Below are 122,419 nucleotides of genomic sequence, written 5' to 3'. Positions count from 1 at the left end.
CGACATATTTATTTTATGAAAGTTCCAACAAAATAATTAAACCTAATAAATATGTTATAAAAATAATAACCTTGAACCCTATTTCTCTTTTAACAAAAAAAACCATATTTATCAGTAGGTATTTTTAAATCCAAATTAATTTAAAAGCTTACCTGTTGTGCAAAATAACCTTCTACGAATTGCTCTACAGCTATTTTTGAGCTGCAGCAATGTTGATTTGCTGAAGTAGTAATTTCTTTTGTAATTTAGGCATTAATTTTTTATCATCACAAAAAGATATTTGATTCTCCTCATCGGTAAATGATAAGTAATAAATTATTTACTAGCGTTTGAAGAAAAATATATATTATGGCACTAACTGGCACTTTTTCAATCACTGAATTCTCACTTGCATTCCATATGTCCAATTTTTTTGCCATATCGGTAATTTTTTAAATTTTGTTTTGTATTTCTTTTATAGGTCTCTGTTAATTCTTTAGGTGCTTTGTCTTTGGCAGACTTACTGGGAGGTGTCACTTTTTTATCCAGAATAATCGTAACAAAGACTAATTGTAAATCTTCATTTTGTGACTCTTCGTGACTTCTGCATTTTCTCGTCGGAAGACATTTTACAAGCGTGCCGTGTAATACCAAGTATGTAAATAATTCAAATAAAAAAAAACAAGTGTGACCTGTCGAAACCTCCAAATGTTTTATTGCCCAGTAGTCGAAATGAAGAGACGCTAGTTATATACCTAAGAAGAGCTGACTCTCCAGTGTAAATCTATCCACTTGCGGGGTTGGCTACATCAGTACTTTTTGCCTTATATAAACCTTAGATTTTAAGTCGCTTTATCTTATTGTTTCTATTGCTGCACGTTATACTGTCAATTTGTATTTTAAGAAATAAAATTGTTTTTTAAAAAGTCTCCGTGTCGTTTAACGTTCGTATTTCGCTACTTATATTTAAAGCATTTAGTTCGAAATAAAAGTAGATACTACAGGAACGATAGTAAATACTTCGACGTAAAGCAACTAGTACCAAAACTGATTATATACTTCATGGCTACTTAGTATAATAGATTCTTAAAATAGTAGTATAAGCATCTACTTCTTTTTTATTCATACTATCGTTTGTGTTTTTTCGTCTATTTAAAATCAGAAGTTATTAAAATTGTAAGGTTCTCGACGTTGAAAAAACAAGAAGCAAAAAGATTCTTATTAATTAAAATGGAAGGAATTTTTTTTAACTGCATAGTTTTAGGCTTACGGATTAATTTAATTTTGAATAAGCATTTTTATGTTATATTTTTAATATTCTTTTAACTTAACAAAGCTTTCGAAAATAAAGAATGCCAAAATTCTATATTTATTATTTATATTAGTCAGCATACTTTTAAATAAATAAATAATATATTATAAAATACAAAATATAATTACTTATACTTCTGAAATTTATATGTATATTTAGGATATTAGTTTTGTAAATCACCTGATTTTCCTTAACATCAAAGTCCACAAAAGTATTAATAATATTATTATAAAAAAGCATATAATTATGAGAAGTTACCTTGATTACTAATGGTTGGTGGAAAATAACATTTACTAATAGCTTTGTCAGAGAATGACAAACTTGTTCAAAGAATACCTTTCCATATTATTAAAACCATTTATTCGAGTCGGTTGAAAATCCTTGTTGAATGAACGGGAAATACAACAAGAAAACGATTTATTCATATTACTTTGTTTACTGTGCAGTCAAAAGGTAAACCAGTGCTCTTACGTTTATTGAAATTCAGGCTATTTATATTTTTTAACTTTTATTAAAATAAAATATTTTATTGACCTTACTTTTTTGCATTGTTTTTACTCAGATACACGCAAATAAAAATATATTAATATTTAGAAATAATAATTATATGTCTATTAATTATCATATGTAGTTGAAGTACTGTACTAGTCACAGCCAATTAATATTTTCCCTTATTATGTGATTTTAGGTGAATAACTGTTAGCATGAGTTTGATGCAGTTAATTTTTATTTTGTATGGAGTGGTCAATCAAGCCATTGGAGTTGCACTACCAAAAGCAGAAAGTGAGATAGAGGGTAGTGAATCGGTTAGCATTGGGGTGAGTAATAATCAGGAATAATATTTTATTTTCTTTTTATTTTAAATTTATGCATTTCTTTAAAGACTTTTAGGGATTGATCACTTAATTATTTCGTAAAAATAAACCTTTGTTACTTGTTACCCTTTTAACATTTTTATTCTATATACGGTTTTCCAGACTCTTATTAAGCGACCTAAAATAGTAAATATGTTAGCTACCGTATATGTTTAAATAATTAAAATAGTAAAAGCAAAAGATATCTGTTTGAAGTGCTATATTTAATGGCATTATACTAACTGGCTATTGGAAGATTAAATGGTTTTTAATAATTACTAAAAAGCGTTACTTGTACTAATTTAGGTAATATGCTTATTATTTACTACATTAGTATTATTATGTGTAAATGCATTTTTTTTTAAATTTATTTTAGACTGAAAAAATATTTTCATTTTTCATAAAAGGTAACAACCTTTTCTCGACTTCAATTCTTTAACTTATATCTTCTTTACGGGTAAGTTCTCAAACCTACTAAGAATTAGTTATACATGTTTTAACCGTAAAGGCATCAGACTTGACAAACAGTTTCTAAAATGACATATACATCGTTAAAATTACATATACATACATCATTAAAAAATAGCAACTCTAAGACATACACCTTGCGAATAAATACAAAGAACAAGTTAGGGAACTAGATTACGGATAAATAAATGAGATGCTTTATATATTCCTAATTATAATTTTTCCTAATTGTCCGGCGAATGACGCCGGAGTTCCGCCGCCGAGAATTGCGGATAGCATTGGATATAAAACAGTGTTGCCAGGTCTACCTTTTTTGCATTAGATATACAGGATAAACATACTCTGTAATTAGTATTCAATACTTCTATCAGATGGCGCAACAATACTTCTAACAGATTCCCTCGTGACCATTTTTAGGGTTTACCATTTATTATTTCTATTTCTTTGTTGCTTATTTATCCGGAATTCAGATGAACCTTTGAATTGCGTTATACCAAAATTTACGTTTTTTATCGAGACAGATATCTAATTATATTTTTACACAGTAAAGTAGGTCGTTGGTCGTTAAATTATTGTTTATTATACTTAATAAGTTAATATAATGGTTTTGCATTGTCAAAAAAATGTACCAAAAAACATCCAAATTATCCGACACGGATTATTATTTTTAGTTTTTTTTTCTTAGAGTTGACTATAATGTATTATTACCCAAGTTATTTCATGTGTAAGAAAACTGTTTTCTTTTTTTAATGGAATAAAACATTTTTTAAAGCCTACGTTTTTTTTATTATTCTACTGTTTTTATTTCTGATAATCTACTGCTTAACGTTAAAACCGATCTGGCAATACTGCATGTTCATTTCAAAATGACTGAAATGGCTGCCGGCAAGGAGAAGAGCGGAGCACGCGACCATTATAATTACTTTCATCGTTTGAGAATAATAAATGTGTGTATGAGAACATTTCTTCGAATTTAGGCGTCATCCCAGGCGTCAGGGACATTTTACTCCAGGCCACTTGTGTAGTTATTAGGTTACACTCATGATGAGTAATAGTATCATGGGTTACACTCAAGATTATATTCAATTAACATGTTTAGTTAGTATTTATGATCCTAAGTCCTTACGACTTTTTATTAGTTTTATAGTTAATTTTAAGATGCAGGTAATTTATAACACTGAGCTTTTTAATTGGGCTTTATAATGACATTTTTTAAAAAAGAAAGATTAAAGAACAGGTTTGAAATTGTTTAATTTACTGCAAAGTAATAAAACATATTAAAAGATTTAATTATTATGTAATCTAATTGGATATTCCTTAACCCTTAAGTACTATGCCCCAAATAAAACACATATTTACTATGCGTGGGTCCCAGTGACCCATTTTTTTAACTTAAAAATGAAACCACTTTTTAAATAAAAAAAAAAGTTTTTAATGTCAAAATAGTTTATTCATATAGATATTTTAACAATTAGTGCAAAATTTATTTATTTAAACATGGTTCACACAAAATATTGCAACAAGAAAAGCATATGGGTTTATTGTACTTTTTGCAAAAAGCACTTGTTTTTCTATCCTTCTTTGGGGGACAAAAGGCGCCTCTTTTTCTTTTGGACCTTGATTGCTCTGGTAGGGGTTGGATAAACAGGTAACGACGTTCCAAGTCTCAGCGCAATCGATTCACGTAGCTGTCGGCGAATATGTTGGTTGTTCATACGGATTTCCATATAGTCCTTGCAAAGTGCCATTCCAAGTTTCTTCAAAAAGGAATACCTTTCAATTTCAGTTCCCTTGGGAGAACATTGGTAAAGTACCCGAGAATTTACACCAGCTATGTTAAGCATTTGAAAAAATAGTACCATTGGCCAGCGTCTTGTTCTGCGGGAGGTTGAAAAATGAACACATTTTTGATCCAAGGCGTCTACTCCAGATTTTGTATCATTATAAAACAAAATTATATCAGGTTTGAGAGTGCTTTTATCAATTTTTGCGTCATGATGCATGCTAGATAGAATCACAGATTTCCCCTTTTTAGGCACATGACTTACCAAGGTAGTTTTGCTCTGGAATCCAAAGAGGCTTGACGATTCAGGTCGGCTTCGAATTGCTTGAAATTCAGGTGGTATTGGTCTCTTATTTTTTTTCATTGTGCCGACGTAAGTTAAGTTATTCTTTAGGAGTTCATTGACCAATTCTACAGAAGAGTACCAATTATTACCAGTGATATTTCGGTTTGATTTTTTAGGCAAAGAAGTAATTAGACGAAGGACTACTTGAGTTGGCTGCAAAAAAACAGATTTTTGCACGGGCCCATTATCTCTACCAAGATATACTTCAGCATTGCACATATAATGTGTTTTACTATCAGCCAGAATTTGTAATTTAATGCCATATTTTGCTGGCTTATTTGGCATATACATGCGAAAGCCACATCTACCTCTAAATGCCACAAGCATTTCGTCCACAGTCAAGAATTCACCTGGTATGTAGTTTGTTTTCGATCTTTCGACAAACTCTTCAAAAAGATCTTTAATAGGCGCTAATTTTGTCATAGCTCGCCTTTCAGCCCTTTGGTTTCATCATCAAAACGTAGAGTGGATAGTAAAAAATTAAAGCCTGCAAGAGTCATAGTGCAATTAAAAATATCTCTACCGGTGCCATCTGTTGCCCACATAGATCGTAAGTTTTCGTTATTTGATTTGAACATCCCCTGTAAATACAACAAACCAATAAAAGCCCTAATTTCTTCGCTAGTTGTGGTAGATAAAAAGGATAGACGATTTTTTGCAGAAACAGTATAGTTGGCAGTCATGATTTTTATTTTTTGATTGGTAAATTCAATAATTTTTTTAATCATATTGTCTGTGAAAAGCAAATTCCATGCTTCCAAAACATTTTTTGCTGGATTTTGCCTTGCCTCTCCAGCCAATCCAGGTAATATTTTTATTATATTTTCCGATGTTGTTCTGCTTCTTGTAGGCTCTTGTTTTGACCAAATCGTCTTATCTTTTCCATGCCATGAGCCCGATCTCTTCTCTTTTTCCGATGTGGATATACTTGGAGGGACTTCAATAATTTCTTCATCCTGGTCGAAGTCTGAGTCGTCTCCGGAGCTCCATGAAAATTCACTTTCTGTGTCATGATCGCTTAAAACCTCATTATCTTCTTCCTCTTGATCACTTTGATCATTTGAAACTACAATATCATTGAACTCTGATGGAAGCAGTGCAGCTTGGGTTGTAATGTCTTGGTCATTCCAAAAATGTTCATCTTCAAATAAGTCTTCTATGTCTTTATCAGTCAAAGCATAATTTTTTAAAGCCATATTTCTTTCTAAAATTAAAAAAAAAAACATAAAAATTAAACAAAAAAAATTAAAACTTACCAAACCAGAAATTGTAAAGTAATTACTATGCGTGGGTCCCACAGACCCGTCGACACTAATAACTCGAAATTCGATACGTCCACTTTAACAACAGATTCACGACTGAGCACAGTACACAGAGGAAAATAGTAGGGAAACGCAAACCTAACTGCCAAAAAACAATTGTTCCAATTCACAGCCGCAGGATGGCGCTGTTATGGCTAAAATATTACAAAATTCTGTATTGCATTAGTTACGTTATGGCGCCACAAGATGTCGTAACATGCAGCTAAATATTATTTTAGGGATTCCCAGTCGCGATTTTAATATTTTGATATTCCGATTTTCTGATAGTTTTATTGCGGTTGTGTTAATTAGTTTGTTTTGTATATTATAGTGCTACTTCTATAATAGGTAGTGCTAGCTGTGCTAGTGACCCTATAGTGCCCTGTACTATTTATAATTTGACTATTATTATTGGCAAGAGGTGGGATGGAGGAGGAGGATCACAGTTTTCAGAATAACCCTCCCAAAAGGATAAAACAAAGACCATGTTGTGTTCAGGGATGTACAGATTTCTCTAGTAAGCGGCATCGGTTTCCGAAAAACAATCGCAGGCTCCTAAGGGCTTGGATAAAAGCTGTAAGACCAAAACATTGGGATGTTTTAACTGCAACTGAAATATATGATAGATATTTAGTTTGTAATGCTCATTTCTCCAGAGAAGATTGTGTGCCAGGCACAGTTCGAGGTCTTAGAATTAATGCAGTCCCTACTATTAATCTACCAGGTAAAGTATTATAGTAAATTTGTATACTTTTAGTAATAATATTATCCGGAGTATTAAGATTGTTTTTATTCTTTCTGCTTTCTTCTGCCTTATGATAGTTACATCACCCTTGACAAATAGGCTCTCAAATAGGATACCCTGTAATCCCTGTATATTTTATTATTGGGATTCACAGTACCACAGAATGGTCGAACAAAGTATGAATTATTTATAGTAAATAAATTTTATCATTTTAAGTGCATTTACTATAAAATCTTTCTTAAACAAAATTGACAGGCACCTACCATGCAAAAAAACGCATGTATAGAATTTTTGATGTTTTCCACCACCGATGATGGGATAATGCGGGATGCACCTACCAACTGCAATATATTTTTTTTTAACATTTTAGTGGGTCAGGACATCGAAGTAAGGGATGATTTGTTTGAAAATACAGTAATGTCAATTGATTGTGACAGTTCATCTATGGGAATAGATCTTATAACACTACCAGATCCCATACTTAGCCAAAATTACTCTTTAACAAATATTAGTGAACAAGAGAATAGGCCCATGTCTGCTTCCTTTACTGATTTAGGAAATACTTTTGCCTGCATGCCTGTTTAGAGTTCAAATCCAGTTATAGCAGGTAAGTGGTGTCCTCACTGTCCTCTTATTTTTTTCAAATTTTCTATGAAAAAATTTCTTTGTAAATGTGTATGTTATTTTGAAATCTATTTATAAATAACTCCAGGAAAAATTATAATTATTATTTCAATGAAAATATTGTTATTTTTTTGCATATTTCTATATCTTGCAGGATATTTTTTTACTGGCATATATTTGATCATGTAATGCGCAACTTTGCCCTAATTTAACTGATTTTCTTTGTTTTATAATAACCGAGATTCCAATGGTCACTCTGTCCGTGTATACATACATACATAATATTTTTTTTGTAGATTCTTTAAGGATTCTTAAATTTCTCGAGGAAATATTTAATTTTTACTTTTATCCACCAATTTTAATTTATTTATAGAGGTCCCTCTCAAGGTCCCCCTGGAAGGTTGTATGGGCAATAAAATGGATCTAAGTGACATATCATTGAGTCACAAATATTCCAAAATAATAGAAAATCATCCCAACAGAAAATTACCCAGTACTTGTGGTAAAATGAAAATTTCAGGAGAGCACTTTTGGTGCTTAAATTATGAGACTTAACGAATGTAGACTAAATGTAGAAAATACATGGACATCCCACCTTTTTTCCCTGTACTTTTCATATTTCATTACATTACAATTACATTTTATCTTGAATATCCCATAATTTTATGTATGACTAATTATAATTTCATGATAATAAACAGTTTGTAAATAAAATATGGGTATAACTTTAGATTTTTATATATTCTTGTATAAAAAATATTAAATAGTTACAATTAAAAAAGCTAAATATTTAGCTTTTTCACTTTTCAGTATAGTAATCTTAAATAATATTTTTACAAAGAATAGAACTGTTAAAGTGTCTTTTAAAAATTAAACCAAGAATTTTGACCCATAAATTGGTGCATGTCTTCAGAGGGTAAATTTTGTTTCGTTTCAAACTATTTAAGAAAATCACAATACACCTACATACGGTATGCCAAGTAGGATTTGTGATGTCACAAATGTTTAAATTGTCATTGAAATACAAGGAGAGATTATTATTTTTATTATTATAATTACAATCATTTTGTTCACCAAATATTATATTAATTAGAGATAAATTGATGAAATAATGGCAAATTTAAAAATATGAAATATCACGAATCGTACCTAGCATACGGTGTATAGGTGTATCGTCAAAAAATAAAAGTAATAAAAAATTGTAAGTAATGGTGGAGGCGCCGGTAAAAGATATACATTAGTTTAATTAACGGCCGTTCGATGGTGCTCGGAAAAGTTTTAATGAATCAATACGTGCGTGTCCCTACTATTTTCCTCTGTGTACTGTGCGACTGAGAAGTGTTTAATGTTACTGGAGATTACACAAGCGGAAACGCCAGTGGCGCGCGGCGTTGCCAAAATCTGCATGAAAACTTATTTACATGGGTCCCTAGGACCCACGCATAGTACTTGAGGGTTAATAAACTCAAAGCGATTTTAGCTACTTTCGTAATACGTAAATCGACGTATATATACGATATATAACGACGTATAGATACGCAATAATGCGTGCTCAACAAAGTTATTGCTAAAATTAGCAATTTTTTAAATATGCACAGGCTGATGCACCGAAAGCTGATGAAAGTAGAGAGAGCCGAGAGAGCGAAAGAATCCCCTCTTAAGCGGAAGAAATTTTTATAAGTAGGACAAAATAGCCTAGCCGAAATAAATAAGTCTCTTTAATAAAAAATAGGTAACTACTTTCAATTTTCTTTTTGTTTGTTGAGCTAAGAGAAAATATCTATCTATCTAAAGCAGTAATAATATATACAGTGTTTTGTAATCGACAAAATTGATAACCGCGATACAGGATATTAAAGTCTTAATTATATTTTCATTATTTCTTAATAAGTTATACAAAAAAAGGAAACATATCAGCACAAAATGTAGTAATAGAATTTTTTTGGTGTCGAGAAATTCGAACTCAATGTAAATTTATGTGTAAATTCTAAGGGGTACTCTCGTCAGCGGACGGGATAAAAATACGTACAACTTTTTTGTGCCTTAATGTATATAAATTTTCTATAGAAATCTTAAATGTTTCTCAATAAAACTTAAGAAAGGTATGCCTTTGTCAAATCGCTGATAGGAACCGTTTTTGAGATAATTGAATTTTTAAAGCTTCAATTTTTTATTTTGTTCAATTAATGAATAGTATGGAAAAGTGACCAGCATGTATCTCTAGTCAGGCTCAGTCATGTGTTTTCTAAAGACAGATATCTTATAATTTAATTGTAAATATATGTTGAATACAATAATTTATTACAACATAAATAATTCTACTTATTGTAATATGATTACATAGAAGAACATGGAACAAGAACAAAACAGGAATTTAATTAATTTTTTACAACAAATTCTCAAAGTGGTCTCGGTTATTTCAATACAATTAGTTTATTGAAAGACTGTGTGATTTGTTGATGTCTTGAAATAATTCTGCCGCAATCTGGATTTTTTCCTATAACTCTTCCCAAGGATTGACAAGCTGTTTTTACGTTTTTTCTATGGCAAAGTTGAGAAGGTTAAAATCAGGACTTTCTTAGGATCTTAGGATATTCTTAATCAAGATATTCCCTGACAGTTCTGCAAAAGTAAGCAGGGGCATTATCCTGCATGAAAATCATGCGTCTCCGTAATTGCAATTGCTCCAAAAATCCAAAAGGTTGATAAGCTTATTTCGTAAGAAACCGTATTTTTATGTCAATAAACAATGTTTATTTTTCCCCAATCAAGTGTACCCTCTTAAGAAGGTTTGATAATTTTATTGGGAAAAGCATTCTTGATGTCTTTCGGCTGAAGTAAGGCATTGCCGAAGATGGCCTGCAAGAGTCTACTACAAAACAGAACTATTTTATATTAGTTGCATTAGGAGCGTAATGAACAATAAAATATCACTTAACAGCTTTAATTAAAATAATTCTGTCTTATAAACAACCTTATTTTATAGCAAAGTTTTATAAAATATTTTTATAAAACTAAAAATAAACTAAAACTTTTATGTGACAGTTTAATAAAATATTTTTATAATGAATTAAGTAATTTGGTATGAAGCATTTATAAAAAAATATTTTATTACACTCTCTAAAATGTTATTTATCTAGTATTTATAAAAATTTTATGAAATAAATATGTGTTTTTTCCCAAAAATTGCTGTTTAAGAAGATAATATATAACTTTTTGAAGACTACGCTTTAAATTAATTTATGATATCGGTTAAAATAGAATCTGTTTTATATTTTCTTGTCAATCCTTATTTATAAAGTTTTTTTCAAAATGTTTAGAATTTCTTATTAAAAAGTTTATTCGGATTCAAATGTTAGTGAAGTAATTAGATCGCCGTCTTTATCAGAAGAGACTTCAACCTGAAACATAGTCAGAATATTGACCTGTATGACATTTCTAAAAACATAGAGACCAGTAGTGAGCTAAGGTTGAGAGCAATAAACTATAAGTTAAGATTTTTAATGAAAGAATTCCAAATATTATTCCTTCAGATCTCTTAGAATAACAAAATCATTCTAAAATTCAAACTTTTTCTCCTAAATTTATCAGGAGAAAAAGTTTGAATTTCATTAAAATACATTCATTTAAATACAGCTATAAAAGCGACATCTGTTAAGTGTTGATAGCTTTCGCGAATAAAACATATATATTTTAAGCGGATTATTTTTACAATAAAAATATATGTCACTTAATGTGATGTTAATAATGATGTTATACTCGTATTAGTGTTTCTTATAAAATTAAATAGATTTATCTAATGACGCCATTTTTTAATGACATTTATTTAGTTTTATTTCCGACGATGTTGGTCTTTACAAATTAAATTAAATGCATATACAATTTTAAGAAAAACATACTTGAATTACAATTTAATTTGTGATATTTCTAATATATTTATGTATACATATAATATAAATGTTTTTAATCTTAATTCAAAGAAATTCTTTTTATTCATCTAAAATCTTTAATATTTCGAAGGAGCATAAAAAATCAGATGCGAATATGCTCCTATATCAGTAAAATTCGTTGCGCAAGAAAATATTCGCCCAGAGAACAGTAAAATAGTATTTTGATAGGCGTAGTTAAGATAAATTTCATAATTGTTTTTATATAGTCTTATAAGTTAGTAATAAAACAATAATAAAAAGATAACATTATTAAAATAATTTTGTAATAATATATAATTTGTAAATAATATATAATCTTTATAATATATAAATAACAATAATCTTTGTATATAAAAACACTTGTCCTAACTGATAATCAACCTACAGCCCAAACGGTAAAACCTAGAAATATGAAATTTAGGAACAACATTCCTATAGTCATGTAGGCATTCACTAAGAAGGGATTTTTTGAAATTCCATTGGGAAGGGGTTGAAACCACCCCTTATGTATCATAGCTTCAAAACTATGTACTTTTTTAAAAAACGGTGAAACACGTCTTTTTTATTAAATTTTTTTACTCAGTTTCCATTTTTTTTGTTATTTTTAAAGGGTTAAAACCACCCTTTAAGATTTTAACATCTTTTTTTATTCTTAAATTCATTGCTATTCAGAAAAAAACTGCAATATACTTCAATTTAATTTCATTTTAATGAAAACAATAGATTCTCGAAAATTCCGCCACCCTGAAAGGAGTGAAAACTTTTTCTACGAAAATTCTCATTTTAAACTTATAGCGTTGAAAATTGATATTTTTACATATAGTAGTTACACTAAGTAGTGCATTTAAAATAAAAATTGTGATTTAAATTTTGTTTTTGCCAGGGGTGTATTAAGGTAAACGGGATTAAATTCTACAATTACTTAAAAAATAAATGATTTCAAAAACGCTTTCTTATTTAAAAAAACAAAAAAAACACCACTGGTATTTCATAATATTATTTTTATATTACGTATGTTAAATAAAAGCCCAACGGTTGGTAGTTATAACAACATTTATTAGTGGCAAAACGTATTACAGAGGCACCGGGCACCGGGTCAATACTATGACTAAGATAACTAAAAATAAAATAAAATCAGATTCTAAGAACTGTAAGTACGACAACAGCAGTCGTGACACACTCGTTCAAGGATAAATCTTTAATACCTTATAGTCCGGTCATATTGTCTAGTAACTGATTTATAGTACGGTCGGGACTATATACATTAACACTCCCACTTATTTAAGATTTAACAAAACAAGAATAATTCTTATACTAGCTAATACAAAACGAAACATTAAAGATTCAGATAAGTAACAACAGAATATGTCTTACCAAACTAATTACATTGACAAACATCTTAATAACTAAATTGATAAACATAACTTATCCAGTAAATTATTAAAAACCGTCTTGGAAAGAGCTTTTGTAAATAAATCAGCCAACTGATTATTAGAGTTCACATAATTGACAGAAATATTTTTCTTTTCACATTCATCTCGAATAAAATGAACTTTGATGTCTATATGTTTTGTTCATTATGAAATTGCTTGTGTAAGTTTTATGGCTGATTGGATATCAACAAAAAGTTTTACTGTTAAAATTGTAATTTCCCAGTTCTTTAACATCAAGAGCCAAAGCCAAATACTCTGCTTCAGTGGTTGACTGTGCAACTACATTTTGTTTGTGGCTCTTCCAAGTAGTTGGACAATTTGCAAGTATAAAAACATAGCCACTAGTAGATTTATGTATATCTGAATACCCAGCATAGTCTGCATCAGTATAACCCAAAAACTCAGGTTGTAAAGTCTTTCTATAAACAATTTTATAATGTGCAGTATGGTTCAAATATCTAAAAATACGTTTTACAGCCTGCCAATGTTCATCAATCCAGTTATTAACGAACCTACTAACTTGATTTACCGCATAGGTTATATCAGGGCGACTTGTTGTGGCTAAGAAAATTAACGAATCAACAGACTCATGATAGGGTAAAGAACTATCACAATTTAAAACATTGCCTACGGATAAAGGCGCAGTAGGTTCTGCAGGAATCTTTAGAGGAGGAGTCATATTAAATTTATTAAGCAATTTTTTAATATAAAATTTTTGATAAATTGCAATGGTGCCAGAAACAAGATCTTGTTCAATTTGAAGACCAACAAAGTGTAATTTATTATTGTCTAAATATACAGTGATTTTAACATTTTTTGCTGCAAAATTTCTATTAGTTTATTTATAGCACTTTCAGATTTTGACATTAACAGTCCGTCATCAACATAAATTGCTAGATAAATTTCTGCGTTTGCAAAGTTACCAACAAAAACAAATTGATCACTTTTCAATTGTCTAAAGTCGAATTTATTAAGAAAGGAAAAAAACTTACGGTTCCAGCATCTTGGAGATTGCTTTAGTCCATACAAGCTCTTATTTAGCTTGCAAACCAAGTCTGGGGACTTTTTGTTTTTAAAACCTGTAGGCTGCTTCATAAACACACACTCTGTCAAGTCACCATACAAAAATGCAGTTTGTACATCAAAATTAGCAAATTTCAAATCCTTTTCTACTGCTAAAGCCAATAAAATTCGTACAGAGTGATATCGCACTACTGGTGCGAAAGTGTCTTAATAGTCTATGCCTCTTACTTGCATAAAACCACGAGCAACAAGACGAGCTTTATAACGAAGCAGAATACCACCTGAATCAGTTTTAACACGATAAACCCACTTATTGTCTATCACTTTTTTGCACCTTTAGGTAACTTCACCAAGTCCCATGTATTATTTGTTTTAAGTGAATCCATTTCCTCCTCCATTGCTCGCTGCCACTTGCTAGCATCTTCACACTTGATAGCATTATCATAGTTTGTAGGCTCCAGAACTTCGCAGTAGTTTGCTAAACCGAAATAATCTGGCTTAGCAAGTTTGGTTCTATCTCGTAACGGCCTTCCATCATGATTGCTATCTTCTGGATCATCAAGTGAAACATCCTCTGAAACATCAAATTCGGAGTGTTCACTATCCATGTCCACTGACTCATAGGAACTGGTCTGTGGTGTATTGAACCTTTAATCTATGTAATTTTCTTGAATATCTGGATCGTCCACTTCTTGATCCACTTGCTCTTCAATGATATTAAAGTTTAATGAAAAGGTTTCAACTTGACTTTCTGCCTCTCCCGTTTCATTAAAATTTACATTACAACTTACTTCAATTCTTCTTTTCTCTGAATCCCATAGTCTGTAATTGGAAGAATATCCATCATAACCTACAAATAGTAATTTTCTTAATTTTGGATCAAACTTCTTACGAAAGCGAGATGGTATCAACATATAAGCTGCACTATCAAAAACTCTCAAGTGCTTTAAATCCGGTTTTCGACCAAACCATAGTTCGTATAAGGTTAGATTCTTCGACGAATTTGATATTATTTTATTTAGAACATATACAGCAGTGTTTACTGCTTCGCTCCATAATTCCTGTGGAACCTTTTTATTAATAAGCATAGACCTTGCGCTCTCTACAATGGTCCTTAGCTGCCTCTCACTAGAACCATTTTTTTCAGGGGTATATGGGGCTGAACATTCATGTGATATACCACTATTCTTAAGAAAATCTTGAAAATCTTTGTTGACATATTCACCCTTACCTTGATCACTCCTCATTATTTTGATTCTGTTCCCAGTCTGGTTTTCTAAAAACACTTTAAAATCCCTAAACTTACTTAGGACATCTGATTTTTGTTTTAAGAAGTAGGCACTGCAATAGCCACTATTATCGTCCTTGAACAAGACACCATGGTCCACTTGGAGACAAAATGTTTATTGGGCCACAAACATCTGTGTGAATCATTTCACCTGGTTTCTTTGATCTCTTTTCGATGTAACATTTTTGTGAGACTTTCTTATTTGTTTACCAAACTGGCATGCTTCGCAAAAAAATTGCTCATCAAATGTCAAATCAAGTGTCAAGTGATCAACTGTCCTTTTGATTGCTGTAGGATTAATATGTCCAAGGCGATCATACCATAATTTTAAAGATGATTTCTGAGCTAGGTTGCATTCTGGAACTGGCTTTGGTCGGAATTGCATAATCCATAAATTTTCTCTACGGAGATCCACACATGAAACACTTACCCATTAGATTCTAAAAATTCACATTTATTTTTACCAGAAACGTAAAATTCTTATCCGGATGACACCCTTGCTTTCAGCAATAATTATCTTGTTGTTTGCTATTCTAAAAAACATGGGTTCACTCAAAGGTTCTAACTCGGAAAACCAATCTTTTTCTCCGGGCATATGTAAACTCGCACCAGAGTCACATATCCATTCAGTTTTCTTAATATTGGAGCTTGACAAGTACATAGATGTAATGTCACATATATATGCAGAGCTGGATGTGGAGACACCACCAGATCCTAAGCCTCTACCTTTGTCATTTTTTGAATAAAAAATTCGCTTTCTGCATTCTCTTATCCAATGCCCCTTTTTATGACAATACTTCCAGGTTGTGTTTCTTTTAAGCTCCTGTATAGCGGCTTAATATTATTTTTTCTGGCTTCTAGCTTAACTTGTAGGGCTTAACTTTTACCTGACAAGCAAGGCGGAATATTTCTGAGTCTTCATTAGACATTCGAGTCTCTTCTTTTAGCACTCTAGCAGCTATGTTTTCAAATGTTTGTTGATTACTACTAACTGAGTCCTATGCAGTACGAAAAGCATTATACCTTAGTGGTAAACTATTAATTACCTTGGAACTTATAGCACTGGAACTTATATTTTCTTTGACACCTTTGAGTTGCCGTACAAGCAGCTTTTGCTTGCAGCTTGCAGTTTTCTGCTCATGAATGGACATCAGCCTTTTCACACATTTCAGCAGCATTTTCACAATTTATCAAATGCTGGATCTGATCTTGAGTAATTGTGGACAGTAAAATAACTTAGGCCTCGGAATTACCTGTATCTCATGTTTTCCACTCTTGGCTGGTTGTATCAGAAGGTTCGGCCCTTAAACCATCCCCAATATTAGGATTATTTTCAGCTTTTAACACTATCTGAATGCTAAACTTCCACAACTGAAAATTTGACCCATCAAACGTGGAAATATTGCCACAGTCTAGTTTTACGGCCATTTTGTTGCACTGTGTTCGTGTTTATTTACACGACTCGAACGGTTTAAACAACAAAAACTCGGACAAGCCACGAACGCGACCTTTTAAAAACAAATACAGCAAAACCGAACCGATTAACAGGCTACCCTCGAAACACTACTGTGTCTGGGCCTATAACCTGTTAAATAAAAGCCCAACGGTTGGTTTGGTATTTATAACAACATTTATTAGCGGCAAAACGTATTACCGAGGCACCAGGTCTATACTAAGATAACGAAAAATAAAATAAAATCAGATTCTAAGAACTGTAAGTACGACAACAGCAGTCGTGACACACTTGTTCAGGGTTTAATCTTTAATGCCTTATAGTCCGGTCATATTGTCTAGTAACTGTCTAGTATGGTCGGACTATACATATACATTAACAACGTACCATATTTTTTGTCTTGGCCAGAAAGAAGCAAGGTGAAAAAAAGGGGGGGAAATTATAATGAAACATTGTATATTTATTTTTAACATTAAAAAGCGGTATTAAAATATCATTTTTGCATTAAAGTACTAAAAATTAAAAAAAAAGAAAATATCACAACGACGTAGTGTTTCCTCCAAGCGGTCACGCATCCAAGTACTAACCACTCCCGACACTGCTTAACTTCGGTGATCGCACAAGAACCGGGTATTCAGTGGGGTTTGTCCGTTGCATGTGAACAATTTTATTTTGCTGCATAATTTATGTTGTGCTATTAATGATCAATAAAAAAATATTTGGAATATAGAATTTTTTATGATGGCAAGGTACACATAAAAAAAATAAAAGGCGGCACACGAAAGGAAGCTTCTCATTTCTTTCTTTAAATAATTTTTTGGTTTTGTTTATTACAAGTCGCAGGACCAGACTTAAAGATAGCAGGGATTGATTTAAGACAGGATTGCTTTACGCATGGACAATTCTATGTATCTTGTTCTAGAACAAGTTCACCAACAAACTTAATAATTCTGGAACAAGAAGAAAAAAACAAAAAATGTTGTTTACAAAGAAGTTTTTCTGTAGAACTTTTCTTTTATTTTCAAATTCCGATTCTTATATAAAACTATCAAATGAGTGTAATGAAAGAAAAAAATTTTTTCAGCGTGGGAGCTTTTTGAGTTTATACACGATTTATAACTGCTTATACCATTATAGCAAGTTTAATGAAAATAAAGGTTTCTTATAATGTTATATAGTGTGCTATATGATAATTCCAAGCATATTTATGCTGCTTGGGTAGGATGTGCTCTGCAGTCTCGTCCTCCTCCATGCTTAGGCTGCATTCGGCGATTTCCGCCAAACCAATCCTACGCATGTTTGTTACAGTTTATTTTCTTTAGATACATAAAGGATAAGAAAATGAATTAAATCCAAAATGTTAGCGAAAGCATAGCTCGATTATAGAACTTTAAGAGGCAATTTCTAAGTTATTCTGGTGCTAAAATTAATAAAATAAACAGCTATCATTTCAGTATTAATTCTATTTTTGATATCAATAATTTTCAACCCTTATGATGAAACTCAAATTATTAATCATAACATTAATTTTTTTAATTGTTTTGATTTCACTAATGTCAGAAGTCATATCCTAGTAAGATCCCAGCTCATTCTCCTATATCTCTACTAAAACCATTTCTGGCGCGAAAATCTTTGACTTCTAGGAGTCTTGAAGAACAAGCCTTTGAAGAAGGTTGTTTCTTGGTATTTTTGCCGGTTTTACTCCAATGAAAAGTTGAAAACTCACCTTTTGGGTATTTTAGTTTGTGGATACTAAATGCCATACTGCAATAGTGCAGGATTATAAGTGGTGTAGTTAAATTCCAACTTTTTCAAGGTTCTTTGTTTAAGTGTCCAGTTTTGTGTTCCCGAGAAAAGGCCAATTCCATTGGTAAGTCCTAATATTTTCATTTGGCATCTTGGTTTATGATAATCTACATATTACACATGTAATTTTATATAAGTAGACTCAAGCATACCGTTAAGTTTAACCATCAATGCTTATATCTACTTACTCTATTGGCGATTTCTCAATCTGGGTATTCTTCCACTTTCAGGCTTTTTTTTATCCCCTGGTATGGTCTTTATCCACAATTATAAGAGGTAGAAATCTCCACTCATCTACTCCAATAACGTCCACAACATCTACATTGACATTCACTGTTAAACCGATCCACCCAGGTCCTCCATCTCAATCATGCAGCCCTTTTGGAGCCAGGTTTGATTAATGTTTGTGATGTATAGTGAACCATGCAGTCAGTAAAACCACCTAACCAGTAAACCAAAGTCCTATCAACATTTATTAGCTTTTCCTGTAGTATATTAGACTAAATACTAACCTCAAAATTCCATTGTTATCACTCTCATTATTAGATTTTACTACCACACCGTTGTTTTGAATAGTTTCATAATAACTAGGTGCATATTAGTTATTTTATTGAAATAGACCGTATATATCTCCTTGTAAACTGGATAAATAGGCCTATTTCGAAAGTACTCACGCGAACTTTTAGCCCCAAACAACATAATATGAGATTTTACCCTTGATATAGACACTATATTCAGTAAGGGCAACATAACTTGTTTTTAAAATAATAAGTTTAATTATTAACTTTTCTTTTAATATAGATTCACTTCAAGTATCTTAGAACTAAAGCTTTTCTTTTATGTTTATTTTGATTTTTGAAAGATAACCTAACTTTCTAAGTTAGACAAGAGACTTTTGGTGTGAGACATATGAGTTCTGGGTGCTCTCACATTAAAGCTGTAATTTAATAGCATATAATTTAATAGCCAAAGTAAAGGGTTAATATTTATTTTATTGTTAATTTATTAATTACACCATAACACTTGTACATAATATTAAGGGTCAATATAATTAATTGTATTTATAAATCTCCCTGTCTGTTCTTCCTTGTGAGATTTTCTTTCAGGTTTATAGGTATAGTGCTTTTAGTAATTTCCTATTTTCTTGGTCATCGGGATTTTCTTATCCATCTGGAATAAAACAGGTGGCGCTTATATTTTATTGAACTCTTGTGGAATCCACGCCACTCTACCAAAGTGATTAGTGCTAGTCGGCTTCCCTTTGAGAAGATCCCCTAAGCTGTCTCTATAGTCTATAGTAAGTCTCCCTCCTTCCATTGGTTCCCTTGTACCCATTTTCTAACCCTCACTTCCTTTCTCACCTTTACTCTCCTTTTTCCTTTCTGTTATTACCCATCCGTCCATTCAGATTTCATTTAATCCAAGTATAATTAAAGCAATATTAAAGTAATAAATTGTTATTAATTAATTATATTTAATTAATTCTTTATTTTTTTTTATAAATTTAACATGTTATGACACAATCTGCAGTGGCCGGTATACATTGTCATTTAAGTACTTTTTTATTGCGTCCGGTATGAAAGCCTCCACATGGTTGTATTCTAGTAAATCCTTCGAGTAACGGTTGGCTTTGTATGGTTTGTCGTATTGTATGCAATGGCTAATGCTGGTTCTGGAACTATCAGGATGGATTCTGCTCCCTTCTTTGGCAAGCTCGTCAACCCCTTTATTTCCTGTAAGCCTAGCATGTCCCGGCATCCATGTTAGGGTAATTTTGGTCCCTTCCTTAAGCAATATGAGCTCGTTTTTACAGCTCCATATTGCTCTAGAAAATTCTAGCGCTTTTAGAGCAACCTGACTATCGCGATAAATTTTGATGGTGCTGTTTCCAAGTTGCATTTGGTTAAGTATTCTTGTACAGATTTCAATGGCATGTACCTCTGCTTGAAAGATTAGTGTGAAGATGAGTGTTACCCAAGGCAGATAAATATTTCTGCTCTTGGATTAGTGCAATATATTCCAGCTGCTACTCGAAAGTTGGTTTTGGAGTTATCTGAATATACTCGGATGTCCGTTTTCTCTAGCTCCATCCGTTTCTGATCCCAGTTTGCTCGGTCTGGTATGTTGACCGAGTATGAACTTGGGTTTACTATTTTTCTTAGCATTAGGTCTGATAGCACACCTTCTTAGCCAGTTAAGCTGATTTAATCCAAACTTTGTTTGCCGAGATTGTATTATGGCTATGACAGGTACAGCCTATAAGCGGTTCTTATGGTTCCCCCTACAGGTATATGTGAGAGGGATTAATCCAAGGTGGTTTTGATGGCCCTCGTAATATGCAGGCAGGCCTGCCGACTATCGACCCCAGCTCCTTTTCACGTTCCCTTGAAAGTACTTTGTAGATCCTTGAACTGCGAGGCGTTTCATTGACGTTCTCGCAGAACCTTATCTATGAATCCGTTTTACATTTGCGTATAGCCTTATTGTAGTCGATGAACGAAGGCGTTAATCGTAAGGATGATATGGCTGCTAGTTGTTACAGGTTTTGGCACGGTAGATGAGTTTGCGTGCTTTAGACCGCATTATATTAAGATTGTGGTTCCGCCAATATGTGCCGCGATTATCCCGCTTCTTTTATCAGCCACGTAATTTTGCATAATCTCTATACAATATAAAATACTTGTCCTGACTGATAATCAACGTGGAGCCCAAGCGGTAAAACCTAGAAATATAAAATTTGGGAACAACATTCCTATGGTTATGTAGGCGTCCACTAAGAAGGGATTTTTTGAAGTTCCGTCGGGAAGGGGTTGAAACCACCTCTTATGTATCATAGCTTCAAAACTAAGTACTTTTTTAAAAAACGGTCAAACACGTCATTTTTATTTTATTTTTTTACTCAATTTTCATTTTTTTGTTTTTTTTTTAAAGGGGTTAAAACCACCCTTTAACTTTTTTTATCCTTAAATTGATGCTTTTCAGAAAAAAAAACTGCAAAACACTTAAATTTAATTTCATTTTAATGAAAAAAATTGATTCTCGAAAATTCTGCCACCCTGAAAGGGTGAAATGGGGTGAACATTTCTTCTACGAAAATTCTTTCTTTTTAAACTTATTGCGTTGAAAATTGATATTTTTACATATTATTATGTATAACTAAGTAGTGAGATTTAAATTTTGTTTATGCCAGGGGTGTATTAAGGTAAATGGGGTTAAAGTCTACAATTATTTAAAAAATAAATGATTTCAAAAACGATTTCTCATTTAAAAAAACAAAAAAAAAACACCACTATTAAATATTCTTTAAAAGTCTTCTTAAAATATCCTTTTTGCATAAAATTACTGAAAAGTTTAAAAAAAGAAAATAACACAAAGACGTAGTGTTTCCTCCAAGCGGTCACCCATCCAAGTCCCACGTCCGACGCTGCTTAACTTCGGTGATTGGACGAGAACCATGTATTCAGTGGGATCTCTCCATTGCATGTAAACAATTTTATTTTGCCGCATGACTTCGAAAGGAAGCTTCTCATCTCTTTCTTGGTTTGTTTATTACAAATCGCAAAGCCAGACTCAAAGATACCAGGGATTGATTTGAGATAAGATTGCTTTACGCATGGACAATTCTATGTAGCCTGTTCTAGAACAAGTTTAGCAAAAAACTTTGGCATAAGAAGGCAAAACAAAAAATTTTGTTTTCGAAGAAGTTCTTCAGTAGAACTTTTCTTTTATTCTCAGATTCCACGCGAGCAACGCCGCGGGCATTCAGTTAGTTTTTTATAGTTTTGTGACAGGGTAGTAAGTTCCTCTGTAGAGTCGATTTATATCCGAGCCAGTCAGTACTTCTTACGTTCCTGTACTCCTCTAGAGAACTGTTAACAATGTCAAGCTATATACAAATACAAAATCATTTATTTGTCAAAATAAGAAAAACAAAATGAATACATTTTATGAAAAAAAAAGTATGACAAAAAGGACAGTTCATCGATTATAAAAAAACCGCTTCACATGCTCCTTATATTAAGGAAAGCATATGTGAACTATCCTATACGTAATAAACAAAACAGCTAAATATTTCTAAATAATTCTATATAAAAAAAATCCATATAAAAACTAAACTAAAAAGAAGAATCAATGCATGGCAGATGCAAGCACTATCGTTAGTCTATGAAAGAATTTAAAACAACTACAAGAAATTAAGTTATGATAAAAAAAAACAAAAAATTAGCAATTACGGAGGCAGAAGCGAGGGCAGCCTGGCCGCGGGAAAAGCAATAAAAAAAAAAGATTGTTATAATATAATATGACCCTCAAGTCAGTATGTTGTATTATTAATGACATGTTTGATTTCCTATGCTTGAGAACCCTGTTCATAGAGTAACTTTAATCTGAAATGCTTTGAGAAACCCAGAAACCCACTATATGCATCTGTGATCTGAGCATGATGGCTCCGATGTTACCATCCAGTTCCTGACCTTGCTGCGGGTATATTTTGAATTATTAATTAGATCTAGTACCCCTTTTCTATTTTTTAGTGATAAGGTTGGCTCATGGCCTGTATTAGTAATTGTTATTCCCTCCCCAAGTATACAGTTGAAGAAAGACGCACTTCTGTGATTAATGTTTGTGCTATACAGCCTGGGCGTGTGATGAGAGTTTGCATCACATCCCAGGATAAATGCCTCCGCACCACCCGGGAAGAAGACGTGGATCGCTATGGTGTCTCTATCGCAGAGGTCTGAGAGAATAAAATGGTTAATGTTCAGACAGAAAATTCCATATGTACATATTATATTATCAACAAATTGCATTAATAAGCTGATTTATGACAAGCTCTGAACCAGTAACCATTCGTTAAAGGTAACAAGCTAGCTAGTGTTTTCAGATTAAATTTTTCCCCCATTTCTGTCTGTATCACTTTGATTTTAGATTCAGCAGTAGATTTGAATATATATTTAATTTTAGATTATCAGTTTCAATTTTTCAAACTCATATATAAGGTATTTTGACTTATTTTCAAAATATTCTCTGTATCTTACTATGTTTTTTGTATATTCCTTAACTACTATTATTAATTTTGAGTCATGTTGACCTGAATTAAAAGTTTCTCTTCATATTCCTAAATCTTACTTTAATTTATTTAACTTGTCCCCATAACTAAAACCAGAGCTAAAATAGAAAGAATGTGTTTTATGGATCCAAAGGAGGATGATAATGTCTGGCCGCTATTGCTAGCCTGGTCTATGATAACTTCTTCTTTGGATACTTGTGACCCCATTTTGGTAATGAAATTAACTTAAAATTTCCATTTGGATTTTGGCACAGTCGCCATATAATATATGGGGATTTAGGGGTAGTAGAAATCATAGCTGCTACTGCACTGCATTTCACAATTGTTTATGCCTATCACCCTTTATAAAAGTATAACTAATAATATAGTTATATTGAACAGTCTCACTAACCTACTTACACAACTTGCTTATTTTAAATACATTATAGATATACAGTATGATTATATATTAACACATTAAATATAAATAAATATGCTACATCGTGAAGATCCTCTAAAAGAGGATCGTGACCATTGATCGCAACGTTAAGATCTTTTTTGCTTCGTTTTTTTTTTTTTTAATAAAAAGTCTCACGAGAAGCTAGGAATGTTGGTCAATTGTGACAGCTCCGCATGCCACAACAAAGTTCGAATACTACGGAATTTCGCCCAGTTTTTCAAAGGCATCAGATTGAGGACAGGATTGAGACACCTGATTTAAGGGCTCAGGTGCCATGCAGACTCCCTGCACGATAGGTTTCACCTTGTACCCTCTTGATCAAGTGTGATAGTTTTTGGGCGCCCTCCTAAATTTCTTGAAGAACGAAAAGAAAAGAAAATACCAATATTTTGACTTATTTTGTCTTTTTGACTAATTACCATAACGCGGTCCCTACATTAACTTATTTCTATCAAAGCCTACTTTAAAAATATTTCAAAATTTACGTGTACCCAAAAGTCATAGGTTTTTATTATTTTTGGTTTATTAATCTAAATAATTACCCGGCTGTAATTTTAAATAAGTTATTCCTCAATCACTGAAAAACTAAATGCAAATCGCAAATACCATAAGTTTTTTTATTTAGATCGCATTTGAAAATTAGAGATTCAATTTCGGCCTCTCTCGTACTACTTACTGTCATTAATTCTGGCAGCCAGTCTAATTAGCGTTTTCGCTAATAAAATTAGACTGCGGTAATTAAGCTTACAAAAGCGACAGCCTACGATAATTATTTCTGAGTTAAACGGCAAGTTATGCCTTTCTGAAAAAGGCATTGCATTTTATAAAATTAAACCACAAAATTCACCAAGGCCTGTTTTTTCAGTCGAGGCTATAGTTGTACCGAATTTATGCTCAAATATTCCACCTTTTACTATAAAAGAGTGTAATTGGGTATACATTTAGAAGAATTATCTTTAGCTGACAAAAACTATTTTCGTTCGGGTCCACCATCGTTTAATAAAAGCAAAGTTATTCACTCACATACTTCTGAAAGAAGGTATTATTGGCAAGGCCGGTAAACCTAGGGCCATTAAAACAGTCTTTGGGTGGATCTTATTAGGCAAGATCACTTATAATAGTATGCCTAATCCAGTCACTTGATTTTTTCCTAACATTATCAGGTATTAATTTTGACTTTTGCATTCTGAAGTTCTGGGAATTTGAACAAATTTAATTTAAAACCCTCCACTCACCTGACGATATAATCTGCGAGTTATTTTTCAAAGAAACAACTACAAGAGATCCAACCGGTCAGTTTGTCGCTTCTCTTCTATTTCGAACTCCAAACCTGATTTAGGAGATACTATCCTCAGTCTTATCGTCGGTTTTCACTATTGGAACAAAGATTCATAAAAACTCCTGCCTTATACGCTGCTTACTCAGATTTTATGAAGGAATATTGTGACATGAGCCACATGTCCGTGGTTCCTTCTAATATACGTTTTTCTCCTAAACCGATTTGTCTCTGCCCCTTTTATGCTGAAACAGGAGAGTGCAAGAGCTAAACTTAGAGTAGTTTAGGATCGTTCAGCCAAGTAAAGGTATAAGTTTAAACGATACCTTACTTCCTGAGCCAAAATTACAAAAGGATATTACTTCCGTTTTTTGAACTTTCAGATTAGATTAGTTGTATATTTTAGAATTGAAAAGGCTAATTCTATTGAAGTTTTTCTAATTTACTCAAAGGGAAAAGTTGCATGTTTAAAATCTCTTACGCTTCCAAAGCAAGAGCTTTCTGCTGCTAAACTTTTAGCAGATTTGATTTTCTTTATAAAGATATAGTACATGCGTTTTTGATCAAATAACTTGTTGGACCAATTCGCAAGTTGTACTTGCTTGGCTAAAAGATAGTCCAAGCCGTTGAAAGACCTTCATACCTTCATAGGAAACCGTGTAAGTGACATGCAAGGAATTACCTCTCCAGATTCATAGAGATATATTCATTCCTCTCTAAATGCAGCAGATTGAATTTCTAGAGAATTATTACCCTCTAAACTAATTTTACATAGAACGTGGTGACATGGGTCAGAATTTCTTTTTTTACCTAACAACGAATAACCAAAATTTATTAATATGTTATATCCAGTTTAAGGGATACAGAGTTCGTAAGTAACTGTCCAACATCGACCTTTAATAGTAGCACTCTCTTAGTTCTACTCAAAACTAGTTCACACTAATACACTGGAACCTAATTATCTCAATCATACGATGTATATATTCAAAGATCAAACATGCACACTTAGACCTAAACTATCTAAAATATATTAAATAATATTTCATAATAACTATTCCTAAAGTAAACCTGTGATAACAAAAGCTGTCCTACATATTAGGAAATAATTAAATAAATTTTGTTTATACTAATGTTAAAAAATGTTCTAGATCTATGTTACATTTACTACTACACCTATTACACCTCCCGGGGAGAAAAAAGAAAAATATTTTTGTTTACCATATTTTTGTTTACCAAAAATATTTTTCTAACCACATGTGAGTTGTTTAACACTAAAAGTTTCATACCACTTTTAATTGTAATAAAGCTTTACGTTATTTTTATGCACTTTTTTAAGTTTATTTTTCACCTTTAGCACAAGGTTTGTGTCTTCCACTTGCACTATCTCAAAAGGACCTTGAAATCGTTCATTAAGTTTATCCACCGCACTATTGTTTTCTATAAGCACTTTATCTCCTACCTAGTTATGGCCACAATATTGACCACTCTATATATATAATTGCTTACTTTTATGTTAACGTTGCTTTGTATTATATTTCACTGTATTTGCTAGTTTAAGTCTATATAATATCATATAACGGCCTTATGCCTTAATCTTCGTTGTACCATACTTGCTGCTTGTACTTATTGTCAAATAAAAACTTTTTTTTAAAACGTGCTTCGCACGATAAGAAACATAACTGGCGCAGTTGGTAGGATTGGAGCAGTTTGTGTGATCCAGTTTTCACGTCATCGGGACGCCGTGGTCACTGCAATCGTGAGTTTCAACTCTTCAGCTCCAAACGAACGTCGAAGCTGTAAATCAACCCTGAGTGGTCTACCACGGGAAGAAGAACAGTCGAGACACCATTTGGCAATCAAGGCACAGAGAAGAGGTGGCTGACACGGAGATTCACCTTGAGTAGAAAAAGGTTGACATCTCTCCGTCGAGGGGTAAGTGCCCAATCCTCTCAGATCCTTTCCCTTTCTCCGGTTGAGCAAGTGGAAAGTAGTTTTAAGTTTATATTTTATTTATTTAATTGTCTAAAATACAAAATGTATGACAATTTATGATTTTTGAATTTGAAAAATCTATTTTTGATTTATTTAATTGTCTTGAATACAAAGTGTATGACAATTTATGATTTTTAATTTGAAAGATTTAATATTAAAATAATAATATTATCAGATTTTATATATCTAGTCTTTTATTAGTTTTAGTATAAAATACTTTTATTCAGTTAAAAGTATAAATTAATAACCAGCACAAATCAGTTTTAACAGGCGCGAAACTTTAAAATTGATGAGTGAACCACACATTATAGATGTATTAGCAGCTAGGTTGGCTGAAACTGTAAATTTAGAAACTATTCAAGAAGAGTCAACACCAATAACGAATAATTCTAGCACAATGCCGAACATCACTGTAAATTACAACCTTTTAAAAATGTATGTAGACACCATTCTACCATACAATGGTGATATTAATACTTTAAACAGCTTTATCAGTGCAGCTGATTTTCTTTTTGAAACTTACAGTAATGATAGTGATCCTATTTTAAAGCATTATTTATTAAGGACCATAAGAATGAAGCTCATAGAACGTGCTGAAATTTTAGTAGGTAGTCGCATAGAATTAACAGATTGGTTATCCATTAAGAATGCACTAATTACTTGCTTTAGCGATAAAAGAAATCTAGAATGCTTAGAACAAGATCTTTTTGTGGCTTCGCCCATACGAAATGAACATCCACTCGAATTTGCTAAAAGATTACAAGTTATAAGGAGTAACTTAGCTCAAAAAATTAATAACTTTGAATCCCGCGAAATGGATGCAGCTAAATTAATACATTTACGTATTTACATATGATACCATTTGCTTAAGAACATTCATTAGAGGTTTAGCAAACCCTTTGCAAAGTATTATAAGACTAAAAAACCCTGACTGTATTGAAACAGCCATGACCATGATCACCGAAGAAGAAAACTTTCAATATACACAGAATTTATATAAACCTTATTCACAACAATTCTCACAAATACAAAAACAACCACAACATAAACATAATCAAAATCAAAATAATCATTCAAATCAATTAACAAATTCGCATAAACAACAAAACCATTCTTATAATCAACAACAATATTATAGACGAAATAACCCTCAAAATAATCAAAATTTCCAACAAAATTCGTCTTCAACATTTCCTAGAGGCCCTGTACCTATTCAACCAAGATACATACCTCAAAGACCCCTTCCAACAAACGAACAAGTATTTGGAAAACCCAAGAACGTGTTTAAACCAACAGGCCAAGTTCCAAAAAATAAACCTGAGCCCATGTCAAATCGTACAAGTTATACGATACCCAGAGACCCTTCTAATAGAAACTTTAAGTCTCAAGAAATCTTCCAAATAGATAACTCGAATCATGAAGACTTCCAAAATCATGAATATGATGATCCTCAATACGATCCATCAGATTATCAGTCAGATTACCCTCATGAAAATGCTACTTGTCTAGGTTATAATGACCCAATTGAAAATTGCGATTTAGAAGAAAATCAAATATCTTGTAAAAATGAAAATTTTCATACAACCCCGATTTTCGATCCTCAAAAATGACCTATGAAATAAACACTCAAACAACCAATAATAGTTTACCTTATATAGAAATAAAAAATCCCCCTATGAAATTACTAATTGATACTGGATGTTATCCTTCCATTTTAAGACCCTCAATTGCTGAAAAATATTTCCCAGACAGAATTTATCAATTTTCCTCAAAATTAAAAACAGGTGTAGGAGAAAAAGAAACTCTCTTCAAAGCAGATTTACCAGCATTTAACGAATTCAAAACAAATGAACCAATTTCATTTATTTTGTATGATTTTCATGAATTTTATGATGGAATTTTAGGATTAAAAGAATTAACTCGATTTCATCTCAATATTGACCTGACTAATAAACAACTCATTAATCTAACTCGAAACCTTATATTACCCTTTAAATATCGTGAACCCGAGTCAAGTTTCAAGATAACGGTAAATGCACACGAAATCCTTAGTGCAAAAATTCCTGTTACCACACAAGAATTTGTTGATGTTGTCATTCCTGAAGGTACTCTTGATAATTTATACGTGCCCGAAACGATATGTACCGCAGAAAATGGTTTTGTAGACATTTACAATAATACCGATGAAAACATATCCGTTGACTTAGACAAACCTTTTAATTGTTATCTTTTTCCCGAAATTATAAAAGAAAATTACGACTTTTTACATATAAACGAGTTTATCAATCAAAAAGAAAAATCCCATTTTTCTAATAATTTTTATAGAAAGAATTTCGACATAAAATCTCAGATAAGACACGCTCATCTAAATGACGAAGAAAGAAGAGAATTATTTAAATTAATTCGAGAATTCGTTGATATTTTTCATAAAGAAAATAAAAAATTAACTTTTACAAATAAGATTAAACATGAAATAAGGACAACCGATGAAATTCCCGTACACTCCAAATCTTATCGCTACCCGTTCACCCATAAAGAAGAAGTCCAAAGACAGATAAACAAGATGCTCAATGATGGAATAATCAGACCAAGTCAAAGTCCCTGGAGCAGTCCAATATGGATAGTTAGCAAAAAGCTAGACGCTAGTGGAAAACAGAAATGGAGAATAGTCAATGACTATAGAGGAATAAATTCCAAAACCATCGACGATAGATATCCGATTCCTAATATAACAGATATATTAGACAACTTAGGAAGATGTTCATATTTTTCAACGATAGATCTTTCTTCAGGATTTCATCAAATTGAAATGGCACCTAACTCGATAGAAAAGACAGCATTCACTGTAGAGAAAGGACACTACGAGTATGTGAGAATGCCATTCGGATTGAAGAACGCACCCGCAACTTTCCAAAGGATAATGGATTATATACTACGAGGCCTTAAATTCTGCCTAGTATATATGGACGATATAATAATATTTTCTGCAAATCTGGAAGAACACATAAAAAATTTGAGAACAGTTTTTGAAAGGCTAAGAAATGCCATGTTAAAAATACAACTTGATAAATCGGAATTTCATAGAACTGAAGTAGAGTTCTTAGGACATGTTATTACCAAAGAAGGAGTAAAGCCAAATCCAAAAAAGATCGAAGCCATACAAAAATTCCCGATTCCTAAAACACCTAAAGAAATAAAATCATTTCTCGGACTATTAGGATATTATCGAAGATTTATTAACGGATTTGCAAAGCTGACGAAACCTTTTACACAATGCTTAAAAAAAGGCGTAACAATTAAACTAACACCTGACTATATAGAAGCATTTGAAACTTGTAAAAATCTTTTGTGTAATAATCCAATTCTGCAATATCCAAATTTTGAGAAACTATTTATCTTAACAACCGATGCATCTAACATAGCTATTGGAGCAGTTTTAAGCCAAGGTAAAGTAGGACAAGATTTACCCATCGCCTATACTTCAAGAACTTTAAACCCAGCAGAAACAAATTATTCAACTATTGAAAAGGAATTATTAGCCATTGTTTGGGCTACAAATCACTTAAGACCTTACTTGTTTGGAAGAAAATTTACAATAATCACTGATCATAAACCCCTGCAGTATCTATTCAGTTTAAAAGAACCAAATTCCAGATTAGTAAGATGGAGATTAAAACTTGAAGAGTATGATTACGAAATACAATATAAAAAAGGATCCATAAATACCAATGCCGATGCCCTATCTAGAATAGAAATCCATATGATGGAGAATGATTCAACAATTGGCAGCCTTGGAGATATTTCTAACGACATAGATCAATACCTTTCTAACGAAAACGTTACATTAGAAGAGTTAGACCAACTAACTGAAGTATTTGATTCATCTTTAACACAACCTAATCCTCCAGAAAAAGAAAAAAAATTTTACAAAATATCCAAATAAGACCCCCTGGTCCATTAACAAGTGGAGAAACCACACACTCTGCAACAGAAGACCCAATTCTAAATATACCTTTTACAGAAAATTGTTTTAACACCTATACAAATCAAATCTTAATAACTCACGGCTTTAAAAAAAAATATCATGCTTTTAAAACTACTCATTTTGGAAATAAAAATCGATATCATTTAACCTTAACTGAAAACTACGAAAATGAAATAATTTACTTCTTTAAAGAATACATAAACCCCAAAGTTGTACATTGTTTATTTATTAAACAAACTGAAATCAATAATCTAGAAAATAAAATAGCCACTATTTTATCGAATACATTCAGACACGATTCTTATAAATTAGTGATATCTAACACCTTTTTAAATGATATAGTCGATACTCAACATCAAAGAAGCTTAATAGAAAACCACCATGAAAAATCATGTCATAAAGGTATTAATGAATGCTTAATGTCTCTAAAGAAAATGTATTATTGGCCTAACATGAAAAATGATCTAACTGAATATATTAATATTTGTGACATTTGTCAACAGGCAAAATACGATCGCCATCCCTTAAAATTAAAGTTTTCATTAACCCCAACTCCAAAAGAACCTTTAGAATCAATCCACATAGATACTTTTCAGATATCTAATATTAAATTCTTAACAGTAATCGATGTATTTTCACGATATGCACAGGCATACCCACTAGAGCCTACCAATAATGCAATAACTGTTTTAGATAATCTATCGATATTTATTAGTCATCATGGAATACCCCAACTAATCACTTGTGACAATGGTACTGAGTTTAAAACATCCCTTATGATAGATTTTTGTAAACTCCATAATATCAAAATCCATTATACCACACCAGGCAACTCTAATAGTAATAGCCCTGTAGAACGTTTACATTCGACCCTTATTGATTCCATTCGAGTCTTAAAGTTAAAACACCCAAATGCGACAACAAAACAACTCATGCTTTATGCCATTATGGGATACAATTGTTCTGTACACAGCGTAACAAAACAAAAACCCTTTGACATAATAAACGGACGTTTAAATGCTTTAGATCCCTTTGATTTGACAGACGAAATTATTATTAATAAATATGTTAACGATCGAAAAGAAAGATTAAAAATAATTTATGAACAAATTTATAATCAGTCAGTCAATACAAAAACCAGATTAAATGAAAAGCAAAATAAAAATCGTGAAATACGACCCGAACTAAACCCTGGAAAGAAAATATATATAACGGACAAAACAGCCTTAAGAACCAAGGACAAACCCCGTAAAAGAATTGACTATGTAAAACAAGATATAGGTAACAAAATAATAACACAAAAAGAGAAAGTCATTCATAAAGCTTTAATTCAAAAGCCTAAAACCTTTCCTAAAGAAGACTTTCTTCTCCCCAGGAAAAATGAACCTCCTGACGAGCCTCGCCATCATCCTACAGATGACAGCAGCGATAGCGAATGACCGTAACCTTTTAATAAATCCTATCGAAGCTCCACTACTCCCATTTCACTTAGGAAATGCCAGAGTTATAGAACATAAACATACCTTTATACATTATATAGAATTAAAACCTCTACAATTAGAATTAGAAAACATAGAAAACGCTTTTAGAATTTTAGAAGCTGCATGCAATGAAACTAACATAATTAACTCTCTGCTTATGCACCATATTAACACTATTGGCCTGCTTACTCATGCTAAATATTTCATTAACGAAGTTAGAATTAAGCTTAACAATATTAAACCTCACAATAGAGCTAAACGTGGCCTAATTAACATATTAGGAAAAGCATCGAAATGGCTTTTTGGTACCTTAGACGCAGACGATGGAGAAAGATTTGAACAAGCAATAAATGAGCTTAAACTTTCTCAAAACTCTTATAAAAAGGAGCTTAACTTGCAGATATCATTAACAAAAGACTTAATTAATAATTACAATAGCACTATCACTATTCTAAGCAAAAATCAAAACTCTTTGAACAAATATGTTGCCTTATTCGAAAAACATATGAATAAAACTATTAATGATCTCTCAATTTTATTAAAACTTCAAAATACGATAAATCAATTAATAATAAATTGTCAAAGTTTCATAACATTTTTAGACAACCTAGAAGACGCAATAATGTTTGCAAAGCTCAATACGCTTCATAGTGCAGTAATTTCAGCTAGCGAATTAGAACAGATAATTTCTAATTTAATAACTCTTTATGGTGAAGAAAAAGTTATAAAATTTATAGATTTAAATTATTACTATCAAATTGCCGGACTACAAGTAAATTTCTCAAAAGACAAGATTATATTTGCCATACATTTTTTTTTATTTATAAAAGAAAATTTTAATATTTACCACTTGTTCACCATCCCTATAAACAATTCAATTATTGTTCCGGAATTACCTTACCTTATACTTGGGCCATACTCGCACCAATATCAAGAAGAAGCCTGTCCTGTCGTCCAAGATCAATACGTTTGCCAGAACAATTTAGGACCACCAAAAGCTGATTGCTCAACAGCTCTGATCCAGAAAGCTGAGAACTCACCTTGCAAGCTCCTCAAAGTCAATGTGTCTACCCCTATTATACAAACTATTACCAATGAGTTTGTATTGATAATCCCAACTTCCTCAAAAGTAAAAATCCAAATGCTCTGTGATTCAAGAAGAATTTTCTTCGCAACTAGACCCAGTTTGGTCCAGATACCGTACAAATGTGGAATCGAAATCCTCGGATCCCAATTTTGGAATGAAGAAACAATCCTGGATTATGTACCCTTCCAGTTACCAGAAATATCATTTACCAACATTGAATTCCAATTACCCATGGAAACGATCCAGCTCGACTCTATCGATCCGATCTTAATAAAAGCACTTCAAGACCAGGCAAGAGTTATCAAAACCCTTCCAGAAGAAGATGACCAAATCCATCTAGCCACATGGAGTTTTGCCACAACCCTTGGAGTCATACTGATCCTGTGCTGCATAGCCTTTGCAGTATACGAATTATTCTTCAAGAAAAGAACAGTTCCAGAAGATCCAGAACAGAAAGAAGACGCCACCAAGAATGTTGAAACAAACATGACATCCCTGTTGTTTCAATCTTAGGAGGGAGGAGTTATGGCCACAATATTGACCACTCTATATATATAATTGCTTACTTTTATGTTAACGTTGCTTTGTATTATATTTCACTGTATTTGCTAGTTTAAGTCTATATAATATCATGTAACGGCCTTATGCCTTAATCTTCGTTGTACTATACTTGCTGCTTGTACTTATTGTCAAATAAAAACTGTTTTTTAAAACGTGCTTCGCACGATAAGAAACATAACTACCTTATAACTAACATTTTTACAATTTTTATCATACAATTCCTTTTGTTTGTTTTTTGAAGCAATTAAATTATTTCGAGCATCTAGCCATGCAGTTTGAAGATGAAATTTTAGTTGTTGTGAATAATCGTCAAAATTATAAATTGGTTCTCGATTTGAGTTTAAAGTATTTGAAGGAAGTCTACTTGTTTTCCCAAAAACCAACTCATACGGTGTATAACGGATTGAAGTATTAACCGTATTATTGTATGAAAAACACCAAAACGGTACCCAATCAGTCCAATTAACACTTTCATTAGAGACACGCATACGAAGAAAAGCAGTTAAAGTTTTATGCGAATTTTCCAGCGCGCCTAAGGTTTCATGATGATAGGCCGTGAAATTGAGGTGTTTAATATTTAAAATTTTGCAAGATTTCTAAAACACTTTCTAACTCTAACTACTAACTAATTCTAATCCTTGATCGGTAACAACTTCCTGAGGTATATCTCAAAATGAAATTACTGGCAAGTGATTGTGCAACCGTTTCCGCTTCTTTGTTAGCCAAAGGATAACCTTCAACGAATTTAGTTAGGTCACATTGCAATGTTAGAATGTACCTATTACCCTGAATATCCGTAGGAACTAACCAAATCCAAAAACACTTTTTGAAACGCGGAACTCGCTGTTGTGGTAATCGTGATAGGCTCTTTTGCGATTTTTGAATATTTATGCCTCTGACAATCATCACACCGCCTAACAAACTCTTCTACATCCTTACGTTGACTTGTCCAAAAATAATATTTCCTAATATTATTATACATTCGCTGAATACCTGCGTGACCTCCCGTTGGTAACGTGTGAAAATCAATTAATATTAATTGACGTAATTCTTTATTATCAATTTGCTCTGCACTTTTAATAATATTTATTTTAAGAGACATGTTTTTTAGTAACTTTTTATTGTTTAATAAGTATTTAATAAAATCAGCGCTTTCTACATTTTTTATTATGCATAATTCCGGAATATTATTATCTGCACATATTTGACCCAGTTCCCTCAACGACGTACCTAAGTCAGACGTTTCTCGGGTTTCCTGGTTGCAGAAAATTATTTTTCATATCATATATAAAGTTACTTTGATTATAATTACTATTATCATTCAATTTAAGTTGATATTTTCGAAATTCTTTTTGAATAATTAAACGCAACTCAATAGATTCTGTCGGACGTTTTAATATTTCTGCAATGACAGGGTGATCAAGCCTGTCATCCACCGATGTTTTAATGTTATCCGATTCAACCACCGCTTAATCTCTCACTTGTGCCTGTGTCATAACATTCATACCTTCACTCAATCTACCACTCATTCCCTTCAACTTATCAGAAACTAAAATAACCCATGATGAAGCGTCTGCTGTTACATTTTCTGCGCCTTTTACGTAGTCTATTGAGAAGTCGTACTCTTCTAATATAATAGAAACGTATCATCCATTTTTTCTCTAAGAGATCAAACGAAAACAAAACAAAGTTACGTTAAAGTTACGTTTCGTTAAAAAAAAACACAAAGTCACGGTCTCATCAAATCCATATAATTTTTTAAATTCTATACGTGTTTCGCTCCTATCGGAGCATCATCAGCCTAGACCTACACAGATCACATTACAACTCTGTACAGTTTCAAGATTATTTAAAGGTTGAGCAATTTGTGCAAAATTATTAATAAATTTTCTGTAATAATTTGCGAATGCGACAAAACGTTTTACTTCGTCAGCATTTTTCGGAATCGGATACCTACTTAAAGCCTCAATTTTTTCTGGGTCAGGTGAAATACCTTCTGCAGCTATAATGTGGCCTAAATAAAGTATCTGCAGAAGCAGATAAAGAATTAAAAATTCGCATTTACTTGGATTTAATTTTAAATTGACATTTTGCAACCTATGCAAAACCTTTAATAAACTTATATTGTGATTTTGTAAGGAATGTCCGAAAACTATCAAATCATCTAAATAAACAAGACAAGCATAGTAATTTAAACCTGCCATTGCTACAGTCATTACCTTAAAAAGCACTAGGACTTATTTTTACCATAGGCAATCTTTCCATTTGGAATTATCTTTTATCTGTTGTAAATGCTGTGTATGGCCTACTTTCAGGATTAAGTTCTACTTGATAATATTCTTGGGCTAAATGTAAATGGCTAAAATAAAAAGCGCCTGATAAAGAGTCCAGAATTTTTGTAATATTAGGCAAAGGAAACTTTTCATCATCCCTAATTTGCCTATTCAACAACCTGAAATCGAATACAACTCTTAATTTTTTGACACCGTTGTTGTCTGCTTTTTTGGGTACTATTAATATTGGTGAAGACCATTCTGAGCGAGTTTCTTCTATAATGTCATTTTGCAATATTTGCTCAATTTGTTCGTTCATAACTGTCTTTTGCGCATGCGATATTCTATATGGTTTCACATACACTGGACTTGTCTTATCTTTTACTCGAATTTTTTGGCTAAACGTATTTGTCACACTTGTGACTCTCCATCCAAATGAAACACATGAGCATATTTTGCACAATTTTTTTTAATTCATAATGTAGTGGCATCAAGGTTTGTTATATTATGTTATATTATTATAACCTCGATTTTAACCTTGTTCCGAGGTTGTGTTATTGTTATAATGCGTCAGAACCAAACTGTATTCAGAGGAATCAAGCATACAATAAATCAGTCTATTACCAAACCTTGTTATGGTCTTATGTTATACACCCTATGGTACCTACTTTCCACAATAACTTTTCCTTCTTATTAAGTTCTTTAGTATTTATCGGATCCAAAACTTTATCTACTCGACTCACACTTATACTATTTTTCTGAAACTCACATACATCGTAGCTAAAAAGACTCTCCGTTTTCGGTTGAATATTTTTTAACCTAACCTCTCTCATTTATATTTAAAATTTTTGTGGGAACTTTTTTATCTTTTGGTGCAGCAATACTACTGGCCACCATTACACCCTCACACACTTCTTTATTCAGTATCACACATTCCTCATTCATACTAACAGAACAATACCTTATTACTTTTTATTCAGCAAAAATGCAACTAATGCTGGCTCCTGTATTAATCAAAAATGTAAACATTCGTCCTTCACATCTTGCATATATATAATTTAACCCATTCATACCTAAATTCACATCACATTCACTCTTAGACTCGAAAAAACCTATCTCCACTACTTTCCTCAATTTGTGCTCCCTCAGCAAAGTAAGCTCTATGCATGGTCGCACCTCAACCCCGATTTATTACCGCTGAGCCCAGAGTCATCGAACATCCTCGCGACTGTCCTTGAAACCTCGTGTTTTGGTGATGATAATTATTATCCTTGTTATTATTATGGGAATTAAAATGTGAATGCGGAGAATTATTATAACTGTAATGGGACTGACGGAAATTATTGTTATTATTAAAATTGTTAAAATTTGGTCGTGACCATTTGTGAATTTTGTGGTGATCTCCATATCTCAGCTTCTTTTGCGCCCATTATTGCGTCGTTTAAATTTTCATAATTTCTGGCCTTTATAATAGTTCGCAACTCGTCGCTTTTTAAACCATTGGCAAATAAATTAATGGCCAATTTTTCATTTATTGGTTGCAAAATCCTATGTCAAAAACCTATCATTATCCGCTTGTGCGAGCGTCAAATCAACCAACAATTGTTCTACTACTTTAGCAAATTCTTCAATACTCCTATTTTCTTGTCGAACATTGTGTAGTTCACGTGAAATTGCCGCTGGTGCCTTTCTAGTCAACAAATTGTTTTTTATATCTGTGATTAATTCTTCAACCGTATTATACTGCGTTTTAAGTCGTAATTTAGCACTTGTAGATACCCTTGCTTTCAAAACATACTTAATTAAATGTGATTTCTCACTGGCATCTAGAAAATCGTTATATAAGTCAATAGCTTTAACCAACTTTTTTGTCACGTCTTCCGAACCATCCATACTTGGTAAGAGGGACGCGGCTGTCGTTAAATCTAATTTTCCTGACATGTTTTCCTCGACAATATTACCTACCGGATAAGAAGTTCCTAATGACATATCATAAGTATTACTACCCGAACTAGTAGTACTACCTGGCCTAACTACTTTTACCCAACTTATTAATAATAACCTACTATTTTTTGAAATATTTCTGATAAAACCTATACTATCCTCTATTGAGTCATTCGTTTCAGCCGTTTCAGAATATTTTTCTCCTAACTCATTAAATTTAAGTGCTAATTTTGCTAAATCTGTACATAACTTATTGATTCTCTCTGGCTTTGCTCGTCTTTTGGTTCTTTTTTAATACTATCATAAAATTTACTAAGTATATCCTTTAAATCTAAAAATTCCTTAACAATAGTCATTTATCTAATTTCCTACACAAACATAATAAACAACGCAATTTAAACGACTTACTGCTACACTTTTATTCCATTCTGTCCCAATCCTTCACTCCGTGGCCTACAGAAGTTCTTGGCTGGCTCTGCTTTCTCTCCTTGTCTCTTTTTCTAACATCTTCTTGCCTCGTCGCACCAAAACCTATACCACAATGACCAAAATGAGGCAGAAGGCCGCTATGCCCAAACCTTCGCTCACAGAAATTCGCGACTTTCCTACAGGAACATCGGCCGTTACGCCACCACTATTACCAGCTTGCGGCATTATCACTTCTTCCTTAGATTGATTAGTGCCCATTTTTTAAAAATATGTAATTTTTTATTGCTCTAATTAAAAAACTTATTCATCCTTCCAATACGACTGGCAGGGTAGCCATGTAATATCCAGTTTAAGGGATATTTTAGTAACCAGTTCTACGCATGGAAGGAATGAACAAAAAACACTTTGAGTAACTGTCCAACATCTCAGATCCGAATGATATTACCCCTCTTAGACCAGGCCATCATTGACCTTTGAGCCCTTAAATTCTGTAATTCTCGATCTTGACTTTTCAAACGAAAATGTTTCAAGACTTTCCTAGAAGACTACTGAATTGATACAAAAAATGCAGCGAGATTTTTGGAAACGATACATTTTAGAGTATATTAATACTTTACATCAGTCCGCTGAATGGGCTGATTTAAATGACAAGGTTCAAATAAATGATCTTGTTGTTTAAGTGTCTCCTGGAGACGACAGGCAGATTCGGGTGGCTGCTAAAAACCGCTGATGTCGCAGACCAATAATTAGGTTATGTCCTCTACCAAAAACCGGAATAGTTCTTTACATTTAATTGAAGTTTATAATATCAATATTGATCACGTTATCAATATTAATATTTTTAAATTTAATAATAATATTTTTAGTTTTTTAATTTTGTTTAATTACATAAGTGTTACATGTCCGGCAGTAGGACCGGGTTATTATTTTGTTTTGTTTATTTGTATTTTCTAAGATTAAATGGCCTTTCTTTTTTCTTATATGCTTACTATAAAAACACATAGGTTTTTTAAGAGGCGGCTATATTAACGCATCATTCATTTTAAAAAATACTTTACTTCGTGCCGAATATGTACCACATTTTTTTTCCACAATGCTCCAAGGTTCTGGGCACAATGCTTCAGGTTAAAGTACTTGTACGAGAAAATGATGGCGAAAACAAGTAAATTTTTAGTGTCAGTACTAAATCAATTTTTACAAGCAATTTAATTAATTTTCGGTTTAAAACTATTGTGTGATGGTGGTAAGCCTGAATTGCAACTAACGGGATCCCCGTTAAGAAGACCATAATTGGATTAATCGGTAAATGCCCATGTGACTAGTGTGGTGCATTCGGTTCTTTCATAGTTTTCGCAAACTTACTTGAAGCAGCAAAAAATAAACCATAAAGCTATCAAAAGCAGCACCCGAAAGCCGATATACTGGGTTGCATGCCAGAGCAGTGAGAATAGAGTGAGATAGAATAATATATTTTTTTAATTTCGGTGGGTATTGGGATGCTAATATATTTTTAAGGTGCGAGCGCTTATGGCGGCATCGGTCACGATAAAAAAAAAGATACATCTTCTTTAAGCCGAAAAGTCAAGAAATTAATGTTTAGGACGTAAGTGGCATTTGGGCATTTCTGATTTTTAATACCGAAACAGTGGCAGTCGCATTTCTGGCGAAATTATTAGACCAGCTAAATTTGTTTCCCGATTTTTCCCGTAGTGTTTCTTATTACTTCGTTGTTAATTGTTACTTGTTCTTGTTAATTGTTACTAGGGTCGAACCGGTCGGGTCGATCGCCAACTATCTTAAGCTTTGTATTCTCTTTTAATTATTTGAAATATTATTTGGACTCTCGAGGATTTTATATAACCTAAAGACCAAGTGTCTTTACAGTTCAGGTATGTTGCAGGTAGTGTTTTGCACCCCTTGTTTGTGCGTGTGTGCATACCCAAAAATTTTAGTAAGCATTATTGTGCTAGTTTTGTTTAGTGAGGTTCGGCAGCCATAAAAGTTGTGAAATATTAAAAGCAGATGCTAGATTAATTTTTTTTTAACGTAAAGATGGGAAATACAAGTAAAAGGATTCAACAAGAGAAAAGCTCTTCTACTTCAAGTAGTTCTAGTGCCAGTAATTCTTCCAGCGAAGAAAGTTACAGAAGAAAGAAGTGTAGCAAGTAAGGGTCTGACAACAATAGATCCTACACCTCTATTACTACATCATCAAGGTCTGTAAATAAAGACAATAAGATCAGAGATTTGAAATTAATGGTCGAAAAACTAGCAAGAGAAAATAAAGCACAATTGTGTAAACAACAAGAGGTAAAAGTTATGGTGAAAAGTAATTGTACCCGAGTTTTCGCCAGATAATACCAGACACTTACAGCTAGCTAATGGCTTGAAAAAATCGAGCAATTAAAAAAGGTAAATGAGTGGAATGACGTGACAGCCATGTATCACATACAGTCTCGTTTAGCAGATATCGCCAAAAGTTGGTACCATAGCTTGTCGAACTATAATAAAACATGGAACGAGTAGAAAGCTCTGCTCTGATTAGGAAAACGGTTCCCGACCGTATTGACCATGCAGCTGCCAAAGATATTGGTCTTCGATGTTTTAACTGTTTCAAAAAAGGTCACACTTTTGCAAATTACTGCAATATGCCAAAAAAGTTTTACGCTAAATATGATATGAAATCATATGAAACATGACGAGAAACATTGTTTTTTTTAAAACAGTACCAGGAGCTAATAGAGACACAAGGTAAGCAAAAGCATGTAGCACTATTTGAAAATATTTGTTGTGTGGAAAATAGTTCGTCTTCCAAAGCAAATCATAACTATTTTATTAATTGTACGATAAATATTGTTGCTTTTCAGGGGTTATGTCGATTCTGGATGTAACGCAGTTACTATTAAATCCTCTGTAAGAATTGAACTTGGCCAAGTGCAGCCTTATTGGCTGGTTTGCTTTTGTGGTTTCGGCGGTGCTTTTGTCAATGTTACCTCAAAAGTTGAGGTAAATTTGACAGTTGATTTAGCCTCTGCCAATGTGAGTGCACTTGTTGTACCCGACAAATTTTAAAATGCTTCCGTAATAGTAGGACAAACCTTCTTATACCAGAAAAACCTTGATTTATATAATAATTTCTTATCAAAGAAAGTCGCTTTGTTTGCATCCGAGGATACTGTTATTCGTCTTAATCATATTGGCTATGTTTCTTTACGTAGCAACTAACCGACGAGCGATATTTTTGTCGATTTGCAGTATAGATGCATGCCAGAAAAACATCATATGATCCCTAGATGTATTACAAAATGTAATGACGGGGTGTTGCTCATAATGAATTTATCAAATAAATTAATTGAGTTTCATAAAAATGTTGTAGTCGCAAGGGGATACACCTGTTTAGAAGGGAATACACCATTCACGAAGAAACATGTTTTTCTATTAAGCAAGATAATTTTTGCAAGTTTAATTTAGAAGAGATTAATCAATTTATCGACCCTAGTATTCTCGAAAAGCAGAAGTTTGCATTGCTGGATTTACTGAACAAACTTCGTTCCTGTTTTGCTTCTAACATTAGCGAGCTAGATGCCTGTAGTTTGCCTGAGATGTCAATCGAGCTAAGTGATGATATGCCCATAGTATACAAACCATATCGACTTTCATATAGCCAACGGGATACAATACGATATACTGTAGATGATCTACTGGAAAATAAAACTATTCAAGAGTCGCATTAGCAGAGTCTAATACTCATGGGAAAAAAGAAAAACGACGAAGAACGAATGTGCGTTAACTATTATTATTATTATTTATAGCCTAATAAAAACGAAATGTGTTTGAGACAAGATGCCATTACCCCGAATTTTTTACCGAGGAGGTCATCATCCTTGACTGGCTAAAAGACGCCAAATTTTTTACAAGCTTAGATTTAGCCTCGGGCTATCATCCTATCCATTGCAAAAGGTTCTACTTCTAAAACTTTTGTTACGCCAGATGACTATTACGAGTACCTGCGTATGCCATTTGGGCTTGTCAATGCACCTGTATTTCAAAAGACAATTAATGTCATTCTGAGTTCACTGAGGTTTATAGCAGTTTTAGCTTACTTTGACATCATTTTACTACCCTCAACAAGCATAAAGTTTGGTATAGCATTATTGGAGCAAATCTTAGAGCTATTTAAAAGCGCTAACATGACCTTTAGACTAAACAAATGTCGTTTTCTATAAGCAAAAATTGAGTATTTGGGTCACGAAATTGATGAGAAAGGAATCCGTCCAGGTGCTCATAAAATTGATGCTGTTTCGAAATTTTTACCACCAAAGAATGTACACGAGACAAGACGATTCTTAGGACTGGCAAGTTACTTTAGGAAGTTTATAAATAACTTTGCGCTTATTGCACGTTTTTTGACCAATTTAACAAAAAAGGATGTACCCTTTAAATGGCAGGAAAATAAAGTCTTTAATAAATAAAAAAGCCAATATTCCGACCCGTGTTAGTAATTATTGTTCATTTAGCCGATACTGAAGTCCATAAAGATGCCAGTAAAAGGGGCATAGGTGGCATTCTTTTACAGAGACCATCAAATTACGTTTATAAACTGGTACAATATTAGATTGGAGCCACCAGTTCACAAGAGCAAAACTATTACTCATATGAGTTAGAGACTTTAGCCGTTGTAAACTCATTACAAAAATTTAAAGTTTATTTATTGGGAAAACCCTTTAAGGTCGTTACCGACTGTAATGCACTTCGCACTACTTTAACCAAGAAAGATCTAGTCCCGAGAATTGCCAGATGGTGGCTGGCCACCCAAAAATTTGATTTTACGATCGAGTATAGGTCGGGTTGTAAAATGAGTCACGTGGATGCTCTTAGCCGTAGCCCTTTTAAAAGTAACGAAGTTTATGTCCAGGTATAGATGCTCCAAATGTTGAAACAGATAATTGGGTTTTAGCATCTCACTCAGGAGACGAAAGGTGTTGCCTTTTACATTCAACACTTAGTAAAACCCCAAGTGAAAGTGCCGAATATAAAGAAATTTATAAGTAATTTACACTCAAAAATATCAGAATATACAAAAAAAATTCAGCGAGGTTTAAAATGGGTTGTGCTAAAGTCATTTAGAAGGCGAATTCTAATATTTTATTATGACTGTGCGGCACATCTAGGAGTCGAGAAAACTTTAGATGCTATTAAGGACCGTTATTGGTTTTCAGGAATGCGCAAATATGTCAAGAACTATATTGAAGAAAAAGTTTATAATATCTTTATAATAAAACACGTTCTGGAAAAATTCCAGGTAGCTTATTTAGTTTTGAAATGAAAAGTGTACCCATGGATACAATTCATATTGACCACTTAGTGTTTTTTGCAATTGACGCTTTTACAAAGTTTACTTATATAAAAGCAGCACCAAACACGAAAACTGCCCATGTGATTATATTTCTTAATAAAATAATTAATCTTTTCGGCGTGCCGAGGTGTCTAATTTGCGATAGAGGCCCTGCATTTACAAGTAAGAGTTTTAGCCATTTTTGCAATGATCTGAGAACCCTGCGACACCACGAGCAAATGGCCAAGTAGAAAAAATGAATAAAGTGTTTTTTTTTGGCCATTATTGCATCAACTACCGATGAAACACACTGGGGTGAAAATATAACTCGTTTCCAGTGGGAAATTTGTTACAGGATTAATTACGCTTTAGACCGGATCTGGAGAATCCTAACTTTTATTCATTTGGTTAAAATATTTAAAAATGACCTTGTTATAAATTTTTCTTTCAAAACTTTATAAGTACGAGACTGCTGACTGAGACACCCACCATAATTACAATTGCCTTCGATTTTTAATGGGATTCGCCAATGTTTTTCATTGAACCACTATCAATGTTATCTCCATTTAATTATTTATTGTTTACAATATGCTGTGCATGGAGAAGATTTCACGGCAAATGAATTGGTCAACCTGTTTACTAAAGCGGACGCCAGTGTCGCGTGTCGAATTATTACGATTTGTCCCGTATTTGTACATATACGTATATTTGTACATACATACCGTATTTGTATATTTGTATTGGATTTTCTACTAGGCACTCCATGGTTCGCTTATTAGTGATCTATGTCAGGTTTTGGTTGGGCCCAAAGCGGCTAAACCCATAAAGTAACGAGAGAAGTCCTCAATCTCCGGTCTTGCGCCCAGACGTCTTTTGGGCCACTACTTAAGCAGTTCCGCGACGCAACTGGGGGGTCTTTCCAGCTCCTGCGTTTGTCAAAAGTGAACCGTGCTGTCTGCTGTGACGGAGAGAGATTAATCGTGTCGTTAAATAAATCTAGTAACATCTCTCTCCGCCAGCATATTTTTAGCTAAAGTAACGCCAAAAACTAAAATTCGTTAGTGTTTCTTTACTTTCAACCAAATATTTTTTTAAGCAGGATAGTTCTTAGTGGTTTGATGCCTCTTAAAACTTTGTAAGTAGTTTTCACCGTTTGTGACATTTATTTGGTGTTCCGTGTTGCCATTGAGAAAACTCTCTTAGGGCTCCTTAAATATGAAGTTGTAAACCACCGGCCATGACCCAGCAGCAGTGATAAGGATATCGTCTTGAAGCCAAAAAGCAGATAATTTTGCCGCCCTTAACCTCGTCAACCCACATCATGCCTTAACCCTGTGTGGTGAGAAATAGCCCATCGCGGGCTCTCGCCTCCGAAAGAAGAACACCATGGAACTTGACCCGTAAGCTTACTAGTTTTTTTTTTCTTTAATTGATTTTAACCATATTGTTTTAATTTCTTTGTCTTATGATTTGACATAATTTTATTATTATATTATCTCATTTTAATCGTTAAAACTTAAATTATATTTATCTTATATCTATGTAAATTAAAAGACTTCAATGTTACTCCTTATTATGTAATGCTTCCGAAGTGATCACTGACGAATTTAGGTACCTGTAGGTATAGTAGTAGATATATATATATATATATATATATATATATATATATATATTTATATTTATATTTAAATTTACATAGATATAAGATATTTATCTTATATAAATATCTATGTATCTATCTATATATCTATGTAAATTAAAAGACTTCAATGTTACTCCTTATTATGTAATGACTGACGAATTTAGGTACCTGTAGGTATAGTAGTAGATATATATATATATATATCTTTTCTTTATTTTTGTTTACATTTTTAATACCATCACTTTCCATGTAGATTTTGTTTGCCTTACAACTTTAAATAACTCTACAATGCCTTACAACTTTAAATCTCTGATCATTTAAGATAAGATATTAACTTAATTAATAAATAACTCATTTAAATCGAATTAAGGTTTCACTAATTTCACTACTAAATGAGTGTGAGTATGACTGAGACAACTGACCGTACCCAAAAAGTCGGTCTGATTTGACAGGGTTTATAGAACCTATCAGATCTAGGGAGTTGGTCTTGTTGTTTAGAACTTTTATAACAAGACTCTCGAACAAACTCAACTCCCTAGAAATAATCCCTGTAAACCGGTTAGTCTTACCGGACTATTATTTATGACATAACAAATTAATACCACTGTTAACTCTACTACAAGAAAAAGTCCTTATGAGGTGCTCCTAGGTTATAGACTAAAAGGTATAAATGATTCTTTCCTTGTCCATGAAATATATTGAGGATCATCAAAAAGTGCAAAAGTTGCACCATGATGCTATACATTCCAAATTGAAAAAGTTTAATGTTAAACAAAAAATTTTAGCACAGAACAAAGTATCTACTGATAGTAAGAGTAAAAAGCTTGAACCGAAATGTCAAGGGCTTTTTGTGATCACAAAAGTATTGGATAAGAATCATTACGTAATTGAGAACATGCCTGGTACAAAAAGGTTGCAAAAATTTTATAAGGGTATATGGTAATTTTATCGGAAAGTCTCATAAAAAAAGAGGGTAATTAAAAAAAAAGTTATAGGGACTACTATGCAGTAAGTATTCAGATCAGAAAGTCTATTCGAAAGCAGTCAAAGTCACTGTTGATTATCGGAAAGTGTGATAATTTGTTCAGAAAGTCTGTTCAAAAGAAGCCAAACTTACTATTATTCAAAAGGTCTGTTTGAAACGCTTTATCAAAAAGTTTGATATTTCCTGCAGCAAAGTCTAGTTGGAAGCGATTAAAGTGACCTATTTTTATTTTGTTTAGGAAATGTTATTAATGTGTGTATTTTTGTATTGTTTGCAGGTCACAAGTAAATTTCCCGAGATCGTGAAGGGTCAGGTAGGGCTGACTGTCTTTACCATAAAAGTTCTTTAACTTTTTACGGTATCACTTGGCTCTTTGAAACTTGATACCCGTGTCACCGCTAGCGACCCAGAGGTCATAAATTGGGCGCACTCTTTTAATAATTTGTTCTAGTTTTATTTTGTAGTGTAGTTTAAGTTAATTAAGAATTCTACTACTACTAAGTTAATTTTAATAAATTAGTGCCTTAGTTTAAATTTCTTATAGATTGATTTTGAATAATTTTCAATTTTGAGAGGATTAACCTAAGATATATATGAGTATAATAGAATATATAATTTAACTAATATAATTTTTCGTCCCTTAGAAACATCAGAAGGACTATTGGTCATATTTAAAAAAAAAATATTTTAATATTGTTTAATATTTTATTGTAAATGAAAACCTCTTACCCTCGTTTTAATTATTTAATTTTATTTTTTAGGTACCGCCAGTACTAACCTTCAAAGATGGTTATATTGGAGTTAACTTTTTAGGATTTAAAGCCTCAGCAGGGCTTGGAGGCCTTCTTACAAGGGATATGTCTCAAGGAGGTCTTCACGCAGAAGCCGAAACTCCTTTTGGACAAAAAGCCGGTGCTGGATTGGGAGGAAAAGTTGACGGAAATGGTGCGAAAAGATAATATAAGTACAGTAGTAGTAATAGATGCACATGATATACTATAGATCTTGCAAATGACTAATACAAAAAAACTTATAACGTACACATGAAAACCAAACACATAAAATTTTAATTGTGTACTTTATTTAATTTTTGTTCTATATTTATTGTTCTTAACTTTCTCCTATACTTACGCTTTCACAATACTAATAACAAGCAATTTTGTTTACTTAAAATCGTTCAAAATTTAAAAAGTCGACTAAAAATTAAAAGAAAAGCATTGATTTAAAAGATTTTTATATTTTATTGAAAATAAAAAATTCATGCATAAAACATAGTCTTCTCTGTTTCATGGTAAATAAACAAGTTTTTATCTATACTTTTTATAAAAATGCTATAGTTTAACCAGACCAAAATGAAAAAAAAACATTTTATTTTAGGAGGTTTTGTAGTAGTCAGTGGCGTCCCATATATTAAAATTGAAATACAACTAAATATAATCTGAAGATATTTTATATCAATATTTTTTTGTTTTTCAAGGTGTTTTTACAATTATTATTTTAAATTAGTAGATTAATGACGAATTTAAGAAGTTATGGACGCTATGGTAGTAAAACTAAACAAATTCCACTTCTCTTTCTGATCTCTTCTTTCTCTGTCATCTTTCACAAAAAGTGTTTTTGACAGTTGAGATTATTTAAAATTAACGACATTTTACAGGTCTTAAAAAGTTAAAATAGGAAATTTTTGTCATTATGTTGAAATTTTTCTTCCACTATGCTTAATACCATATTATATTAAAAACAGTTGAAAAAAAGTATGTCATATCATACATCAAATTTCTTAGAATTTGACGTAAAATCCAAAATTGATATATGTAAAATATAGGGTCTCATTAAAAATAAAAAACACCAAATTTTCAAACTCCTATTTTTCCAATAATGCATATGTAAGTATCGGATTGAATCGAAAATCGATTTTGCGTAAAAATTTTATTTTGTACAATAATACAAGAAATAATTAAAAACTTACCATCGCTGGCTGGTTATTCAGAAAAGTCTGTTTCTTCAGAACTGGAATTTATATCAAATTGAATTACTATGGGTGGCACGGGGGTCTATTAACATATTTGTTCTCTTTTTTAATAACGTGTTCAACATAATTTTTCCATACATTAGTTTCAAAGTCTCGTACAACTTGGCGAATGTTTTCAATCACTTCCGCACTTAGAGTAGACGAGCGTTTAAATTTCCTTAGCTGTTTTTTTATGGTTCGCTAAACCAGTTCAATCAGATTAAAGACGCAATAATAGGGGGACAGTCGTAGTAAAGTATGTCCATGACTTGCAGAAATACTGTCAATAACGTACTCATTCTTGAAATTGTAATTTGCGGTAAATTTTTTTTAGTGGGATTTTTTTTTTGGAATGTCAATGTTTTTAGTTTTCATAAAATTTAAAATATCTTCTTTTTTAAAACTAGTATTCGGTATTTTATTTAATATTCGGGAATAGTAAGAAGCATTGTCAATTACGATAACAGAGTTAGGTGAAATATTTGGCGAAAGCTGATCTGTGAACCATTTTTCAAATAACTGTGATTTTATATCTTGTTGGTAACCGGCCGATGATTTCGCAATATTTTTTGCTGTTAAAAGCAGTGCAGTCGAAATAAAATTATTTTCTCTATCAGCATTGATTATAATTACAGGTTTTCCCCGTTAACAAGGCGTATTTGTAATACCTTTATTAGATTTGCCAACCCAACCAAACTTAACAACGTCATGGGTATCGAACCACGTTTCATCCTATACACCATGTTTCTGTTCAATTCTCAATAGTTTTTAATATTGCGTAAATATTCTTGACAAAGTGCAACGATACGCCGTGACTTCATTAGAACCATCCTATTGTCAAGTTTTTTATGATCAAACCTGCACTCCACTAAAATACTTCGGAGGGTCTCTAAGCTACTGAATCATATTCTGGATATTCACTTTGTTTGTGTTTTATCATTTCCAAAGTTGGCACTAAATTGTCTTCATAAACACCATACTCTATTCGTTGAATAACGTCCATGGTCGCGTTGTCAATTTTTCGCATCTTCTGGTCTTGGTTGACCTGCTTCCGCCTTATGGAATGATCGATAAATTCTCCAACTTTAACAACACGATAAATTGTAGACCAAGATATTAACGGCAATTGTTGAATTCGGGTTATAATTGTTGCTTCCGGCTGATCAGAAGTAGAAGAAGAGAACTCCAAAGCTTTTAAAGAAGCTTCTACGACTTCAAATAGCCGTCAAAATGCCATTTTAATCAAACAATTTAAAAATTACAGCAATGATCACAAAAACAACACCAAAATTAGCTAAAATAATAATGCAAAAGAGGTAAAATAAATTATAAAGCTTGAATCAGATATCTAAGAAAAACCACCATCAAAATACATCTAATCATAAGTGCGCCTGAAGAGCAACTGGAACTCCGATAAAACTTAAGATTCTGCCATAAAATATCAAATAAACAACTGCAAATACATTTTCTTTTGGATGCCGGCTTAAAGGTAATTTAATTCTTTGTCTCAAACGATGGCGCCGTACGCGTGCCTCTTTAATAACCTACGAGCTCCCGGCAACCACAAAAATTAGGAAAATATTTGTACTTTTCGTACTGTTTCGGTGTTTTTATTAGTTAGCCCCGGTAATGTGGCGTTCGGTCAGAAACTTTTGCAGAAAAATTGCAGGTACAGAATAGTAAGGTTGGCAATTGTATTGCATGCTTTGGTAGATTGGCATAAACTGCCATAAATCTGAGAGTTGCTCGAGTCGCTGAGGAGTGGGGGATCTTAAGGTTTACGCGTAAGTTTAAGGCACGTCCCCTCATAGGATTTGCATGTGGCACCATCCTTCAAAAATTGCTTGAACATATAAAATCCGATAATCTTTGACAAAATCGATGGAAGTAAGACCGTTTTCAGTAAATATTATAGCGTGAAAAAATGCAGGCAACAAAATACATTACATCAGATTTGTCTGAAATTAGGCCTATATTCGACCTACTTATCTTTAAATTTAATAAATTATAAATAGTTACCATTAGTAAAACCAGCAACCCCCAGACATTGCCTGAACAGCTAAACAGCTGACGAGCCAATAATAATGAACCACAAAAGGTAAGTTTTAATGAATCGTCAAGAAGCGAATAAAAAATACTTTTCATCCCATTCTGATGTCAGGTTTTTTTTGTGGTTTTCATAAATGCGAATACGTGTGTGAGTGAAAGTGAATTGATCATAAAATGAAAAAATTAAATGGGACAAAAATTTTCAATATCTTTTAAAGAGTTATTCCTTCTCTACTAACTACAGTCTTACCGTAATGGACCGTAATGGAACGTAGAGATAGCCTAAAGTCTCAGCATATAGCATTTTTCTTCTTAGCGTTAAGCGCATGTGGGCAATTAGTAAACATTACTGTGCTCTCATTTTAATTTAACGCTTCACCTATAAATTAAATTAAATTTATTTTACAAAACGAAATTGCTCACCAAATAGAGTTCGCAAGAAAGCCTAATTAAGACTTTAGCGTTTTGCAATATAACTGAATATTGCTTACATATTTTGGGATTTTGAATATACAAGGCATGTTTTTTTCCACGTTTATGCTAATATCTATTGAAAACTTGCAAATAAGTTTAAGATTTTGGCTTCAGCTTATGGTGTGTTACTGCAATTAGTTTTCATGTAAGAAATATGACTAATTTTAAATATTTTTATCGCCGGACAAAATCAAAGTGACCAATGGACTCCTTGAGACAAGAGGACTTCCTCTTGTGTGATACCAGGTTTTAGTCTTTCGTAATTTTCTTAGTTTTACCTTTGCGTACGTTGTTGAGTAGAATTGCAATATCTAATTGTAACTTTTTTTATTTATAAATATAATTTTAAATCTAATATTAGTTGTAAGATATAATATATTGTAGAATAAAAAAGGTTTGTTTTTCGTGTCCAAATTCTTCTTAAGAACATTTACTTACATTCTTAACGTGCTGAGAAATGTTTCAATATGAAAAGCGGAAATCCATTTACGCCTGTCAATTCTCTAATCGTAATATATTATTTTGGTACAATGATCCTAAAAACTAAAGCTCACTTTAAGGAATAATTTGACTCTCTGTGATAAAATCAATTGAATTAGGAGTAATACATTATATTAGTATATTGTGACACAGTATTATTTAGTTATTTTTTAGGTCAGGCTGTTGGTGGGCTTTTTTCAGGCGCCACTACAGGAGGTCAAGTTGGAGCCATAGCTGGTTTAGACGGAATAGTAGATGCAGACAAATCAGCCGGAAGATCATATGCAGGCGTATCGGCTGGTAGAGTAGGCAAGATAGTTAACGAGCGGTTTCGTTTACCAGCGGTTGCTACAGGAGGAAGATATTTAAATTATTACGACTGTATCTTGCTTAGTAACAATTGCTAGAATTCTGCATAAATAAGAAAACTTAAAAATAATGTTAATATTTAAATTAAAATATATTAAGAAAATTAATAAAATAAAAAATATATTGACTAAGAACTTATAAGTTACTGAGCTGAAGTAGAAAAGCAGTTAATTTCACAAATAATAAGAAAAAAAAGTTTACATAATAAGCCAAAAAAAGAACATACTGGAAACAAAAGGACATATATAGAACATATGGAAACAAAAGACCTATAAACTACTTTTATTAAACTTAAAGTAACTTCTTTTTTTCCTTCCCAATTTTATGATAAAATTTTATAGTATTATATATTTTGCTTAATCAGTTATTTTATATTGTTTATGTTAAGAAAAATATATTTTTGCTTGTTTGGTTAGTCTTTTACTTTGACTTTCCTAATACATTTTCTTGTTGAGTACCTAAGTAGCTATATTATTAAAATTGAAATAAATTAAACAATATAATCATATTTTTTATTAACATTTTAAATTTTAAGTATATTACACGACATTAAGTATAGTTTAATTATTAAAGTATTATAATTATAATATAATACGTATTTTTAATTAAGAAGAACTTAAATTAGGAAATGTTCATCTCAAACTATACATATGTAATTTGAAAGATGATGATGAATAATAAAGAACGCAGAAGCTTTAATTAGTATCAAATCTAATAAATATAGCGGCTTGCATTATGCATATCCATATCACTTGTTGCTGTACTCTTCTGAATTATTTCCTTATAAAAATGACTGCTGCTCAAAATTATGCCTTATCGAGGCGAATTGTATTCTGGCTTGAAGTGTCAATAAAAAACTTATAGCGTTATAGCCATAATATCACTTTTAAGTCTAATTACATTAAGGTTCAAAGTAGTTCAAGGTTATTAATTTTCAAATTACTAGTGATCTAAAAACTCGTTACAAAGAGGCAAAAGCATCTAAGGCTCAGTAAGACTACATTTAATTTGAAAAAACCAAAGTTAAATTGTAAAAGCAAATTATACTCAAGTAGAGTTTTGTTTTTAAAAGTGGTAGACATTTGTAAATTAGTAAAGTCTTTCGGAATCATTAGTCAATCAATTTACTCAAACTAGATTTGCAAATAATTTACCTGGAAAACCTACCCCTACTACTAAATATTACACATGTAATTAACGGTTTCCCGTTTTACAAATTCACACATTTCTAGCGATCGAAACTCAACTGTTAGGGAACGTGCTATGTGCTAAAATACGAAGAGCGCGAGAGAAAGGATGTAGCGTGCAGCGTGTGACGTGACCCAATTACAGGTTCAGAGGCGACTGGCTGACTTATTTGTCTTGCCCTGCATAAAAATATATTTTTTCCGCATAGATAGCCGTTCTAAGAAATATTGACGCTTCCAAGTTGAGACTCTGTCGGCGGCCTATGTATGATTTCGCGGTTGTCGATCATGATTTACTTACTTGAGGCAACGTCCTCAATTAGTATCGTACGGCAAAGGACACAACTTTGCTATTGGTCTTATAAATTCCCCGTCTTTGGTTTTAATCTTAGCAACACGCAACACTTTATTGTCACTACCCCAAAAAACCTCTAGGACTCGTGCTATATTCCACCTTAAGGGCGGTACATTATCCTCTTTCAACAGAACCACAGAATTGATCTGTAAATTCTTTGAAGGTACAAACCACTTCGGACGGTTCTGTAGCCGGTTCAAATATTCAGTTGACCAACGCTTCCAACAGGCTTGCTGTATCTTAATACACTGCTGCCAATAAGTCAATCGATTCTCTGAAACAGACAGCAAGTCTCGTTCAGGATAACTAGTCAAAGGTTCTCCGATTAAGAAGTGAGAAGGCGTTAAACAACAAAAATCGTTCGGATCACTCGAAACCGGACATAAAGGTCTCGAGTTCAAAATTGCCTCTATTTGGGCGAGAACCATAGAAAACTCCTCAAATGATAATTGGTTGTCACCTACAATCTTTTTCAGAAATGTTTTTGTGGCTTTAATACCCGCCTCCCACAATCCGCCCCAATGAGGACTGTTGGGTGGTATAAATTTCCATTCTATTTACCTTATCGATAAATATTCACTTATTGAATTCATATTTGAATGTGATTTGAAGAAATCATACAAATCCCTTAATTGATTTTTGGCCCCATGGAAATTAGTACCATTATCACTATGAATAATAGCTGGCAACCTCTCCTTGCTATGAATCTTTTTAGAGTCAAAAGAAAAGCTTGAGTGGTTAAACTGAAAACCAATTCTATATGTATGGCCTTTGTAGCCATACACACAAACAAAGCAATATATGCCTTACAAACAGCTGCCTTCCATGCTCGGGTCTGCTTAATGAAAAAAGGACCCCCAAAATCTATTCCAACCTTTAGAAATGGTCGCGAAACCGAAACTCTATCTAATGGTAGAGAACCCATTAATTGGCTAGCTACCTTAGCCTTAAATCTCTAGCACGTTATACAGCCTTTAATAACCGATTTAACCAAGTTTAAACCATTTACTGGCCAATATCTCAACCTCAAGTTGGATAAAATTGTTTGAGCCCCGGCATGTAAAAGTGTTTTGTGTTCTAGCATGATGAGAAGCTTTGTAACATGATGCTTAGCAGGTAGTATTATGGGAAATTTCTGACTATAACCCACTGCTGCATTTGCTTGGCGCAGCAGGCCAAGGTTTGGCCTTTCGCTTGCAGGCGCCCATGAACCTTTAACAACCCATCAGCATCTAAAAAAAGGGTTCAAACATTTAATACTACTTTTGAATACCAAATTGTCCTTATTTTCCTCCCCGTTTAATTTTAAATTACACAAATAGACAATTTCCTGAGCGAATGCTTCTTTTTGTACCAATCTAAGGATAGCCTTGAGCGACACCTCCAGCTCATCAACTGTCAAAAGACCCAATTGTTTTTCCCCTTTACAATTTATTGAAAACCTGAAACAACAAGCCACAGCTCTTTGTAAAAAAGAAAAACTACAATAGCGTTCCCAAATTATCGTCAAATCCTGCTGAAAGGATTGAACTAGGACAATCTTTTTCTCTTCCGGTACAGGCGTAGCTAAAGAAATATTTGGCTCATTCTTTGGAAATCCCTTATTCTCTCTCAAAAATGTTGGCCCATTCCACCATAAGTTGCATGAAAGTAAGTCGGCTGGGAAAGCTCCACGTGAAACGTAATTCGCTGGATTATTCTCCGAGCTGACATGTATCCACTCAAAATTAGTAGTTACTTCCTGTATCTCAGAAACACGATTTGCGACGAAAGTCGTCCATCGTGAAGGTGTCTTAACCAACATAAAACAATGCTGGAGTCTGTCCACAGAATTACCCTAGAATTAGAGTCTATTCTCAATATTGGTAAAATTTTACTCATCAATCTAGCGAGTAATAAAGCCCCACAAAGTTCAAGTCGTGGAAGTGTCTTCAGCGGTGCCACTCTAGATTTTGAGCATAATAGATTGCAACTAACCTCGCCACTTTCATAAATACCCTTCACGTAAATGCATGCTCCATATGCCTTTGTTGAAGAATCTGAAAATCCATGAACTTGGATTTCAAGCAAATTTCGGGAACCCAAAAATAATAATCGAGAAATCTTTAGTTTTCCTAAATCCGGAAAACACACAACGAAACCCTTCCATTTTTCCAACAAATTTAAAGGAAGATCCTCATCCCAATCTATTTTGCTAACCCAAATTTGTTGCATGAAAATTTTTGCTAATAATACTACTGGCCCTATAAGCCCCAACGGATCAAACATTTGTGCAATATTTGACAACACAATCCTTTTTGTAAACTTACTATCTTCCTTAATAACTGAAGCTAGTATTTTAAAATGGTCTTTAAAAGGAGACCAAGATAGACCCAACATTTTATTAGATGAATTTTCATCTTTAAACTCTATTTCCTTGATACAATTATTTCTATCCTTTAACAAAGAAATGTCATTTGATGCCAATTTGTGCAGGTAAAATCCTGCTGAACCTAACAATTGTGTGAGCTGTGTCAACAACTCAATGGCCTCTTCCCTGGAATTACCCCCTCCTAAAATATCGTCCATAAAACACTGTTGCAACAGCGCTTGAGATGCTAAAGGAAAATCTAACGCCCTATCTTCACTTAATTTGTTTAAGCATCTTGTTGCAAGATATAGAGCACAGTTAGTGCCATAAGTGACCGTTTGAAGCTCAATGCATTTAAATTTGTCCCTTGGAGAATCTCTCCAAATAATGTTTTGCAAAAAACATTGTTCAGGATTCACTCTCACCATCCTATACATTTTTTTAATATCCGCAGCTATGACATATTGAAAGGTCCTAAATCTACATAAAATGTCAAACAGCTCCGGCTGAGTTGGAAACCGCTTCAGATTGAACGTTAAATTTGACTCCCCTATTACACAATGGTGCGGTAAAAAGTTCCTTTGAATCTCTACCTCATCCTTATTTTGATCAAAATTATAATTTATAAGTCTTGCATGACCCAATGAAACATATTCTTTAATAATTTTTTTATATTCAAGAAATATGTCGGGGTTATGTAAAAATCTTTTCTTTAGAGAAGAAAATCTTTTAATTGCCATGGATAAAGAATCGCCCAATTTAAAAACGTTACTTTTATTATAAAGTGGCAAATCTACCTGATGATGACTACTTGACAGAGCTGACACAGCTCCACATACCAACCACCCCAACTGGGTCTCTTGCAAAACAGGTAACCCATCCCCCAGTTTCACTAAACCCGGTAAAAGCAAATCAAAATAAATGTCAGCTGCAATAAGCATATCTATCTTGGATGTCTTGAAAAAATATGGGTCGGCAAGTTTGAAATTGCCAGGAATGCTAAGGTTATTTATATCTATAGTTACATGTGGCAAAGGACATGTTACAGTTTTTAATATGTAGCAACTAGTAGTGACAGTTTTATTGTTAAAAGAACCCAATTGCAGTTGAATGTCAACCATGTCATTCACCTGGGTAACACTATTCCTTATACCACCAATAGTTAATGTTTGTTTATATGGTTGAACCTTTAACCTTTGTAACAAACTCGAAGCTATGAAGCTAGACAGTGACCCTGAATCGAGAACTGCACGAGCCTTTATCAGCTTCCCATCCCTAGCCCATAAATGAACAATAGCCGTAGCTAGTAATACATGTGATTTGAGTCCTTGAATATGTAATGTTCTTTGAATATCTGTGGTACTTGCGCTAGCAGCATTATCCCCTCGAGAATCCGCTTGATTATCCCTATTAACATTTATATTTTGATCGAGTTTTTGCTCTTGTATTTTATTTTTATTGCTGAAATTCTCATCATGCAAAAGTGTATTATGCTTTCTTTTACAGATGTTACACCCTGTAGATTTACATTGTGCTACACCATGATTATTACCCAAACAATTGTAGTAGAGCTTATGTCCCTGAACAAATTCCCTTTTCTGTATGAGCCCAATTCCTTTAAATTTAAAACATCTATTTATAAAATGCCCTTCTACATTGCAAAATAAATGATGCTGCTTATAATTTTGCTGTGTTGCTACAAAAGATAATGATTTTTCTCTTTTCCCTAGATATTGACACTTAACTTGTTTTGACCTTTCACTATCAGTAATATTTTCTAATGCCATGCATCGTTTCTCAAAAAATTCAAGAAAACCTTCCACAGTTGGCAACACTGTACCATCCCTTTCAAGTTCAAATGCCCTGCGTGTTGTAAAATCCCATTTTTGACAAAGAATGTACACAAGCAAAATGTCCCAAGATTCTACAGGCTGTTTCAACGCCTTAAGTGAATTTAAATGTTGCCTAATTTTTGTCAAAAATGACCTTATTTGGTCCACGTGCCCTTTTATAATTTGTGGCATTTCCATTAACCCTTTAATATGAGAATTTATGATAACTAAATTGTTGCCATATCTTTTTTTTAAGATATCTAAAGCCACCTTATAATTTTCATTTGTTAATGACAAATTGTCTATTAGATTTAATGCCTCCTGTGAGAAGGCACCCTTTAAATATAAAAACCTTTGAACGTCAGTCAACTGAATATTGTCGTGAATTAATGCTGTAAATAAATGAAAAAATGATTTCCACTTCTCATATTTTCCGGAAAAAGTGGGAGCATTTATGTTTGGCAACCTTACTCTACCCTGAGGATCGCTAAGAGAGGTTGGATGGCTGGATTGCTGTAAACTAGGTGCTATTACTACCCTGCCTCGATTCTGAATTATGGTTTTTATTTTAGCACAAATTCTAAAAAATTGCATTTCAATATTTTCCAGTTGACTCAAGGTCATCTTCATCTTCAATCTTTGATTGAACAGTATTATATAACTCAAATGCAGTTTGTAAATACGTTTCCCTGATAACAAATTCATTAAAATCTACTTCTAGATTGTTTTCATTTGTCTCAATATAAGTTGCTATTCTAGTAATAGCTTTTTTCTGCTTTGTACGCTCTTTTTTATAAACCTCCATTATAAACTTTTGGTTTCAACTCAAAATTAAAAACCTAAATTAGCCCTTTTTTACTAATACCTACTTCACAGTACAAAAACAAGAAATATTTTGTGTAAATATTGCTTTACTTTACCTATATAATCTTTTAATGCAAATTAAAGCTCAACTTCAACTTAAAGCTCAACAACCCAAGATTGAATCTAAATCCTTAACCCATAAATATTTTAGCTTTTTACCTAAAACCTAAAATTTGGCAAAAATGTAAACCCAAGCAATGCCGTCAGTTGTAAAATAAATATAAAATGTTAATTAAAAACCTTAAAGATGTTGCAAACATTCACCTCAGTAACCATTATATTATTATCATTATTAACCTTAACTTTTATTATAAAAAACCCTATATTTATTGTAAAAAATCCCTTTTGTAGATCTAGCCTTAAACATGAACATATCTAATCAACTTAATTAAATTCACCAATTCACAAGTAGGTACGTTTAAAACACTGTAGGTACTTCTTCTTTAATGAACCCCAGTTTTAATAAAACAAGAAAGATATAACCTTAAATTTCCTTCAATGTCCGGTTGTAGTGGAAAATTTCCAGTCCCAGTTTGCCCAGAGTCGCCTACAACCTCCTACCAATAAACCCAGCTGTACTAAGTATTCACGTCGTTACCTGTCCGACTCTCCGCAGAAATCCCTTGGAGCCTTGCTTGAAGCGTTGAAGTCGTAAAAATGCCCAATCATTACTTCAGCAGCAACAGCAAATTAGCCCCTTCAGTAAAATCCCATAATAAATCTCGTAAACTCAATTATCCGGATCGATTGAACCATGAATAGAATCGTGATCTTTTGATCTGTAAACACTTCGATGTGGACACTGGTTCGGCGTTTTTGTTTACGGTCTTGTGTAAGTCCTGCGGACGTCCCTTGTAAGCCTTCAGCCATAATATATTGTGATTTGCCCCACCCAGCGAAGGACCAGCGGTTTTACAAGAAAACACACGAATTTCTTTCTATTTAGAATTTACTTTCCAAACAGCTACACTACTAAATATTACACACGTAATTAACGGTTTCCCGTTTTACAAATTCACAAATTTCTAGCGACCGAAACTCAACTGTTAGGGAACGTGTTATGTGCTAAAATACGAAAAGCACGAGAGAAAGGATGCAGCGTGTGACGTGACCCAATTACAGGTTCAGAGGCGACTGGCTGACTGCTGACTTATTTGTCTTGCCCTCATAGAGTAATTAAAAGTATAAGAGGGTTTAATCCTATAGTAACAAGTAGGCACCATCTTTACTCTAAACTCGATTGCAGCATCACGGATGCGGTCTAACCGAACTAAAATAATTGACATTTGTCACAGTCGGTAAAATAATCTACTCTAATACCGATCCGTCATAGAAATGAAAGGCGTGCTATTCAAAATTTTAGAATGGCGCGAAATTTAAAATTATTGACCCATTAAATCAATTTTTAACAGCGTAAAGGGTGTGAATCTCGATCACAAACTCTAAAAAATTATGAAATAGTGCAAGTGTATTAATTTAATTTTTGAAGAAGTTAAGAGTGATAATGTATGTAATTTAAGTTTATTTTTTACATTTTTTAATTGAATTCGTTAGTTTTTTGACATTAAATTCATCAAATTTGCTTTTAAGCTGTTAAGTTAATGTATTAAGGCCCTTCAAAAAAATAAATTGTTAATAATGCACTTTTTCATTGATTTTTAGAGAATGTGAAAGAGATTTTACAGCTCAAAACGCTATCAAAAAAAGATTTAATGGGCCAATTATGTAATATTTTAGAGATTTAAGTATAATATATGAAGTCCTATTTTGAGAATTAAATGCTTGATACTAACAATGTTAATTTCACTGTTATCAACATTAACAAGGGTAGGGGTAGAATTAAAGTCAATTGTAAAGTAAGTTTATAATTTATTGTCTTAAAAGGGATCCTGATACAATTTGTTTTTGTGCTGCTTTAGCTGTCCATGGTATGTATTTTGCTTTTTCTACTTTTTGAGGATATGATACAACAATTACAATTTATCAAATTTATAAATTAATTATTTATAGACATAAGAAATATATTTCTCAAAAATATGCCCTAAAAATTTTACGTTTTCTACCTACTTTTTTGTACAGAGGGTACCCAAAAATGTTAGGGGAGTGGTAATATATAAAAACTAACCCTGTAATTAAAATATTTTTTATAGAGAGTATGATATTAAAAATTAGTTGACACTGATATATACCCTAAATTCTAGATGTCATCGGTCCTTTTTCTTAAATATTCAAGGAGAATCCCTGGATCTTACTCCCATCTTATCGAGGTGAGGTACCTCTTTGAGTAGTGACCTGGTAGAATGGAAGTTGTTTCACTTATTGTGCTTTTGATACTTCCTAGCAGCAAAGCACTGATGATACCTTTCGTCAGACCTAGTAAAAAGTGGTCTAGCATAATTATGTTCATTCTGAACATTATATTGAGATTGCAGGATTATGATAGCAGGCAATAAAGTCAATGTATCTTCCCAAGGTACTTGTGCCTCAACCAGTACTGGGGCATTTTCAATAATACTTGGGCCAGCAATTGGGAAAGCACACTTTTTTAAACGAGTATGTATAGTACTCGTAAATGATATATCATCAAAATGGTCTTGACATAAGTAACACCTTGTTGAAGTTGAGCTTAAGCCAAGTATTTTAAACCATTGGGACCTCCTAATAATGTCACTGTCAGGAAATTTAAAGAAAATTTTATTTTTGTATGAATCCTCAATAGGCCAATAGTATGTATTAGAACAAGTAGGTGCCTTGCATTTAAAAATGAATTTTACTGGTGATAACATTATTAGGGCAGTTTTAAAATGGTAAACAACAATTTTAGGTACAACATGGTGAAAACTATTTGATAAAAAAATTGTACTTATCCCATCCTAGGGATCTGAAACCACACAATAAAACAACAAAAATGCTTCTATATGATGAAATTACACTTTAATCACTTTAAGCTACATTTTTAACTATTTTTTGTTGAGAAAAAAACAAAAGGACACACCCAATGTGTGTGATCGATGATGCGAAGGTGGGTGGTAGCAAGGAACGAAAGAAAATCGATAATCTAATGACAATTATGACAGAAGTTGAACCTCGAGCCGGTCTAACCGAACTACATTTTTTAGGTTAAGTTTTAGAACTTGATGATCAGGTTAGGCTACCTTTCGAACACTCTTTTAATATTCATTTCTCTATGCTTGCCCTGCATAAAAATATATTTTTTCCGCATAGATAGCCGTTCTAAGAAATATTGACGTTTGCAAGTTGAGACTCTGTCGGCGGCCTATGTATGATTTCGCGGTTGTCGATCATGATTTACTTATTTCATATTAAATTAAATTAAATCCAAACAACCAGGTTAAAGAAAATCGATAACTATTAGCTATTGCTATTGTTCCGAATTGATTTCAATTTAATCTTTACATATAATAAGTTTAATTCTAAATGAGTTTTAAAAATATTTTTGATGTATTGTCTTTTAAAATAATAGTCATATCTTACTCTATTACGGTTATATATTATCCGAATATAATTTAAAATTTGTATTTAGGATATACAAGATGACCCAAGTGATCCTTTTTCAGTTTTGTACATAACCAGGGCTAAGAAAATAGAACAATAAGTCCCCTATAGCATTGTGCGATTTGAATCCAATTTAATTTTTGAAGTTTATTTGATGTACGATATATTATTTTTAAAATTTTCCTGATATATCGTTTTTTAAAAAAATAGTCAAATCTCACACTATTACTGTTGTCTATTATTTCAATATAATTTAAATTTAATATTTCTCATATACAAGATAGCCAAATGATCTTTTTTACTGTTTGAACATAACCAGAATTAAGAAAATACCATAAATAATAGCCTTAGCTATTGTTCGGATTTAAATTAAATTTAATTTTAAGATATAATTTGTTTAACTCTAAATGGTTTTTAAAAATATTTTGATGTATCGTGTTTTAAAAAAATAGTTATATCTCACTCTATTACGGTTATATATTATTCGAAGATAATTTAAAATTGGTATTCAGGCTATACAAGATGACCCAAATGATCCTTTTTCTGTTTTGTACATAACCAGGTTAAAGAAAATCGATAACTATTAGCTATTGCTAATGTTCCGATTTGATTTCAATTTAATTTTTAGCTATAGTTTGTTTAACCCTAAATGATTTTTAAAAATATTTTGATGTATTGTGTTTTAAAAAAATAGTCATATCTCACTCTATTACGGTTATATATTATTCGAAGATAATTTAAAATTGGTATTCAGGCTATACAAGATGACCCAAATGATCCTTTTTCTGTTTTGTACATAACCAGGTTAAAGAAAATCGATAACTATTAGCTATTGCTAATGTTCCGATTTGATTTCAATTTAATTTTTAGCTATAGTTTGTTTAACCCTAAATGATTTTTAAAAATATTTTGATGTATTGTGTTTTAAAAAAATAGTCATATCTCACTCTATTACGGTTATATATTATTCGAATATAATTTAAAATTGGTATTCAGGCTATACAAGATGACCCAAATGATCCTTTTTCTGTTTTGTACATAACCAGGTTAAAGAAAATCGATAACTATTAGCTATTGCTATTGTTCCGATTTGATCTCAATTTAATTTTTAAATATAATTTGTTTAACCCTAAATGATTATTAAAAATATTTTGATGTATTGTGTTTAAAAAAATAGTCATATTCGTATCTCACTCTATTACTGTTATCTATTATTCCAATATAATTTAAATTTAGTATTTCGCATATACAAGATAGCCAAATGATCTTTTTTACGATTTGAACTTAACCAGAATTAAGAAAATACGATAACTAATAGCGTTAGCTATTGTTCGGATTTAAATTAAATTTAATTTTTAGATATAATTTGTTTAACCCTAAATGATTTTTAAAAATATTTTGATGTATTGTTTTTTAAAAAAATAGTCATATCCCACTCTATTACGGTTATATACTATTCGAATAAAATTAATTTTTTTTTGAAGTGCATTTAATGTACTATAAATTATTTTTAAAAATTTTCTGATGTATTGTTTTTTAAAAAAATAGTCATATCTCACTCTATTACTGTTATCTATTATTCGAATATAATTTAAATTTAGTATTTCGCATATACAAGATAGCCAAATGATCTTTTTTAAGGTTTGAACATAACTAGAATTAAGAAAATACTATAGATAATCGTTAGCTATTGTTCGGATTTAAATTTAATTTAATTTTTAGATATAATTTTTTTAACTCTAAATGATTTAAAAAAATATTTTGATGTATTGTGTTTAAAAAAATAGTCATATCTCACTCATTTACTGTTATCTATTATTCCAATATAATTTAAATTTAGTATTTCGCATATACGAGATAGCCAAATGATGTTTTTTACGGTTTGAACACAACCAGAGTTAAGAAAATCTGACTAATAGCGTTAGCGATTGTTCCGATTTAATTTTAATTCAATTTTTATATATAATTTGATTAGCCCTAAATGATTTTTTTAAATATTTTGATGTATTGTGTTTTAAAAAAATAGTCATATCTCACTCAATTACGGTTATCTATTATTCAAATTTATTTTAAAATTAATATTTAGGTTATACAAGATGACTCAAATGATCCTTTTTAAGTTTTGGACATAACCAGGATAAAGAAAATCGATTACTATTACCTATAGCTATTGTTCCGATATGATTACAATTTAATTTTTAGATATAATTTGTTTAACCCTAAATAATTTTTTAAAATAATTTGATGTATTGTGTTTTAAAAAAATAGTTATGAGGTAAATGCGTAAAATCGGGTTAGCTCCTGTTCCAAGACAAAGAAAGTTATCAAGCTCAAATTTTGTGTAGGGATTGTTTATTCAATTATCTAGGCGGGATGCTATTAAAAATTTTAAAAATCAAAAAAAAATGTTGAAAATTTTTATTTTTTATTAAAACAATGTAAAATTGACAATTCCCTGTTCCTTAAATCTAATAAAACATAACACACGAAATATATATGTTGTAAACATTTTTGGTTTCTTTTAAAACCTTACCCAAAAAATAATAATAATTTTGGCTAAAAATTGGGTCTCCATAGGATATTTAGGCAGATCTGGCAACGCCGTTCTTGTTTCTTAGGACGCGCAATATTTGCCAGTCAGCTTTCATTGGTCGAAACGGTTTCGATAAACGGGTAGTGCTAAGTAGTATTGATTTTATTCTAAGTGATATTCGCAATTATTATTTTCCTTTATTTTATTTGTGCATTGTGTTTTGTACTTTCGTGATTGTGTACTTTCATCGTTGTTTAAAAATTGTCGTTATGGGTCGTAATAAAACAAAATACAAATCAATGTTTTATAAGTTTGAATAAAACTCCAGGTAGCAGTCTCAATATTTAATTAAAATTTCATAGTAGGTAAATTATGGTTTACATTTACCTACAACAAAACCCGTTTCGCTGTTTTACGAGCATCTTTTTGTATCACTGTCAGTTTCTTTTCTTTAATTTTCCATATTGTTAATTTGTATTATGGTCTAGAGATGCTCGTAATAAGAGCGAAATATGTAACCGATTTTATTTATTATACAATTTTAAAGTCATTTGTGACCGGTGTTTGGTAGAGGGCGCTCGTTGCGTTAGTTTTTACTTTTTTAGAACCCCTTACTTTTATTCAGCCCCATATGTCGGTTTAAAAAATATCAAAATAAATTCCTTTTTTAATTTTACATAAAAAATTTATACCTTATTAAAGTCGCTAGGAGCTACCATTTTCGCACTTTTAGGTTTTCATAATATGTGAATGACTTAAATTTACTAGATTTTTAGCAATGCAATCCTAAATAAAATAAAGTTAACACCTAATGATTCTAAAATGAATATAATTCCTTTTCAGAATTCAAATACGATTAGAATAAAACTAAATCTGTTCGGTTTTTCATTTAAATCCCAATTTTTGCCATAATTTAACCAACATCTTCGTAGCTCTTAGCATTAGCGACAAGAATCTCAAAAGTTAAAAATATCTCGTTGTTTACTATAACTACATTCTTTTTTAGGAAGAAAAAAATGGAAGATACCTCGGCTTCTGAAACGTTACAAGATGTGCCCAGGTTAGTTATTTTTTTATTATTGTTATTTTTACTACATTTTTAGGGTTTTTAGGGAGGAGGTTGCTATAGCTAATAATATTTCTAATGATACTGAAATGGAAATTGAAATAGTATCGCCAACTGCGAAGAGGTAATTTAATATAACCCATGGTTAATTAAGCTAGCTAAGCGGCTCGGAAACTCAATCTGACAGCATTAATTTTTTTTTATGTAAATAATGTAGTCAAAAAATATCTTTAGCTCTTTATACATACATATATTTTAAGTTGCCAGGTCCATTATTAGAGGGCGTAATCGCTATACAGTATATAAATGAGGTTTATCATAAGAAACAGAATAAGGAATGTTTGAGATCGAGTTCGTTATCGCGAAATACTTTTTTATATTTATTATAGAACTTCATTTTAGACTTAAAAAAACTTATATGTACTGTATAGGGCCCATTACGTTGTAAATCTAGAAGTTTCAAATATATTTCAGGTCTCTTCTTTTAGCCATACCGCGTATTATAAACTTGTAATGTCAGATTAACAGTTTTCTCGATACAGCCCCTTGCGTTAATTGACGGTGCAAGGTTTTCTACTTCTATTTTGTGTTTATTATTATCATTCTGCTTCTTTTTAGTCTTGTTCATGAAATATCAGGGAGAAGGTTATTTAATGTACAACATTTATTTGCACAAATTCTAAATAGAGAAAGGCACGCACCATTTGACTGCAGCATAATAAATATGAAACTGATAAACGAACGAAGACAAGGAATGTACAGTGAATTTATTTTGGAATGTCAGATCTGCCGCATCACAAAAATTATTTCTTCCGATAAAAAGCTGCCAAAAAAAAATATATAAATGCTTCTCTTGTTTTGGGAACTATATCTACTGGAATTGGCTTTTCGCAAATTAACGAATTTAGTGCCGCGATGAATATGCCAATGATGTTGAAAACAACCTTTAGCGAGTATCACGAAGATGTAGCAGATACAATAAGAGAGTCTGCTTGGAAAACTATGGAAGAAGCTGCTATGGAAGAAGCAGAAATAGCAAAAAGAAATAATAAAATAGACAAAAACGGTGTTGCCTGTATTACAGTAGTCACAGATGGTGCATGGGGTAAACGATCCTATAATGTTAATTATGACTCTTTATCTGGTGTGGTGAGTTTTTTTTTAAGAATATAAGTACTATCTATTTACGCCAATTAAAGGGTGACGACTTTAAATGGCACGGATGTCATTATGTCACTTTTTGTCACACCAGCTTTATTTTTTCCTGTGAAAAAGTGTATAATATAAAGTATATAAAATATTGTTTTTTGGCAAGCTTTCAAACGAGATACCAAGTGGTAACTTCTTATTTGACAAAAGTTAATTATGGCTACGTCCTTCCTGGGTGGCAACCATACTTTTTTCAAAAAAAAATTAAAGCATACTGGATAAAAACTTTGTGGAGGTAATTTTAGATTTTTAAAAAATCCTTTTTCCAAGTCGCCACCCTGCTTATTATATAAGTTGAAACCTCTTGTATATTTTTTTATATATTTTTTACAAAATATTTCCAAATTCCAGGCATGCATTATAGGCTACAACACGGGAAAAGTTTTGTTCCTTGGTGTCAGAAATAAATAATGTTCCCTTTGTTCATGGTATGAAAACAAAAAGCTAGATATAGCAACGCACAAATGCTTTAAAAACTGGAATGGAACTTCTACCGCTATGGAGACCGATATTATCTGTGAAGGATTTAAAAAGAGCGTGGAATTATGTAACCTAAAATTTACGAAAATGGTAGGAGACGGAGATTCATCGGTATATAGAAAATTATTACAAGTTAAGCCTTATGGACACCAGTTAGTGCAAAAAGTGGAATGCAAGAACCACATGTTAGAAATTTTGCTAAGAAAATAAGAGAATTTTGCCGTAAGTAAAATTAAAACCTTTTATGCTTCTTTTACAATAATGTACTTAATTTTAGAAAAAAACCGAAGTAATTCAAAAAACGTCCCAGTACCACTACTAATGCGAAAACAAGTATTTGCACGATTCCTACGGTTAAGAACAGCAGTCACCAAGGCAGTTCAACATAGATCAAAACAAGATATAATATGTGTTCCTTTGGAGAAAAAAGTTGAACCGTTAAAAGGAGATATCCGGAATGCTCCAAGTCATGTTCTGGTGAGCACGAAAAACGCCTGGAAATTGGATATTTTAATTGCCAAAAAACCAATGACAACAACTTGGTACCTGTAATGAAGGAATGTGGCATATTTGATGATATTTTAGTTCCTTTACAAAGACTAATTGATCATTCCAATAGTCTTATATTAAACATGAATAATAATTTGGCCGAACATTACAATAGTGTTGTTTGTAAGTTCGTAGGTGAAAAAAAAATAAACTTTTGCCTAAAGGGCTCTTACCAAACAAGATGTGAGGCTGCACCCTTATCCTTTAATGCAAAAACTGACTATTATCGCATTATAAGTAAAACCGCGACTAGTGAGAGTCCCAAGTATTTTACAAAAAAATACTCTAGTAAGAGGAAAAGAGTGTTAACATCACGGAAAAAACTGTTTCAAAACTATAAAAAGAAACTAAAAATCGACAAAAAGTGTCTACCATGAAGATTATGGTCCCGAAGCCAGCTATATTCCTCTTGACGTTAAAGGTCAAGACTACTTAAAGAAGGCTACAAGTTTTTTAAACAGTTTAAAAAAAAGTAAAGACGAAATTTTGCAGATTCAAAATGATACTGTTAGTCAAGCTTCGAATCCGAGATGGGTTCAAGAACGTTCTGTTAAACTTACAGCATCTAACTTTGGAAAAATTTGCAAAATGCGTCATAAAACTTCACCAGTAAATTCAATAAAATTATTATTATACGGAAACTTTACTGGGAATCTATCTACAAAATATGGACAAGAAAGCGAGCGGCAAGCAATAAAAGATTTTGAAGCTGCTTATAATATTATTATGAAAATGTAAATACGTTAATTATTCTGCTAGTTTTTGTACAATTTTATTAGTATTCTGTAGTTAAAGTTGATTCGTAGGGTTTCTTTAGGGTTCTACTTACGTTTGGTTTATTATTTTCATCTATAGTGTTTAGTTTTTAAGTAGTTCATCTTGTTTGAGAGCCCCATTTTGGCCCCAATTTAGGTTATTTAGGTTATATTATTGTAAATCCCTGTAGTTCTAATTTTCTAGAATTTGTATACTTGCTTGCTTTGACTGTCAGTATTCTCCTAAAATTATTGGTCTCTTTGGGCAAAAACAATGAAGATAATTCTAAATATTTCGAAACTGTTCCATCGGGGTTTTAAAAAGGACGCGCTTCGTGACAAATCATTCAGTTTTAATTGTTTAGTCAGTTTTTACTTTGGAAACAATTAAACGACAGTGAAAGCGAGTTAGGTTAGTGTTTTTGACGTTGACAATAAAAGTGTGTTCCCGAATTTCGTTACAATATGAATGTTACTCCTTGTGGACTTTATATAGATGAGGAATTTTGTTACTTGGCAGCCCTGATGGAGTTATTGGTGAAGACGCCCTTATTGAAATTAAATGCCCATTTGTAATTTCAAAAATTAGTCCTGAAATGGGAATTAGAGAAAAAAAAATTACATTTGCTACCATTGAAAATGGTTCCTTACATCTAAAAAGGAACCAGAACTATTACTATCAAATCCAGGGACAGTTGCAAGTTACAAAAAGAAAATTCTGTTTCTTTGTAGTATGGAGCCCTCTTGGATTAATTGTAGAGAAGGTAAATCATTGAAATAATAATAAGTTCTGGTTCAACCGATAATCCGTAATTTTAGGAGTATTAAAATTTAACTTTCGTTGAGAACATTTAAAAAAAATATTAGAAGATCAATAATATTGCGATAAAGGTATAATTTTAACTCTTACTTTAACTACATACTACATAATGCATTTCTTTTTAAAAAAATGTATTCATCGAAACATCGCCATTATTCCATTATAGCTATGCCTTATAATTTTTAATAGTCGTTTTTCTTGCAGATTTCTCGTAATGAAGAATTTTGGAGAGTTAACATGTTGCCCAAACTAAAATATTTTTATGAACATTATCTTTTACCGGAATAAGTTGATCCACTTTATCCAAAAGGAATACCACTTAGAGACAAAGCAGAAGAATCAAACATATTATTATAGTACAATATAATCATTAGGTTTGTTCTAGCACGATATTTGCAATGGTTTGAAACTAGTTTGGTGTATCCCCATATAGTTGCGCGAGATTAGCGTAAAAGCTCGTTGCAAACGGTTTCATTACGTAATGCCTCACACATTCACCCATAGGGAGTATGCTGACATGATATTCGTGTATGGTTTCTGTAATGGTCGCACATTACGTGCTGTTGATGAATACCGACGTGGTTTTCCAAATCGAAGAATTTCTAATCGAACAGTTTTTCAGACAGTTTTTGCAAATGCTCAGGAAACAGGAATGTTTCCCAGCGTAAGACTTAATTCTGAACGAGAGGCCGACTAAATGCAGAAAATGAAGAAAATGTTCTGGATATGGCTGAAGAGAACCCGAGTGTTAGTACGAGGCGGATTACAAAAGAACTTCAATTAGCATCACATGTGGACGTTTGGAAGACACTTAGGAAAAACGGTTTTAGGCCTTTCCATATTCAACCGGTTCAACATCTTCAAGAGGGTGATTTTGGCTTAAGGGTTCAATTTTGTGAATGGATACCACAAAATCAAGACCTACATAAATACATTTTATTTAGCGATGAAGCTCATTTTACCCGCAATGGAATTAATAACCGACACAATGAACATCGGTGGTAAGATGAAAATCCTCATACCACGTTTGAACAAAACGGTCAACAATCTTACAAATAAACTTCAGAACCGATTATTTCTAAAAAGGGTTGAGAATCGGATTAAAACATATGAGTTAATTTATCTTATATTGAGCTTCTGAACATGTTCCCAAAATATTTCCTTTTCCTCCCGAAACACCCTGTATGTACATATGTAAAACTTTATAACATAAAAAGTAGTTAATGAACCTAACAAGAAGTAAGACCAGTTGACTTGCGTCCCTGGTAATCGAGATTCGATATATCAGTGAGAATGGAACGGTGGAGTGGGTAATTACGGCAGCCAGTGTTGCTACTTTCAGCGAAAGCTGCACCGGCCACGAAACTACTGTCGCGCTTCGAAACCGATTTTGTCACGTGGGGGACCGCACTCTTAAGTTTTGGACATAACCAGGGTTAAGAAAATAGAACGATTAATCATTATACCATTGTCCGATTTGATTCCAATTTAATTTTTGAAGTTCATTTGATGTACTGTAAATTACTTTTAAAATTTTTCTGATCTATTGTTTTTAAAAAAATAATCATATTTCACTCTAATACTGTTATCTATTATTCGAATATAATTTAAATTTACTATTTCGCATATACGTAATAGCCTAATGATGATTTTTCCGGTTTGAACAGAACCAGAATTAAGAAAATATAATAACTAATAGCGTTAGCGATTGTTCCGACTTAATTTTAATTTAATTTGATTAACCCTAAATAATTTTTTTAAATATTTTAATGTTTTGTGTTTTGAAAAAAATAGTCATATCTCCCTCAATTACGGTTTTCTATTATTCAAATTTATTTTAAAATTAATATTTAGGTTATACAAGATGACTCAAATGATCCTTTTTAAGTTTTGGACATAACCAGGATAAAGAAAATCGATTACTATTACCTATAGCTATTGTTCCGATGTGATTTTAATTTTTAGATATAAATTGTTTAACCCTAAATAATATTTTAATATAATTTGATGTATTGTGTTTTAAAAAAATAGTCTTATCTCACTCAATTACGGTTATCTATTAATCAAATTTATTTTAAAATTAATATTTAGGTTATACAAGATGAATCAAATGATCATTTTTAAGTTTTGGACATAACCAGGGTTAAGAAAATAGAACGATTAATCATTATAGCATTGTCCGATTTGATTCCAATTTAATTTTTGAAGTTCATTTGATGTACTGTAAATTATTTTTAAAATTTTTATTACTGTTATCTATTATTCGAATATAATTTAAATTTACTATTTCGCATATACAAGATAGCCAAATGATGTTTTTTACGGTTTGAACACAACCAGAGTTAAGAAAATATAATAACTAATAGCGTTAACGATTGTTCCGATTTAATTTTAATTTAATTTTTAGATATAATTTGATTAACACTAAATGATTTTTAAAAATAGTTTTATGTATTGTGTTTTGAAAAAATAGTCGTATCTCACTCTATTACGGTTATTAATTATTTAAATATAATTTAAAATTAATATTTAGGTTATCAAGATGACTCAAATGATCCTTTTTAAGTTTCGGACATAACCAGAATAAAGAAAATCGACTACTATTACCTATAGCTATTGTTCCGATATGATTCCAATTTAATTTTTAGATAAAATTTGTTTAATCCTAAGTAATTTTTAATTTTTTTTTAATGTATTGTGTTTTAAAAAAATAGTCATATCTCACTCAATTACGGTTATCTATTATTCAAATTTATTTTAAAATTAATATTTAGGTTATACAAGATGACTCAAATAATCCTTTTTAAGTTTTGGACATTACCAGGGTTAAGAAAATAGAACGATTTATCATTATAGCATTTTCCGATTTAATTCCAATTTAATTTTTAAAGTTCATTTGATGTACTGTCAATTATTTTTGAAATTTTTTTGATATATCGTTTTTAAAAAAAATAATCATATCTCACTCTATTACAGTTATCTATTATTCGAATATAATTTAAATTTACTATTTTGGATATACAAGATAGCCAAATGATGTTTTTTACTGTTTGAACACAACCAGAGTTAAGAAAATATAATAACTAATAGCGTTAGCGATTGTTTTAAAGAAATTTTAATTCAATTTTTAGATATAATTGGATTAACTCTAAATAATTTTTTAAAATATTTTGATGTATTGTGTTTAAAAAAAATAGTTACATCTTACTCAATTACGTTTATCTATTATTCAAAGTTATTTTAAAATTAATATATAGGTTATACAAGAAGACTCAAATTATCTTTTTTAAGTTTTAAGGGTTAAGAAAATAGAATAATAAATCATTATAGCATTGTCCAATTTGATTCCAATTTAATTTTAGAAGTTCATTTGATGTACTGTAAATTATTTTTGAAATTTTTTTGATATATTGTTTATAAAAAAAATAATCATATCTCACTCTATTACAGTTATCTATTATTCGAATATAGTTTAAATTTACTATTTTGGATATACAATATAGCCAAATGATGTTTTTTATGATTTGAACACAACCAGAGTTAAGAAAATATAATAATTAATAGCGTTAGCGACTGTTCCGATTTAATTTTAATTCAATTTTTAGATATAATTTGTTTAACCCTAAATAATTTTTAAAAATAATTTGATGTATTGTGTTTAAGAAAAATAGTCATATCTCACTCAATTACGGTTATCTATTATTCAAATATAGTTTAAAATTAATATTTAGGTTATACAAGATGACTCAAATGATCCTTTTTAAGTTTTGGACATAACCAGAGTTAAGAAAATAAAAGAATTGATCCCTATAGCATTGGCAGATTTGATTCCAGTTTAATTTTTGAAGTTGATTTGATGTACTGTAAATTACTTTTAAAATTTTTCTGATTTGTTTTTTTTTAAATAATCATATCTCACTCTATTACTCTTATCTATTATTCGAATATAACTTAAATTCACTATTTCGCATACACAATATAGCCAAGTGATGTTTTTTACGGTTTGGACATAACCAAAGTTAAGAAAATATAATAAATAATAGCGTTAGCGATTGTTCCGATTAAATTTTAATTCAATTTTTAGATATAATTTGATTAACCCTAAATAATTTTTTAAAATATTTTGATTTATTGTGTTTTAAAAAAGTAGTCATATCTCTCTTTATTACGGTTATCTATTATTCAAATATAATTTAAAATTAATATTATATTTATACGTAGTAATATTTAGGTTAAACAAGATGACTCAAATGATGCTTTTTAAGTTTTGGACATAACCAGGATAAAGAATATCGATTACTATTTATTACCTATAGCTGTTGTTCCGATATGATTTCAATTTAATTTTTAGATATAATTTGATTAACCCTAAATGATTTTTTAAAATATTTTGATGTATTGTGTTTTAAAAAAATAGTAATATCTCACTCAATTACGGTTATCTTTTATTCAAATATAATTTAAAATTAATATTATATTTATATGTAGTAATATTTAGGTTATACAAGATGACTCAAATGATCCTTTTTAAGTTTTGGACATAACCAGTATTAAGAAAACTTAATAACTAATAGCGTTAGCGATTGCTCCGATTTAATTTTAATTCAATTTTTATATATAATTTGTTTAAACCTAAATAATTTTTTTAAATATTTTAATGTATTGTGTTTTAAAAAAATAGTCATATCTCTACAATTACGGTTATCTATTTTTTTAATTTATTTTAAAATTAATATTTAGGTTATATAAGATGACTCAAATGATCCTTTTCAAGTTTTGGACATAACCAGGATAAAGAAAATCGATTACTATAACCTAGAGCTATTGTTCCGATATGATTTCAATTTAATTATTAGATATAATTTGTTTAAACCTAAATTATTTTTTTAAATATTTTGATGTAATGTGTTTAAAAAAAATAGTCATATCTCACTCATATAATACTTTATACAAGATGACTCAAATGACCCTTTTTAAGTTTTGGACATAACCAGAGTTAAGAAAATAGAATAATTAATTATTATAGCATTGTCAGATTTGATTCCAATTTAATTTTTGAAGCTCATTTGTTGTACCGTAAATTATTTTTAAAATTTTTATGATGAATTGTTTTTTTTAAAAATAATCATATCTCACTCTGTTATTCGAATATAATTTGAATTAACTATTTCGCATATACAATATAGCCAAATGGTGTTTTTTACGGTTTGAACACAACCCGAGTTAAGAAAATATAATAACTAATGGCGTTAGCGACTGTTCCGATTTAATTTTAATTCAATTTGTAGATATAATTTGATTAACCTAAATGATTATTAAAAATATATTGATGTATTGTGTTTGTAAACAGTAGTCATATCTTACTCAATTACGGTTATCTATTATTTAAATTTATTTTAAAATTAATATTTAGGTTATACAAGATGACCCAAATAATCCTTTTTAAGTTTTGGACATAACCAGGGTTAAGAAAATAGAACAATTAATCATTACAGCATTGTCCGATTTGATTCTAATTTAATTTTTGAAGTTCATTTAATGTACTGTAAATTATTTTAAAAAAATTTTCTTATGAATTGTTTTTTAAAAAAAAATAATTATATCTCACTCTATTACTGTTATCTATTATTCGAATATAATTTAAATTTACTATTTCGCATATACAAAATAGCCAAATGATGTTTTTTACGATTTGAACACAATAAGAATTAAGAAAATATAATAACTAATAACGGTAACGATTGTTCCGATTTAATTTTAATTCAATTTTTAGATATAATTTGATTAACCCTAAATGATTTTTAAGAAAAGGTTTATACATTGTGTTTTAAAAAAGTAGTCATATTGAGATATATATATCGGTATTGAGTGAGCTCAATTACCGTTATCTATGATTCAAATTTATTTTAAAATTAATATTTAGATTATACAAGATGTCCCAAATGATCCTTTTTAAGTTTTGGACATAACCAGGGTTAAGAAAATAGAACAATTAATTATTATAGCATTGTCCGATTTGATTCCAATTTAATTTTTGAAGCTCATTTGTTGTACTGTAAATTATTTTTAAAATTTTTATGATGAATTGTTTTTTTAAAAAATAATCATATCTCACTCTGTTATTCGAATATAATTTGAATTAACTATTTCGCATATACAAGATAGCCAAATGATGTTCTTTATGGTTTTGAACACAACCAGAATTAAGAAAATATAATAAATAATAGCGTTAACGATTGTTCCGATTTAATTTTTAGATATAATTTGATTAACCCTAAATGATTTTTAAAAATATTTTGATGTACTGTATTTAAAAAAAATAGTCATGTCTCACTCAATTACGGTTATCTATTATTCAAATTTATTTTAAAATTAATATTTAGGTTATACAAGATGACCCAAATGATCCTTTTTAAGTTTTGGACATAACCAGGGTTAAGAAAATAGAACAATTAATCATTACAGCATTGTCCGATTTGATTCCAATTTAATTTTTGAAGTTCATTTAATGTACTGTTAATTATATTTAAATTTTTTCTTATGAATTGTTTTTTAAAAAAATAATCATATTTCACTCTATTACTATTATCTATTATTCGAATATAATTTAAATTTACTATTTCGCATACACAAGATAGCCAAATGATGTTTTTTACGGTTTGAACACAACCCGAGTTAAGAAAATATAATAACTAATGGCGTTAGCGACTGTTCCGATTTAATTTTAATTCAATTTGTAGATATAATTTGATTAACCTAAATGATTATTAAAAATATATTGATGTATTGTGTTTTTAAACAGTAGTCATATCTTACTCAATTACGGTTATCTATTATTCAAATTTATTTTAAAATTAATATTTAGGTTATACAAGATGACCCAAATGATCCTTTTTAAGTTTTGGACATAACCAGGGTTAAGAAAATAGAACAATTAATCATTACAGCATTGTCCGATTTGATTCTAATTTAATTTTTGAAGTTCATTTAATGTACTGTAAATTATTTAAAAAAAATTTTCTTATGAATTGTTTTTTAAAAAAATAATCATATCTCATCTATTACTGTTAACTATTATTCGAATATAATTTAAATTTACTATTACGCATATACAAGATAGCCAAATGATGTTTTTTACGGTTTGAACACAACCAGAATTAAGAAAATATAATAACTAATTGCGTTAACGATTGTTTCGATTTAATTTTAATTTAATTTTTAGATATAATTTGATTAACCCTATATGATTTTTAAAAATATTTTGATGTATTGTGTTTAAAAAAATAGTCATATCTCACTCAATTACGGTTATCTATTATTCAAATTTATTTTAAAATTAATATTTATGTTATACAAGATGACCCAAATGATCCTTTTTAAGTTTTAGATATAACCAGGGTTAAGAAAATAGAACAATTAATCCTTTTAGCATTGTCCGATTTGATTCCAATTTAATTTTTGAAGTTCATTTGATGTACTGTAAATTATTTTTAAAATTTTTTTGATGAATTGTTTTTTAAAAAAATAATCATATCTCACTCTATTATTCGAGTATAACTTAAATTCACTATTTCGGATACACAATATAGCCAAGTGATGATTTTTACGGTTTGAACACAATCAAAGTTAAGAAAATATAATAACTAATAGCGTTAGCGATTGTTCCGATTTAATTTTAATTCAATTTTTAGATATAATTTGATTAACCCTAAATAATTTTTTTAAATATTTTCATGTATTGTGTTTTGAAAAAAATAGTCATATCTCACTCAATTAAGTTTTCTATTATTCAAATTTATCTTAAAATTAATATTTAGGTTATACAAGATGACTCAAATGATCCTTTTTAAGTTTTGGACATAACCAGGATAAAGAAAATCGTTTACTATTACCTATAGCTATTGTTCCGATTTAATTTTAATTCAATTTTTAGATATAATTTGATTAACACTAAATAATTTTTTTAAATATTTTGATGTATTGTGTTTAAAATAAATTGACATATCTCACTCAATCACGTTTATCTATTATTCAAATATATTTTAAAATGAATATTTAGGTTATACAAGATGATACCCAAATGATCCTTTTTAAGTTTTGGAAATAACCAGGGTTAAGAAAATAGAACAACTAATCATTACAGCATTGTGCGATTTGATTCCAATTTAATTTTTAAAGTTCATTTGATGTACTGTAAATTATTTTTAAAATTTTTCTTATGAATTGTTTTTTAAAAAAATAATCATATCTCACTCTATTACTGTTATCTATTATTCGAATATAATTTAAATTTACTATTTCGCATATACAAAATAGCCAAATGATGTTTGTTACGGTTTGAACACAACGAGAATTAAGAAAATATAATAACTAATAGCGTTAACGATTGTTCCGATTTAATTTTTAGATATAAAGTGATTAACCCTAAATGATTTTTAAAAATATTTTGATGTATTGTGTTTAAAAAAAATATACATATCTCACTCAATTACGTTTATCTATTATTCAAATTTATTTTAAAATTAATATTTAGGTTATACAAGATGACCCAAATGATCCTTTTTAAGTTTTAGACATAACCAGGGTTAAGAAAATAGAACAATTAATCCTTATAGCATTGTCCGATTTGATTCTATAATTTAAATTTACTATTTCGCATATACGAGATAGCCAAATGATGTTTTTTACGGTTTGAACACAACCAGAATTAAGAAAATATAATAAATAATAGCGTTAACATTTGTTTCGATTTAATTTTTAGATATAATTTGATTAACACTAAATGATTTTTAAAAATATTCTAATGTATTGTGTTTAAAAAAAAAGTCATATCTCACTCAATTACGGTTATCTATTATTCAAATTTATTTTAAAATTAATATCTAGGTTATACAAGGTGGCTCAAATGATCCTTTTTTAGTTTTGGACATTACCAGGTTTAAGAAAATAGAACGATTTATCATTATAGCATTGTCCGATTTGATTCCAATTTAATTTTTTAAGTTCATTTGATGTACTGTAAATTATTTTTAAAATTTTTCTTATGAATTGTTTTTAAAAAAAATAATCATATCTCATCTATTACTGTTATCTATTATACGAATATAATTTAAATTTACTATTTCGCATATATAAGATAGCCAAATGATGTTTTTTACGGTTTGAACACAACCAGAGTTAAGAAAATAAAATTACAAATTGCGTTAACGATTGCTCCGATTTAATTTTAATTTAATTTTTAGATATAATTTGAATAACCCTAAATGATTTTTAAAAATATTTTGATGGTTTAAAAAAAATTTCATATCTCACTCAATTACGGTTATCTATTATTCAAATTTATTTTAAAATTTATATTTAGGTTATACAAGATGACCCAAATGATCCTTTTTAAGTTTTGGACATAACCAGGGTTAAGAAAATAGAACAATTAATCATTATAGCATTGTCCGATTTGATTCCAATTTGATTTTTGAAGTTCATTTGATGTACTGTAAATTATTTTTAAAATTCTTCTTATTAATTGTTTTTTAAAAAAATAATTATATCTCACTCTATTACTATTATCTATTATTCGAATATAATTTAAATTTACTATTTCGCATATACAAGATAGCCAAATGATGTTTTTTACGGTTTGAACACAACCAGAGTTAAGAAACTATAATCACTAATAGCGTTAACGATTGTTCCGATTTAATTTTAATTTAATTTTTTAATTTAATTAGATTTTTAAAAATATTTTGATGTATTGTGTTTAAAAAAAATAGTCATATCTCACTCAATTACGGTTATCTATTATTCAAATTTATTTTAAAATTAATATTTAGGTTATACAATCTGACCCAAATGATCCTTTTTAAGTTTTAGACATAACCAGAGTTAAGAAAATAGAACAATTAATCCTTATAGCATTGTCCGATTTGATTCCAATTTAATTTTTGAAGTTCATTTGATGTACTGTAAATTATTATTAATATTTTTCTTATGAATTGTTTTTTAAAAAAATAATTATATCTCACTCTATTACTATTATCTATTATTCGAATCTAATTTAAATTTACTATTTCGCATATACAAGATAGCCAAATGATGTTTTTTTACGGTTTAAACACAACCAGAGTTAAGAAAATATAGTAACTAATAGCGTTAACGATTGTTCCGATTTAATGTATTCAGATAATTTGATTAACACTAAATGATTTTTAAAAATATTTTGATTTATTATGTTTAAAAAATAAATGGTCATATCTCACTCAATTACGGTTATCTATTTTTCAAATTTATTTTAAAATTAATATTTAGGTTATACAAGATGACCCAAATGATCCTTTTTAAGTATTGGACATAACCAGGGTTAAGAAAATAGAACAATTAATCATTACAGCATTGTCCGATTTGATTCCAATTTAATTTTTGAAGTTCATTTAATGTACTGTTAATTATTTTTAAAATTTGTTTATGAATTGTTTTTTAAAAAAATAATCATGTCTCACTCAACTACGGTTATCTATTATTCAAATTTATTTTAAAATTAATATTTAGGTTATACAAGATGACCCAAATGATCCTTTTTAAGTTTTGGACATAACCAGGGTTAAGAAAATAGAACAATTAATCATTATAGCATTGTCCGATTTGATTCCAATTTGATTTTTGAAGTTCATTTGATGTACTGTAAATTATTTTTAAAATTCTTCTTATGAATTGTTTAAAAAAAAATAATTATATCTCACTCTATTACTATTATCTATTATTCGAATATAATTTAAATTTAATATTTGGCATATACAAGATAGCCAAATGATGTTTTTTACGGTTTGAACACAACCAGAGTTAAGAAACTATAATCACTAATAGCTCACTCAATTACTGTTATCTATTATTCGAATATAATTTAAATTTACTATTTAGCATATACAAGATAGCCAAATGACGTTTTTTACGGTTTGAACACAACCAGAGTTAAGAAAATGTAATATCTAATAGCGTTAACGATTGTTCCGATGTAATTTTTAGATATAATTTGATTAACCCTAAATGATTTTTAAAAATATTTTGATGGATTGTGTTCAAAAAAAATAGTTCAATTCAAACCGTAGTTTCTATTATTCAAATTTATTTTAAAATTAATATCTAGGTTATACAAAATGATCCAAATGATCCTTTTTAAGTTTTGGACATAACTAGGGTTAAGAAAATAGAACAATTAATCATTACAGCATTCTCCGATTTGATTCCAATTTAATTTTTGAAGTTCATTTAATGTACTGAAAATTATTTTTAAAATTTTTCTTATGAATTGTTTTTTAAAGAAATAACCATATCTTAATAAATAAATAAATAATATATTTATTTAGCAAGAAGCTACATTCAATAAAAACATAAATGAAAAATAAACTAAAAGTGTAAATTGGCTATAACTGTATCAGGACACTCCAGTTTGTACATGGATGGTCTCGGTAATCCAGAAACAGCATCCCGGTTCCAGAAATATCCTGTCAGAGGTAGACCATAAATTAAAACTAGACTTAACCTAAACATTATTTCCTTGCCCTACTTATTAAAAGCACAGTTAATTATTGTTTGCCTTATAGTAATAAAAATAATGTCGACTCAGGTTGATCGAGTCGGTTCGGTTGCAATCAGCCGATGACACACATTTGGAACTTGGTTGACCTTGCCGACTAGACACATTGGTCCCCCCGTGTAATACTTAGAAAGGCTTCGGTAGTTCCAAGAAGCTGTAACCAGTATCCCGGTTGGCCCAAAAATACCCAGTCAACAGATCCAGAAACCAACAATCAAGATGATGATTGGAGCGGAAACAATGCATACTATAGTAAAACTTAATAATAAACTACATAATTAAAATAAAATAACAAACACAATTTTACTTATTCATAATAAATTTTCTCAAGAGCCCTCTGAATTGATTTAAAGTTATACAATTTTTGATGTTAGCAGGCAAGTTGTTAGATAGTATTAAACCTTTGTATAGAACTGAATTATTTGGGTTGTGTTACATCTGTCGACTAGTATGAAGTCTATACGATTTCTCGTATTATAGTTATGTATATCTCCAAAAACTTTTAATTTATTACAAATATAATCGGGGAGCATCTGATGTTTTAATTTAAAAATAAACAAATAAACATTATACAAAATTCTTTGATGTACAGACAACATATCTAGGACACCCAACATAGAGATAACAGGCGTGTAACGGTTACAATTTAGAATCAGTCTCATAGCTCTATTTTAAATTCTTTCCAGTTGGTCAATTCTATACTGTGGCAAGTTAAACAATAATGTTGAACAGAACTGTAAATGAGGAAGAGCAATGGCGTTGTAAAGTTTTAATTTGATGTACATTGACAAATTTTTTCCAATTCTTGTGATAAATCCAACTTTTTTTGAAAATTTTCTCATTACATAATCTGCATGAGCATGGAAATTCAGATTGGCATCGAAAATTGTTCCCAAATATTTAATTTCTTTGTCGTACAAAATACTTTCCCCATTCACAGAAATCTGTACATTGCCCATGTCTATAGAACTTAATCTAGATCTCTTGCCAAATATACAAAACTTGGATTTACTTGCATTTAAACTTAGTTTATTTCTACAGAGCCAGATGAATAAGTTATTGAGTTCAACGTTCATGACCTGTTGCAGTTGATGAATGTCTTTACCCACCACATATAACATTGTATCGTCCGCAAACAACACCACATTACACCCCCGCACTACCTCCACCATATCGTTGACATACAATAAAAATAGCAAGGGGCCCAAGACCGTTCCCTGCGGTACACCATGGTTTACATTAACACTTTCAGATGAACTATTTTTGTACATGACTCGCTGAACTCTACCACTTAGATAAGATTGAAACCACTTCAATACATTATGTTTAAGGCCTAACCGTTCTAATTTCCTAATTAACATTTCACTACTCACGGTTTCAAACGCTCTCTTAAAATCCAAAAATACAGCAAGTACTAGATTATCAGAGTCAAGGGCTGATGATTGTGCCTAATCAATCAAGGATTGATTAGGCACAACTATTTTATTTATATTACAATGTTCGAGTAGCTGTTCCTTAACACATACTTCAAGAAGCTCTCATAAATAGGTACGGTGTTAATTGGCAGAAATTCATTACACAATTTAGTGTTTTGCACTTTTGGAACAGGAACAACAGTAGAAAGTTTCCAGGCTTGCGGAAAAATCCCAGTACTTAAGGATGTATTGATAATATCCAAAAGACGATCACCCACAACATAAGCAACATCGCAAAGAACCTGCTTAGAGATGCCACTCTCCCCACCACCAACGTTTTTTAGTTTTTTAAGTATTTCCTTCATTTTAGTCATCGAAACTTTATTAAATTGTGTCAAGGTTTTCTGGACTGAAGGTGGTTCAATGAAATATGTTTGGCCATTTGCTACTGGTGAAATATCTGCAAGAATAAGATCAATACTATTCACGAAATAATTATTAAATCTATGTGCAATATCATCCTCCTGTGTAATGATTTCATTTTCAAACTTTATTTCATTAGGCATGTTTTGGTTTTTCCTGGCAAAAGCGTCTTCAGATTTTTCCAGAGTTCTTTTTGATTATTTTTATTTAGATCTATGGTATTCGCAAAAAATGTATCCTTTTCTACTCTTATCTTGCTTACTATGTTATTTCTTATAGCTTTATATTCATTCCAAACGTTGTCGTTGTTTTCTATGGCAGCCCTTTTATATAATCGATCCCTTTCCTGCATTTGCTCCCTTATATCTTGAGTTATCCATTTTTTATGGGCATATTTCTGTTTTTGCACAATTTTAATCCGTGGGCACATACTGTCAAGAATTGTTCTAATATCTCTGACAAAAGTATTAACTAGTAAGCCAACATCTGAACTATTTCTATTCCAATTGCATGTAAGCAGTTCTTCCTGAAGTTTATGGCATTTGTAGGTCTTAAAAGACCTAGTATAACTTACTAGATCCATTGGATGTTCCTTCGATTGATCCATAGAAATTGATATAATAGAATGGTCACTAATTTTAGGAGTTTGATGGACTTTATGCGAGAGAGATTTGTCATTTGAAATTAAATAATCGATCAGAGTCTGACTTCTTTGGACTATTCTAGTTGGAGTCTTAATTATTTGACTAAACGCATTGGTATAAATGATACTTAATAATTTGTTACTATAAAAATTGTTTTTTAATAAATCAAAATTAAAATCCCCAAGGATAATGTTGGTGCCATTAAATCCACTAACTTGCTCTAAATATCCCCCAAAAAACTCTATAAATTTGGCATCTTGTTTCTGAGGCGAATGGTACAAAACAGAGCACAAATATTTACCTCCACCCATAGATAGCTCAAAAGACAACAACCAGACATAATAATCAATAGACAATACAGACTCCACCTTATATCTAATATCGTTTCTAATAAGGGCCAAGACCCCACCTGTTCTACTGTTGTTACTAGTGCATTGCTCCAAATTGTACCCATCAATAATCAACTCACATGGCTCAATAACCGGGGTTACGTGAGTCTCACTCAAAAGCAAGATCTTAGGCCTCCAGTCATTTACTAGAAAAATAATGTTATCTTTGTTGTTTAGATAACCTTGGCAATTAAAATAAACAATGTTGGTGTTAAGTGCAATATTTAGGTCTAATTGCTACTTAATATATTTATTCCTTTGTAACTCTTCAATTCGCTTATAGGAATCACAACTAGTTACATCCCAAGAAACGTGATTGACGTTTAGCCTAAGACCATACTTTTCATTAGATACTACACTATTGATACACTTAACGCTACTTACATTACATTCTTTAACATCATGGGATCCACTACACTTTGCACACACTTTATTTTCTTTACACTCTTTCAGTAAATGACCATACCGACAGCACTTGAAACACCTTCGGATACCATATTCGTTGAAGACAGGACAACGGTTCCAACCAATGTTCATCTTCTCCTTTTCAATAAACACTGCATACGTGGTAGCATCAACTTCCAAGATCATATTGAACTTTTTGTTTACGATTTTAGTTTTTCTGACAATTTGAATTTTTCGGTTTGATGATTCTGGAACATTATTTTGACTCTTTATTTTGGCCAAAATTTCATTATCTGATAGGTTGTACTCAGACTCATTAATGCCCACCACCTTAATCCTGTGCTCTAAAAGTTTTGGTACCTCAACACTGTAGTTGTCACCCATGTTGCTCTGGATCTGCGACTGTATCGAAGTTAGCTCCTTCTCATTGCCACACTTAATGATAACGCCGCCACTTTTGGTTGCTTTTCCTAGAGATAAAACGGCTCCAATAACACTAGGATTGACTTTCTTTCTCAAATCCTCCTTCACTTGCTTTACATCTTTCTCCGGACACTTTTGCTTTACAACCAAAACTTTGCTATCATTTTTGGTGCCTATTGCTGCAGCATATGACAACTTGAAGTTCACACTTGATGGGGCTGTTGACGGCTTACATTCCTTCAGGCTGGCAATTTCACGTTTCAAATTCTGGTTTTCGTTTAACAGGAGATCGACTTTTTGATTTAACTCGTTAGTTTTACTGACTAAGAGCTGCAAGGTGGCCATAATATCTCCTCTATCTCACTCAATTACTGTTATCTATTATTCGAATATAATTTAAATTTTCTATTTCGCATATACAAGATAGCCAAATAATGTTTTTTACGGTTTGAACACAACCAGAATTAAAAAAATATAATAAATAATAACGTAAACAATTTTGCGGAGGGTTGTTGGGTGGGGTCAGAAATAAAACAGAAACCTGTTTACCTAAATGTCGACGTTTCGACTTTGTCGAATTTGACTCCAATTTAATTTTTGAAGGTCATTTAATGTACTGTAAATTATTTTTTAAATTTTTTTTATGAATTGTTTTTTAAAAAAATAATTATATCTCACTCTATTACTGTTATCTATTATTCGAATATTCGAAAATGCAATGAAAACTATTTTTCCGTGATTACTTGATTAAAACCGACATTTAGGTAAACAGGTTTCTGTTTTATTTCTGACGCCACCCAACAACCCTCCGCAATATTGAAGATATTGGGTCACAAACACGAAATTGAAAATAACGTAAACAATTGTTCCGTTTTAATTTTTAGATATAATTTGATTAACACTAAATGATTTTTAAAAATATTTTATTGTATTGTGTTTAAAAAAAATAGTCATATCTCATTTAATTACGGTTATCTATTATTCAAATTTATTTTAAAATTAATATTTAGCTTATAAAAGATGACCCAAATAATCCTCTTTAAGTTTTGGACATAACCAGGGTTAAGAAAATAGAACAATTAATCATTATAGCATTGTCCGATTTGACTCCAATTTAATTTTTGAAGTTCATTTAATGTACTGTAAATTATTTTTAAAATTTTTCTTATGAATTGTTTTTTAAAAAAATAATTATATCTCACTCTATTACTGTTATCTATTATTCGAATATAATTTAAATTTACTATTTCGCATATACAAGATAGCCAAATGATGTTTTTTACGGTTTGAACACAACCAGAATTAAGAAAATATAATAACTAATAGCGTTAACGATTGTTCCGATTTAATTTTAAAATAATTTTTAGATATAATTTAATTAACACTAAATGATTTTTAAAAATATTTTGATGGATTGTTAAAAAAAAAAATAGTCATATCTCACACAATTACGGTTATCTATTATTCAAATTTATTTTAAAATTAATATTTAGGTTATACAAGATGATCCAAATGATCCTTTTAAAGTTTTGGACATAACTAGGGTTAAGAAAATAGAACAATTAATCATTACAGCATTCTCCGATTTGATTCCAATTTAATTTTTGAAGTTCGTTTAATGTACTGAAAATTATTTTTAAAATTTTTCTTATGAATTGTTTTTTAAAGAAATAATCATATCTCACTCAATTACTGTTATCTATTATTCGAATATAATTTAAATTTTCTATTTCGCATATACAAGATAGCCAAATGATGTTTTTTACGGTTTGAACACAACCAGAATTAAAAAAATATAATAAATAATAGCGTTAACAAGTGTTCCGATTTAATTTTAAGATATAATTTGATTAACACAAAATGATTTTTAAAAATATTTTAATGTATTTTGTTTGAAAAAAATAGTCATATCTCACTTAATTACGCTTATCTATTATTCAAATTTATTTTAAATTTAATATTTAGGTTATAAAAGATGACCCAAATAATCCTCTTTAAGTTTTGGACATAACCAGGATTAAGAAAATAGAACAATTAATCATTATAACATTGTCCGATTTGACTCCAATTTAATTTTTGAAGTTCATTTAATGTACTGTAAATTATTTTTAAAATTTTTCTTATGGATTGTTTTTTAAAAAAATAATTATATCTCACTCTATTACTGTTATCTATTATTCGAATATAATTTAAATTTACTATGTCGGATATAAAAGATAGCCAAATGATGTTTTTTACTGTTTGAACACAACCAGAATTAAGAAAATATATTAACTAATAGCGTTAACGATTGTTCCGATTTAATTTTAAATTAATTTTTAGATATAATTTGATTAACCCTAAATAATTTTTAAAAATATTTTGATGTATTGTATTTAAAAAAAATAGTCATGTCTCACTTAATTACGGTTATCTATTATTCAAATTTATTTTAAAATGAATATTTAGGTTATACAAGATGACCCAAATGATCCTTTTTAAGTTTTGGACATAACAAGGGTTAAGAAAATTGAACGATTAATCATTATAGCATTGTCCGATTTGATTCCAATTTAATTTTTGAAGTTCATTTGATGTACTGTAAATTATTTTTAAAATTTTTCTTATGAATTGTTTTTTAAAAAAATACTCATATCTCATTCTATTACTGTTATCTATTATTCGAATATAATTTAAATTTACTATTTTGGATATATAATATAGCCAAAGGATGTTTTTTACGATTTGAACACAACCAGAGTTAAGAAAATATAATACCTGATAGCGTTAGGGACTGTTCCGATTAAATTTTAATTCAATTTTTAGATATAATTTGTTTAAACCCAAATGATTTTTAAAAATATTTTGATGTATTGTGTTTAAAAAAAATTGTCATATCTCACTCAATTACGGTTATCTATTATTCAAATTTATTTTAAAATTAATATTTAGGTTATACAAGATGTCCCAAATGATCCTTTTTAAGTTTTGGACATAACCAGGTTAAGAAAATAGAACAATTAATCATTATAGCATTGTCCGATTTCATTCCAATTTAATTTTTGAAGTTCATTTGATGTACTATAAATTATTTTTTAAATTTTTCTTATGAATTGTTTTTTAAAAAAATAATCATATCTCACTCTATTACTGTTATCTATTATTCGAATATAATTTAAATTTTCTATTTCGCATATATAAGATAGCCAAATGATGTTTTTTACGGTTTGAACACAACCAGAGTTAAGAAAATATAGTAACTAATAGCGTTAACGATTGTTCCGATTTAATTTTTAGATATAATTTGATTAACCCTAAATGATTTTTAAAAAATATTTTGATGGATTGTGTTTAAAAAAAATAGTCATATCTCACTTAATTACGGTTATCTATTATTCAAATTTATTTTAAAATTAATATTTAGGTTATACAAGATGACCCAAATGAGCCTTTTTAAGTTTTGGACATAACCAGGGTTAAGAAAATAGAACACTTAATCCTTATAGCATTGTCCGATTTGATTCCAATTTAAGTTTTAAAGTTCATTTGATGTACTGTAAATTATTTTTAAAATTCTTCTTATGAATTGTTTTTTAAAAAAATAATTATATCTCACTCTATTTCTGTTATCTATTATTCGAATATAATTTAAATTTACTGTGTCGCATATACAAGATAGCCAAATGATGTTCTTTATGGTTTTGAACACAACCAGAATTAAGAAAATATAATAAATAATAGCGTTAACGATTGTTCCGATTTAATTTTTAGATATAATTTGATTAACCCTAAATGATTTTTAAAAATATTTTGAAGTACTGTATTTAAAAAAAATAGTCATGTCTCACTCAATTACGGTTATCTATTATTCAAATTTATTTTAAAATTAATATTTAGGTTATACAAGATGACCCAAATGATCCTTTTTAAGTTTTGGACATAACCAGGGTTAAGAAAATAGAACAATTAATCATTACAGCATTGTCCGATTTGATTCCAATTTAATTTTTGAAGTTCATTTAATGTACTGTTAATTATATTTAAATTTTTTCTTATGAATTGTTTTTTAAAAAAATAATCATTTTTCACTCTATTACTGTTATCTATTATTCGAATATAATTTAAATTTACTATTTCGCATACACAAGATAGCCAAATGATGTTTTTTACGGTTTGAACACAACCCGAGTTAAGAAAATATAATAACTAATGGCGTTAGCGACTGTTCCGATTTAATTTTAATTCAATTTGTAGATATAATTTGATTAACCTAAATGATTATTAAAAATATATTGATGTATTGTGTTTTTAAACAGTAGTCATATCTTACTCAATTACGGTTATCTATTATTCAAATTTATTTTAAAATTAATATTTAGGTTATACAAGATGACCCAAATGATCCTTTTTAAGTTTTGGACATAACCAGGGTTAAGAAAATAGAACAATTAATCATTACAGCATTGTCCGATTTGATTCTAATTTAATTTTTGAAGTTCATTTAATGTACTGTAAATTATTTAAAAAAAATTTTCTTATGAATTGTTTTTTAAAAAAATAATCATATCTCATCTATTACTGTTATCTATTATTCGAATATAATTTAAATTTACTATTACGCATATACAAGATAGCCAAATGATGTTTTTTACGGTTTGAACACAACCAGAATTAAGAAAATATAATAACTAATTGCGTTAACGATTGTTTCGATTTAATTTTAATTTAATTTTTAGATATAATATAATTAACCCTAAATGATTTTTAAAAATATTTTGATGTATGTGTTTAAAAAAAAATAGTCATATCTCACTCAATTACGGTTTTCTATTATTCAAATTTATTTTAAAATTAATATTTAGATTATACAAGATGACCCAAATGAGCCTTTTTAAGTTTTGGACATAATCAGGGTTAAGAAAATAGAATAATTAATCCTTATAGCATTGTCCGATTTGATTCCAATTTAATTTTTAAAGTTCATTTGATGTACTATAAATTATTTCTTAAATTTTTCTTATGAATTGTTTTTTAAAAAAATAATCATATCTCACTCTATTACTGTTATCTATTATTCGAATATAATTTAAATTTTCTATTTCGCATATATAAGATAGCCAAATGATGTTTTTTACGGTTTGAACACAACCAGAGTTAAGAAAATATAGTAACTAATAGCGTTAACGATTGTTCCGATTTAATTTTTAGATATAATTTGATTAACCCTAAATGATTTTTAAAAAATATTTTGATGGATTGTGTTTAAAAAAAATAGTCATATCTCACTTAATTACGGTTATCTATTATTCAAATTTATTTTAAAATTAATATTTAGGTTATACAAGATGTCCCAAATGATCCTTTTTAAGTTTTAGACATAACCAGGGTTAAGAAAATAGAACACTTAATCCTTATAGCATTGTCCGATTTGATTCCAATTTAATTTTTAAAGTTCATTTGATGTACTGTAAATTATTTTTAAACTTCTTCTTATGAATTGTTTTTTAAAAAAATAATTATATCTCACTCTATTACTGTTATCTATTATTCGAATATAATTTAAATTTACTATTTCGCATATACAAGATAGCCAAATGATGTTCTTTACGGTTTGAACACAACCAGAGTTAAGAAAATGTAATATCTAATAGCGTTAACGATTGTTCCGATGTAATTTTTAGATATAATTTGATTAACCCTAAATGATTTTTAAAAATATTTTGATGGATTGTGTTTAAAAAAAATAGTCATATCTCACTTAATTACGGTTATCTATTATTCAAATTTATTTTAAAATTAATATTTAGGTTATACTAGATGACTCAAATGATCCTTTTTAAGTTTTGGACATTACCAGGGTTAAGAAAATAGAACAATTAATCATTACAGCATTTTCCGATTTGATTCCAATTTAATTTTTGAAGTTCATTTAATGAACTGTAAATTATTTTAAAAATTTTTCTTATGAATATTTTTTTAAAAAAATAATCATATCTCATCTATTACTGTTATCTATTATTCGAATATAATTTAAATTTACTATTTCGCATATATAAGAGAGCCAAATGATGTTTTTTACGGTTTGAACACAACCAGAATTAAGAAAATATAATAACTAATTGCGTTAACGATTTTTTCGATGTAATTTTTAGATATAATTTGATTAACCCTAAATGATTTTTAAAAAATATTTTGATGGATTGTGTTTAAAAAAAATAGTCATATCTCACTTAATTACGGTTATCTATTATTCAAATTTATTTTAAAATTAATATTTAGGTTATACAAGATGTCCCAAATGATCCTTTTTAAGTTTTAGACATACGCAGGGTTAAGAAAATAGAACATTTAATCCTTATAGCATTGTCCGATTTGATTCCAATTTAATTTTTAAAGTTCATTTGATGTACTGTAAATTATTTTTAAAATTCTTCTTATGAATTGTTTTTTAAAAAAATAATTATATCTCACTCTACTACTGTTATCTATTATTCGAATATAATTTAAATTTACTATTTCGCATATACAAGATAGCCAAATGATGTTCTTTACAGTTTGAACACAACCAGAGTTAAGAAAATGTAATATCTAATAGCGTTAACGATTGTTCCGATGTAATTTTTAGATATAATTTGATTAACCCTAAATGATTTTTAAAAATATTTTGATGTAATGTGTTTAAAAAAAATAGTCATATCTCATTCAATTACGGTTATCTATTATTCAAATTTATTTTAAAATTAATATTTAGGTTATACTAGATGACTCAAATGATCCTTTTTAAGTTTTGGACATTACCAGGGTTAAGAAAATAGAACAATTAATCATTACAGCATTTTCCAATTTGATTCCAATTTAATTTTTGAAGTTCATTTAATGTACTGTAAATTATTTTAAAAATTTTTCTTATGAATATTTTTTTAAAAAAATAATCATATCTCATCTATTACTGTTATCTATTATTCGAATATAATTTAAATTTACTATTTCGCATAGACAAGATAGCCAAATGATGATCTTTATGGTTTTGAACACAACCAGAAATAAGAAAATATAATAAATAATGGCGTTAACGATTGTTCCGATTTAATTTTCAGATATAATTTGATTAACCCTAAATGATTTTTTAAAAATATTTTGATGGATTGTGTTTAAAAAAAATAGTCATATCTCACTCAATTACGGTTATCTATTATTCAAATTTATTTTAAAATTAATATTTAGGTGATACAAGATGACCCAAATGATCCTATATAAGTTTTGGACATATTAAGGGTTAAGAAAATTGAACGATTAATCATTATAGCATTATCTGATTTGATTCCAATTTAATTTTTGAAGTTCATTTGATGTACTGTAAATTATTTTTAAAATTTTCCTTATGAATTGTTTTTTAAAAAAATAGTCATATCTCACTCTATTACTGTTATCTATTATTCGAATATAATTTAAATTTACTATTTCGCATAGACAAGATAGCCAAATGATGATCTTTATGGTTTTGAACACAACCAGAAATAAGAAAATATAATAAATAATAGCGTTAACGATTGTTCCGATTTAATTTTTAGATATAATTTGATTAAACCTAAATGATTTTTAAAAATATTTTGATATATTGTGTTTAAAAAGAAATAGTCATATCTCACTCAATTACGATTATCTATTATTCAAATTTATTTTAAAATTAATATTTAGGTTGTACACGATGACCCAAATGAGCCTTTTTAAGTTTTGGACATAACCAGGGTTAAGAAAATAGAACAATTAATCATTACAGCATTTTCCGATTTGATTCCAATTTAATTTTTAAAGTTCATTTGATGTACTGTAAATTATTTTTAAAATTCTTCTTATGAATTATTTTTTAAAAAAATAATTATATCTCACTCTATTACTGTTATCTATTATTCGAATATAATTTAAATTTACTATTTCGCATATACAAGATAGCCAAATGATGTTCTTTACGGTTTGAACACAACCAGAGTTAAGAAAATATAGTAACTAATAGCGTTAACGATTGTTCCGATGTAATTTTTAGATATAATTTGATTAACCCTAAATGATTTTTAAAAATATTTTGATGTAATGTGTTTAAAAAAAATAGTCATATCTCATTCAATTACGGTTATCTATTATTCAAATTTATTTTAAAATTAATATTTAGGTTATACAAGATGACCCAAATGAGCCTTTTTAAGTTTTGGACATAACCAGGGTTAAGAAAATAGAACACTTAATCCTTATAGCATTGTCCGATTTGATTCCAATTTAAGTTTTAAAGTTCATTTGATGTACTGTAAATTATTTTTAAAATTCTTCTTATGAATTGTTTTTTAAAAAAATAATTATATCTCACTCTATTTCTGTTATCTATTATTCGAATATAATTTTAATTTACTGTGTCGCATATACAAGATAGCCAAATGATGTTCTTTATGGTTTTGAACACAACCAGAATTAAGAAAATATAATAAATAATAGCGTTAACGATTGTTCCGATTTAATTTTTAGATATAATTTGATTAACCCTAAATGATTTTTAAAAATATTTTGATGTACTGTATTTAAAAAAAACAGTCATGTCTCACTCAATTACGGTTATCTATTATTCAAATTTATTTTAAAATTAATATTTAGGTTATACAAGATGACCCAAATGATCCTTTTTAAGTTTTGGACATAACCAGGGTTAAGAAAATAGAACAATTAATCATTACAGCATTGTCCGATTTGATTCCAATTTAATTTTTGAAGTTCATTTAATGTACTGTTAATTATATTTAAATTTTTTCTTATGAATTGTTTTTTAAAAAAATAATCATTTTTCACTCTATTACTGTTATCTATTATTCGATTATAATTTAAATTTACTATTTCGCATACACAAGATAGCCAAATGATGTTTTTTACGGTTTGAACACAACCAGAATTAAAAAAATATAATAAATAATAGCGTTAACGATTGGTCCGATGTAATTTTTAGATATCATTTGATTAACGCTAAATGATTTTTTAAAAATATTTTGATGCATTGTGTTAAAAAAAAATAGTAATATCTCACTCAATTACGGTTATCTATTATTCAAATTTATTTTAAAATTAATATTTAGGTTATACAAGATGACCCAAATGATCCTTTTTAAGTTTTGGACATAAACAGGGTTAAGAAAATAGAACAATTAATCATTACAGCATTGTCCGATTTGATTCCAATTTAATTTTTAAAGTTCATTTGATGTACTGTAAATTATTTTTAAAATTCTTCTTATGAATTGTTTTTTAAAAAAATAATTATATCTCACTCTATTTCTGTTATCTATTTTTCGAATATAATTTAAATTTACTATTTCGCATAGACAAGATAGCCAAATGATGATCTTTATGGTTTTGAACACAACCAGAAATAAGAAAATATAATAAATAATAGCGTTAACGATTGTTCCGATTTAATTTTTAGATATCATTTGATTAACGCTAAATGATTTTTTAAAAATATTTTGATGTATTGTGTTTTAAAAAAATGTCATATCTCACTCAATTACGGTAATCTATTATTCAAATTTATTTTAAAATTGATATTTGGGTTTTACAAGATGACTCAAATGATTCTTTTTAAGTTTTGGACATAACCAGGGTTAAGAAAATAGAACAATTAATCCTTATAGCATTGTCCGATTTGATTCCAATTTAATTTTTAAAGTTCATTTGATGTACTGTAAATTATTTTTAAAATTCTTCTTATGAATTATTTTTAAAAAAAATAATTATATCTCACTCTATTACTGTTATCTATTATTCGAATATAATTTAAATTTACTATTTCGCATATACAAGATAGCCAAATGATGTTCTTTACGGTTTGAACACAACCAGAGTTAAGAAAATGTAATATCTAATAGCGTTAACGATTGTTCCGATGTAATTTTTAGATATAATTTGATTAACCCTAAATGATTTTTAAAAATATTTTGATGTATTGTGTTTAAAAAAAATAGTCACATCTCACTTAATTACGGTTATCTATTATTCAAATTTATTTTAAAATTAATATTTAGGTTATACAAGATGTCCCAAATGATCCTTTTTAAGTTTTAGACATAACCAGGGTTAAGAAAATAGAACACTTAATCCTCATAGCATTGTCCGATTTGATTCCAATTTAATTTTTAAAGTTCATTTGATGCACTGTAAATTATTTTTAAAATTCTTCTTATGAATTGCTTATTAAAAAAATAATTATATCTCACTCTATTACTGTTATCTATTATTCGAATGTAATTTAAATTTACTATTTCGCATATACAAGATAGCCAAATGACGTTTTTTACGGTTTGAACACAACCAGAGTTAAGAAAATGTAATATCTAATAGCGTTAACGATTGTTCCGATGTAATTTTTAGATATAATTTGATTAGCCCTAAATGATTTTAAAAATATTTTGATGGATTGTGTTAAAAAAAAATAGTCATATCTCAGTCAATTACGGTTATCTATTATTCAAATTTATTTTAAAATTAATATTTAGGTTATACAAGATGATCCAATGATCCTTTTTAAGTTTTGTACATAACCAGGGTTAAGAAAATAGAACAATTAATCATTACAGCATTCTCCGATTTGATTCCAATTTAATTTTTGAAGTTCATTTAATGTACTGAAAATTATTTTTAAAATTTTTCTTATGAATTGTTTTTAAAGAAATAATCATATCTCACTCAATTACTGTTACTTATTATTCAAATATAATTTAAATTTTCTATTTCGCATATACAAGATAGCCAAATGATGTTTTTTTGAACACAACCAGAATTAAGAAAATATAATAACTAATAGCGTTAACGATTGTTCCAATTTAATTTTAAATTAATTTTTAGATATAATTTGATTAACCCTAAATGATTTTTAAAAATATTTTGATGTATTGTGTTTAGAAAAAATAGTCATATCTCACTCAATTACGGTTATCTATTATTCAAATTTATTTTAAAATTAATATTTAGGTTATACAAGATGATCCAATATCCTTTTTAAGTTTTGGACATAACCAGGGTTAAGAAAATAGAACAATTAATCATTACAGCATTCTCTGATTTGATTCCAATTTAATTTTTAAAGTTCCTTTAATGTACTAAAAATTATTTTTAAAATTTTTCTTATGAATTGTTTTTTAAAAAAATAATTATATCTCACTCTGTTACTGTTATCTATTATTCGAATATAATTTAAATTTACTATTTCGCATATACAAGATTGCCAAATGATGTTTTTTACGGTTTAAACACAACCAGAGTTAAGAAAATATAATAACTAATAGCGTTAACGATTGTTCCGATTTAATTTTAAATTAATTTTTAGATATAATTTGATTAACCCTAAATGATTTTTAAAAATATTTTGATGTATTGTATTTAAAAAAAATAGTCATGTCTCACTCAATTACGGTTATCTATTATTCAAATTTATTTTAAAATTAATATTTAGGTTATACAAGATAACCCAAATGATCCTTTTTAAGTATTGGGCATAACCAGGATAAAGAAAATCGATTACTATTACCTATAGCTCTTGTTCCGATATGATTTCAATTTAATTTTTGATATAATTTGATTAACCCTAAATGATTTTTAAAATTATTTTGATGTACTGTATTTAAAAAAAATAGTCATGTCTCACTTAATTACGGTTATCTATTATTCAAATTTATTTTAAAATGAATATTTAGGTGATACAAGATGACCCAAATGATCCTATATAAGTTTTAGACATAACAAGGGTTAAGAAAATTGAACGATTAATCATTATAGCATTGTCCGATTCGATTCCAATTTAATTTTTGAAGTTAATTTGATGTACTGTAAATTAATTTTAAAATTTTTCTTATGAATTGTTTTTTAAAAAAATAATCATATCTCACTCTATTACTGTTATTTATTATTCGAATATAATTTAAATTTACTATTTCACTTATACAATATAGCCAAATGATGTTTTTTACGGTTTGAACACAACCAGAATTAAGAAAATATAATAACTAATAGCGCTAACGATTATTCCGATTTAATTTTAAATTAATTTTTAGATATAATTTGATTAACCCTAAATGATTTTTAAAAATATTTTGATGTATTGTATTTAAAAAAAATAGTCATGTCTCACTCAATTACGGTTATCTATTATTCAAATTTATTTTAAAATTAATATTTAGGTTATACAAGATAACCCAAATGATCCTTTTTAAGTATTGGGCATAACCAGGATAAAGAAAATCGATTACTATTACCTATAGCTCTTGTTCCGATATGATTTCAATTTAATTTTTGATATAATTTGATTAACCCTAAATGATTTTTAAAATTATTTTGATGTACTGTATTTAAAAAAAATAGTCATGTCTCACTTAATTACGGTTATCTATTATTCAAATTTATTTTAAAATGAATATTTAGGTGATACAAGATGACCCAAATGATCCTATATAAGTTTTAGACATAACAAGGGTTAAGAAAATAGAACAATTAATCCTTATAGCATTGTCCGTTTTGAATCCAATTTAATTTTTGAAGTTCATTTGATGCACTGTAAATTATTTTTAAAATTCTTCTTATGAATTGTTTATTAAAAAAATAATTATATCTCACTCTATTACTGTTATCTATTATTCGAATGTAATTTAAATTTACTATTTCGCATATACAAGATAGCCAAATAATGTTTTTTACGGTTTGAACACAACCAGAATTAAGAAAATATAATAACTAATTGCGTTAACGATTGTTTCGATTTCATTTTTAGATATAATTTGATTAACCCTAAATGATTTTTTTTAAATATTTTGATGGATTGTGTTTAAAAAAATAGTCACATCTCACTTAATTACGGTTATCTATTATTCAAATTTATTTTAAAATTAATATTTAGGTTATACAAGATGTCCCAAATGATCCTTTTTAAGTTTTAGACATAACCAGGGTTAAGAAAATAGAACACTTTATCCTTATAGCATTGTCCGATTTGATTCCAATTTAATTTTTAAAGTTCATTTGATGTACTATAAATTATTTTTAAAATTCTTCTTATGAATTGTTTTTTAAAAAAACAATTATATCTCATTCTATTACTGTTATCTATTATTCGAATATAATTTAAATTTACTATTTCGCATATACAAGATAGCCAAATGATGTTCTTTACGGTTTGAACACAACCAGAGTTAAGAAAATGTAATATCTAATAGCGTTAACGATTGTTCCGATGTAATTTTTAGATATAATTTGATTAACCCCTAAATGATTTTTAAAAATATTTTGATGTATTGTGTTTCAAAAAAAATAGTCATATCTCATTCAAGTACGGTTATCTATTATTCAAAATTATTTTAAAATTAATATTTAGGTTATACAAGATGACCCAAATGATCCTTTTTAAGTTTTGGACATAACCAGGGTTAAGAAAATAGAACAATTAATCCTTATAGCATTGTCCGATTTGATTCCAATTTTATTTTTGAAGTTCATTTAATGTACTGTAAATTATTTTTAAAATTATTCTTATGAATTGTTTTTTAAAAAAATAATTAGATCTCAGTCTGTTACTGTTATCTATTATTCGAATATAATTTAAATTTACTATTTCGCATATACAAGATAGCCAAATGATGTTCTTTATGGTTTGAACACAACCAGAATTAAGAAAATATAATAAATAATAGCGTTAACGATTGTTCCGATTTAATTTTTAGATATCATTTGATTAACGCTAAATGATTTTTTAAAAATATTTTGATGGATTGTGTTTAAAAAAAATAGTCACATCTCACTTAATTACGGTTATCTATTATTCAAATTTATTTTAAAATTAATATTTAGGTTATACAAGATGTCCCAAATGATCCTTTTTAAGTTTTAGACATAACCAGGGTTAAGAAAATAGAACACTTAATCCTTATAGCATTGTCCGATTTGATTCCAATTTAATTTTTAAAGTTCATTTGATGTACTGTAAATTATGTTTAAAATTCTTCTTATGAATTGTTTTTTAAAAAAACAATTATATCTCATTCTATTACTGTTATCTATTATTCGAATATAATTTAAATTTACTATTTCGCATATACAAGATAGCCAAATGATGTTCTTTACTGTTTGAACACAACCAGAGTTAAGAAAATGTAATATCTAATAGCGTTAACGATTGTTCCGATGTAATTTTTAGATATAATTTGATTACCCTAAATGATTTTTAAAAATATTTTGATGTATTGTGTTTAAAAAAAATACTCATATCTCATTCAATTACGGTTATCTATTATTCAAAATTATTTTAAAATTAATATTTAGGTTATACAAGATGTCCCAAATGATCCTTTTTAAGTTTTAGATATAACCAGGGTTAAGAAAATAGAACACTTAATCCTCATAGCATTGTCCGATTTGATTCCAATTTAATTTTTAAAGTTCATTTGATGTACTATAAATTATTTTTAAAATTTTTCTTATGAATTGTTTTTTATAAAAATAATCATATCTCACTCTATTACTGTTATCTATTATTCGAATATAATTTAAATTTTCTATTTCGCATATATAAGATAGCCAAATGATGTTTTTTTACGGTTTAAACACAACCAGAGTTAAGAAAATATAGTAACTAATAGCGTTAACGATTGTTCCAATTTAATTTTTAGATATAATTTGATTAACATTAAATGATTTTTAGAAATATTTTGATGTATTGTGTTTAAAAAGAATAGTCATATCTCATTCAATTACGGTTATCTATTATTCAAATTTATTTTAAAATTAATATTTAGGTTATACAAGATGACCCAAATGATCCTTTTTAAGTTTTGGACATAACCAGGATTAAGAAAATAGAAAAATTAATCATTACAGCATTGTCCGATTTGATTCCAATTTAATTTTTGAAGTTCATTTAATGTACTGTTAATTATTTTTAAATTTTTTCTTATGAATTGTTTTTTAAAAAAATAATCATAATTCAGTCTATTACTGTTATCTATTATTCGAATATAATTTAAATTTACTATTTCGCATACACAAGATAGCCAAATGATGTTTTTTACGGTTTGAACACAACCAGAATTAATCAAATATAATAAATAATAGCGTTAACGATTGTTCCGATGTAATTTTTGAATATAATTTGATTAACCCTAAATGATTTTTAAAAATATTTTGATGTATTGTGTTTAAAAAAAATAGTCATATCTCACTCAATTACGGTTATCTATTATTCAAATTTATATTGAAATTAATATTTAGGTTATACAAGATGACCCAAATGATCCTTTTTAAGTTTTGGACATAACCAGGGTTAAAAAAATAGAACAATTAATCCTTATAGCGTTATCCGATTTGATTCCAATTTAATTTTTGAAGTTCATTTGATGTACTGTAAATTTGTTTTTTATTCTTCTTATGAATTGTTTTTTAAAGAAATAATTATATCTCATTCTATTACTGTTATCTATTATTCGAATGTAATTTAAATTTACTATTTCGCATATACAAGATAGCCAAATGACGTTTTTTACGGTTTGAACACAACCAGAGTTAAGAAAATGTAATATCTAATAGCGTTAACGATTGTTCCGATGTAATTTTTAGATATAATTTGATTAAACCTAAATGATTTTTAAAAATATTTTGATATATTGTGTTTAAAAAGAAATAGTCATATCTCACTCAATTACGATTATCTATTATTCAAATTTATTTTAAAATTAATATTTAGGTTATACACGATGACCCAAATGAGCCTTTTTAAGTTTTGGACATAACCAGGGTTAAGAAAATAGAATACTTAATCCTTATAGCATTGTCTGATTTGATTCCAATTTAATGTTTGAAGTTCATTTGATGTACTGTAAATTATTTTTAAAATTTTTCTTATGAATTGTTTTTTAAAAAAATAATCATATCTCACTCTATTACTGTTATCTAATATTCGAATATAATTTAAATTTACTATTTCACTTATACAATATAGCCAAATGATGTTGTTTACGGTTTGAACACAACCAGAATTAAGAAAATATAATATCTAATAGCGTTAACGATTGTTCCGATGTAATTTTTAGATATAATTTGATTAACCCTAAATGATTTTTTAAAAATATTTTGATGGATTGGGTTTAAATAAAATAGTCATATCTCACTTAATTACGGTTATCTATTATTCAAATTTATTTTAAAATTAATATTTATGTTATACTAGATGACTCAAATGATCCTTTTAAGTTTTGGACATAACCAGGGTTAAGAAAATAGAACAATTAATCCTTATAGCATTGTCCGATTTGATTCCAATTTAATTTTTGAAGTTCATTTGATGTACAATAATTTTTTTTTTTAATTCTTCTTATGAATTGTTTTTTAAAGAAATAATTATATCTCATTCTATTACTGTTATCTATTATTCGAATGTAATTTAAATTTACTATTTCGCATATACAAGATAGCCAAATGACGTTTTTTACGGTTTGAACACAACCAGAGTTAAGAAAATGTAATATCTAATAGCGTTAACGATTGTTCCGATGTAATTTTTAGATATAATTTGATTAAACCTAAATGATTTTTAAAAATATTTTGATGTACTGTATTTAAAAAAAATGGTCATGTCTCACTCAATTACGGTTATCAATTATTCAAATTTATTTTAAAATTAATATTTAGGTTATACAAGATAACCCAAATGATCCTTTTTAAGTTTTGGGCATAACAAGGGTTAAGAAAATTGAACGATTAATCATTATAGCATTGTCCGATTTGATTCCAATTTATTTTTTGAAGTTCATTTGATGTACTGTAAATTATTTTTAAAATTTTTCTTATGAATTGTTTTTTAAAAAAAATAATCGTATTTCACTCTATTACTGTTATCTATTATTCGAATATAATTTCAATTTACCATTTCGCATACACAAGATAGCCAAATGATGTTTTTTACGGTTTGGACACAACCAGAATTAAAAAAATATAATAAATAATAGCGTTAACGATTGTTCCGATTTAATTTTCAGATATAAGTTGATTAACCCTAAATGATTTTTTTTAAATATTTTGATGGATTGTGTTTAAAAAAAATAGTCATATCTCATTCAATTACGGTTATCTATTATTCAAATTTATTTTAAAATTAATATTTAGGTTATACTAGATGACTCAAATGATCCTTTTTAAGTTTTGGACATTACCAGGGTTAAGAAATTAGAACGATTTATCATTATAGAGTTGTCCGATGTGATTCCAATTTAATTTTAAAAGTTCATTTGATGTACTGTAAATTATTTTTAAAATTTTTCTTATAAATTCTTTTTTAAAAAAATAATCATATCTCACTCTATTACTGTTATCTATTATTCGAATATAATTTAAATTTACTATTTCGCATATACAAGATAGCCAAATGATGTTTTTTACGGTTTGAACACAACCAGAGTTAAGAAAATATAGTAACTAATTGCGTTAACGATTGTTCCGATTAAATTTTTAGATATAATTTGATTAACCCTAAATGATTTTTTAAAAATATTTTGATGGATTGTGTTTAAATAAAATAGTCATATCTCACTTAATTACGGTTATCTATTATTCAAATTTATTTTAAAATTAATATTTATGTTATACTAGATGACTTAAATGATCCTTTTAAGTTTTGGACATAACCAGGGTTAAGAAAATAGAACAATTAATCATTACAGCATTGTCCGATTTGATTCCAACTTAATTTTTGAAGTTCATTTGATGTACTGTGAATTATTTTTAAATTTTTTTTTATAAATTGTTTTTTAAAAAAATAATCATATTTCAGTCTATTACTGTTATCTATTATTCGAATATAATTTAAATTTACTATTTTGCATACACAAGATAGCCAAATGATGTTTTTTACGGTTTGAACACAACCAGAATTAAAAAAATATAATAAATAATAGCGTTAACGATTGTTCCGATGTAATTTTAAGATATAATTTGATTAACCCTAAACGATTTTTAGAAATATTTTGATGTATTGTGTTTAAAAAGAATAGTCATATCTCATTCAATTACGGTTATCTATTATTCAAATTTATTTTAAAATTAATATTTAGGTTATACTAGATGACTCAAATGATCCTTTTTAAGCTTTGGACATTACCAGGGTTAAGAAAATAGAACGATTTATCATTATAGAATTGTCCGATGTGATTCCAATTTAATTTTTAAAGTTCATTAGATGTACTGTAAAATATTTTTTAAATTTTTCTTATGAATTCTTTTTTAAAAAAATAATCATATTTCACTCTATTACTGTTATCTATTATTCGAACATAATTTAAATTTACTATTTCGCATATATAAGATAGCCAAATGATGTTTTTTACGGTTTAAACACAACCAGAGTTAAGAAAATATAGTAACTAATAGCGTTAACGATTGTTCCGATTTAATTTTTAGATATAATTTGATTAACCCTAAATGATTTTTTAAAAATACCTATTTTGATGGATTGTGTTAAAAAAATATAGTCATATCTCACTTAATTACGGTTATCTATTATTCAAATTTATTTTAAAATTAATATTTAGGTTATACACGATGACCCAAATGAGCCTTTTTAAGTTTTGGACATAACCAGGGTTAAGAAAATAAAACAATTAATCCTTATAGCCATGTCCGATTTGATTCCAACTTAATTTTTGAGGTTCATTTGATGTACTGTGAATTATTTTTAAAATTTTTCTTATGAATTGTTTTTAAAAAAAATAATTATATCTCACTCTATTACTAATATCTATTATTTGAATATAATTTAAATTTACTATTTCGCATATACAAGATAGCCAAATGATGTTTTTTACGGTTTGAACACAACCAGAATTAAAAAAATATAATAAATAATAGCGTTAACGATTGTTCCGATGTAATTTTAAGATATAATTTAATTAACCCTAAATGATTTTTAGAAATATTTTGATGTATTGTGTTTAAAAAGAATAGTCATATCTCATTCAATTACGGTTATCTATTATTCAAATTTATTTTAAAATTAATATTTAGGTTATACTAGATGACTCAAATGATCCTTTTAAGTTTTGGACATAACCAGGGTTAAGAAAATAGAACAATTAATCATTACAGCATTGTCCGATTTGATTCCAACTTAATTTTTGAAGTTCATTTGATGTACTGTGAATTATTTTTAAATTTTTTCTTATGAATTGTTTTTTAAAAAAATAATCATATTTCAGTCTATTACTGTTATCTATTATTCGAATATAATTTAAATTTACTATTTCGCATACACAAGATAGCCAAATGATGTTTTTTACGGTTTGAACACAACCAGAATTAAAAAAATATAATAAATAATAGCGTTAACGATTGTTCCAATGTAATTTTAAGATATAATTTGATTAACCCTAAATGATTTTTAGAAGTATTTTGATGTATTGTGTTTAAAAAGAATAGTCATATCTCATTCAATTACGGTTATCTATTATTCAAATTTATTTTAAAATTAATATTTAGGTTATACTAGATGACTCAAATGATCCTTTTTAAGCTTTGGACATTACCAGGGTTAAGAAAATAGAACGATTTATCATTATAGAATTGTCCGATGTGATTCCAATTTAATTTTTAAAGTTCATTAGATGTACTGTAAAATATTTTTTAAATTTTTCTTATGAATTCTTTTTTAAAAAAATAATCATATTTCACTCTATTACTGTTATCTATTATTCGAACATAATTTAAATTTACTATTTCGCATATATAAGATAGCCAAATGATGTTTTTTACGGTTTAAACACAACCAGAGTTAAGAAAATATAGTAACTAATAGCGTTAACGATTGTTCCGATTTAATTTTTAGATATAATTTGATTAACCCTAAATGATTTTTTAAAAATACCTATTTTGATGGATTGTGTTTAAAAAATATAGTCATATCTCACTTAATTACGGTTATCTATTATTCAAATTTATTTTAAAATTAATATTTAGGTTATACACGATGACCCAAATGAGCCTTTTTAAGTTTTGGACATAACCAGGGTTAAGAAAATAGAACAATTAATCCTTATAGCATTGTCCGATTTGATTCCAATTTAATTTTTAAAGTTCATTTGATGTACTGTGAATTATTTTTAAAGTTTTTCTTATGAATTGTTTTAAAAAAAAATAATCATATCTCACTCTATTACTGTTATCTATTATTCGAATATAATTTAAATTTACTATTTCGCATATACAAGATAGCCAAATGATGTTTTTTACGGTTTGAACACAACCAGAGTTAAGAAAATATAGTAACTAATAGCGTTAACGATTGTTCCGATTTAATTTTCAGATATAATTTGATTAACCCTAAATGATTTTTTTAAAATATTTTGATGAATTGTGTTTAAAAAAATAGTCATATATCACTCAATTACGGTTATCTATTATTCAAATTTATTTTAAAATTAATATTTAGGTTATACAAGACGACCCAAATGATCCTTTTTAAGTTTTGGACATAACCAGGGTTAAGAAGATAGAACAATTAATCATTACAGCATTGTCCGATTTGATTTCAATTTAATTTTTGAAGTTCATTTGATGTACTGTAAATTATTTTTAAAATTCTTCTTATGAATTGTTTTTTAAAAAAATAATTATATCTCACTCTATTACTGTTATCTATTATTCGAATATAATTTAAATTTACTATTTCGCATACACAAGGTAGCCAAATGATGTTCTTTACGGTTTGAACACAACCAGAGTTAAGAAAATGTAATATCTAATAGCGTTAACAATTGTTCCGATGTAATTTTTAGATATAATCTGATTAACCCTAAATGATTTTTAAAAATATTTTGATGTAATGTGTTTAAAAAAAATAGTCATATCTCACTCAATTACGGTTATCTATTATTCAAATTTATTTTAAAATTAATATTTAGGTTATACAAGATGACCCAAATGATCCTTTTTAAGTTTTAGACATAACCAGGGTTAAGAAAATAGAACACTTAATCCTTATAGCATTGTCCGATTTGATTCCAATTTAATTTTTAAAGTTCATTTGATGTACTGTAAATTATTTTTAAAATATTTCTTATGAATTGTTTTTTAAAAAAATAATTATATCTCACTCTATTACTGTTATCTATTATTCGAATATAATTTAAATTTACTATTTCGCATATACAAGATAACCAAATGATGTTCTTTATGGTTTGAACACAACCAGAATTAAGAAAATATAATAAATAATAGCGTTAACGATTGTTCCAATTTAATTTTTAGATATAATTTAATTAACCCTAAATGATTTTTTTTAAATATTTTGATGGATTCTGTTTAAAAAAAATAGTCATATCTCACATAATTACGGTTATCTATTATTCAAATTTATTTTAAAATTAATATTTAGGTTATACAAGATGTCCCAAATGATCCTTTTTAAGTTTTAGACATAACCAGGGTTAAGAAAATAGAACACTTAATCCTTATAGCATTGTCCGATTTGATTCCAATTAAATTTTTAAAGTTCATTTGATGTACTGTAAATTATTTTTAAAATTTTTCTTATAAATTCTTTTTTAAAAAAATAATCATATCTCACTCTATTACTGTTATCTATTATTCGAATATAATTTAAATTTACTATTTCGCATATACAAGATAGCCAAATGATGTTCTTTACGGTTTGAACACAACCAGAGTTAAGAAAATGTAATATCTAATAGCGTTAACGATTGTTCCGATGTAATTTTTAGATATAATTTGATTAACCCTAAATGATTTTTAAAAATATTTTGATGTAATGTGTTTAAAAAAAATAGTCATATCTCATTCAATTACGGTTAGCTATTATTCAAATTTATTTTAAAATTAAAATTTAGGTTATACTAGATGACTCAAATGATCCTTTTTAAGTTTTGGACATTACCAGGGTTAAGAAAATAGAACGATTTATCATTATAGAATTGTCCGATGTGATTCCAATTTAATTTTTAAAGTTCATTTGATGTACTGTAAATTATTTTTTAAATTTTTCTTATGAATTCTTTTTTAAAAAAATAATCATATTTCAGTCTATTACTGTTATCTATTATTTGAATATAATTTAAATTTACTATTTCGTATACACAAGATAGCCAAATGATGTTTTTTACGGTTTGAACACAACCAGAATTAAAAAAATATAATAAATAATAGCGTTAACGATTGTTCCGATGTAATTTTAAAATATAATTTGATTAACCCTAAATGATTTTTAGAAATATTTTGATGTATTGTGTTTAAAAAGAATAGTCATATCTCATTCAATTACGGTTATCTATTATTCAAATTTATTTTAAAATTAATATTTAGGTTATACTAGATGACTCAAATGATCCTTTTTAAGTTTTGGACATTACCAGGGTTAAGAAAATAGAACGATTTATCATTATAGAATTGTTCGATGTGATTCCAATTTAATTTTTACAGTTCATTTGATGTACTGTAAATTATTTTTTAAATTTTCCTTATGAATTCTTTTTTAAAAAAATAATCATATTTCACTCTATTACTGTTATCTATTATTCGAATATAATTTAAATTTACTATTTCGCATACACAAGATAGCCAAATGATGTTTTTTACGGTTTGAACACAACCAGAATTAAGAAAATATAATAACTAATTGCGTTAACGATTGTTTCGATTTAATTTTTAGATATAATTTGATTAACATTAAATGATTTTTTAAAAATATTTTGATGGATTGTGTTTAAAAAAAATAGTCATATCTCACTTAATTACGGTTATCTATTATTCAAATTTATTTTAAAATTAATATTTAGGTTATACAAGATGTCCCAAATGATCCTTTTTAAGTTTTAGACATAACCAGGGTTAAGAAAATAGAACACTTAATCCTTATAGCATTGTCCGATTTGTTTCCAATTTAATTTTTAAAGTTCATTTGATGTACTGTAAATTATTTTTAAAATTCTTCTTATGAATTGTTTTTTAAAAAAATAATTATATCTCACTCTATTACTGTTATCTATTATTCGAATATAATTTAAATTTACTATTTCGCATATACAAGATAGCCAAATGATGTTCTTTACGGTTTGAACACAACCAGAGTTAAGAAAATGTAATATCTAATAGCGTTAACAATTGTTCCGATGTAATTTTTAGATATAATTTGATTAACCCTAAATGATTTTTAAAAATATTTTGATGTAATGTGTTTAAAAAAAATAGTCATATCTCACTCAATTACGGTTATCTATTATTCAAATTTATTTTAAAATTAATATTTAGGTTATACAAGATGACCCAAATGATCCCTTTTAAGTTTTGGACATAACCAGGGTTAAGAAAATAGAACAATTAAACCTTATAGCATTGTCCGATTTGATTCCAATTTAATTTTTAAAGTTCATTTGATGTACTATAAATTATTTTTAAAATTTTTCTTATGAATTGTTTTTTAAAAAAATAATCATATTTCACTCTATTACTGTTATCTATTATTCGAATATAATTTAAATTTACTATTTCGCATACACAAGATAGCCAAATGATGTTTTTTACGGTTTGAACACAACCAGAATTAAGAAAATATAATAACTAATTGCGTTAACGATTGTTTCGATTTAATTTTTAGATATAATTTGATTAACATTAAATGATTTTTTAAAAATATTTTGATGGATTGTGTTTAAAAAAAATAGTCATATCTCACTTAATTACGGTTATCTATTATTCAAATTTATTTTAAAATTATTATTTAGGTTATACAAGATGTCCCAAATGATCCTTTTTAAGTTTTAGACATAACCAGGGTTAAGAAAATAGAACACTTAATCCTTATAGCATTGTCTGATTTGATTCCAATTTAATTTTTAAAGTTCATTTAATGTACTGTTAATTATTTTTAAATTTTTTCTTATGAATTGTTTTTTAAAAAAATAATCATATTTCACTCTATTACTGTTATCTATTATTCGAATATAATTTAAATTTACTATTTCGCATACACAAAATAGCCAAATGATGTTTTTTACGGTTTGAACACAACCAGAATTAAAAAAATATAATAAATAATAGCGTTAACGATTGTTCCGATGTAATTTTTAGATATAATTTGATTAACCCTAAATGATTTTTAAAAATATTTTGATGTATTGTGTTTAAAAAAAATAGTCATATCTCACTCAATTACGGTTATCTATTATTCAAATTTATTTTAAAATTAATATTTAGGTTATACATGATGACCCAAATGATCCTTTTTAAGTTTTGGACATAACCAGGGTTAAGAAAATAGAACACTTAATCCTTATAGCATTGTCCGATTTGATTCCAATTTAATTTTTAAAGTTCATTTGATGTACTGAAAATTATTTTTAAAATTCTTCTTATGAATTGTTTTTTAAAAAAATAATTATATCTCACTCTATTACTGTTATCTATTATTCGAATATAATTTAAATTTACTATTTCGCATACACAAAATAGCCAAATGATGTTTTTTACGGTTTGAACACAACCAGAATTAAAAAAATATAATAAATAATAGCGTTAACGATTGTTCCGATTTAATTTTCAGATATAATTTGATTAACCCTAAATAATTTTTTTTAAATATTTTGATGGATTGTGTTTAAAAAAAATTGTCATATTTCACTCAATTACGGTTATCTATTATTCAAATTTATTTTAAAATTAATATTTAGGTTATACTAGATGACTCAAATGATCCTTTTTAAGTTTTGGACATTACCAGGGTTAAGAAAATAGAACGATTTATCATTATAGAATTGTCCGATGTGATTCCAATTTAATTTTTAAAGTTCATTTGATTTACTGTAAATTTTTTTTTTATTCTTCTTATGAATTGTTTTTTAAAAAAATAATTATATCTTATTCTATTACTGTTATCTATTATTCGAATGTAATTTAAATTTACTATTTCGCATATACAAGATAGCCAAATGATGTTTTTTCCGGTTTAAACACAACCAGAGTTAAGAAAATGTAATATCTAATAGCGCTAACGATTGTTCCGATGTAATTTTTAGATATAATTTGATTAAACCTAAATGATTTTTAAAAATATTTCGATGTATTGTGTTTAAAAAAAAATAGTCATATCTCACTCAATTACGATTATCTATTATTCAAATTTATTTTAAAATTAATATATAGGTTATACTAGATGACTCAAATGATCCTTTTTAAGTTTTGGACATTACCAGGGTTAAGAAAATAGAACGATTTATCATTATAGAATTGTCTGATGTGATTCCAATTTAATTTTTAAAGTTCATTTGATGTACTGTAAATTATTTTTAAAATTTTTCTTATGAATTCTTTTTTAAAAAAATAATCATATCTCACTCTATTACTGTTATCTATTATTCGAATATAATTTAAATTTACTATTTCGCATACACAAGATAGCCAAATGATGTTTTTTATGGTTTGAACACAACCAGAATTAGAAAAATATAATAAATAATAGCGTTAACGATTGTTCCGATGTAATTTTCAGATATAATTTGATTAACCCTAAATGATTTTTTAAAAATACCTATTTTGATGGATTGTGTTAAAAAAAAATAGTCATATCTCACTTAATTACGGTTATCAATTATTCAAATTTATTTTAAAATTAATATTTAGGTTATACACGGTGACCCAAATGAGCCTTTTTAAGTTTTGGACATAACCAGGGTTAAGAAAATAGAACAATTAATCCTTATAGCATTGTCCGATTTGATTCCAACTTAATTTTTGAGGTTCATTTGATGTACTGTGAATTATTTTTAAAATTTTTCTTATGAATTGTTTTTAAAAAAAATAATTATATCTCACTCTATTACTAATATCTATTATTTGAATATAATTTAAATTTACTATTTCGCATATACAAGATAGCCAAATGATGTTTTTTACGGTTGGAACACAACCAGAATTAAGAAAATATAGTAACTAATAGCGTTAACGATTGTTCCGATTTAATTTTCAGATATAATTTGATTAACGCTAAATGATTTTTTTAAAATATTTTGATGGATTGTGTTTAAAAAAAAATAGTCATATCTCACTCAATTACGGTTATCTATTATTCAAATTTATTTTAAAATTAATATTTAGGTTATACACAATGACCCAAATGAGCCTTTTTAAGTTTTGGACATAACCAGGGTTAAGAAAATAGAACACTTAATCCTTAAAGCATTGTCCGATTTTATTCCAATTTAATTTTTAAAGTTTATTTGATGTACTGTAAATTATTTTTAAAATATTTCTTATGAATTGTTTTTTAAAAAAATAATTATATCTCACTCTATTACTGTTATCTATTATTCGAATATAATTTAAATTTACTATTTCGCATATACAAGATAACCAAATGATGTTCTTTATGGTTTGAACACAACCAGAATTAAAAAAATATAATAAATAATAGCGTTAACGATTGTTCCGATGTAATTTTCAGATATAATTTGATTAACCCTAAATGATTTTTAGAAATATTTTGATGTATTCTGTTTAAAAAGAATAGTCATATCTCCACATTCAATTACGGTTATCTATTATTCAAATTTATTTTAAAGTTAATATTTAGGTTATACTAGATGACTCAAATGATCCTTTTTAAGCTTTGGACATTACCAGGGTTAAGAAAATAGAACGATTTATCATTATAGAATTGTCCGATGTGATTCCAATTTAATTTTTAAAGTTCATTTGATTTACTGTAAATTTTTTTTTTATTCTTCTTATGAATTGTTTTTTAAAAAAATAATTATATCTTATTCTATTACTGTTATCTATTATTCGAATGTAATTTAAATTTACTAATTCGCATATACAAGATAGCCAAATGATGTTTTTTCCGGTTTAAACACAACCAGAGTTAAGAAAATGTAATATCTAATAGCGCTAACGATTGTTCCGATGTAATTTTTAGATATAATTTGATTAAACCTAAATGATTTTTAAAAATATTTCGATGTATTGTGTTTAAAAAAAAATAGTCATATCTCACTCAATTACGATTATCTATTATTCAAATTTATTTTAAAATTAATATATAGGTTATACTAGATGACTCAAATGATCCTTTTTAAGTTTTGGACATTACCAGGGTTAAGAAAATAGAACGATTTATCATTATAGAATTGTCCGATGTGATTCCAATTTAATTTTTAAAGTTCATTTGATGTACTGTAAATTATTTTTAAAATTTTTCTTATGAATTCTTTTTTAAAAAAATAATCATATCTCACTCTATTACTGCTATCTATTATTCGAATATAATTTAAATTTACTATTTCGCATACACAAGATAGCCAAATGATGTTTTTTACGGTTTGAACACAACCAGAATTAAAAAAATATAATAAATAATAGCGTTAACGATTGTTCCGATGTAATTTTCAGATATAATTTGATTAACCCTAAATGATTTTTTAAAAATACCTATTTTGATGGATTGTGTTAAAAAAAAATAGTCATATCTCACTTAATTACGGTTATCAATTATTCAAATTTATTTTAAAATTAATATTTAGGTTATACACGGTGACCCAAATGAGCCTTTTTAAGTTTTGGACATAACCAGGGTTAAGAAAATAGAACAATTAATCCTTATAGCATTGTCCGATTTGATTCCAACTTAATTTTTGAGGTTCATTTGATGTACTGTGAATTATTTTTAAAATTTTTCTTATGAATTGTTTTTAAAAAAAATAATTATATCTCACTCTATTACTAATATCTATTATTTGAATATAATTTAAATTTACTATTTCGCATATACAAGATAGCCAAATGATGTTTTTTACGGTTGGAACACAACCAGAATTAAGAAAATATAGTAACTAATAGCGTTAACGATTGTTCCGATTTAATTTTCAGATATAATTTGATTAACGCTAAATGATTTTTTTAAAATATTTTGATGGATTGTGTTTAAAAAAAAATAGTCATATCTCACTCAATTACGGTTATCTATTATTCAAATTTATTTTAAAATTAATATTTAGGTTATACACAATGACCCAAATGAGCCTTTTTAAGTTTTGGACATAACCAGGGTTAAGAAAATAGAACACTTAATCCTTAAAGCATTGTCCGATTTTATTCCAATTTAATTTTTAAAGTTTATTTGATGTACTGTAAATTATTTTTAAAATATTTCTTATGAATTGTTTTTTAAAAAAATAATTATATCTCACTCTATTACTGTTATCTATTATTCGAATATAATTTAAATTTACTATTTCGCATATACAAGATAACCAAATGATGTTCTTTATGGTTTGAACACAACCAGAATTAAAAAAATATAATAAATAATAGCGTTAACGATTGTTCCGATGTAATTTTCAGATATAATTTGATTAACCCTAAATGATTTTTAGAAATATTTTGATGTATTCTGTTTAAAAAGAATAGTCATATCTCCACATTCAATTACGGTTATCTATTATTCAAATTTATTTTAAAGTTAATATTTAGGTTATACTAGATGACTCAAATGATCCTTTTTAAGCTTTGGACATTACCAGGGTTAAGAAAATAGAACGATTTATCATTATAGAATTGTCCGATGTGATTCCAATTTAATTTTTAAAGTTCATTTGATTTACTGTAAATTTTTTTTTTATTCTTCTTATGAATTGTTTTTTAAAAAAATAATTATATCTTATTCTATTACTGTTATCTATTATTCGAATGTAATTTAAATTTACTAATTCGCATATACAAGATAGCCAAATGATGTTTTTTCCGGTTTAAACACAACCAGAGTTAAGAAAATGTAATATCTAATAGCGCTAACGATTGTTCCGATGTAATTTTTAGATATAATTTGATTAAACCTAAATGATTTTTAAAAATATTTCGATGTATTGTGTTTAAAAAAAAATAGTCATATCTCACTCAATTACGATTATCTATTATTCAAATTTATTTTAAAATTAATATATAGGTTATACTAGATGACTCAAATGATCCTTTTTAAGTTTTGGACATTACCAGGGTTAAGAAAATAGAACGTTTAGAACGTTAAGAAATTTACTATTTCGCATATATAAGATAGCCAAATGATGTTTTTTACGGTTTGAACACAACCAGAGTTAAGAAAATATAGTAACTAATAGCATTAACGATTGTTCCGATTTAATTTTTAGATATAATTTGATTAACCCTAAATGATTCTTTAAAAATATTTTGATGAATTGTGTTTAAAAAAAATAGTCATATCTCACTTAATTACGGTTATCTATTATTCAAATTTATTTTAAAATTAATATTTAGGTTATACAAAATGTCCCAAATGATCCTTTTTAAGTTTTAGACATAACCAGGGTTAAGAAAATAGAACACTTAATCCTTATAGCATTGTCCGATTTGATTCCAATTTAATTTTTAAAGTTCATTTAATGTATTGTAAATTATTTTTAAAATTCTTCTTATGAATTGTTTTTTAAAAAAATAATTATATCTCACTCTATTACTGTTATCTATTATTCGAATATAATTTAAATTTACTATTTCGCATATACAAGATAGCCAAATGATGTTCTTTATGGTTTGAACCCAACCAGAATTAAGAAAATATAATAAATAATAGCGTTAACGATTGTTCCGATTTAATTTTTAGATATAATTTGATAAACCCTAAATGATTTTTAAAAATATTTTGATGTAATGTGTTTAAAAAAAATAGTCATATCTCACTCAATTACGGTTATCTATTATTCAAATTTCTTTTAAAATTAATATTTAGGTTATACACGATGACTCAAATGAGCCTTTTTAAGTTTTGGACATAACCAGGGTTAAGAAAATAGAACACTTAATCCTTAAAGCATTGTCCGATTTTATTCCAATTTAATTTTTAAAGTTTATTCGATGTACTGTAAATTATTTTTAAAATATTTCTTATGAACTGTTTTTTAAAAAAATAATTATATCTCACTCTATTACTGTTATCTATTATTCGAATATAATTTAAATTTACTATTTCGCATATACAAGATAGCCAAATGATGTTCTTTACGGTTTGAACACAACCAGAGTTAAGAAAATGTAATATCTAATAGCGTTAACAATTGTTCCGATGTAATTTTTAGATATAATTTGATTAACCCTAAATGATTTTTAAAAATATTTTGATGTAATGTGTTTAAAAAAATAGTCATATCTCACTCAATTACGGTTATCTATTATTCAAATTTATTTTAAAATTAATATTTAGGTTATAGAAGATGACCCAAATGATCCTTTTTAAGTTTTGGACATAACCAGGGTTAAGAAAATAGAACAGTTAAACCTTATAGCATTGTCCGATTTGATTCCAATTTAATTTTTAAAGTTCATTTGATGTACTATAAATTATTTTTTAAATTTTTCTTATGAATTGTTTTTTAAAAAAATAATCATATTTCACTCTATTACTGTTATCTATTATTCGAATATAATTTAAGTTTACTATTTCGCATACACAAGACAGCCAAATGATGTTTTTTACGGTTTGAACACAACCAGAATTAAGAAAATATAATAACTAATTGCGTTAACGATTGTTTCGATTTAATTTTAATTTAATTTTTAGATATAATTTGATTAACGCTAAATGATTTTTAAAAATATTTTGATGTATTGTGTTTAAAAAAAATAGTCATATCTCACTCAATTTCGGTTATCTGTTATTCAAATTTATATTAAAATTAATATTTAGGTTATACAAGATGTCCCAAATGATCCTTTTTAAGTTTTAGACATAACCAGGGTTAAGAAAATATAACATTTAATCCTTATAGCATTGTCCGATTAGATTCCAATTTAATTTTTAAAGTTCATTTGATATACTGTGAATTATTTTTAAAATTGTTCTTATGAATTGTTTTTTAAAAAAATAATCATATTTCACTCTATTACTGTTATCTATTATTTGAATATAATTTAAGTTTACTATTTCGCATACACAAGACAGCCAAATGATGTTTTTTACGGTTTGAACACAACCAGAATTAAGAAAATATAATAACTAATTGCGTTAACGATTGTTTCGATTTAATTTTAATTTAATTTTTAGATATAATTTGATTAACCCTAAATGATTTTTAAAAATATTTTGATGTATTGTGTTTAAAAAAAATAGTCATATCTCACTCAATTACGGTTATCTATTATTCAAATTTATTTTAAAATTAATATTTAGGTTATACAAGATGACCCAAATGATCCTTTTTAAGTTTTGGACATAACCAGGGTTAAGAAAATAGAACAATTAATCCTTATAGCATTGTCCGATTTGATTCCAATTTAATTTTTAAAGTTCATTTGATGTACTATAAATTATTTTTAAAATGTTTCTTATGAATTGTTTTTTAAAAAAATAATCATATCTCACTCTATTACTGTTATCTATTATTCGAATATAATTTAAATTTACTATTTCGCATATATAAGATAGCCAAATGATGTTTTTTACGGTTTGAACACAACCAGAGTTAAGAAAATATAGTAACTAATAGCGTTAACGATTGTTCCGATTTAATTTTTAGATATAATTTGATTAACATTAAATGATTTTTTTAAAATATTTTGATGGATTGTGTTTAAAAAAAATAGTCATATCTCACTTAATTACGGTTATCTATTATTCAAATTTATTTTAAAATTAATATTTAGGATATACGAGATGTCCCAAATGATCCTTTTTAAGTTTTAGACATAACCAGGGTTTAGAAAATAGAACACTTAATCCTTATAGCATTGCCCGATTTGATTCCAATTTAATTTTTAAAGTTCATTTAATGTACTGTTAATTATTTTTAAATTTTTTCTTATGAATTGTTTTTTAAAAAATAATCATATCTCACTCTATTACTGTTATCTATTATTCGAATATAATTTAAATTTACTATTTCGCATATATAAGATAGCCAAATGAAGTTTTTTACGGTTTGAACACAACCAGAGTTAAGAAAATATAGTAACTAATAGCGTTAACGATTGTTCCGATTTAATTTTTACATATAATTTGATTAACATTAAATGATTTTTTAAAAATATTTTGATGGATTGTGTTTAAAAAAAATAGTCATATCTCACTTAATTACGGTTATCTATTATTCAAATTTATTTTAAAATTAATATTTAGGTTATAGAAGATGACCCAAATGATCCTTTTTAAGTTTTGGACATAACCAGGGTTAAGAAAATAGAACAGTTAAACCTTATAGCATTGTCCGATTTGATTCCAATTTAATTTTTAAAGTTCATTTGATGTACTATAAATTATTTTTTAAATTTTTCTTATGAATTGTTTTTTAAAAAAATAATCATATTTCACTCTATTACTGTTATCTATTATTCGAATATAATTTAAGTTTACTATTTCGCATACACAAGACAGCCAAATGATGTTTTTTACGGTTTGAACACAACCAGAATTAAGAAAATATAATAACTAATTGCGTTAACGATTGTTTCGATTTAATTTTAATTTAATTTTTAGATATAATTTGATTAACATTAAATGATTTTTTTAAAATATTTTGATGGATTGTGTTTAAAAAAAATAGTCATATCTCACTTAATTACGGTTATCTATTATTCAAATTTATTTTAAAATTAATATTTAGGTTATACGAGATGTCCCAAATGATCCTTTTTAAGTTTTAGACATAACCAGGGTTTAGAAAATAGAACACTTAATCCTTATAGCATTGCCCGATTTGATTCCAATTTAATTTTTAAAGTTCATTTGATGTACTATAAATTATTTTTTAAATTTTTCCTATGAATTGTTTTTTAAAAAAATAATCATATTTCACTCTATTACTGTTATCTATTATTCGAATATAATTTAAGTTTACTATTTCGCATACACAAGATAGCCAAATGATGTTTTTTACGGTTTGAACACAACCAGAATTAAGAAAATATAATAACTAATTGCGTTAACGATTGTTTCGATTTAATTTTAATTTAATTTTTAGATATAATTTGATTAACCCTAAATGATTTTTAAAAATATTTTGATGTATTGTGTTTAAAAAAAATAGTCATATCTCACTCAATTACGGTTATCTATTATTCAAATTTATTTTAAAATTAATATTTAGGTTATACAAGATGACCCAAATGATCCTTTTTAAGTTTTGGACATAACCAGGGTTAAGAAAATAGAACAATTAATCCTTATAGCATTGTCCGATTTGATTCCAATTTAATTTTTAAAGTTCATTTGATGTACAATTTTCAATTATTTTTAAAATGTTTCTTATGAATTGTTTTTTAAAAAAATAATCATATCTCACTCTATTACTGTTATCTATTATTCGAATATAATTTAAATTTACTATTTCGCATATATAAGATAGCCAAATGAAGTTTTTTACGGTTTGAACACAACCAGAGTTAAGAAAATATAGTAACTAATAGCGTTAACGATTGTTCCGATTTAATTTTTACATATAATTTGATTAACATTAAATGATTTTTTAAAAATATTTTGATGGATTGTGTTTAAAAAAAATAGTCATATCTCACTTAATTACGGTTATCTATTATTCAAATTTATTTTAAAATTAATATTTAGGTTATACAAGATGTCCCAAATGATCCTTTTTAAGTTTTAGACATAACCAGGGTTAAGAAAATAGAACACTTAATCCTTATAGCATTGTCCGATTTGATTCCAATTTTATTTTTAAAGTTCATTTGATGTACTATAAATTATTTTTAAAATTTTTCTTATGAATGGTTTTTTACAATAATAATCATATCTCACTATATTACTGTTATCTATTATTCGAATATAACTTAAATTTACTATTTCGCATATATAAGATAGCAAATGATGTTCTTTACGGTTTGAACATAACCAGAGTTAAGAAATTGTAATATCTAATAGCGTTAACAATTGTTCCGATGTAATTTTTAGATATAATTTGATTAACCCTAAATGATTTTTAAAAATATTTTGATGTAATGTGTTTAAAAAAAATAGTCATATCTCACTCAATTTCGGTTATCTATTATTCAAATTTATTTTAAAATTAATATTTAGGTTATACAAGATGACCCAAATGATCCTTTTTAAGTTTTGGACATAACCAGGGTTAAGAAAATAGAACAATTAATCCTTATAGCATTGTCCGATTTGATTCCAATTTAATTTTTAAAGTTCATTTGATGTACAATTTTCAATTATTTTTAAAATGTTTCTTATGAATTGTTTTTTAAAAAAATAATCATATCTCACTCTATTACTGTTATCTATTATTCGAATATAATTTAAATTTACTATTTCGCATATATAAGATAGCCAAATGAAGTTTTTTACGGTTTGAACACAACCAGAGTTAAGAAAATATAGTAACTAATAGCGTTAACGATTGTTCCGATTTAATTTTTAGATATAATTTGATTAACATTAAATGATTTTTTAAAAATATTTTGATGGATTGTGTTTAAAAAAAATAGTCATATCTCACTTAATTACGGTTATCTATTATTCAAATTTATTTTAAAATTAATATTTAGGTTATACAAGATGTCCCAAATGATCCTTTTTAAGTTTTAGACATAACCAGGGTTAAGAAAATAGAACACTTAATCCTTATAGCATTGTCCGATTTGATTCCAATTTTATTTTTAAAGTTCATTTGATGTACTGTAAATATTTTTTTAATTCTTCTTATGAATTGTTTTTTAAAAAAATAATTATATCTCATTCTATTACTGTTATCTATTATTCGAATGTAATTTAAATTTACTATTTCGCATATACAAGATAGCCAAATGACGTTTTTTACAGTTTGAACACAACCAAAGCTAAGAAAATGTAATATCTAATAGCGTTAACGATTGTTCCGATGTAATTTTTAGATATAATTTGATTAACATTAAATGATTTTTAAAAATATTTTAATGTATTGTATTTAAAAAAAATGGTTATATCTCACTCAATTACGGTTATCTATTATTCAAATTTATTTTAAAATTAATATTTAGGTTATGATTTTTAAAAATATTTTGATGTAATGTGTTTAAAAAAAATAGTCATATCTCACTCAATTACTGTTATCTATTATTCAAATTTATTTTAAAATTAATATTTAGGTTATACAAGATGACCCAAATGATCCTTTTTAAGTTTTGGACATAACCAGGGTTAAGAAAATAGAACAATTAATCCTTATAGCATTGTCCGATTTGATTCCAATTTAATTTTTAAAGTTCATTTGATGTACTATAAATTATTTTTAAAATTTTTCGTATGAATTGTTTTTAAAAAAAATAATTATATCTCACTCTATTACTATTATCTAATATTCGAATATAATTTAAATTTACTATTTCGCATATACAAGATTGCCAAATGATGTTTTTTACGGTTTAAACACAACCAGAGTTCAGAAAATATAGTAAGTAATAACGTTAACGATTGTTCCGATTTAATTTTTAGATATAATTTGATTAACCCTAAATGATTTTTAAAAATATTTTGATGTAATGTGTTTAAAAAAAATAGTCATATCTCACTCAATTTCGGTTATCTATTATTCAAATTTATTTTAAAATTAATATTTAGGTTATACAAGATGACCCAAATGATCCTTTTTAAGTTTTGGACATAACCAGGGTTAAGAAAATAGAACAATTAATCCTTATAGCATTGTCCGATTTGATTCCAATTTAATTTTTAAAGTTCATTTGATGTACTGTAAATATTTTTTTAATTCTTCTTATGAATTGTTTTTTAAAAAAATAATTATATCTCATTCTATTACTGTTATCTATTATTCGAATGTAATTTAAATTTACTATTTCGCATATACAAGATAGCCAAATGACGTTTTTTACAGTTTGAACACAACCAAAGCTAAGAAAATGTAATATCTAATAGCGTTAACGATTGTTCCGATGGAATTTTTAGATATAATTTGATTAACATTAAATGATTTTTAAAAATATTTTAATGTATTGTATTTAAAAAAAATGGTCATATCTCACTCAATTACGGTTATCTATTATTCAAATTTATTTTAAAATTAATATTTAGGTTATACAAGATGACCCAAATGATCCTTTTTAAGTTTTGGACATAACCAGGGTTAAGAAAATAGAACAATTATTCATTACAGCATTGTCCGATTTGATTCCAATTTAATTTTTGAAGTTCATTTAATGTACTGTTAATTATTTTTAAATTTTTTCTTATGAATTGTTTTTTAAAAAAATAATCATATTTCACTGTATTACTGTTATCTATTATTTGAATGTAATTTAAATTTACTATTTCGCATATACAAGATAGCCAAATGATGTTTTTTACGGTTTGAACACAACCAGAATTAAAAAAATATAATAAATAATAGCGTTAAAGATTGTTCCGATGTAATTTTTAGATATAATTTGATTAAACCTAAATGATTTTTAAAAATATTTTGATGTATTCTGTTTAAAAAAATAGTCATATCTCACTTAATTACGGTTATCTATTATTCAAATTTATTTTAAAATTAATATTTAGGTTATACAAGATGTCCCAAATGATCCTTTTTAAGTTTTGGACATAACCAGGGTTAAGAAAAAAGAACAATTAATCATTACAGCATTTTCCGATTTGATTCCAATTTAATTTTTGAAGTTCATTTAATGTACTGTAAATTATTTTAAAAATTTTTCTTACGAATTGTTTTTTAAAAAAATAATCATATCTCATCTATTACTGTTATCTATTATTCGAATATAATTTAAATTTACTATTTCGCATATATAAGATAGCCAAATGATGTTTTTTACGGTTTGAACACAACCAGAGTTAAGAAAATATAGTAACTAATAGCGTTAACGATTGTTCCGATTTAATTTTTAGATATAATTTGATTAACCCTAAATGATTTTTTTAAAATATTTTGATGAATTGTGTTTAAAAAAAATAGTCATATCTCACTTAATTACGGTTATCTATTATTCAAATTTATTTTAAAATTAATATTTAGGTTATACAAGATGTCCCAAATGATCCTTTTTAAGTTTTAGACATAACCAGGGTTAAGAAAATAGAACACTTAATCCTTATAGCATTGTCTTTATTTTTCTTCATTATTTTTAAAATTCTTCTTATGAATTGTTTTTTAAAAAAATAATTATATCTCACTCTATTACTGTTATTTATTATTCGAATATAATTTAAATTTACTATTTCGCATATATAAGATAGCCAAATGATGTTTTTTACGGTTTGAACACAACCAGAGTTAAGAAAATATAGTAACTAATAGCGTTAACGATTGTTCCGATTTAATTTTTAGATATAATTTGATTAACCCTAAATGATTTTTAAAAATATTTTGATGTAATG

General features: G+C 28.6%; 3 protein-coding genes and 1 long non-coding RNA gene across 4 annotated transcripts; 3 read left to right on the top strand and 1 right to left on the bottom strand.

The window, feature by feature from the left end:
• Positions 1-1,579: 1,579 nt before the first annotated feature.
• Positions 1,580-52,634, top strand: LOC126743710 (uncharacterized). Its single transcript, XM_050450924.1, has 4 exons — positions 1,580-1,744; positions 1,980-2,109; positions 47,603-47,786; positions 52,030-52,634. The coding sequence occupies exons 2-4, from the start codon at positions 1,996-1,998 to the stop codon at positions 52,260-52,262; spliced, it is 531 nt and encodes a 176-aa protein (XP_050306881.1). The 5' UTR covers positions 1,580-1,744; positions 1,980-1,995; the 3' UTR covers positions 52,263-52,634.
• Positions 5,331-7,416, top strand: LOC126743711 (uncharacterized). Its single transcript, XM_050450925.1, has 2 exons — positions 5,331-6,767; positions 7,159-7,416. The coding sequence occupies exons 1-2, from the start codon at positions 6,470-6,472 to the stop codon at positions 7,371-7,373; spliced, it is 513 nt and encodes a 170-aa protein (XP_050306882.1). The 5' UTR covers positions 5,331-6,469; the 3' UTR covers positions 7,374-7,416.
• Positions 52,635-53,726: 1,092 nt separating the features above from the next.
• LOC126744199 (uncharacterized) lies at positions 53,727-65,580 on the bottom strand. The gene is made up of 4 exons (XM_050451556.1): positions 65,554-65,580; positions 55,744-58,497; positions 55,030-55,603; positions 53,727-54,319 (listed from the first exon to the last, which is right to left on the bottom strand). Exons 1-4 carry the CDS (start codon positions 65,578-65,580, stop codon positions 53,727-53,729), a joined length of 3,948 nt encoding a protein of 1,315 aa, XP_050307513.1.
• A 239-nt stretch (positions 65,581-65,819) lies between these two features.
• On the top strand, positions 65,820-67,795 carry LOC126743978 (uncharacterized). Its single transcript, XR_007663031.1, has 4 exons — positions 65,820-65,921; positions 65,974-66,051; positions 66,546-67,076; positions 67,488-67,795. It is a non-coding gene; the product is annotated as an uncharacterized LOC126743978 (long non-coding RNA).
• Positions 67,796-122,419: the final 54,624 nt, after the last annotated feature.

The sequence above is a fragment of the Anthonomus grandis genome, chromosome 13 (genome assembly GCF_022605725.1).
Source record: "Anthonomus grandis grandis chromosome 13, icAntGran1.3, whole genome shotgun sequence".
Taxonomy (NCBI): domain Eukaryota; kingdom Metazoa; phylum Arthropoda; class Insecta; order Coleoptera; family Curculionidae; genus Anthonomus; species Anthonomus grandis.
The sequence above is the reverse complement of the archived record's forward strand: the minus strand, read 5'-3'. Positions and strand labels throughout refer to the sequence as shown.

Coding starts and splice junctions, on each gene's coding strand:
- LOC126743710 (XM_050450924.1), top strand. CDS start 1,996: ATGAGTTTGATGCAGTTAATTTTTATTTTGTATGGAGTGGTCAATCAA. Junction 2,110..47,602: donor GTGAATCGGTTAGCATTGGG/GTGAGTAATAAT, acceptor TTTATTTTTTAG/GTACCGCCAGTACTAACCTT. Junction 47,787..52,029: donor AGGAAAAGTTGACGGAAATG/GTGCGAAAAGAT, acceptor GTTATTTTTTAG/GTCAGGCTGTTGGTGGGCTT.
- LOC126743711 (XM_050450925.1), top strand. CDS start 6,470: ATGGAGGAGGAGGATCACAGTTTTCAGAATAACCCTCCCAAAAGGATA. Junction 6,768..7,158: donor CCCTACTATTAATCTACCAG/GTAAAGTATTAT, acceptor TTAACATTTTAG/TGGGTCAGGACATCGAAGTA.
- LOC126744199 (XM_050451556.1), bottom strand. CDS start 65,580: ATGGTAGCTCCTAGCGACTTTAATAAG. Junction 55,604..55,743: donor GTATTTATGAAAGTGGCGAG/GTTAGTTGCAAT, acceptor CTCTAATTCTAG/GGTAATTCTGTGGACAGACT. Junction 54,320..55,029: donor GGACAATTTGGTATTCAAAA/GTAGTATTAAAT, acceptor TAAGGTAAATAG/AATGGAAATTTATACCACCC.